Here is a 144,179-nt window from a genome sequence, read left to right as displayed (position 1 = left end):
TGATTCCCATTTAGGGCATAAAGCTCTAGGGAGCAATGTGACAACACTTTGTTGATATGCACTTGGTCGACAGCTCTGCTCTGTATTTTATTTTTCATTGCTGCAATAGAGATTTAGAGTCAGATTGGAAGAATGGCTCTTCCTTATAACAAATGGGAAAGGTCTCTACTGGCCTTATAGAGAAAATAGAGAAAACTCAAGGGTGAGAAATGTTTTGCAATGCTCTGGAACCTGACTGTAGAATATTATTGTCTTTAAGTAATGTTTCTAATCTGTTTTGTTGTTGTAGGTTTTATTTGTGAGTTGGCCTATGAAAGCAGCCCAGCACCCAGGTAAATATGCTTCAGTATGTTTCCCAAACTCTGAAAATGGCAATTTCTGAGTTATCAGTAAGTTCAAAAACTCTTTTAGGTTGAATCTTAAGTCAGTTCTTTAAAATGGGACTTTTAGCAGATGTACAGAAAGCTATTCTTTTGTGGGGTTGTTGTTTTGCTAAATTTCCAGTGAGAGATCTGAAACAATACCAATTCCAATTGCTGAAGCAACACCGTCCTCTAAACAGAAAGCTCCCATTCAAAATAAATCTGTGAGGAACAACAGCTGAAACTTTCTCTTCGAGGAGTCCAGTGTCTCCAGACTCCACTTGGGCACTAGACTCTCTTCTGGCTCAAATTTAGTTTCTCAGTGGAATTTATGGTGTTGGTCTTGTCCTACAATGCCTTAAATGGTTTGGGCCTTAGCCATTTGACAGATGCTTCGCCCCCAGGAAGCTGCATCATTTGTGATCAGCAGAGAGGCTTGAGCTGGTTGGTTTCAGAAGGGGACTACTGACAGGACATTTCTCTGAGAAGCTTTCAGCACTGACTGTGCTTCCCATGTGGCCTGCTAGAACCCACATTTGTAAACCTTCATGGCATACAGTAAGGCCACCTATTTTCTTGGTCTTTTCCAGGAGGAACAGGCTGACAAAGTGGGGCTGGTGGTAGGGATTTATTATCTGTGTGGTGGAGCTTCCTGAGAGATAGTAAGGCTCTAGTTATATAGGTAGTCACTTAGTACATCTAAAGAAATACATAAAAAGAGACCTGTGGCTTCATTAATGCCCACAAGGCCCAGTCTGACACTGAGGGCTGTGAACTCTCATGTCACATGATTCCACAGTTCTGGGCTAACACACTCACTTTCTCCCTTTAGATCCATTCAGCAATAACTTGCCATGCCAGATGATGAAGTCCTCCTTCTGTTGGGGGAATCATGACTCCACAGCTCATTATAATCATTCACCATCTACTCAGTCATGGACAATTCAGTAACTAAAACATCCTGTGAATTCCAGGTCCACAGCATTGAACTCTGTTAATCATCCGGAAATTGAGGCCAGTGTTCGAAGATGTAATGTACATTTGAGAGAAAGCAAGGATGGTCTGGAGATGCACACACCGATAGAACCCTGCACAAATCACTAAAGAGGGCTCAATATGTGTGTCTGGCAGAAGTTATATCCACAGAAACAAGTCAATCAGTATTGTATTATGCAATATGTACTCTGGGAAGAGAGAGTTCCCTGTTATAAGAGTCATCATGTTCAACTATTAACTGAGGGCAAACTTTTTCTAGGAAAGTTTTGTCCCAGAGATGGGGCCAACATGGCAATGTAAAATGTTCCTCTCTCTGCCTTTCACTCTCCAATGCTGATTCTTGCTACCTGCTGGAGAATTATCTCAAAAAGAAGATGTGGACAAAACAGAAATTAAGACTTTTTGGCCTTTGTCTAGATGAGAAATTGTGAAATAAAAAATGTAATACACACAAAGTCCCACCATTTATAATATAGTCAGTGTTAATATATGGTAGAAATAATATCTCGATGATTAGAACATAAGAACATAATTAGAACGTAATTGCATTAGAACTTGCTGCTTATTAAACTGCGTTACAAAAGATATGTTGAAATAAGCTGCAGGAATCTAGTTTAGAAAAATACAGAAACAGCAACATTCTTAATTGTTTATGGCAGACTAAATTGCAAAGGAAAAATCAGAGAATGGCCCAGTGCAACCATTCAAAAGAGCTTTCTCTCCAGAGCACATCAAATGAGTCACTGAATGCCACTGGTGTGGGATGAGACCACACTGCTAGGGCTGAAGATCTTACTGGCAGTCGTTCTGTCTGTTATAACTCTGGCAACCATTCTTTCAAATTCCTTTGTAATTATCACCATTTTTCTCACTAGAAAGCTTCATACACCTGCAAATTATCTCATTGGCTCCTTGGCGGTGACTGATCTCTTAGTTTCTATCTTAGTAATGCCAATCAATATTGCTTATACTGTCAGCCACACGTGGACCATTGGTCAAGTTATGTGCGATATCTGGTTATCGTCAGACATCATCTGCTGCACAGCCTCAATCCTGCACCTCTGTGTTATTGCACTGGACAGATACTGGGCCATCACAAATGCTTTGGAATATGCAAAATGTCGGACAGCCGGTAGAGCAACCCTCGTGATAGCTGTTGTCTGGGTGATCGCTATTTGTATTTCTATGCCACCACTTTTCTGGAGACAGGCAAAAGCTCATGAAGAAATGGCAGACAGTACTGTGAACACTGATCAGATTTCCTACACAATCTATTCAACCTGTGGAGCTTTCTATATCCTGATTGTGCTCCTTGTTATACTGTGTGGGAGAATTTACGTAGCAGCTCGATCCAGGATTCTTAAGCCACCTTCAATATATGGAAAATGATTTACCACAGCCCAACTGATTACTGGCTCCATTGGGTCTTCTCTCTGCTCCATTAACTCTATCCTTCACGAGGGGCATGCTCATTCAGGGGGCTCCCCAGTATTTATCAATCATGTGAAAATCAAACTGGCAGATAGTGTCCTGGAAAGGAAAAGAATTTCTGCTGCAAGAGAAAGGAAAGCCACAAAAACTCTGGGCATTATCCTGGGAGCTTTTATTTTCTGCTGGCTGCCATTCTTTGTTGTGACCCTGGTCCTGCCCATCTGTCAGGATGCCTGCTGGTTTCATCCAATCCTATTGGACTTTTTTAAGTGGCTAGGTTACTTAGGCCTTGTCTACACTACGAGAGTAGTTCGATTTTACTTAAATCGAATTTTTGGAATCGATATTGCAAAGTCGAACGTGTGTGTCCACACTAAGGACAGTAATTCGACTTTGTGAGTCCACACTAACGGGGAAAGCGTCGACATTGGAAGCTGTGCACTGTGGGCAGCTATCCCACAGTTCCCAGAGTCCCCGCTGCCCATTGGAATTCTGGATGGAGCCGCAAATGCCTTCTGGGTAAAAAAAATGTGTCCAGGGTGCTTTTGGGTAACTGTCGTCATCCGTCCATCACTCCCGCCCTCCCTCCCTGAAAGCGCCGGCGGGAAATCAGTTCGCGCACTTTTCTAGTCAGTGACAGCGCGGACGCCACAGCACTGCGAGCATGGAGCACACTGCGACCATCGCTGCAGTTGTGGCCGCTCTCAACGCCTCGCAGCTTATCATACACCTTTCCCTGAGGCAGATGCAGATAAGTCAGGCGAGGAGGCTACGTCACCGCGGTGATGGCCTGAAGTCTGAGAGTAGCACAGACCTCTCAGAAAGCAGGGGACCCAGCACCGAGGACATCACGGTCGCAATGGGTCATGTTGATGCCGTGGAACGGCGATTCTGGGCACGGGAAACAAGCACTGAGTGGTGGGACCGCATAGTGCTGCAGGTCTGGGATGAATCCCAGTGGCTGCGAAACTTTCGCATGCGGAAGGGAACTTTCCTGGAACTTTGTGAGTTGCTGTCCCCTGCCCTGAAGCGCAATGACACCCGGATGCGAGTAGCCCTGACTGTCCAGAAGCGAGTGGCCATAGCCCTCTGGAAGCTTGCAACGCCAGACAGCTACCGGTCAGTCGCGAACCAGTTTGGGGTGGGCAAATCTACTGTGGGGGTTGTTGTGATGCAAGTAGCCAAGGCAATCGTTGATGTACTGCTGCCAAAGGTAGTGACCCTGGGAAATGTGGAGGCGATCATAGATGGCTTCGCAGCGATGGGATTCCCAAACTGCGGTGGGGCCATAGATGGAACTCACATCCCTATCCTGGCACCGGACCACCAGGCCAGCCAGTACATTAACAGAAAGGGCTACTTTTCCATGGTGCTGCAAGCACTGGTGGACCACAGGGGACGTTTTACAAACATCTACGTCGGATGGCCGGGCAAGGTTCATGACGCTCGTGTTTTCAGGAACTCTGGTCTGTTTAGACGGCTGCAGCAAGGTATTTACTTCCCGGACCACAAAATAACTGTTGGGGATGTGGAGATGCCTATAGTCATCCTCGGGGACCCAGCCTACCCGCTAATGCCCTGGCTCATGAAGCCCTATACTGGCGCCCTGGACAGTGAAAAAGAACTCTTCAACTACCGGCTGAGCAAGTGCAGAATGGTGGTGGAGTGTGCTTTTGGCCGTCTCAAGGGGAGATGGAGAAGCTTGCTGACTCGCTGTGATCTCAGCGAAACCAATATCCCCATTGTTATAGCAGCTTGCTGTGTGCTCCACAATCTCTGTGAGAGCAAGGGGGAGACCTTTATGGCGGGGTGGGAGGTTGAGGAAAATAGCCTGGCTGCTGATTACTCACAGCCAGACAGCCGGGCGATTAGAAGAGACCAGCGGGACGCGCTGTGCATCCGGGAGGCTTTGAAAGCTAGGTTCCTGAGTGAGCAGGGTAACCTGTGACTGTAAAGTTTGTGTACAGAGAAGCCGAACCTGCCCCCGTTTCTTTACCCAGTTAATGTTGACTATCCTCTCCAGTTACATACCCCCTTCTCCCCCCCTTCCAACACACGTTTCGAAATAAAATCAGTTCTACTTTGTTAATGAACACCGTTTTCTTTACTGCTGTTTTCGCGGGAATTTTTTAAAACTGGGACGCGGATTGTGGTGCGGAGCGGGTGTAGTGTAGTGACGCAAAGAAAGCTTCTAAACTCAAGGATTGACAGGCTCCGCTGTGGTGGGCTGGTTCTTTCAACGGAGCCTGTCACCCCTCCTGATCGGGACTGTGTGTATGGGGGGGCTATGTGACTTTGTGGCAGGGGGAGGACGGTTACAGATCTCCTGCTGTGTGGCTCTGTGATCCTGCATAAGGACCGCCGCTTAAGATCTGTAACTGCCCTCCCCCGCCACAAAGTCACAGAGCAACCCACCCCCCACTACAGAACATGAAAACCACCTCCCAGACTGACCAGGGCAACTAGTCACTGCACTGTGTATGTGCCCTGCTGCTGTACCTGTCCCCGCCTATGTACCCTGCCAAAGGTGACTGTCCTGTCCAATTACCATCCCCCTTTCCCCCCCTCCTCCAAAAGAACATGATGGAAACATTAGTTAACAGAAACATATTTTTTATTATCAACTACACATGGAACTGGGAGGTGAAACTTGGACGGGGGCTTGTGTCAGGCGGGAAGGAAAGAACTTGTCAAATTTTGGGGAATGAGAGCCTTCTGCTACTAGAGCTCTCTGCAGGGGTGGAGTGAGAGTTTGCGTGGACTCTGCCGCCTCTCCTTCTGTGCACTTTGGGTGAGGGGGGTATGGGACTTGGTGGCGGGGGAGGGCGGTTAGAGATGGACTGCAGTGGGGCTCTGTCCTCCTGCCTCCGTTCCTGCAGAACATCCACAAGGCGCCGGAGCGTGTCCGTTTGCTCCCTCAGTAGTCCAAGCAGGGTTTGAGTCGCCTGCTGGTCTTCCTGCCGCCACCTCTCCTCCCGATCCATGTTTGCTTGCTGCATTTGGGACAAGTTCTCCCGCCACTGGGTCTGCTGTGCTGCCTGGGCTCGGGAGCAGGCCATAAGCTCTGAGAACATGTCCTCCCGTGTCCTCTTCTTCCTATGCCTAATCCTCGCTAGCCTCTGGGAGTGTGATGCCAGGCTAGGTTGTGAGACAGTCGCAGATGGGGCTGTGGGAATGGGAAAAAGGGAGTGAATTCCTCAGAAAGATAAATGTAGTTGTGAACAAAGAACATAGTCTTTCTCTGTGAACAAGACCATGCACAGCACCTATCACATGCGCACTCAGCACAAGGTCGAATTCTCGGCCTTCGCATTCAGTGCCTGGGGTCTTGCACAGCACATTTGAGAACCGTGTCAGGACAACGGAATTTCTGTTGCAGGCAGACATGGTAAGCCGTAGACTCGTGGCAGCTTAAAACTTTAATATTAGCAATGGCCTCATTTCACATTGAAATCAATGTCGGTCCCTGCTGCCAGCAATCCGGCAAGCAGGAACTCTGCTCCTGTCCCACACCCTCGCGGCTGTCCCCGGGAACGATCCCTTTCGGCTGCCCCTCTCCCGCCTCCACCGCGTGGCTGCAAACCAGCGGTTACAGTTCTGTAAAGGAACGGTAAAGCAGTCCCAACACTAACATTCCCCTACCTCATTCAAAGCAGGTCACCATGAGCGACATCACCCTCATGAGGATCTCTGACAGCGAGAAAGAGAGAATGCTCCGGGAAAGCCTCCAAAGACCAGGGCCGTATGCCGCCCTGCTGTGCAGAGCAATGATTCCCGAGTACTTGCTTGTCTCGTGGCGCGGCAACGTGTCGTACTACGGAGGACCCAATAAGGCCGCTCTCCCCAGGAACCTAATGCAACGGATTTCCAATTACCTCCAGGAGAGCTTCCTCGAGATGTCACAGGAGGATTTCTGCTCCATCCCCGGACATATAGACCGCATTTTACTCTAGCTGCTGTAGCAGTGACTAAACAGTAGAGCGGCTTGGGCAGGACAATCATGCAAAACTGGACATTGCTAGATTTTTTTTCAATAGTTGCACTGCCCATGACTGAACCGTTAAGCGCCTAGGGCAAACTAATCATGAGAAACCCATTTTTTAAATTGTTAATATTCCTGTTCTGTTAAAAATAAATGTTTAGATGTTTACAACACTTACTGGCTGATCCTTCCCCAGATTCTGTGTCCGGGGTAACGGCTGGGGACGGTTGGTAGGGGATCTCTGTAAGGGTGATGAAGAGATCCTGGCTGTCGGGGAAACCAGCGTTGTGAGTGCTGTCGACTGCCTCGTCCACCTCTTCTCCTTCCTCATCTTCCCCGTCCGCTAACATGTCCGAGGATCCGGCCGTGGACAATATCCCATCCTCAGAGTCCACGGTCACTGGTGGGGTAGTGGTGGCGGCCGCACCTAGGATGGAATGCAGTGCCTCGTAGAAACGGGATGTCTGGGGATGGGATCCGGAGCGTCCGTTTGCCTCTTTGGTCTTCTGGTAGCCTTGTCTCAGCTCCTTGATTTTCACGCGGCACTGCGTTGCATCCCGGCTGTATCCTCTCTCTGACATGTCTTTAGAGATCTTCTCGTAGATCTTTGCATTCCGTTTCTTGGAGCGCAGCTCGGAAAGCACGGACTCATCACCCCACACAGCGATGAGATCCAAGACTTCCCGATCAGTCCATGCTGGGGCCCTCTTTCTATTCTGAGATTGCACGGCCATCACTGCTGGAGAGCTCTGCATCATTGCCAGTGCTGCTGAGCTCGCCACAATGTCCAGACAGGAAATGAGATTCAAACTGGCCAGACAGGAAAAGGAATTCAAATTTTCCCAGGGCTTTTCCTGTGTTGCAGGTCAGAGCATCCGAGCTCGGACTGCTGTCCAGAGTGTCAACAGAGTGGTGCACTGTGGGATAGCTCCCGGAGCTATTAGCGTCGATTTCCATCCACACCTAGCCTAATTCGACATGGCCATGTCGAATTTAGCGCTACTCCCCTCGTCGGGGAGGAGTACAGAAGTCGAATTAAAGAGACCTCTATATCGAACTAAATACCTTCGCGGTGTGGACGGGTGCAGGGTTAATTCGATGTAACGGCGCTAACTTCGACATAAACGCCTAGTGTAGACCAGGCCTTAAACTCGCTTATCAATCCAGTCATATACACTGTTTTTAATGAAGAGTTTAAACAGGCCTTCCAGAAACTAATCCAGTTAAAAAAATGTTCTTAGTCCTGCTACTTTCTTGTTTTGTCATTTGTCCCAGTACATTCCCACAGCCCACCTTGTGGCTTATGTACTCTTAGTCCTGCAGTTTGGACTGACAGTTGTCTCTGATGTTGTGCATGTGACTGAGAATTTCTTGCCAATCATTTTGTATTTATTTTCTGTCTGTGATTATAAATCTTTTAGTAGAACTTGTTTCTGGTCTCTGTAGTGAGCATGTGTACTTACAAAATCAGCAGACGGAGGAAAATTTGTAACAAGTGAGATGGAATGAATAGGAAAGCCAAGTCTCCTGCTATGGTGTGACATGGGTTGCTCAGTTCTGCATTGGCAGTGTGACACAGTGGGAGCAGAAAGATGTGTAGGTAGGAACTCAGTATTTCTTGTGAATATTATTAGCAGAAATTCTGTATTGTAAATGAGTCAGAGAGGGCTGCTGCTGAGGGGAAGGTACATTCACTTTAGAGGCCTTATCCCCAAATTAAATTTTCCCCTGTACATATCCTACCCATTGGAAATCTATAGAACCAGTAACTGTTTTCTGGATAATTGTTCATGATGTTGTGACACTGAACCTGAAAATCAGGATCAGGAAAAGGGCAAAAGGAGCACGACAGTTATGTGGAGCCTGTGCTTGTTTCTTATCATCTCTGTCTTTGAGGGCTGCACATTGTATAAATATAAAAAAAAAGAAAGCATCATTTAAAATTATTTTTATATATTTTATCATTGATGGAATCAAAGGTGCAGAAATCCTACAAAAAGAAACAGCATGTGAAAGTATTTTAAATTACATGGTTCTTACTTGTATGTTGTTTTATTTTTTCATGTACATACTGAAGTCAGAAAAAGAGACATGTTGGAGAAGAAAATATAGAGGTGAGGTATGGTGTGGTTGAGCCCCTGGGTTCAATTCCCAGCTCTGCCACAGAATTCCTATGCAACCTTAGACAAGTTACTGGAGTCTGTGCCTTAGTTTCCCATTTATGAAGTGGGGCTAACAATACCTCCCTATCTCACAGGGTGCTGTGAGGATACACTCATAAATATTTTTGGAGGGCACTCCGGCTAATAAGAACTTGGATAGCCTTTGGATTTGATTTCATCTCACACTGGTGGAAATCATAGGCCTGATAGGTTTTCAAGTGTGTTTCACTTCTGCCCTGGGAAGCTAACAGCAAGCTTTGCCACCCCAAAAAGTCCTTTTGCCAACTCAGTACAATGCCTAAATACCAAAACAGGGGAAGATGATTGTGCCAGTCTAACAACCAGCTGCTGTTCTTTGTGCTCACCTGGAAAAGTGATTGTTTACTATTGTGGTGCACTATTTAGTTCAATAGCAAACAAACCAGACCCATTCCTTGATTAAGTTACAGGTTAGTGGGAGAAGGGAAGCAAATGGTTTAATATTGCATTTGATAATGGTTTACAATCATACTGAATTTTAGTAAATCATTTGATACAATGTTTCAGGAAATCTTATATGAAAATTAATTTAGATAGTCACAACAGAATGTGAAAGTTCAGATTCAGAACTCCCTTTCCTGGCTCCACCAAAGTTTTACACTAAACATGCTTTTACACAGTTTCACAAATTTCACACTAGACTTCAGAGTTAGAGTGACCAGACAGCAAATGTGAAAAATCGGGACAAGGGTGGGGGGTAATATGAGCCTATATAAGAAAAAGACCCCAAAATCGGGACTGTCCCTATAAAATCAGGACATCTGGTCACCCTATTCAGAGTGCTTGTTCACGGCACCACTCACAGTACTAGCCGTGGTGAATATGGCACACCAAACAGTGGCGTAGCCAGGTTCTAAGAGCAGGGGGAGCAAACATGAAAAAGGCGCCCCCCTTGGCTCCTCCTCTGGCCACGCCCCTGGCTCCTCCTCTGGCCACGCCCTCTGCCCCCCCTGCCCCGGCTGGCTCCTTGGGCCACACTGCGGCCATGCTGTGCCCCCCCTTGCTCCTCCGGGCGCGCCACCCCTCCCCCCCCCGTGGCTGTAGAGGGAGGCTGGCAGAGGACAGGGGGTTTGAGGGGAGGGATGTAGAGGGAGGGTGGCAGAGGACGGGGGGGTTGAGGGGAGGGATGTAGAGGGAGGGTGGCAGGGCGTACGAGGGAAGGTGAAGGGGAGGATGTGGAGGGAGGGGAACAGGGGGTTTGACTGGAGGGGAAGATGGAGATATCCCATCTCCTAGAACTGGAAGGGACCTTGAAAGGTCATCGAGTCCAGCCCCCTGCCTTCACTAGCAGGACCAAGTACTGATTTTTGCCCCAGATCCCTAAGTGGCCCCCTCAAGGATTGAACTCACAACCCTGGGTTTAGCAGGCCAATGCTCAAACCACTGAGCTATCCCTCCCCCCAGGGGAGGGAGGGTGGCAGAGGACGGGATACGAGGGGAGGTGAAGGGGAGGGAAAGGCAGGGGCACAGGGTATGGAGCTTGGGGAAGAGTTACCGGGGATGGGAGTGGGCTGGGGTCCCCGGGGCTCTCTGTGCAGAGGGGGCTGGAGCTGCCCCAGGGACTGGGAGAGCCTGGGAGTCCGCTGCCTGCCCTTCCGCCAGTGCTGTATTATTGCCTAGGCCAACAAGGCCTAGGCCTAGGGCGGCAAATTTGCAGGGTCGGAAGCTCCCCTCCGCGCCCTGCCCCCCTGCTCCAGCTCACCTCCGCCTCCTCTGCAAGCGCGCCGCCCTGTCCTGTTTCTCTCCCCTCTCAGCGCTTGCGCCGCGAAACAGCTGTTTTGCGGGCCAGGGAGGGAGGGGGAGGAAGGGGAACACCGCGCGCTGGGGGAAGAGGCGGGGCCGGGGGCAGGGATTTGAGGAAGGGATCCAATAGGGGAAGGGAGGGGGCGGAGTTGGGGCGGGGACTTTGGGGAGGGGGTTGGAATGGGGGCGGGAAAAGGTGGAGTTGGGGCGGGGCCAGGGCAGCAATTATTTCCCGGCCTGGGGGCGGCAAAATTATTAATCCGCCACTGTCTTCTGCTGCTTCTTTCCGGGGCCCGGCCCAGCCAGCAGCAGAGAGCAAACCCCACCATGGCGAATCTCCCGGCAGCCCCGATCACACGGCAAATCGGTAGCCAAGATCGCGCACGGCTCAGCGGCCAGGAGCCGGGGGAGCTGCGAGACGCCGCCTGGCCCCTAGTGGTGGACGGAGATGGGCAGAGGATCCTGTTTGGGGCCCTGTTCCGGGAGCACAGAGCCATCATGGTGTTTGTGCAGGTGAGGGGGGGAGCCACTTTTTGTGTCGTCCACAAGTGGCAAGTGGCTCTTGTGCAAGTGGCTCTTGCGTAGCGGGACACCGGGGCATCTCCCCACTCAGTTCCGGTCTCCAAACCCATATCTTGGGCGGGGGGGGAGAGCAGGCTGGCTGCAAATTGGGGTCCCACAGTGCCCCTCACGCTGTCACTGCCTCGGAGGGGCTCGCCACATGCAGCACCAGCCCAGGCTCAGCGCTGGCCCTACCCTTGGGGGGTGAGGGCAGAAAGCAGCGAGCTCCGCCAGGCGCGGTCCAAGCGAGCTGCAGCCCGGATCGCCCACTCAGCCCGGGGGTGCTGTCCTGCCCAGAGCTGCTGGCGGAGCCTGGCTGTGGGCAGGTTGCGCTGACAGGCCACGGCGGGAGGGGAAGCGCTTTCCCCTCCTTGGGGGAGTTTTATTCTGGTGAGCAGAGGGTGGCGCCGAGGCTCCTGCTGGGAGTGACCGGCCGCGGGTCCGCCCGGTGTGGCTGCCGTGAGGAGGTGGGGGAGACCCTCCCTGCCCCGGGACCCGGTCAGTGCAGAAGGCGGGGCAGGCACTGAGCCGCCCTCGCAGTGGGCTGTGTGTGGAGCTTGCCACAAGCAGCGCAGAGCCGCGGCGTCCGCTCCTCCACCATGCACGGGCTCTGCCGCTGCTTCTGCACCGCAGAGCGCTCCAAGGGGCCCGTCCGCCAAACCGTCTGCATCAAAGTTGTCTGCGGGACAGGGGGGGAGTTGCGGGCTGCCATGCTGCGCCCCCCCTCGCTCCTCCGGCTGTGCCGCCCTCTCCCCATGGCTCCTCCAGGCGTGCTGCCCTCCCTTGCCTGCAGGAGCCCAGCCCAAGCTTCAGAGCGGCGCGTGGGCCCTGCTTTTGGAAAATGTGCGGAGGGGAAGCGGCTGCTTCCCCTGCACCCCACTAGCTACGCTACTGCCACCAAAGGTGAGGGAAATGGGGAGAGAATTGTTCAGCTTCATGAAACAATTATTATTGTGCCATGGCACTGAACACTGGCACCATTTTCCATTTTCAGTGCTGACTTTAGCAGATAACTAACTCCTGAGGGTAACAAAGGCATAGAGAGCACGGCTGCTGCTGGCATCCTGAAGCCACCCAGACCGGTATGCTACTAGCCTGTGGACAGCAGCTGGGAGAATAGAATAGCTGGGAAGCAGAGAGGCAGGGCATCTGCCTGAGGAGTGAGTAGGCTGGAGTAGAGGACTCCTGTCAGGAGGCTACTGAGAAGCTGCACAAGGACAGCACTCTGAGAAGGGGCAACTGGACCAACAGGCTGAAAAGCATACCGAAACCAGGGGAGGTAGGAGGGAGTTCAGGGCACGGCAGGAGTCATAGAATCATAGAAGGTCAGGGTTGGAAGAGACTTCAGGAGGTCATCTAGTCCAACCCCGTGCTCAAAGCGGGACCAATCCCCAACTAAATCATCCCAGCCAGGAGTCGTTGAGTCCCGATTCTGCCTGTGTGGTTTAAGGGCCCTGAGCTGGAACCCAGTGGCGTGGGCAGGCCTGGGTTCCCCAACCAGCCTATGAGTGACTCGGGGGAGGGGTGTTTCCAGACCCCCTGGGCACTAGGACCACCTGACTCCACCAGGAATAAGGAGAAAACCCACACACCTCAGCAAGACTCAGGCAAGAGGAACTGAATGACCGCCCCCACCGGACCAAGCAAATTCGTGCAACAGTCTGCCTGGCCAGAGGTGGCACCATGGCTTCCACAAACCAGCCCACACTGCCTCAGTCCCTTCACTTTCACAGAGCACTGCTGCCGATCTTTGTCGTACCCCGTCTCCTGCCTCCCACGTGCAGTCTGCTCGTAGATGTCTGCATTTCTATGGCTGGTCCATAGCTGTGCTTGTGATTCTCTCCCCCTGCCTCCCCACAGTGATTTCTCTTTATATTAGGACTTGTGCAGCTATGCAAGGAGGAAAGGATTTGATCCCCTTTGCTTATGATTTCTCCGTAGCTACTACCTCTTATGAATTCTGTTGTAAATACGTTTCAGTAGAACTACTCCATTGAGGCAATAGTTTCAAAAGCGCACATCAGAGCAAAAATAATTGCAGGTGCAGTGGAAAGACAGAGATGCTTTAAGTTGGGAGGCATTGGTGCTGTTTTTTCTGAAACCTGATTACTTTTGAGACATCCCCCTCCTTCCTTTGGCAGAGCTGAGAGAGCAAAGGATACCACTGTGCATCTGTGATCACGGTGGAGGTAGAGACCCAAGTCATATTGTCCAGATAACAAAAGTTTATTCCAATTCTGAATATGTGCAATGTAATGGAAATACAGTATCTGTCCACATGACACCGGCTCACTTTTAATAATGCTGAACAGAGCCATGTAATTGAAATTTATTTTAATGTAACATGTTTATTAAAGTAACACAAAAACCTTCCTCAAGAGAAGTAAATCTCCTTAATGAATACAAAAAAGTACCAATTTCTCATCCTCCATCAGGTTAACCCTGCACAGTTTAAATCTATATGAAAAAGTGAATCCCAGTGGTGTCTGTTTTTACTTGTCTAGGGAATGTTTAATTCTGTTTCTTTTCATTCTTTCTTAAAACAACTCCCTCTTTTCCTACAGCTTGAGGCTAAGCACCCTGACCGCCACCCTGACTGTTCCCCCACCGGCCCCCTGCTCATATACCACGACCCTGACTCCATGCCCCACCTTCCCCCACAACCCCACCCTGACTGCTCCCCCCAGCCCCTCCATCTATATATCACCACCTTGACCCCAGCCCCGTCCCTGTAGAAGCGGGATGTCTGCGACTCCGCATCACAGCGACTAATTTCCTCCCTTGCCTTCTGGTATGCCTCCTCCAGTTCTTTGATTTTTACAAGCCCTTCTCCTCCATGCCCCGAGCAGTCTGGCCATAGATGTCCAAGTTCCTGCAGCTGAAGCGGAGTTGTGACTGCACAACCTCCTCTTCCCACAGACCCAGGAGATCCACCACCTCCCATGTACTCCAGGCAGGAGTGTGTTTGCTGCATGGAGCCAGCATGCTCAGCTGGGCAGTTGCTATGTGAGCTCTCCATACCAAGCAAATAGGAAGAGCAAGTTCAAAATTTCCAGGGCTTTAAAGGGGAAGGAGTGTTCACCTGTGTACCTGACTGCAGGGCAGCGGAGTTCAAAACATTGAGCAGAGTGGTCACAGGGGGCATTGTGGGACACTTCCTGGAGGTCACTTAAGTCGATATAAACAACGCAGTGTCTACACTGTCACTATGTCATCCTAACTACATTGACTTACGCGCTATGCCTCTCACGGAGGTGGAGTAAGTAAGTCGACATATCAGGCAAAGTACATTGGCGGGAGGGATGTTGTAGTGTAGACACTGACATGATTAGGTCAACGTGAGCTGCCTTATGTCGACCTAACTCTGTAGTGTAGACCAAGCCTAAATGTTGCTTTAACATATGTTCTTTATGGATTCCTACTCCCAGTGCAGTAACAAGGGTGAGGCAAGCGAGGCACTTGCCTCGGGCGCCTAAAACTGAGGGGCGCAGAAAGGCCCTAGAGCGTCTCTGCCGGAAGGAAAGCTGCTGCTGCCTTGGCAACAGGACGCCAGCAGGGGGAGGGGGGAGGACGCGCACACGTGCTTCGCAGCCCTCCCCTCCCCCGGCACCCACCTGGAGGAGACGCCGAGGGGGTTTCCGGTGGGAGACATACAGGATCATCTGCAGCCAGTGGACCTCACTCACCTGAGCAGCTGCTGGGGCTTCGGGGAGTGTACTGTTTGACCCTGTGATCCGCCCCCCCCCCCCCGCCAGCCACCATTCCTGCAAACTGGGCAAGGGGCAGCCCCAACCCCCATCCCCAGTGAGGCAGCAGGGGAGGAAAGAAGGAAGCCACATGTAATGGCAGTCCCCTCCTGCCCCCAGCACCACCACCCCCTCCCAGAGCTCACACCCCCTCTCCGGCCCCCAAACTCTGTCCCAGAGCCTGCACCCAGCCCTCCGCACTCCCTCCCAGAGCCTGCACCCCTCCACCTATCCTTCACCCCCACCCTGTGCCCCAGCCCGGAGCCTGCACCCAGCACCCAAACTCCATCCCAGAGCCTGCACCCCAGACTCCATCCCAGAGCCCAACCTCTCAACCATCCTACACCCTAATCCCCTGCCCCAACCCAGGGCCTGCACCCCAGGCCTCCTCCCCCTACCCAAACTCCCTCGCAGAACCTTAGGCAGGTGTGGGGCAGAGTTTGGGGGGGGGGGGCTTGGAGCATTCTGGGCACCATCAAAATTTCTACAAACCTGCCACCTTTGATACTTGGGGGGGGGGGGGTGAGGAGGCGAGCGGCGAGTCGATGGATGGAGGGGGGCATCCATTTTCAGTATTTTAATTTTTGGTACTGCATTGATTGACTGCTGTGTGCATTAATATAGTGACCCCCTGGGTCTTTGAATGATGCTTTATACTTGGGGGTGGGGGGGGGGTGAGGAGGTGAGTGACGAGTCGGTGGCTGGAGGTGGGGGGGCAAATCTCCCAGGTTCAAAATCTGGGGACTGTGTCTGTTGGTCCTTTTTGCTGCTTTTCTCTGGGCTGGGTGTTGTCCCAATGCTGCAAAGAGGGTATTCCCAAAGGAAGGTGCTTACTTCTAACCCCCTAGGCCGTCAGTATGTCTGCTCTTCTCTAGTCAGACCACTTGACAAGTTTTATTGTCCTTGGTCTGGCTCCCAGACCCTCTCCAAGGGTTGCAGCTGTCTGGAGGTGCCTGCCTTCCACGCCTTCTTCATTCACACCTCATTCATTCAACAAGGCAATTGATTACGAAATGGGGGGAAGATCTTATTCTACTTCTAGCAAAAAGACATTTTTCTTTTACCTTAATTATACTACCTTATACAAAAATGCATAATGCAGAGATTTATCTACAACTGCATTGATTGACTGCTGTGTGCAGTAATATAGTGACCCCCTTGGTCTTTGAATGAGGCTTTATAGTTGGGGGGGGCGAGGGGGCGAGCGGGTGGGCAAGCGGAGGGTGGGCAAAGAGGTGAGCAGTGAGCCAGCAGGGGTTCTAGGGGCGGGCATGGGGGTTTCTGGCAGGGGAGGGAGAAGGTGAAAGGAGGCGAGTGGTGGGTCGGGGACTGACTAGGAGGGACGCAGCAGGCCAGCGGGGGACTAGGGGGTGAAGAGGGGTGTGATGGTGGGGCCGAGCAGGGAGGGGGTGGGTCTTATTTTACTGCTGTGATCTGTTTCAGAGTAGCAGCCGTGTTAGTCTGTATCCGCAAAAAGAAGAACAGGAGTACTTGTGGCACCTTAGAGACTAACAAATTTATTAGAGCATAAGCTTTCGTGGACTACAGCCCACTTCTTCACTGTGATGGGTTGGATCACAGAAACCCCCTTGGGAGCTGCCAACAGATGTGCAAAGACTACCCCTGCTTCTGTTTTCCCTGCCAGCTCAGGACTCCAGCACCCTGTCTTGCTGAGCCAGACACTCCCATCTGGCTCTAACACAGATCCAGGGTCTGAATCACTTGTCCCAAAGCTGCAGGTTTACCTGAAGACAGCTCACAGTAGTGTGCTTGTCTTTAGCACTCAGATGCCCAACTCCCAATGGGGTCTAAACCCAGATAAATCCGTTTTACCCTGCATAAAGCTTATGCAGGGCAAACTCATAAATTGCCCGACCTTGTGGCTCTCATATCTTGGTACCAACATGACTACAACAATATCACAAAAACCACTAAGTGTCAATATTGCATATCAAGATATACAAAATAAATATCCTAAAACCAGAGAGGATTTGTTGATTTAACTATTCATTCACTTGTCCATTTGTGACACGCCCAATTCCGAGGTTTATATCACTGAATTTTGATTCTAACAAGTTCTCAAGCAGCATTTTTCTTGCTTTCCTATCTGTAAATTTCAATTATTACCGATGGAAATATGTTTGTAGATTTGTGTGTGTACAGTAAAATCAACAGCTAATTTTTAAGTTATCTGCAAACAAACCTAGAGTTTTCAGGTGCCTAAGTATCCCCTGGAATCAGTTACAGAATTTGCCTCCCCCTCTCTCCACCAAAATCTGAAATGGCACCCCGGTGAACCAAGAATGGCCAGAGGGCTGCAGGAGGGCCATGGGCTCTGGCAAGATGCAGCTCCCATGTGACAGTGTGAAACCCGCGTTGAGCCACATGCCGAGCACCAGGCACCATAAGCTACAGCAGCAGTGCAGAAGTAAGGGTGGCAATGCACCATATACTATGCCACTCTTACTTCTGTGCTGCTGCTGGCGGTGGGGTTGCCTTCAGAGCTGGGCACCTGGCCAGCACCCGCTGGTATCACGCCACCCTGCCAGTGCTTAATTTGTGCCAGGGCTGAACTCTGGTATTCTTTCAGTACAAATGAAACACTGGGGGAGGCAGTGGAGTCCAGAGGTGATAAGGTGGGGGGAAGCCCAGGGAGCCCATGGGGGCCAGGAGTGATGGGGGTCACCAAAATACAAGTTCGCCCAGGATGCCATTTTTCCCTAAGGCTGGCTTTGACTCAACTGGTCAGGCCAGCTGAAACTCACTACCCCCTTGCCATCTTGCTGTTAGGATCAAAGTGAGATATCAGCTAAAACCACCACTTGTGGAAAAATCATGCCAATATTCAGTGCCAGTGCCCTATACGCCATGGAATGGGGCCAAAATGTTATTACTTCATGCAAACGAAAATCCTTCCCTTCCTTGTCCCTGGTGGGCCATACTCACTGTGGCTGGGGCTGGAGAGCAGTGCTGTGCCAAGGCACTCCAAAGCTGGTGTCAATAAGCAAGTCTTATTAAAATGTTTATGGGAATAAGGGAGGGAGTTTTGAAATGTCTTTCCCTTTATGTTGTGACTGTAAATCCATCTGTCTGTTTTTATCAGCAGCTTTTGCTGTTGTGGCCTTGCTGGGTGCCCCTCCACACCTGCGGAAAGTCTGAGCCTGAGAAGGAGAAAGAAGAGGACTATGACATGTTCTGTGAGATCCTGCAAGCCAGCACTGCATCAGACCATAAACTAAGGACTTGGAGGGTACACAGCCTGGAGAAGGAAAGAGTGGAGCTCAGAAAGGCCCAGGAGTCCCAGCAGGAAAAGGAGAGGGAGATGCACCAGGACATAATGGGTCTTTCCAGGCAGCTAACCCAAATTCTGCAGACCTTAGTTGACCTACAGGTCCAGAAATCCCAGGCTCCCCACTCTTTGCACCCTTGGACCAGCTATCTACCACCACCCCTGAACAGCTTCCATATGGTTTCATTGTTATGAGATTTCAGCAAGTTATCAGTCATTGGTAAATTAGATCTGATTCTTCTTCCCATTACCAGCTGTGCTGGAGAAAGGCCATTCTCCAGAGGTGCACTTCGGTAAACCAGTAAAGCTTTATACAAATCACCTCACTGTCAAAAGTCTTTTTCATAATGTTTTTACTCTCCATATATCCCTCTCCACAAGTCCATTTGATTGGGGGTAATTTGGGCTTGACGTTTTGTGATGAAAACCCCAATCTAGGGCAAAGCGCCTAAAATCTGCACAGGAAATTGCAGCCCATAATCGCTAAAGACTTCATCTGGAATTACACGCCTGGAGAAGATTCCCTTCATGCTGGCTATCACTGACTTATTATTAGTACTGTGCAGTGTGACTATTAAATAATGCTTTGGTTGTCAGGTAAACAAGTCAGTGCCAACCTTTTCATAAGGTGGAACTGGATGAAGTCTCAGTGGCTCTGCCTGTTGGCATGGCTTGTTTTTCAAGCATGAAAAGCAGTTTCTTCCACATTAGTAATGTCGTGATTGATCTACGGCCCATACAGCACCTCTTGTGCTCGTTGTTTGCACTTCTCAATTCCTAAATGATCCCCGTGGAACTTCTGTAGCATTTCTTTTCGGAGGCTCATTTGAATTACAACCTTACTACCCTTGAAAATCATCTAATCTATCACAGTAAGTTAATGTCTGCAGTTCCAGTAGTCTTATACTTGGACAGCAACTGCTTATTTCTTCAAGCCACTGGTTAATTATCACTTCTCTAAGGATTCCCAACAATTCATCTTTCTCCGTTTCCTCTCTTATTGCAGTTTCCTATTAGCTATGGGAAATGACTTTACAATCAAATCTATATACACTTGCATCTCTCTCTCTAAGGTCTACTGTGGTTTCATAGTGGGAGTCATCACTCTGGAAAGTGTATCTACAGTGAACATGAATTTCCCAGGTGAGTAGGTCACAACCAAATAATACTATTTGCAGTATCATCATTCTTTGAATCTTTAAGGTACAGTCATTTAACAGTTTGCTAAATAACACTATCAGGGGCCTGTGGTCCATTTCAACTTCCACTGTCTGACCATAAATATACTGATTGAATCTCTCACAGGCAAACAATATTCCTAAAATCTCCTTCTCAATCTATATGTATCTGGTTTCAGCCTGAGTCAGTGATTTGGATGCATATGTCACTGGCTGCCAACAATCCTCATGCAAATCACTGCACCTAATGCAGACTGTGAAGCATCTGCTGAGAAATAATAGGCCTTCCTGGTGGATAGAACTTCAACACTGGCTCTTGTATCAGTTGTTGTTTTAAAACTTCCCTTGATGCCTCTTGTTCTGCACCCCCAAATCATTCATTTTTATTCTCTAGGAGTTTTCTCAAAGTCACTGCTTTGGTAGATAGATTAGGTATGAATTTTCCAAGATAATTAACCATTCCCAGGAACCTTTGGACATCTTTCTTTGACTAGGGATCATCATTTCAATGGCTGAAATCTTCTTCTGATTGGGTTTTACACTGTCATTGGAAATAGTGTCCCCAGCAAAAGTCAGTTTTGTAACCCCTAAAACACATTTCTCCCAATTTAGTTTGAGTTTTGCAGCTCTAGTTGCATCCAGGACATCCTAAAGTCTATGATCATTTCATTGAGCCCCAGGTGATGACGTCATCCATTTAGGTGACAACACCATTAATATGTTCATAGATTACACTGGTCTACAATTTTTGAGAAGTCATCTGCTTCAGAGATAAAATGTGCTATTTATTATGTATTTTGATGTGCTGAATTCAAATATGACAATTAAAACAACTGATTGGCTACTGTTTCTAAGATATTTAAGTTTTTACATTTTATGTCTATGTATATTGTGTAGATAGTAGAGTTTTAATCATAAATTGTAAACCTCGGTCTTTTCATGTGTTTATGGTTGCTTTACATGATAATATTTCACCTGTCCTGTTTATGTAACACTTTAAAAATCAGCAAAAGCGTTATATAAATAAAATGTATTATGAAACAAAAGGCAAAAAACGATTATGTACATAGTTTAGTCCTATTCAGCGTCTATTTGGCGCTTCTTGGCTTGTCTCTTGTATTCATTAAATGGAGCATCTCTTGTCACTGTCCAGCAATAGTCTGCAAGCATTGATGGGCTCCATTTGCCCTGATAGCGTTTCTCCATTGTTGCAATGTCCTGGTGAAATCGCTCGCCGTGCTCGTCGCTCACTGCTCCGCAGTTTGGTGGGAAAAAAATCTAGATGAGAGTGCAAAAAATGTATCTTTAGTGACATGTTGCAACCAAGGCTTTTGTATGCCTTGAGGAGGTTTTCCACCAACAACCTGTAGTTGTCTGCCTTGTTGTTTCTGAGAAAATTTATTGTCACTAACTGGAAGGCTTTCCACGCCATCTTTTCCTTGCCACGCAGTGCATGGTCAAATGCATCATCTCGAAGAAGTTCACGAATCTGAGGACCAATAAAGACACCTTCCTTTATCTTAGCTTCACTTAACCTTGGAAATTTTCCACGGAGGTACTTGAAAGCTGCTTGTGTTTTGTCAATGGCCTTGACAAAGTTCTTCATCAGACCCAGCTTGATGTGTAAGGGTGGTAACAAAATCTTCCTTGATTCAACAAGTGGTGGATGCTGAACACTTTTCCTCCCAGGTTCCAATGACTGTCGGAGTGGCCAATCTTTCTTGATGTAGTGGGAATCTCTTGCACGATTATCCCATTCGCAGAGAAAACAGCAGTACTTTGTGTATCCAGTCTGCAGACCAAGCAAGAGAGCAACAACCTTCAAATCACCACAAAGCTGCCACTGATGTTGGTCATAGTTTATGCACCTCAAAAGTTGTTTCATGTTGTCATAGGTTTCCTTCATACAGACTGCATGACCAACTGGAATTGATGGCTAAACATTGCCATTGTGCAGTAAAACAGCTTTAAGACTCATCTTCGATGAATCAATGAACAGTCTCCACTCATCTGGATTGTGAATGATGTTGAGGGCTGCCATCACACCATCGATGTTGTTGCAGGCTACAAGAATCACCTTCCATGAAGAAGAATGGGACAAGATCCTTTTGACGGTCACGGAACATGGAAACCCTAACATCACCTGCCAGGAGATTCCACTGCTGTAGTCTGGAGCCCAACAGCTCTGCCTTACTCTTGGGTAGTTCCAAATCCCTGACAAGCATGTCTACATCAAACTCCTCAACGAGGTTGTCTTCAACTGCATGCACCTGACTTTTCTACATTTGGGATCTGTAGCATTTTGCAAAAATGATTAATTTCCCCACATTTATGATGGACTTTCCCAAAGGCAACACATTCTTTGGGGCCCTGCTGTTATCCACACCTTCCACAAAAACATCTATACCTAGTCTTCCCCCTCACAGTGGTTTTCATAGCAAGTGGTTCCACTCTTTGATTTTACCTATTCTGGATATATTCTTTTGAACTTAGTACAGGGATAACCCCTTCTGGTGAATTCAGTTCTTTGGCTTGTGCTTTCACAGTTTCTGCTGCCCTCCATATCTGGAAAGCTTTTTCTAAAGTCTCCTTCATGGAGAAGTCTCTCTCTCTTAACACATTCTCTTTAATGCCACAGATTATTCTTATCTCCGAACAGAGACTCTGTCAGCTCACCAAAGTCACAGGTTTTACTGAGTTTCCTTAATTAGGGGTCTCAAACTCAATTTACCGTTGGGCCAGTGCCAGTCCTCAAATTCTCCCAGCAGGCCAATAAAGTCACTGAAGATGGTGTTCAGAAAATAAAACATTTATATTGTATTTTTTATTTCAAATTTCTTAGAAATAACAAAAGTGTCATACAACTTTATACAATTCTTTGCCTGCCAGAGAGTTTTTAGTGTTTGCCAGACACCTGGCAATGCTTCAGTTCTGTCAGTTTGTTGATGTTGGCTCTATGGTGTCATCAGTTTTTTGCATTCATGTAAAAAATGTGTATGTCTCAAAGGTTTCATTCCTTTTTGGCATGCAGTGTTCCTCAAATTTAGTCAGTATTCTTCTTAATTTCATGCTTTCACCTTCTTCAAATTTAAAGTTGTTATAAATATCCAATGCTTTCTCCCCCACAACATGAAAAAAGATTGATGATTTCACTTTATAATGACAGGTTTCAGAGTAGCAGCTGTGTTAGTCTGTATCCGCAAAAAGAACAGGAGTACTTGTGGCACCTTAGAGACTAACAAATTTATTAGAGCATAAGCTTTCGTGGGCTACTTCAGATGCATATAGAATGGAACATATATTGAGGAGATATATGTAACCCTTCTGCCCATCTAAGTTGGCAGCAACAAGGGCCGGGTTCTGTATCTAGGGGTTCCGTTTCAATAACGCAATGCAAAACCGGCTCAAGCCCCCACCCAGTGATCTGGGACAATTACATACCACCCCCTGGGTGCCTCTAAGAGGCAATACTTCCCCTCTCGCAAGCACGGAGTCTGAGTGTAACAGAAAGTGTTTAATAACATGAGGTAAACGACATCAGTATTAAATTGGAAAAACACCACAAACAGGATTCATAACACAAACCATGAGCAAAAAAACCCACCCCAGCAAATTGGGCAGTGTCCTTTCCTTTTGGTTCTTGAATCCAGCAACCCAAAAATCACCCAGAGTCCCAAAAGTCCAACAGACCCCAAAGTCTCTGTCCTGGGCCAGTGCAGCCCCAGAGTAAAGGGGGGGCACACAGGGTGTTAAGGGGCACCTTACATGATCCGAGGCCAGCTGGCCGTCTCTCCGTGGGGTTCCGCCACAGCCTTCACCACAAGCCAGTCCACTTCCTGCCGTCCCACAAACTGCTCCGCTCTACAAGCTGCTCCGCTCCGCTCCACTCACCGACCTGTGAGCCGCTCCAGCCGTCCCCACAAACAGCTCCGCTCGCCGTTCCTTGGGCCGCTCCAACCGGCCCCGTGCTGCTCCCCCAGTCGTCCCCACAAATTGCTCTGCCAGCTGCTTAGCAATATAGCTTCAGGCTCCCCCACTAGTTAACACAGTACTCAGTGATCTCAGCTCTTAATAACTTTAACTCTTTTGTGATTTCAGCTCTTAGCAATTTCAGCTCATAGTAGGGGAGCCCCAGTGCTAGTGCACCATTGGCCCAAAGTGAATTCAGCTCAGCAGCCTGTAACTAGATTCCTAATGGAATCAAAGTTAGCTCTGACATTCAACAGTGGAGAGAGGAGGTAGTGCAATTGGTGTTTCAAACCCTCAGAGGGGCCCATACCATCAGGTACAAACACCTGTCCCCATCCTCTCTCCCTTCACTGGGTTTTGTAACCCATGCCCCTTGTCAAGCAAGTGCTACTTAGGTAATGGTGAAGGACTCACTCAGTCCTTCTGTCATACAACAGTTCCACTGGCCTTGATTCACAGAATCAGGGTAACAAAACTTTATTCTTCCTGCCCCAATAACAGAGAAAACTGGGGATCCCACACCAGCCAAAGTAACCACTTTGAGTTGCTGTTGTTTCATGCCAGGCGAGTGGGTGTGCGTATGCAAACAAGATCAGCCCCTGGAGTTCTTTTCCACACTCGCCATAATTCACCACCGGATGTCAGGGTAGAGCTCATCCTGACTCTGCTTACATATATATATACACATACACAGAGAGCATGAACAGATGGGAGTTGTCTTACCATCTCTGAGAGGCCAATTAAGTAAGAAAAAAAAACTTTTGAAGTGATAATCAAGACAGACAGTTTGATAAGAAGTGTGAGACATGATTGGTAAGACAACTCCCACTTGTTCATGCTCTCTGTATGTGTGTATATATATCTCCTCAATATATGTTCCATTCTATATGCATCTGAAGAAGTGAGCTGTAGCCCACGAAAGCTTATGCTCTAATAAATTTGTTAGTCTCTAAGGTGCCACAAGTACTCCTGTTCACTTTATAATATTTCTCCTCTGCTTAATACAATTCAAATCTGTCTGATTTTTTCCCCCCAGTTCTCTGCAACATTGCCTGACAATTGCAGACTGGATGGAGGTTGCAACACATCCATTTTTGGCTTTTCCCCCCTTAAGCTAGTCAAGCTACTATTGTGCTCACCAAATACCTGCAAAAGCCTCTTTGCCTGGTGCTTTACGTGCTTCTCTGGTGCCTCCCTTTTGTCTCTGCTTTCAGTTGCAAACACAGAAGTTAATTTCAAAATGACTGCAGTTTCCTTCTCATTCAGCACTTCTGACACCATGTAATGATCTTGGGGTTCATGAAATAACAAACTGGAGAGCCTCTCTGGTGAACTGCTGCATACAGCCAATGCAGTGTTCCCAACCCCCACCTCCAGGGCATATTTCCAAATTCCTATGTTCATAATACTGCCCCTTAAGAGGGAGCATCTCTAAATTATGATCTTCTACAAACGTATCTCTACAATCACCATAAGTCAAGACCAATCAGTTCACAGCTTCTCCAATCCTTTGTTACATTGACTATATATGACTTGTCATTATCTTTTTTTTTTTTAAATCATTGACTTTAGGGCCAGAAGAGACAATCATGATCATCTAGTCTGATCTCCTGCACAGTGCAGGCCACAGAATCTCACCCACTCACTCTTGTAGTAGGCCCATAACCTCTGGCTGAGTTACTGAAGTCCTCAAATCATGATGTAAAGATTTCAAGTTATAGAGAAGCCACCATTTACACTAGTTTAAACCTGTAAGTGACCCAGGCCCACACTGCAAAGGAAGGCAAAAAAAACCCAGGGTCTCTGCCAATGTGACCTGCGGAAAAATTCTTTCCCAACCCCAAATATGGCAATCACTTAGACCCTGAGCATGTGGGCAAGACCCACCAACCAGACACCTGGGAAATAATTCTGTGTAGTAACTCAGAGACCTCCTCTTCTAGTGTCCCATCTCTGGCCACTGGAGACATTTGCTAATAGCAGTCATGGATGGGCCATTTGCCATTGTAAGCCATCTCATCATACTATCCTCTCCATAACCTTATCAGTCTTACATATATTTATTAGTCTCTTATTTCCCTGTTAACTCTCCTCCCCTGTCAGCACAGGTTTTATGCTTTCCCCAACCATTCTCTTCTGGCTTTCTGGTTATTTTATCTTGTGTTTTCCTTACATACATGATTGCTCTGCATTTTCTTACACATGTGCAATTTTACTTTGTCAGGCCTGAGCATGCCTTTACTTCCAAGAATGGCCCTTGTGTTTGGCTGTTCAAAGACAGCCCACAGCTGCTCCACCCCCACTCTGGTGGCATCTTGTCCCCCCTTTCCTAACAAATATTCTGGAGGACACAACAGGCAACTAACCATTGGGATATTTTTCTTACTGAAATCCAATCTTGTGAGTAAACACTCCAGCATCCCTTGAGCTGGAGCTGGATGTGCTTACCAAAAGCATATTCAATTACCATTCTGCACCTGCTGAGCCTGTAACTGAGTCTTTCCTTGGTACTGTTGAGGTGGCTGGTGTATAGGTTCATGAGCAAGGAGAGCTAGGGGTAAGCTGGGTCCCCTAGAATCACTACTGGTGATTCACCAATGCTTGCTTAACCACAGAAAGGTAGCCGTTTCTGGTGATTCACTCTGTAGTAAGGTGGGCTGGTGCCAAAATACAGGTGTGTGTGCCATCTATTGCCCTACAACAGTTCAAAGTCTGTGATGGAGTGTCCACCCGACCCTTGCCCTGATGGGGTTAATGGAGGCCAGATGGGCCAATTAACCTATTACGCAGCAAACTAGGGAGATATAGGCTGGTGGAGACCCTTGATTAGAAGGAAGCTCACCTGAGCAGAGGTGAGTATAAACCCAGGAATCTGGCAGTAGCAAGGGGGCTGTGAGGAAGTTTGTGGTAGCCCTCTGCTAGTCTGCTTAGTAGGGAGGGAAAGAGGGAACTCATGGAAAGAGTAGGACCCTGGGGCCCTGGTCCAGAGGCAGAGCACACCCTGAAGAGAGAAGGTTGGAGAAGAGAGCCCATGGGACATGGGGGAGAAAGCAGCAAGGCTGGGGACTGAACAGACCTTCAGGGTCCCTGTGCTGGAACCTGGAGTAGAGGGCAGGCCCAGGTTCCCCTACCTGCCACTGAGGAAGTGGCACCAGTGGGGCAGTGAACTGGAAGACTTCCTAGTCACTGTGGGCAGGGCCAGCTCCAGAGTTTTGGCCGCCCCAAGCAGCCAAAAAAAAAAAAAAAGCCACGATCACGATCTGCGGCAGCAATTCGGAGGGAGGTCCTTCGCTCCGAGCGGGAGTGAGGGACCGTCCACCGAATTGCTGCCGAACAGCTGGACGTGCTGCCCCTCTCCGGAGCGGCCGCCCCAAGCACCTGCTTGGCAAGCTGATGCCTGGAGCCGACCCTGACTGTGGGAGCGACGGAGACCTTGAAGGACCATATCTGAGAAGGGGGGAATGCTGAGTAGCCTGGCTAGAGGGCCAAGTCACGAAGAGTATGTGGTGGTTCCTGGAGCGAGAGAGGGACTGTCAACCAGAAAAAGAGAGACAAGGTGATGGCATGCGACTGTGAGAAGGGGCGTCGACCTTGAGAGCTAATCCGCAGAGTGGCCAGAACGAGGTGCCCTGTCACATTACCGAGAGTCACCATCCTACATAGCAAGAGACAATAAATAGTCTTGCACACTTGCATTACAATGGCCCCTATTGTGGATTTTCCAATTCCAAAATGATTTCCCACTGACCGGTAGCAATCCAGTGTTGCAAGCTTCCAGATTGTGATAACCACAAACTTCTCCATGGCCAATGCAGCTCTTTTTCTGGTGTCCCTGTTCTGAAAGACTAGGGCAAGTTTGCCACACACATCCAGGAATGTGGCATTTCATATCCAAAAATTCTCCAGCCACTGCTCATCATCCCAAAACTTCAGTATGATGCAATCCCACCAGTCATTGCTCATTTCTCAGTCCCCAAAGTAGCACTGCACTGTCTACGGCTGCTCTTTGAATGCCACCAGCAGTCATGAATTGTTTCTCACTATGTTGCTCAGCAAACTGTCCTTCAAGAAATCATCCTGTCCCCATTGTTGTGATACTTCCTGTGGATCTCCAAATACAGGAGAATCATGCATTCTGTATTTGAAATGTTCACGAGAATAGTGCACAAAATAGTGCTCATGAGTTTTTGGAGTCTGTGGGCTCCAAGCTTCTGTCAGAGATGGCAGTCAGTGAAAAGTGCCACATGGATTTATGGATTTTTTTAAAAAGACATGAAAATTATGGGATATGGATGGCATTATGGGATGGAGAAAGTCACATGCTGGAAACTTGATCCCTAGCTCTTAGAGAGCCCTGAGAAAGTCATTTCTATCCCGCAACACCCTGACAATTTCCCAAAAGGCATTGCGCTGGATTGTGGCATGTGGCACAATGAGATACCTACCCCTTTTTCACTGCTCTTTGCATTCACAGAAGCACTCCTTGTCAGTATGCCACATGCTAACGCAAGCAGCCAAGTATGCATGTGCACGAGTGATATACAAACTTTGGCAGCTGAATGTCAATGATGAAAGTTTACATCAACGAAAGTTTTTAGCATAGACATAGCCTAAGCCACATGGCAATATCCCAGGTAGATTAACAGCCCTGGCTGCAAACATAGGGGTTAGGATATTGGTTTTGCAGCCTCTGTGTTGGAGGCAGGAAGCCAGAAGGAGTTATGAGCATGACTCTGAGAGGAAGTGGAGAGACACATCTTCTGAGGCACAGAACTCACTAGAGCAGCAGAGGGAATTTCTGAGCAAGGAAACTACCTGCTGGTGTTTGTTTCTACTATGTTCAGGAAAACAGGACTTTGTGGACATTTTTTGTAAGTGAACAAGATTACACGAAGAACAGACCTGACTTGAATCAATGATTTCTCCTCCTAAAGGGAACACCCCTACCAGGACCTGATTCCTCATTTATAACTCAGGCCAAAGGGGCAACATTACCAACATTCTGAACCTCTTGAGATCAATATTGCATATTTCTTAGCCTCTGTAGCTCTTCATAATAATGTTAAAATGTATTTAATGCTGAGTTAAAGTTCCCAGCTGATGCCTTATGCTCTTCCAGAATGTCATTACAGCGTCTGGAAACAGGAAATACAAAGCTAAGGTACATGCAAACGCTGCCCTTTTTGGCCGATGCCCCAACATGACAACAACATACATACTGGCACTCTGACCTCATAGATGCTACAGAAGATTTGGGAATAGAGAATATGAGCATTGTAGGGCAAAGTTTACCAACTATTATTTGCCAAGGCAAAACTGGAGTTCAAGACAGGCATCACAAAGAAGAACTGGCCTCCACTCAAACACTGAGCGTACCTCACACAAACAACCCCAGCCTTGCTAACAGTTATCACAACTTCACCCTTGCCCTGAGGATTCCTTCTCAGACACTCCCTTCACTTACCTTCACTAAGCCTCAAAGAGCACTGTCAGTTATGCCACCAGACTGCTGACCATTCCAATGGCAAGAAGACCCGTGTGCACTGTTACTGGCACAACCTGCAAAATTGAGTGCTGAAATCAGGCATACTTGATCCTTCAAAGTACACATACACCTCTCATTTAACAGTCACAGTTCTGCCAACCTGCTCCAACTAATCCCTCCACCATTCAGTGCACCTGTACCAACTCAGTGAACACATCTGGAGTGCATGAAAATAACTGCTGGAATTCAAATTTGTGCAACACAAACAATGGCGCATTCTCTTAGTCCTTCCTCATGTCTACTTATTATGACACAGCCTTACTGAACCATTCTGACTGACTATTGCCAGCTCCAGGGGGCAGTTAAGATTGCCTGCGGGGGTGATGTGCACCTTGACTTTGTATTTCCTGGGCTCTGGAAGTTTAAGTTTACATTACTATTGGGGAGGGGGTGACTGGCTCCCTGGAACCCCTGTGGGTCCCACTGTACTTTGTTTACCCACTCATCTCTCCCAGTTGGCAGTCTTTCGGGTAACTCTCTGCAGGCCACAGCTCACAGGCTGGGGTTTTCTCTTGTTCCTCCCCTTCCTTCGCAAGAGCAGGGAAGATCTGACTGTACCAAGGGCCAGTCTGTCTGGCAGCCCCTAAAGAGTCAGCTCTAAGGCTTAGTCCCACAGAGTCTATTGCCCCTTCATGGAGTTTACCTTCTACCCTTTGACAGGTTCCCCCCAGGGTGCCACCTGGAACTGGGGTACCACTGAGCCCTCTCACCCACCAGCTTGGGCTCCCTCTCACACTGTGCTGCCGTGACAAGCTGCAAAGCCCTCCAAGCTTGCACTTTCACCAGTATTCACACAGGTAGGGACACACCCAGCTGCATGTACGTGCAGGCTCTCTAATCACCAGCCTCCCAGCCTAGGACCCCAGAGCAGTACCATCCTGCCCTGGTCAAATCTGGCCAGTATATGGGTTTAATACCTGGCCTGCCGCTCCCTCAATGTGAAGAAGACCATGCACACTTGTGGTAACCAAGCTGAGATTTCCCACAGACCCCTTAGTCAAACGCACACTGGTTTGGATCAAAATATAAAATAAATTTATTAACTACAAAAGATAGATTTAAATGATTATAAGTGATAGCAAACAGATCAAAGCAGATTACCTAGTAAATAAACAAAACTGCAAACTGAATTTAACAAGCTATATAGATAGGATATGAATTAGCAAAGTCTCATCTTGAGTGGTAAGCAGGCTGGCAGATTCTTAAGGCACAAGTTGCCTTTGCTTTGCAGCTTGGGTTTCCCAGGATTTCATACACAGGCTAGAAATCCCTTTTAGCCTGGGACCATCACTTCCCCTAGTTCAGTCTTTGTTCCTCAGGTGTTTCCAGGTATGTTGTTGTAGGGAGAGTGAGGTACCATCATGATGTCATTTCCCCCTTTTATATCTTCTTCCCACTTGCTAGAAAGCTCTTTTGATGTGACCTGGGTCAAACAGTTCCCATTGTGTAGTACTATTTCTGAGAGTTTTTTATTGTACACAGTTCCTGGGGTAATCCTTGTGCTTATGTGCATTTCCTCAATGAGCCATTAACATTGTTTGGCCTTTTTACTGTTGTACTGAAAGGCTGCTTGTGAGTGTTTTCAACCTCACAATATGTTTCAGTAACACATACATAGCCAAACTTCAAAACTTCACATACGGCGATAACACATACAATCCAATGTCTAGCAAATCAATACTTTTATAATGATACATCACAAGGCATACTTTGTACAAAACATATCCTAATTATATGACAGTGGTGAATAAGGGGGTGCCTTGGCCTGCCCAGTGGCTATAGCTCAATGGAATGGCAGCCCTACCTAATGGCTATAGTGCAATGGTGACTGCAGTCCCTCCCACTAGTCATGGTGCAAACAAAGTAGGGAAACCCGGGCCCACCCTACCTCACCAAATACTGACCTAGGTCTCTGTGACACTGATTTGGCTGCTCACCTGCCTCTGGATGGTGTCAGCCTCCAGTCAGCTTCCCTGGGCCACTTCCTCTTCCAGTCCATATCCCATCCAGCCATTGCCTGTCTCTGGTGAATGTCGCCTTCTGGATTTCCAGCCCTTATCCCAGATGCTGGCTGCTGTGGCTCCCCTGCTCGCTGAGGGCTCAGCTCCGGAGCTCCAAGGGTATGTCCTCCTCCTTGGCTTGCCAGCCGCAGACTGAGCTGCCTGGCTGGCTTTTAAATCCCACCTCCAGCCTGAGCATGCTCATCAAGGGCATAGGGTCATGGCCTCCTTAGTCCATAATTATTCCTTAACCCCTTCTTGGCACATCCCATCACAAGAGGTTTGAGTATAGCTGAACTTGAAGTTTTGGCACGGTACAAGATACCACCAAGTGCAGTCAACCAACTGCAATTCTACATTAACAAAGTGAAAGGTCATGCATTGAGGGACTATTAACAAGAACTTCTGCTATAAACTATGAGTTCATCAGCTGAGAACTACAGAGGAGGAGAGAGACCTGAGTATAGTAGTCGATCACAGAATGTCTATGGGCAACCGACATGATGCAGCTGTGAAAAAGATAGCTCTAATCCTAGGATGTATCAGGCGAGATATTTACCAGTAGCAACAGGGAAGTATTAATGTCATTGTACAAGGCACTGGTAAGTCTTCATCTGCAATACTGTGTACAGTTTCAGTCATCTATAAAAGATGAAGGTCCAGAGAAGAAGTACTAGTCCTATGTCTTATGTTCCCAAATTTCTTGCTCCTGTTGGTTGCCTATAGGGGTTAAGAAGGAATATTTTTCCTTCTGATGTGCAGATTCCTTCCTCTGAAGCCTCAGAAATGGTCAAGGCTTGACATGGGATACTGGACAGGGTGGGCTGGTGCTCTGAAGTGGTACTGAGAATTCTCTCTCAGATGCTTGGCTGGTGGGTCTTGCACAGGGTCAAACTGATTGCCCTTCTTGAGGCTGGAAATGAATTTTCCCACAGATCAAATTGGCAGGGATCTTGAGGGGGAGGTGGGCTGGTTTTCTTCTACAGCATAGACATGGGTCATTTACTAGGATAATCTGGGCATGTCTCACCAAATCAGTTCCCTGCCATGTTTGAGGCCTCAGGCATTAGTGCACTTCTGTTTCTTGTATGTTCTGCTTGTGGCAAGCAATAGTTTAGTCTCATCAGATATGTAATACTTTTATCTAATCCAGATTATTTAGCTCAATAATGGGGTAATGGGTGGAGTTTAGTGACTCGTGATGTGTAGGAGGTCAAACTAAATGATCTTGAAAAAAGAAGAACAGGAGTACTTGTGGCACCTTAGAGACTAACAAATTTATTAGAGCATAAGCTTTCGTGGACTACAGCCCACTTCGTCGGATGCATTAAGGTGCCACAAGTACTCCTGTTCTTCTTTTTGCGGATACAGACTAACACGGCTGTTACTCTGAAACCTGTCATAAATGATCTTGTGGTCCCTTCTAGCCTTAAACTCAATAACTCTGTGATTCTAAAAGAAGAAATATTGACCATCTGCTTCATTCCCCGAATACTGTCTACCCTGTTAATTGACTAAAGCAGGATTTCTGTGGAATGAAAAGTATATAATCATGTAACTAAAGCTGTGCACAAGCAACCTTAATTCTAACATTTCTTAACTGTTGAGTACTTGACTTTTCAATCCTACTATTGTTTAAATGTAGAATTTTGTATAATATTGTATACATCTTATTAATATTTTAATGATATACGGTAAGAAATACATGAGATAATGCTGTAATAGGCCATATCTTAGATACCACACCCAGACAAAAGCCAGATTGCCTGCAAAGGGAGTTTGCCTCAGTAAGGACAAAGAGACTGCAACTTTTTTCCTTGTGAAACTATAATAGCAAAAGAAATAGTTAAATTCAAGAGAGGGACTTCCTATCTCACAGGATACAATGTTATATTTCAAACAGATTTGTTAGGAAAATCACAGAAAAATGAAATAGTATACAGTCTGTTTAGATTGTGTAAATATAGACAATGAGTTAATGTTTATATTCAGTATATACAGTATTTATTAAATTGTCCCCTTTTACTTGTCTTTTTAATCTTATAGTCTTAACCTTCTGAATAAACAGAGGAATATAGAGTGGGAATAGGGAGGAGGTCTCACCTCTATGTATGGCATTGATGAGACCATTACTGAAATTTGAAAAACCAGTAAGGGTTCAAAGAAAACATCGGAAAAATCTGTTTTACAGTGAGACACTTCAAAAGCTCAATCTGTGTAGTTATTCTGAGAGAAAGTTAAGAGGTGATTTGATTACAGTCTCTAAGTACCTGCCTGGGGAAAAGATTTTTTCAATCTAGCAGACAGAGGCATAATGTGACTCTGTCATAACTATAAAGGGAAGGGTAACAGCTGTCCTGTGTACAGTACTATAAAATCCCTCCTGGCCAGAGACTCCAAAATCCTTTTCCCTGTAAAGGGTTAAGAAGCTCAGGTAACCTGGCTGGCATCTGACCCACAGGACCAATAAGGGGACAAATTACTTTCAAATCTTGGGAGGGGGGAGCGGGGGGAAGGTTTTTGTTTGTGCTCTTTGTTTGGGAGTTCGTTCGCTCTTGGGACTGAGAGGGACCAGACATCAATCCAGGTTCTCCACATCTTTCTAAACAAGTCTCTCATATTTCAAACTTGTAAGTAAACAGCCAGGCAAGGCGTGTTAGTTTTCCTTTGTTTTCTCAACTTGTAAATGTACCTTTTACTAGAGTGTTTATCTCGGTTTGCTGTACTTTGAACCTGAGACTGGGGGGGGGGTCCTCTGAGCTCTTTAAGTTTGATTACCCTGTAAAGTTATTTTCCATACTGATTTTACAGAGATGATTTTTACCTTTTTTCTTTAATTAAAAGTCTTCTTTTTAAGAACCTGATTGATTTCTCCTTGTTTTAAGATCCAAGGGGTTTGGATCTGTATTCACCAGGGAATTGGTGAAGAGTTTCTCAAGGCTTCCCAAGGAAGGGAATCCACTTGGGAATGGTGGCAGCGGACCAGATCTAAGCTGGTAGTTAAGCTTAGAAGTTTTTATGCAGGCCCCCACATTTGTACCCTAAAGTTCAGAGTGGGGAAGCAGCCTTGACAGACTCAATGGCTGGAAGTTGAAGCTAGACAAATTCAGACTACAAGTAAGGCACAAAGCTTTAACTGGAACCATTTACCCAGGGGTGTGGTGGATTCTCCATCTCTTGAAATCTTTCACTCAGGGCTGAATGTCTCTTTCTAAAAGATCAGCCCCTGCTCAGCCAGAAGTAATTGGCTTGAAGCAGGAATCACTGCCCTGCATTATGCAAAAGGTCAGACTAGGGGATCAGAATGTCTCTTCAAACATCATTTATGAATCTAGATTATTTTTTTTTATCTCTGCATATAGAAATCTTTTCAGGCTTCTAATCATGTTTCTTGATCTTCTGTGGGCATTTTCTATTTCTGCAGTATCCTTTTTGAGCTGGGGTATACATTAAAACAAACTCCCAAGCCCTGCAGTAAGGCCCTGTGTTCACCACACTCCTCCCTTTTCCTGCAAGTATATGGAAAAGTCTGAGCAGAAATGGTGTAACTTAGGGGCAGGAGAGGCTAGAGCCCCAGTAGTAGAAATTCTGAGAGGACAGATCCAGGTTTCCGCCCACCCACCCCCATGTTTTCTTCCCCAACAATACCTTACAGAGGTGAGAGCAGGACCCAGCTATGTTTCCATCCCCATCTGCATGTGCTGGGAGTGTGGGGTAGAGTTAAGAGCAGGACATGGAGGAGGGGGTTGGAAAAGCCACTGCAGTACATGAGATCAGTCTGGCCACCAGGAAACAAGTCAGACTCCTTGGCCCAGTGTGGTCCCACCTTCCAGCCACTGTAGGTCTTGGTGTAGACATCCAGCCCAGGGGAAGGGCAGAAGCACATTTGCCAACTACCAAGGTGGGGAGGGGAACGAGACAGGGCACCAGTGCCTGAGTGGAGGACAGGAGTGCTTTGGAACACAGGGAGCCAAGCCACGGAGGAACTTCTCTAAGAACTACCAGGAAGCCCCTTTCCAACCTAGAGCCAGCTGCCCTTTTCTCTTCCCCCAAGCCTTAATAGCTCCCTTCACTCCCCCTCATATCCCTCCACCCTGAACTCACAGGGAAGCTTCGGCCCCCGGTGTGGGAACAACCCAACTGAGTCAAATGGAGATTTGGACGATACATACAGCATTTTACCTTTCACATACAATATGGAAGACAGCAAATCCAGATCAAAGGTGGAATGCACCCCAAAGTGCCACTCCCACACACACACTTGAATGTCGAGCTGGAAGGGACCTTGAGAGGTCTCCAAGTCCAGCGCCCTGCACTGAGGCAGGACCAAGTAATCCTAGATCATCCCTGACAGGTGTTTGGCCAACCTGTTCTTAAAAACTTCCAGTGACAGGGATTCCACAGCCTCCCTTGGAAGCCTATTCCAAAGCTTAACTATCCTTTTTGTTAGAAAGTTTTTCTATTATGTAATAAATCTCCCATGTTCCAGATTAAGCCGATTACTTCTTGTTCTACCTTCAGTGGACATGGAGAACAACTGATCACGGTCATCTTTATGACAGCCCTTAATATCAGAAGACTTATCAGATCCTCTCCTTAGTCTCCTTTTCTCAAAATGACATCCCCAGTTTTTTTAACCTTTCCTCACAGGTCAGGTTTTCTAAATCTTCTATCATTTTTGTTGGTCTTCTGTGCCCTCTCGCCAATTTGTCCACATCTATCCTAAAGTCTGGTGCCCAGAATTGGACACAGTACTCCAGACCTCACCAATGCTGAGTAGAGCAAGACCAATACCTCACATGTTTTATATACAACACTCCTGTTAACACACCCCAGACTGATATTAGCCTTTTTTGCAAATGCATCACGTCGTTGGCTTATATTGAATTGATGATCCACTCTATCCCCCAGATCCTTTTCAGCAGCAGTGCTGCCTAGCCAGTTAGTCCCTATTTTGCAGTTGTGCATTTGATTTTTCCTCCCTACCCTCCTCTAAGGCTCCCCAACATGCCATTGTTGTGTGCAGTTATCAAAAGCTGAAAACAAGCAGTCTCTGTTCATTTATTTTCTTTCCTCAGTTTCAACCTGTGCAAGGCTCCCAGTGATGCTGTGTTAAGTGACCTTTGTTTGGGAATGGCTCTGCATCTGTAATGTATAATCCTGGGCTGCCATTTCCAGGGGGCTAGCTGGATTACAAGAGCTGACATCGTGTCAGGAGACTTTCCCCCCCACTCCTGGCTGGAAATTATGCTGAGTCTTTAGAAGCACCAGCCTGCAGAGGAAAGAATGAACCAAGTCACTACTGAAAGGGTTTGCGCTGCAGAGAATGTAACATGCTCCCTTGTGCCTCCATAATGGAATTCTGGTGCAATATTTGGGATTCAGGAAGGCAGACACCTGCCTCTTTTAGCAGGACTCAGAGCAAGTCCTCTTCAGTTCAGCTTCAGATATCAAAGAGATTTCGCAATCTTATGTGAGCTTGGATTTGAATTGTAAAATCTGGCAATTTCTTCTAAACTATAAATATTTTACTCAAAACAGATATTTTATTACATTACATATTATGCTTCGGAAATGTGACAGAATAACAATCACATAGTATGAATAATGCTATTTTATAAGAGAATTATAGTATGAACCATCCGCTTTCTGGGTTTCATGATATTGTCTAATTGTTTGAAAATGGGACTTTTAACAATTACCATTAATGTACATATGCCCAAAATGAATAAGGATTTCTGAGATTTTCATATATAATTTTTGCTAGCCAAAAGGCAAAGAGTGTAACAATATGAGAACAACATGAAATGCCTTTCCTGCCAGAATAATGTGAATGTTTTTAGACTATGGGGAATAAACCTGTTATATTTAATGTAATGTATTTTCTAATATAAATATTAAAAGAAAAAAGACAGTGGGAGACAGAGCTACAAAAGCAATGATGCAGCAAAAATCAATATGGGTTGTTTTTTTGTTTTATGGATGGCCCCCTCAAGGATTGAACTCACAACCCTGGGTTTAGCAGGCCAATGCTCAAACCACTGAACTATCCCTCCCCACAGTTGTTCTTGTTCTTGTGTTATTAGACCAGTCTCTAGACCATTCAGTATTTTATATATATTTATCACGACCCCTCTTCGTCATCTCCTTTTAAGGTAACAATACCAATCTTTTCAATCTCTTCATATGAGAGTTTTTCCAGGCCTTTTACAATTCTCATCATTCTTCTCTAAACCCCCTCCAATTCTGCAATATGCTGTTTAAGATTGTCTGACCAGTCGTGCACACACTGTTTCAGGTGAAAATCCTCCAGTTTATTTCTACCCCTCTTTCCCACCCTCCCTATCCCTCTTCAGAGGCCCCTCCCACAAGAAACTTCTGCACCAGGAGGTTCAATCCCTCCTTCGGGTGGCAGCCGTAGAAGAGGTGCCATAGAGGTTAAGGGGAAAGAGTTTCTAGTCCCATTATTTCCTAATTCCGAATGCCACAGCAGATCTCAGGCCTATTCTAGTCCTGTGCCAACTCAACCACTATCTCAAAAAGATACAATTCCACATGGTCACCTTGGCATCTATTATTCCCTTTCTGGATTCCGGAGACAGGCACGCCACCCTCCATTTAAGAGATGCCTACTTCCATGTGTTGATATACCAAGGGCGTAGAAATGTCCTCAGATTCATAGTGAACCATTTACAGTACCAATTCATGATGCTTCTGTTCAACCTGTCTGCAGCTCCTTGGGTGTTCACAAAATGTAATGTCATAGTGGAAGCATTCCTGGGGAGATTGAAGGGGGAAGGTCTACTGGACAGCTTCTAGTCTTATCTGGACTGTCTTATCTGGACAGCTGGCTAGTCAAGGGCCAGGCCAGGGCTCCAGGGGTGTCCAGCGTTCCAGTTATCCAGTCGACATTCAGGGGCCTAGGTTTCTAATCAATGCAGACAAATCTACCATTTGTCCGGTACAGTGGATAGAGTTACTGGAGTGGTGCTGTCTCCACCAAAGCCAGAGCATTCCTCCTGGAGGTGCGATTCCAATCAATCCATTTCCAGGTGACACACTTCAAATATCACCCAATCATAACAGCCTGGAACTGTATGAGGCTCCTAGGCCACATGGCCTTGTGCATTTATGTGATAAAACCACGAGATTGCACCTCAGATCCCTCCAGACATGGCTGGTCTTAGTGTACTCACCAAGCCATTTTCATTCAGACACTGTACTCAAAGTTAGAGTCCTACCAAATTCACGATCCATTTTGATCAATTTCATGGTCAAAGGATTTTCAAAATAATAAATTTCATTATTTCAGCTATTTAAATCTGAAATTTCACAGTCTTGTAATTATAGGGGTCCTTACCCAAAAAGGAGTTGTGGAGGGGTCGCAAGATTATTGTAGGGAGGGTTGTGGTTCTGCTACCCTTACTTCTGCACTGCTGCTGGCTGCAGCACTGCCTTAGAGCTGGGCAGCTGGAGAGTGGCAGCTGCTGAGTAGGAGCCCTGCTCTGAAGGTGGAGCCGCCGCCAGCAGCAGCGCAGAAGTAAGGATGGCATGGTATGGTATTGCCACACTTACTTCTGCGCTGCTGCTGGTGGGGCTCTGCCTTCAGAGCTGGGTGCCCGGCCAACAGCCACTGCTCTCCAGCTGCCCAGCTCTGAAGGCAGCACAAAAGTAAGTGTGGCAATACCGTGATCCTCTAAAATAACCTTAAGTATCAGAAGGGTAGCCGTGTTAGTTTGGATCTGTAAAAAGCAACAAAGAGTCCTGTGGCACCTTATAGACTAACAATATAACTAACTGCATCTGACAAAGTGGGTATTCACCCATGAAAGCTTATGCTCCAATACATCTGTTAAAATAACCTTGTGACCTTCCTGCAACTCCCTTTTGGGTCAGGACCCCCAGTTTCAGAAACGCTGGTCTTCCCTGTGAAATCTGTATAGTATAGGATAAAAGCACACAAAAGACCAGATTTCATGGGGAGAGACCAGATTTCACGGTCCATGATGCATTTTTCATGACCATGAATTTGGTAGGACCTTCTCATAGTCCATCACAGGTCCTCACCTCACTGGATTGGTGGTTGGATCCTCTCAATGTTTCTGCAGGTGTTCCCTTCATCTGCCCTCAACCATCAATGACGCTGGTCTCAAATACATCAGCACTATGATGCGAAGTCCACATGGAGCCTCTAAGAACTCAGAACCTTTGGTCTCAGGCAGACCTCTCCCTTTATATTAACATCAGAGAGCTCAGGATGGTTTGTCTTGCCTGTCAGATGTTCCTGCCTCACATCAAGGGCAAAAGTTTGTTTGTTCTTATGGACAACACTGCAGTCATATTTTACCTAAACAGGCAGGGAGGAGCTTGCTCTTCCCTCCTTTCTCAGGAAGCAATCGACTTATGGGAATTTTGTATAGCCCTCTCAATCAACCGTGAGGCCTCTTACCTTCCAGGGATGCAGAATGAGCTGGCAGATCATCTGAGCAGATCTTCCTCCAGTCATGAGTGGTTTCTTCCCCCGGATGTAGCCAGAGACATTTTCCTGAACTGTCGGAGTCCCCAAACAGACCTGTTTGTGAATAAATACAACATAAAGTGTCACCAATTCTGCTCACTTCAGGCTCATTTTACAGGTTCCATCATAGCTGCCTTCCTGCTACTCTGGACAGGACAGCTTTGTTATGCTTTTCTCCCGATCCCACTCCTTCACAGAGTGTTACTAAAAACTAAGCAGAACCACGCCTGTGCTATATTAATAGCCCCGGCATGGCTCCACCAACACTGGTTCTCCGCCCTGCTAGACTCCAGTCTTGCTCCTGTTACACCCAGATGTGATCTCCCAGGATCACGATTGGCTGCTCCACCTGAACCTAAGCTCCCTTCACTTATTGGCCTGGAAGCTCCAAGGTTAAATCCCAGAGAACAGGCTTGCTCAGAGCAAGTTCACCACATCTTACTAAGTACTAGAAAGCCCTCCACCAGGGCCACCTACCAGTCAAAATGGAAGCGATTTTTAGTCTAGGCTTCACTCATTGGATGTTAGATGGGCTCTAGTATTCTATATAGAAAGGATTAAACCATTTTGGCAGTCCACCTGTTTGTGGCTCTAGTGGACAGAATGAGAAGTCTTCCAATTTGCACTTGTTACATTCAGGCAGGTGTTTCACCATCGAATAACCTGATTGCTCATTCCACAAGATTGCAAACAAACGGTATTCTGGTGCAGTTCCCTATTCACAGCATTTGCAAAGCAGCAACCTGGTCATCGGTGCATACATTTGCCTCCCATTATGCCATCACCGGCTATGTTATGATCTGGGTGTACATGAACTCTGATACTTCCGCCTAAATCAGTGCTTAGGAATCACCAGAAGTAGAATGCATATGTGCCATCACTTGAAGAAAAAATAGTTACTGACCTTTTGTAACTGTTGTTCTTCAAGATATGTTGCACATGTACATTCCACGACCCGCCCTCCTAGCCCTCTGCATCGGAGTTTCCAGAAAGAAGGAACTGGGGGATGCAGGATCGACTGGGCACTTTATACCAGCACTAGCCTTGTGCAGCAGAAGAAGGCACTCAAGCCACCCTGATGGGTATCACTGAGGGGGAAATTTCCAGTGACTGCACAGGATGCTCACACACCAAGAGTGGAATGTACATGTGCAACACAGCTTGAAGAACAACAGTTACAAAAGATCAATAACCATTTTTTCTGTGGGAATTTGTAAGGGGGAGTTTGGATGGGGAAGGTTTTTCCATCCTTCTCTTTCTTTTTTTCTAGGACTAGAATCTAGGATGCAGAAGCTGTGGGATGCATATCATTCTTGAGGGGGTATCTGATGGAAGATACTTATGCGTGAATCTTTTTTGCCTTAAGCTCTATCAGGCTAGTGGTGGACTAGCACTCATGACTGGAATACAGATATTGATAGTATATTGAAGGGTAGATGCTGAAGAGATGGTAAAGGTGATGGGGGAGTGTTGACATCCACAAAACAGTAAATTGTAATTCAATATCCCAGATAGTATAGGGATTACTGGAGACCTATACTATCTAGTCTGACCTCCTGCACCATTTTATTGCCCAGACTCCTTGCATTCATGTACAAGCATTTCAGTTGTTTCATTTGGACCTCACCCAGTTTTCTAGCTTGTGGTGTTCCATTACCCCTTACTAGGTCTTCCTTTAGCTAATTTTCCTGTTCTTGTGTTTTAAAGCCAGGCATGAAGATTTCATGAGTTTCTCCCAACCTTTTCTCCTCATCTCCTACATTAAAGTCCTTCTTATCAGTTGTGCCAGCCTTGATCCGAGAAGGTTAAAACCCCAGGTACTAAAGTGCAGTCCATCAGTTCAGAAAAGTCGTCTTTCCATAAATGTTTCCCAATGGTCAATCATCAAAAAACCTTTCTCATAGCACCAATCTTTCAGCCATCTTTTGATCTTCATTAACTTGTCATGTCTTCACCCTCCTTTTCTAGGGACCAGAAGTATTCCACTGAAAATTACCTGACCTTCCACTTCCTTAAGCGTATTACCCAGTGATGTGTAGACCTTTGATCCATTCCAATGGGAATCTAGCAGTGTCATTTGTCCCAACATGCAGCACAATCAATGGATTTTTACCACCTCCCATCAGGATCCCCTTCAGCCTCACATCCACATCTCACATCCTTGCTCTTGGCAGATGGCACACTCTTCTGTTCTCTGGATTTGGTCGGGTGACAGGCCTATTGATTCTTCTATGGAGCCCTAATTACACAGACCTGTCTCTTCCTGGTGTTGCTATGAATCTGTTTCATGTTGTCTCTAGTGGTCCCCTGTGCATCATCCTTATTTTTCATTAGGCTCTGGTCCCTGTCTATCTCCATCATCTCTTCTGCACGTACTGGCTTCCCTCCTTTTCTTTCTCACCACCCCATCTTCTGCCTGTTCCACCTCCTCAATCCCCGGTGCAGCAAACCTGTTACTCAACTCAATTTCATCACCACTAGCTGGTCTCCTCTGCCTTGTCCTCGTGGTCGCATTCTTCCATGGATCACTTTCCTCTTCTGGCAGGCCTCCCTCCAGGTCCTTTCATTTAGCAGGAGTCTGCAAATCTTGAGTTGTCTGTACCACCATCCAAAGCAGTGCGGACTGATGCACATTTATTTTCATTATCTGAGTCAGATGTCACCAGTGGAAGGTTGATTTTCTTTTTTGGTGGTTTGGGTTCTGTAGTTTCTGCATCAGAGTATGGCTCTTTTAAGACTTCTGAAAGCATGCTCCACACCTCGTCCCTCTCAGATTTTGGAAGGCACTTCAGATTCTTAAATCTTGGGTCGAGTGCTGTAGCTATCTTTAGAAATCTCACATTGGTATCTCCTTTGCATTTTGTGAAATCTGCAGTGAAAGTGTTCTTAAAATGAACACGTGCTGGGTCATCATCTGAGACTGCTATAACATGAAATATATGGCAGAATGTGGGTAAAACAGAGCAGGGGACATACAATTCTCCCCCAAGGAAGTCAGTCACAAATTTAATTAACGCATTATTTTTTTTAATGAGCGTCATCAGCCTTGGAAGCATGTCCTCTGGAATGGTGGCCGAAGCATGAAGGGGCATACGAATGTTTAGCATATCTGGCACGTAAATACCTTGCAATGCCAGCTACAAAAGTGTCATGCAAATGCCTGTTCTCACTTTCTGGTGAGATTGTAAATAAAAAGAGGGCAGCATTATCTCCCATAAATGTAAACAAACTTGTTTGTCTTAGCGATTGGCTGAACAAGAAGTAGGACTGAGTGGACTTGTAGCCTCTGAAGTTTTACATTCATAGAATATCAGGGTTGGAAGGGACCTCAGGAGGTCATCTAGTCTAACCCCCTGCTCAAGGCAGGAACAATCCCCAGACAGAGTTTTACCCCAGTTCTCTAAATGAGCTCACAACCCTGGGTTTAGCAGGCCAATGCTCAAACTACTGAGCTATCCCTCCCCATTGTTTTATTTTTGAGTGCAGTTATGTAACAAACAAAAAAAATCTACATTTGTAAATTGCACTTTCCGGACAAAGTGATTACACTACAGTACTTATATGCAGTGAATTGAAAAAATTATTTCTTCTGTTTATCATTTTTACAGTGCAAATATTTGTAATCAAAATATATTTTGATTTCAATTACAACACAAAATACAAGATATATGGGAAAATGTAGAAGAAACATCCAAAATATTTAATAAATTTCAATTGGTAGTCTCTTGTTTAACAGTGCGATTAAAACTGTGATTAATCGCAATAATTTTTTTAATCATGATTAATTTTTTTTTTTAGTTAACAACGTGAGTTGACTGATTAATCGAGACCCCTAGTCAAAATCCCTTGGGGGAAGGATTATAAAAGAGGTTCAGCTGGGATATTGTTAGGGGTCTGCTACAGACCCCCAGAGTCAGACTCTGATATGGAGAGAGATCGCTTTAATATTATTAGAAAGACTTCTGGGAAGTGTGTCATAATGGGAGACTTTAACTCTCCAGATATAGATTGGAGAATAAATGCTGCTTATACTAGTAGGCCTGGATGTGATAATAACAGTTTTCATAGAATATCAGGGTTGGAAGGGACCTCAGGAGGTCATCTAGTCTAACCCCCTGCTCAAAGCAGGACCAATCCCCAACTAAATCATCCCAGCCAAGGCTTTGTCAACCTGACCTTAAAAACCTCCAAGGAAGGAGATTCCACCATCTCCCTAGGTAACCCATTCCAGTGCTTCATCACCCTCCTAGTGAAAAAGTTTTTTCTAATATCCAACCTAAACGTCCTCCACTGCAACTTGAAACCATTACTCCTTGTTGTGTCATCTGCTACCACTGAGAACAGTCTAGCTCCATCCTCTTTGGAACCCCCTTTCAGGTAGTTGAAAGCAGCTATCAAATTCCTCCCCCCCATTCTTCTCTTCTGCAGACTAAACAATCCCAGTTCCCTCAGACACTCCTCATAAGTCATGTGCTCCAGGCCCCTAATAATTTTTGTTGCCCTCTGCTGGACTCTTTCCAATTTTTCCACATCCTTCTTGTAGTGTGGAGCCCAAAACTGGACACAGTACTCCAGATGAGGCCTCACCAATGTCCAATAGAGGGGAATGATCATGTCCCTGAATCTGCTGGCAATGCCCCTACTTATTCAGCCCAAAATGCCGTTAGCCTTCTTGGTAACAAGGGCACACTGTTGACTCATATCCAGCTTCTCATCTACTGTAACCTCTAGGTCCTTTTCTGCAGAACTGCTGCCTAGCCACTCGGTCCCTAGTCTGTAGCAGTTCATGGGATTCTTCTGTCCTAAGTGCAGGACTCTGCACATGTCCTTGTTGAACCTCATCAGATTTCTTTTGACCAAATCCTCCCTCTGTATCCTATCCCTACCCTCCAGCATATCACAGAATCATAGACTTTAAGGTCAGAAGGAACCATTATGATCATCTAGTTTGACCTCCTGCACAACGCAGGCCACAGAATCTCAACCACCCACTCCTGTATCAAACCCCTAACCTATGACTGAGCTACAGAAGTCCTCAAATCGTGGTTTAAAGACTTCAAGGTGCAGAGAATCCTCCAGCAAGTGACCCATGCCCCAAGTTGCAGAGGAAGGCAAAAACCCCCCAGGGCCTCTGCCAATCTGCCCTGGAGGAAAATTCCTTCCTGACCCCAAATATGGTGATCAGCTAAACCCTGAACACGTGGGCAAGACTAACCAGCCAAACACCCAGGAAAGAATTCTCTGTAGTAACTCAGATTCCACCCCATCTAACATCCCATCACAGGCCATTGGGCATATTTATCGCTAATAGTCAAAGATCAATTAATTGCCAAAATTAGGTTATCCTATCATACCACCCCCTCCATAAATTTATCAAGCTTAGTCTTTTGCCCCCACTGCTCCCCTTGGAAGGCTGTTCCAGAACTTCACTCCTCTTAGGGTTACAAACCTTCATCTAATTTCAAGTCTAAACTTCCTGATGGCCAGTTATATCCATTTGTTCTTGTGTCCACATTGGTACTGAGCTTAAATAATTCCTCTCTCTCCCTGGTATTTATTCCTCTGATATATTTATAGAGAGCAATCATATCTCCCCATAGCCTTCTTTTGGTTAGGCTAAACAAGCCAAGCTCTTTGAGTCTCTTTTCATAAGACAGGTTTTCCATTCCTCGGATCATCCTAGTAGCCTTTCTCTGTACCTGTTCCAGTTTGAATACATCCATCTTAAACATGGGAGACCAGAACTGCACACACTATTCCAGATGAGGTCTCACCAGTGCCTTGTATAATGGTACTAACACCTCCTTATCTCTACTGGAAATACCTCACCTGATGCATCCCAAGACCGCATTAGCTTTTTTCACAGCCATATCACATTGGCGGCTCATAGTCATCCTGTGATCAACCAATACTCTGAGGTCCTTCTCCTCCTCTGTTACTTCCAACTGATGCATCCCCAGCTTATAACAAAAATTCTTGTTATTAATCCCTAAATGCATGACCTTGCACTTTTCACTGTTAAATTTCATCCTATTACTATTACTCTAGTTTAGAAGGTCATCTAGATCTTCTCTGTATTGGCAATACCTCCCAGCTTTGTGTCATCCGCAAACTTTATTAGCATATTCCCACTTTTTGTGCCAAGGTCAGTAATAAAAAGATTAAATAAGATTGGTCCCAAAACCGATCCCTGAGGAACTCCACAAGTAACCTCCCTCCAGCCTGACAATTCACCCATTGTAGTCTCCCCTTTAACCAGTTCCTTATCCACCTTTCAATTTTCATATTGATCCCGATCTTTTCCAATTTAGCTAATAATTCCCCATGTGGAACCATATCAAATGTCTTACTGAAATCGAGGTAAATTAGATCCACTGCATTTCCTTTGTCTAGGAAATCTGTTACCTTCTCAAAGGAGATCAGGTTGGTTTGGCACAATCTACCTTTTGTAAAATCATGTTGTATTTTGTCCCAATTACCATTGACCTCAATGTCCTTAACTGCTTTCTCCTTCAAATTTTTTTCCAAGATCTTGCATACTACAGATGTCAAACTAACTGGCCTGTAGTTACCTGGATCACTTTTTTTTTCTTTCTTAAAAATAGGATCTATGTTAGCAATTCTCCAGTCATACGGTACAACCCCTGAGTTTACAGATTCATTACAAATTCTTGCTAATGGGCTAGCAATTTCATGTGCCAGTTCCTTTAATATTCTTGGATGAAGATTATCTGGGCCCCCCGATTTAGTCCCATTAAGCTGTTCGAGTTTGGCTTCTACCTCGGATGTGGTAATATCTACCTCCATATCCTCATTCCCATTTGTCATCCTACCATTATCCCTAAGCTCCTCATTAGCCTCATTAAATACTGAGGCAAATTATTTGTTTAGATATTGGGCCATGCATAGATTATCCTTAACCTCCACTCCAGCCTCAGTGTTTAGCGGTCCCACTTCTTTTTTCTTTGTTTTCTTCTTATTTATATGGCTATAGAGCCTTTTACTATTGGTTTTAATTCCCTCTGCAAGGTCCAACTCCACATGGCTTTTGGCCTTTCTCACTTTATCCCTACATGTTCTGACTTCAATAAGGTAGCTTTCCTTGCTGATCACTCCCATCTTCCACTCTTTGTAAGCTTTCTGCTTTTTCTTAATAACCTCTCTGAAATGCTTGCTCACCCAGGTTGGCCTACAATTCCTGCCTATGAATTTTTTCCCCTTTTTTGGGATGCAGGCTTCTGATAGTTTCTGCAGTTTTGACTTGAAGTAATTCCAGGCCTCCTCTGCCTTTAGATCCACAAGTTCTTCAGTCCAATCCACTTCTCTAACTAATTTCCTTAATTTTTTAAAGTTAGCCCTTTTGAAATCAAAAGTTTAAACTTAATTAGCTCATGGTAGCTCAAACCAAGATTGTCCCCTACAACCATTTCTTCTATGAGGTCCTCACTACTCGCCAAAACCAAATCTAAAATGGCATCCCCTCTTGTTGGTTCAGCAAGTACTTGGTGAAGGAATCCATCAGCTATCACATCCAGGAAAATCTGAGCCCTATTATTATTACTAGCACTTGTCCTCCAGTCTATATCTGGGAAGTTAAAGTCTCCCATGATCACACAATTCTCATTAGTGTTTACTTCATTAAAAACATTAAAGAGGTCTCTATCCATATCCAAATCAGATCCCAGTGGTCTATAGCACACCCCAAGCACTATCCCAGGGGAGGCTCTAGTAGCTTTCTTCCCCAATGTGATTTTTGCCCAGACAGACTCTGTCTTATCCATTCCATCCCTTCTTATTTCTTTACAGTCTATTGCATCATTGATATACAATGCTACTCCACCACCTTTGCCTTTTTTTTCTGTCTTTCCTAAACAGCCTTCTACCCTTCAATACCTGTACTCCAGTCATGACTACTATTCCACCTTGTTTCTGTTATCCCTATAATATCCGGTTTCACTTCCTGCACCCGTAACTCTAGTTCCTCCACTTTGTTACCTAGGCTCCTTGCATTGGTGTACAAACATCTTAATTTTTGCTGTTTGGCTTTGCTCACATTCTTTACACGATTAGGCCCAGGCATTCTACCACCAGTATCACCTATTAGAATGGTATCTACACTACCCTTCCTCCTTATGTCTGTTCTCCTACCCATGGCTGTATCCTTTCTTACTTCGTTTTCTTCCCTCTCAATGTTAAAATCCAGCGTGGAGATTACCTGGACATCTCCTAACCATCTCCCCCCAATTCCTAGTTTAAAGCTCTCTTAATCTGTTGTGCCAGCCTCCATCCTAGAAGTCTATTTCCCTCCCTACTCAGGTGAAGTCCATCCCGAGAGAACAGTCCTCAGTCCATGAATGCCTCCCAGTGGTCATACATCCCAAAGTCCTCCTTATAGCACCATTGCCTGAGCCATCTGTTGATTGTCATAATCTTGTCACACCTTTGTTACCCTTCTCTAGGAACAGGCAGAATCCACTGAAGATCACCTGAGCCTCGATTTCCTTAAGCGTCTTCCCCAGCCTGGCATAGTCTCCCTTGATACGTTCCAACAAGAATCTAGCTGTATCATTTGTTCCCACATGAAGGACAATCAGCGGATTCTTTTTCCCCCCCGTTAGGATCCTCTTCAGCCTCAGGTCCACATCCTGTATCTTAGCACCCGGCAGACAGCACACCCTTCTGTTCTCTGGATCAGCTCTGGTTACAGGCCTGTCTATTCTTCTCAGTAAGGAGTCCCCAATCACGTAGACCTGCCTTTTCCTGGTGATGGTGCGATTCTCTGGTCTATCCCCTGTTCCCTCTGGCTGCAAGTCCTCTCGATTCCTATTCTCCCTTGCAATCCTCTGCAACCCATCCCGTATCCTCCTGGGGCTCATATTTGGTGTTATCGCCATTGACTCTTCCCCTCTTCCTATAGGACTAGCTGATCTTCTCTTCTTCCTTGCCCTTTCACCTTCAGCGACCACCTTCTTCATTTTCCAACTCCGCAAACCTGTTCCTGAGCTCTATTTCTCCTTCACTGGCCTGTCTTTTCCTCTGCCTGGTTCTCTTAGTCACATGCTTCCACCGTCCACTTTTCTCACCCAGCAGTCTCCCCTCAGAGTTCTTTGGTCCTGCTTCCATTTGCAAGTCTGAGCTTTTCTCTTCAGACTCCTAATGTCTTTGCTCCATCATCTGCTCAAGCCCCCTTCTAAACTCAACCAGTTTCCACCTGCATCTCCAATCCTCGGATCTTTTCTTCCATCAGCTCTAGCAGGCGGCACTTCATGAAGACGAAACTCTTTTCAGGTACCCCTTCCAGGATCATGTACATGCCACAGCTTCCACATCCAGTCATCTTCATTGTGTCTTCCACCGCTTGGGTCACTACCACTGCTGCCTCTGTATCTGTCATAGGGTTCCCACCTAAATCCTGTACATCTGGGAAACACAAACCAAACCACAACACCACCACCCACAGCAAAACAAACCAAACCCCCAACAAGCACCAAATCACTGCCAGAACTCCACACACTCCCTTCACTAGCCTATCTGTTCCTCTGCCTGCCTCTTAGTCTTCTCCCCAAACTTCCCTTGCAAACTCCCCTGTTTACAGCTCTGTTTGCTGGCTCCTGTGCCACTGCCTGACTGGCTGGCTACCTTTATAGGACCCCTAGTCAGAGAAACCCCGCCCCCTAATCAGGGCTCAGTTTCTCTCCCAGCACACTCCTCCCAGTTTAGTGTCATCTGTGCAACCTGCTCTGATTCTTCAGAATTTTGTGCCCATAGAAGCATATCCTGATGTCTGTCCAGGAAATCCTCATTTTCTCTTATGCAACACAGGGTTGATACTTGTTTCTCCAGACCTTGAACCTTCTCTTCCAATATGGAGACCAGCTTGCACTTTGTACAGACAAAGTCGCTTCTGTCTTGTGGAAGAAAGATAAACATGGCACATCCTGTGCAGGTCACAACAGCTGATTGCTCACCTTCCATATCACCTTCCTTCTAAGAGCTTCCTCAGCTGTTGCAGCAACTGCTCAGAGGACCCTGCAAGTCAAAAGCCTCAGTGGGCTCTCCCCAGGTGAACTGCCAGTCAGACTCCCTCTATTACCCTCTCCACTGTTCACCGCTCAGCTGACTGCCTTTTTATAACAGTCAGGCCCACTCAAGGCCCACCTGGAACAAAGCACTCCCAATTCACACTTTTCAAACAATTAAGCACACAGTCAAACTGACGAACTGTCCCCACAACACTCAGATACTCACCAACACAGCCCACCTAATGCAGCACTTAGCATACCTCCTCTCAGGGTATGTCTACACTACGAAATTAGTTCGAATTTATAGAAGCCGGTTTTATAGAAATTGGTTGTATACAGCTGATTGTGTGTGTCCCCACATAAAATGCTCTAAGTGCTCTAGTCGGCGGACCGCGTCCACAGTACGAGGCTAGCGTCGACTTCCGGAGCATTGCACTATGGGTAGCTATCCCACAGCTATCCCACAGTTCCCGCAGTCTCCGCCGCCCATTGGAATTCTGGGTTGAGATCCCAATGCCCGGATGATGCAAAACAGTGTCGCGGGAGGTTCTTGGTACATGTCGTCAGGCCCCTCCCCCTCCGTCACAGCAACGGCAGACAATAGATTCGCGCCTTTTTACCTGGGTTACCTGTGCAGACAACATACCACGGCAAGCATGGAGCCCGCTCAGCTCAGCTGAGCTCACCGTCACCATATGTCCTCTGGGTGCCGGCAGACGTGGGACTGCATTGCTACACAGCAGCAGCTGCTAACTGCCTTTTGGCGGTAGACGGTGTAGCATGAGTGATAGCCATGGGGCTGGCAGCCGTAGGGCTGCATTGCACCAGCCCCTTGCCCTTTGGTAGAAGATGGTATATTACGACTGGTATCCATCGTCGTCGTACTGCAGTGGCTGTCAATCATGGGCACCTGGGCAGACATGCTACTATCTCGATGATGATGGCTATCAGTCGTAGTATACTATTTTCTGCCAATTGCCCAGTATTGTCTGCTAAGCACCCAGAAGAGGCCGAGGGCGATCTGGGTGCTGGCAGACGTGGGGCTGGCAGACGTGGAGCTGCATTGCTACACAGCAGCAGCCCCTTGCCTTTTGGTAGAAGATGGTATATTACGATTGGTATCCGTCGTCATCGTACTGCAGAGGCTATCAGTCATGCTGCACCATCGGCTGCCAGCTTAAGATGTAAAAAATAGATTTGTTCTGTATTCATTTGCTTCCCCCTCCTCCGTGAAATCAACAGCCTGCTAAGCCCAGGGTTTTCAGTTTAATCTTTGGGGGGACCATTCTGTGTGACAGTTGTTTGTGTTTCTCCCTGATGCACAGCCACCTTTCTTGATTTTAATTCCCTGTTCCTGTACCTGTACGCCATGTCGTCACTCGGCCCTCCCTCCTTCTCCTGGTCCATCAGATACTAGTTTCACGCCTTTTTTCTGACCAGGCGCCATAGCTAGCACTGGGATCATGGAGCCCGCTCAGATCACTGCGGCAATTATGAGCACTATGAACACCACGCGCATTGTCCTGGAGTATATGCAGAGCCAGGACATGCCAAGGCGAAACCCGGACCAGCCGAGGAGGCGATTGCAGCGCGGCGAAGAGAGTGATGAGGAAATTGACATGGACATAGACCTCTCACAAGGCACAGGCCCCAGCAATGTGGAAATCATGGTGTCACTGGGGCAGGTTCATGCCGTGGAATGCCGATTCTGGGCCTGGGAAACAAGCACAGACTGGTGGGACCGCATCATGCTGCAGGTGTGGGACGATTCCCAGTGGCTGCGAAACTTTCGCATGCGTAAGGCCACTTTCATGGAACTTGTGACTTGCTTTCCCCTGCCCTGAAACGCCAGGATACCAAGATGAGAGCAGCCCTCACAGTTGAGAAGCGAGTGGCGATAGCCCTGTGGAAGCTTGCAACGCCAGACAGCTACCGGTCAGTCGGGAATCAATTTGGAGTGGGCAAATCTACGGTGGGGGCTGCTGTGATCCAATTTGCCAGGGCAATGAAAGACCTGGTGATATCAAGGGTAGTGACTCTGGGCAACGTGCAGGCAATAGTGGATGGTTTTGCTGAAATGGGATTCCCAAACTGTAGTGGGGCCATAGACGGAACCCATATCCCTATCTTGGCACCGGAGCACCAAGCCACCGAGTACATAAACTGCAAGGGGTACTTTTCAATGCTGCTGCAAGCACTTGTGGATCACAAGGGACGTTTCACCAACATCAACGTGGGATGGCCGGGAAAGGTACATGATGCTCGTGTCTTCAGGAACTCTGGTCTGTTTCGAAAGCTGGAGGAAGGGACTTTCTTCCCGGACCAGAAAGTAACCGTTGGGGATGTTGAAATGCCTATCGTGATCCTTGGGGACCCAGCCTACCCCTTAATGCCATGGCTCATGAAGCCGTATACAGGCAGCCTGGACAGGAGTCAGGACCTGTTCAACTACAGGCTGAGCAAGTGCCGAATGGTGGTGGAATGTGCATTTGGACATTTAAAAGTGCGCTGGCGCAGCTTACTGACTCGCTCAGACCTCAGCAAAAAGAATATCCCCATTGTTATTGCTGCTTGCTGTGCGCTCCACAATATCTGTGAGAGTAAGGGGGAGACCTTTATGGCGGGGTGGGAGGTTGAGGCAACTCGCCTGGCCGCTGATTACGCGCAGCCAGACACCAGGGCGGTTAGAGGAGCACAGCAGGGCGCGGTGCGCATCAGAGAAGCTTTGAAAATGAGTTTTGTGACTGGCCAGGCTACTGTGTGAAACTTCTGTTTGTTTCTCCTTGATGAACCCTCCAAACCCCCCCCCCCCCGACCCGGTTCACTCTACTTCCCTGTAAACCAACCACCCCACCTCACCCTCCCCTCCCCAATTCGAGCACCGCTTGCAGAGGCAATAAAATCATTGTTTTTTCACATTCATGCATTCTTTATTAGTTCCTCACAGAAGTAGGGGGATAATTGCCAAGGTAGCCTGGGATGGGTGGGGGAGGAGGGATGGAAAAGGACACACTGCATTTTAAAACTTTAAGTCTTATTGAAGGCCAGCCTTCTGATGCTTGGGCGATCATCTGGGGTGGAGTGACTGGGTGGACGGAGGCCCCCCCACCGTGTTCTTGGGCGTCTGGGTGAGGAGGCTATGGAACTTGGGGAGGAGGGCTGTTGGTTAAACAGGGGCTGTAGCGGCGGTCTCTGCTCCTGCTGCCTTTCCTGCAGCTCAACCATACGCTCGAGCATATCAGTTTGATGCTCCAGCAGACGGAGCATTGACTCTTGCCGTCTGTCTGCAAGCTGACGCCACCTATCGTCTTCAGCCCGCCACTTGCTCTTTTCATCCCGCCATTCAGCCCGCCACCTCTCCTCTCGTTCATATTGTGCTTTTCTCATGTCCGTCATTGACTGCCTCCACGCATTCTGCTGTGCTCTATCAGCGTGGGAGGACATCTGCAGCTCCGTGAACATATCGTCCCGCGTCCTACGTTTTCTCTTTCTAATGTTCACTAGCCTCTGTGAAGGAGAAACATTTGCAGCTGGTGGAGGAGAAGGGAGAGGTGGTTAAAAAAGACACATTTTAGAGAACAATGGGTACACTCTTTCATTACAAGGTCGCATTTTTCCTCTGCCTGCCGGTTTGGTATGAGAGATCACTCACGCAGTGCCCCAGGCAACATATTTCGGCTTGCAGGCAGCCATGGTAGGCCACAGTATTTTGGCTTTTTTAACCTTTTTAACATGCGGGAGAGGTTTCAAACAGCAGCGCATTTCCCATATCAAGGATGAATCGGGTTGTCCATTTAAAATGGGTTTTCAATGTAAAAGGAGGGGCTGCGGTTTCCCGGTTAACATGCGGCACAAACTCAAGTAAACCACCCCCCCCACACACACACACGATTCTCTGGGATGATCACTTCACCCCTCCCCCCACCGCGTGGTTAACAGCGGGGAACATTTCTGTTCAGAAGAGCAGGAACGGGCACCTCTGAATGTCCCCTTAATAAAATCACCCCATTTCAACCAGGTGACCGTGAATGATATCACTCTCCTGAGGATAACAAAGAGAGATAAGGAATGGATATTGTCTGCATGCCAGCAAACACCGGGACCATATGCTGCCATGCTTTGTTATGCAATGATTCCAGACTACGTGCTACTAGCCTGGAGTACATGAAGGAGAGCTTTCTGGAGATGTCCCTGGAGGATTTCCGCTCCATCCCCATACACGTTAACAGACTTTTCCAGTAGATGTACTGGCCGCGATTGCCAGGGCAAATTAATCATTAAACACGCTTGCTTTTAAACCATGTGTAATGTTTACAAATATTTACAAAGGTACACTCACCAGAGGTCTCCTGTGTGCCCTGAGGGTCTTGGGTGAGTTCGGGGGTTACTGGTTCCAGGTCCAGGGTCACAAACATATCCTGGCTGTTGGGGAAAACGGTTTCTCCGCTTCCTTGCTGCTGTGAGCTACCTACAGTACCTCCATCCTCATCTTTCTCGTTCCCCGAACCATCTTCCCTGTGTGTTTCTCCATTGACGGAGTCATAGCACACGGTTGGGGTAGTGGTGGCTGCACCCCCTAGAATGGCATGCAGCTCCGCGTAGAAGCGGCAAGTTTGCGGCTCTGCCCCGGACCTTCCGTTTGCTTCTCTGGCTTTGTGGTAAGCTTGCCGTAGCTCCTTAATTTTCACGCGGCACTGCTGTGTGTCCCTATTATGGCCTCGGTCCTTCATGGCCTTGGAGACCTTTTCTAATACTTTGCCATTTCTTTTACTGCTACGGAGTTCAGCTAGCACTGATTCATCTCCCCATATGGCGAGCAGATCCCGTACCTCCCGTTTGGTCCATGCTGGAGCTCTTTTGCAATCCTGGGACTCCATCACGGTTACCTGTGCTGATGAGCTCAGCGTGGTCACCTGTGCTCTCCACGCTGAGCAAACAGGAAATGAAATTCAAACGTTCGCGGGTCTTTTCCTGTCTACCTGGTCAGTGCATCTGAGTTGAGAGTGCTGTCCAGAGCGGTCACAATGAAGCACTGTGGGATAGCTCCCGGAGGCCAATAACATCGAATTCCGTCCACACTACCCCAATTCCGACCCGCAAAGGCCGATTTTATCGCTAATCCCCTCGTCGAAGGTGGTGTAAAGAAACCGGTTTAAAGGACCCTTTAAGTTGAAAGAAAGGGCTTCGTCGTGTGGACGTGTCCAGGCTTAATTCGATTTAACGCTGCTAAAGTCGACATAAACCCGTAGTGTAGACCAGGCCTCAGACAGATCCCAGTCAAACTCCCTCTGTTAGCCACTTAGCTGGTTGAACCAGATAAGACTGAGATGAGACTGGTAGGCTAAGGCAAGCAGAGATAATTTCTGTGATGTGCCTCTTTTGAGTGATTTGGTTTGCAATCTGGGCATCTGTTTAGGCTCTCTGCTGCCTCTAGGTCAAGGAGCAGCTGATCATTTTCCATGTAAGACAGCGAGGAGGCAACACCTGCTTTTATCACTTGAGAGCTCTCCCATCAACATAATTAAACCACCCCCAACGAATGGCAGGAGAAGCTCTCCCACAGACATAGCGCTGTGTACACGACCACTTATGCCAGTGTAACATAAGTAGGGTAGTGTAGACATGGCCTCAGATACTGAAATGCTCTCTGCATGGGGCTACCTCTCAAATCCTTCCAGAAACTGCAGTGTTCAGAATCCATTGCTCACCTGCTAGCAATGTCTCTTTACAGGTGTATATTGAACTGTTGCTGTGCCACCTGCACTGGCTGCCTGGCTTTCTGCTTTGATTTTAAGAAGTTGGTTTTGATCTAAAATGAACTCAGTGGCCTGGGACCTGCCTATCACGACATACTGCCACAACTGCAGTCAACGGAGGTGCCTGAGCTGGAGTCCCATTATGATAAGAGGGGGCAACTGGCAGGACTTCTTCACCAGGGACCTGGGCCCTTAGAATTCACTTCCCCTTGGTCCATAAAAGCTCAAGTTTGTTAACCTTTAGGGTATACTACAGCACCCACCTTCTCTCTCTGCTTCATGAGAAGACGGGTGTTGAGTTGGGCTAGTTAGTGTTGGTGTGGGACTCTGGTTGGAATTGTGTGGGGAAGCTAAATTCTTAAATTTATTTTGTTTATCTCTGTATTTGATGTGGGGTAATTGATGGTGTGTTTATTAATTCATGTCTTTTTAAAAGATTGCCCAGAGCCCCAGAGTGTTGGATGGGTACTTTTTAGGTATTGCACTATAGTACAAATTCAAATAAAATAAAATAAACAGACTAGTCATGTGATAAGAGCACAGGTCCTCTCATGAATCAGTAATTAGTTAAAAGCTAGGAAACAAAATGAAGGAATAAATGTCTAGCTTTCACAATGGAAAGTGGTAAATAGCAGGATCCCCCGAGAATCTGTACTGGGACCTGTGCTGTTCAACATATTCATGAATGGTCTGGAAAAAGGAGTAAACAGTGAGGTAGCAAAGTTTGCAGATGATACTAAATTACTCAAGATAGTTAAGTCCAAACTGGCTGCAAAGAGTTTCAAAGGGATCTCACAAAACCGATTGACTGAGCAACAAAATGACAGATGAAGATTAGCGTTGATAAGTGCAAAGTAATACACAGTGGAAAACATAATTCCAACTGTACATCCAAAATGATGGGCTCTCAATTAGCTGTTACCATTTAAGAAAGAAATCCTGGCATCATCATGAATAGCTCTCTGAAAACATCCACTCAATGTGCAGCAGCAGACAAAAAAGCTAACAGAATGTTAGGAATCATTAGGAAAAAAGATATATTAGAATTGGACAAGGTACAGAGAAGGGCAACATAAATGATGGGTGGTATAGAACAATTTCCATATGAGAAGTTAAAAAAGCTGGGATTGTTCAGTTTAAAAAGAAATGACTAAGGGGGGATATGATATAGGTCTAAAACATAATGAATGATGTGGAGAAAGTGAATAGGGAAGTGTTGTTTAGCCGTTCATACAATACAAAAACTGGGGGTCACCCAATGAAATTAATAGGCAGCAGGTTCAAAACAAACAAAAGGAAGTACTTCACACAATGCACAGTCAACCCGTGGAACTTGTTGCCTGAGGATGTTGTGAAGGCCAAAAGTTTAACTGGGGTCAAAAAAGCATTAGATAAGTTCATGGAGGATAAGTCCATCAATGGCTATTAGCCAAGATGGTCAGAGATGCAACCCGTGGTCTGGGTGTCCCTAAACCTCCATCTGCCAGAAGCTGGGACTGGACGTCACTCATTCCCTCTGAAGCATCTGACACTAGCCGTTGTCAGAGACAGGAGACTGGACTACGTGGACCATTGGTCTGACCCAGTATAGCCATTTTAATAGAATCTCAGGTTCTTGCTGATGGATGTAAGGCCAGTTGTAAGGATGTATTGTTCATTATCTGACTTCTGATGGAATTCCTGACCTTGCCTGCACCACTAAGACCTAGCTATTCAAATCCACAACCTTCCCCTAGACCAGGTAATCCTTACTGGCTACTCAATGAAGCCCAAAGGAGCAAGGCAAGAAACAGGAAGTGAAACGGCAGTCATATTCCCATCTGAACTAAGATGTGAGAAAGGCTCACCCTGGAGATAAAACATATTTAAATTATTTATATGACATTTGAAGTTAAAGATACTTGTGCAGATTCTCCATGCCATTGCTCTCCCTTTGCCTGGTGCAGGTGGAACAAAGGGAGCGGAGACCAACAGCAAATCCCTAGCTAGGGATACCGAGTGAACAGAGGGAGTGGCTGGAGCACGACATATTTTGGCAATCCCCAGCTGGCAAAAGGTCCCTTGTGGACCACAGCCAGCTGGAGCAGTTTAGAGCAGGTCCATGCTGCCTACTGTAGCCTGCACCTAAGGCCAAATAGACAATTAGGGTGGTACAACTTGCTCCCTGATTCCCCGCCCCATTCCTGTTACATCTGCACAATGCATCAGAGAATCTGGTCCGATAACTGCTCTCCTGGGAATGTTGAGAGTGCCTCTTGCTGGCCTAGGTTTGTTATTGCTAGCTGCATATGAGCACTCTTCAGCTGGAGCCTGGGTGTGCAACAGCTATAGAACCACTCCTGCTCCAGAGTTTTCAAGTCCATAGTAGTCCCATTCCTTCTCCCCACACTGTTCACTGAAAAGTTTCATGTCAGCTTTTGAGAAATGTTTTAGCAATGATGAAAACAAAAGTTGTGTTTGCTAACAATAATAAGGGTTGTTTTTCATTTATTTTTATAACTAACCCATGCACTAGTCTTTTAAAGCTATGGACAATTTCAAAAAAGAGATATTTTAACTCTTTCAAACCTTAAACTGCTGGGCTGATTTAGTTGCAATTTTACAGAAAATTTAATCTATACTGTCTGGATATTCTCCCCTCACAAAGGTACAGATTTAATTTTCTATAATGTTACACATAAAACCTTTTGCTAACTTAGGAGTTTGAAGAAGTTCTAACTATTCGTTTTTAAACTACAGGTAGAGGTAGAGCTAACAAAATATTGTATATAGGCTAGTTAAGGGGAAACAATTAAAAATAACCAAGATGTTAGCATTGTTTTTCACAATTGTTTTCATTTATGTCACCTCAAGCACATGTATAAATTCTACACATCAAAAAGTTTAAGGGGCAGAAATATGTGAAAAAAAAGTTAGAAAATGTTCAGGTTGCAAAGAGAAGAAATGGAATGGAAGGAACTATCACAACTCTTTTCAGGGTAGCAGCCGTGTTAGTCTGTATCCTCAAAAAGAACAGGAGTACTTGTGGCACCTTAGAGACTAACAAATTTATTAGAGCATAAGCTTTCGTGGGCTACAACCCACTTCTTCGGATGCATATCACAACTCTGTCTACATATCTGTTCATAGGACCTAACCACATCAGCCACACCATCAGGGACTCGTTCACCTGCACATCTACCAATGTGATATATGCCATCATGTGCCAGCATGCCCCTCTGCCATGTACTTTGGCCAAACCGGACAGTCTCTATGCAAAAGAATAAATGGATACAAATCTGACATCAGGAATCATAACATTCAAAAATCAGTAAGAGAACACTTCAAACTCTCTGGTCACTCAATAACAGACCTAAAAGTGGCAATTCTTCAACAAAAAAACTTCAAAAACAGACTCCAATGTGAAGCTGCAGAACTGGAATTAATTATCAAACTGGATACCATCAGATTAGGCCTGAATAAAGACTGGGAGTGGTTGGGTCATTACAAAAACTATACCTAATTTCCCCAATACTAATTTCTCCCTCACACCTTCTTGTCAACTGTCTGTAATAGGCCACTCCCTTACCACTTCAAAAGTTATTTTTCCTCCCTTCGTATCCTGCTGTTAATTGATTTATCTCGTTAGACTGGCTTCACATTTGGTAAAGCAACCTCCATCCTTTCATATATTTATACCTGTTCCTGTATTTTCCACTCCATGCATTTGATGAAGTGGGTTCTAGCCCACGAAAGCTTATGCCCAAATAAATGTGTTAGTCTCTAAGGTGCCACAAGGACTCCTTGTTGTTTCTATCACAAGTTTGCCTACCAAAAATAATGTGAAGAGCCTTACAGCTTCTGTCTCATTATCTAAGTATTTCTACATCTTTCACACACTCCATCCACTCAGTGCACAGAATGAGGCAGAGGTTCTGCAGAAATAATAGTATAAGATTATGTAATTAAATACTGTCACTACGCATATGCACAGGAGGGCACAGTTACCATGATACAGGCACCCTCAATTTTGACATTCCATGACATGCTTTCCAACCATAATATCTCTTAACATTGTGTCTTGGGGTTAATTTGGTTTATTATTATTATTACTGGTACTATTTATTTTCCTAGAACATCTCTATTGTGGAAGAATTTGCTGACCGCAAGAGAATACCATCTTGCAAAACACATCTGTTCCCTCAGTGAATGTTTGCACTGTGTAGGGAATGAGGCAGGGCACTCTACCTGCATCCTTAAAGATAATTAAATAGGCAACTTCTTAGAGGGAAAATCCTATTGACTGCAGCTATGGGCATGTGTCTAAGGGCAGTGGACTATGGAGAGACATTATTTTTATCCATCCATTCACCCGTGCACAGCGCTCTTCGAACCAGGCCCAAGCTCAGCAGTTTTCCCTCAAGTTAGGGAAAGCCATATGCCCAGGCCAGGCTCTGCCTCCTTGAACAAATTCCAATGGCTCTCCCAGCCATGGCCTGGCTGGAGTTGCTGCAAGTAGGCAGCTGACGACTTGTTAATGGCCCCAGCAGCTTTCTGCTCTCGCTCTCCAAAGGGCTGGGTTGCCAATTTCGGTTGGACCTATTCCTGGAGGTTTCATCACTTGATATAATCTTTAATTAAAGATTAATCTTTAAATCCTGGAGACTCCAGGACAATTCTGGAGGGTTGGCAACCGTACAAAAGGCTGACCCTGGGTTGCTCATCCTGTGCCCCGCTCCCAGCCCAGGGCTGACAATGCCCCGAAGAACGGGGCGAGGCTTCCCCCGGCAGCCATAAAACAGGGGCCCTCGGCTGGGAAGTCCAGTAGCAGGACGAGCCACTTCTCGGCCCGGGGCTTCACGGGCTCTGTGGGCTGTCCCTCTCCAGCCCATCGCGGCTGAGGGTCAGAGCCAGCCCCGCGGCGCTCCGGGCCCGCTCGCCCAGCTCCCGGACAGGCCTTTCCGCCCCCGCCCCCGCGGCCCGCCCGGGAAGCCAGCGCCCCCCGCCCCGCGGCTCCCCTGACGTCAGGCCGCCAGCCCGGGCTGGTCCCCGCCTCTCATTGTCAGGAGCCCGAGCCCGGCGGCCCGGAGCCAGCGGGCTGCCTGCAGCTGCGGAGGGCGCCGCGCGGCTCCCAGGAGGAGCCCCCAGGCGGCGAGAGGCGGGACCCGGCTGTCTTGGGAGGAGGCTCCGTCTCCGAGACTCGGGCAAGTTCCCGGCGGGACTCGGGCTCGGGGCCGGGCAAGGGTCTGCGGAGACCCGCGGGGAGCAGGCCGGGTGCTGGGGAGGGGGCGGCAGGAGCCCGGCCGGCTCGGGGTGGAGGGATGCGAGGCGTTCGCTTTGTTCGCGGTGCCAGCGGCAGCCAGGGCGGGTCAGTGGGGGAGCCGCTGCGAAAGGCGCGTTGGGAGCGGGGAGGGGAGGGGAGGCTCCTGCGGGCGCCCCCCCCCCCCCCCCCCGGCAGTTGCTTTGTTAGTGAAACTCCCCCGGAGTCTGGGCTGAAACTTCCAGCCGTAGTTTTCCGGGGGGGGGGCGCCTCGCTCCCGAGCCTGCCCCACCAGCCGCTGACATGCGGTCGGGGGGAGCCGCAGCGTTTCAGTGCTGGGCCGGAGACAGCTCGCGCCCTGCATCACAGCAGGGAGCATGAGCCCAGCAAGTCCCAGCTCCAGGAACTGCTAGCAGCTGGCAGGCGAGCTCTCCTAAGATTGTTTCCTTGGCTGGGGTAATGTTGATTCAGAAATCCCAGCGCCCTTTCGTTTGTCTTTTGCCATTTCTATATAAAATAGATCAGGGAACAAACGCAGGGGCCATACAAAGTCCCCGTGGTTGCCCAAAAGTCCTCGTACTGGACTGTTCCATGGAGGTAGAGTTAACCTTGCGGTGTGAATGAAAAATGGTCTCCAACTGTTGGGTCTGTTACTGAGGAGGATGGTTTAAGCAGAATGTGCATTTTCACAATTTTTAAGGGAAAAACCTCCAATATGCTGGTTGAGCAGGGAATTTAAACGGTTAAATGAGGGAACAAGTAGAGCATTCTTCTGCGTCAGAAATAATTATTTTGATCAGAACCCTCTCCAGGGCAGATCTGTCTGTGCTCGGTTTACTCCGAGGAATTTTCCAAGTTTCTAAAACGAAACCATTTTCCTGACCATGGAAACGTGAACTGCAAATAGTGAACAGAGGCTTCCTGATCAAGCTTGCAGTTGTTTCACCCACCATGATCTTTGACTGATCTAGGCTGTTGTTTGCAGAAGGAGTCCGCTAATGGCTTCTTCTTTCCCTAAGTGCTCAGAGCATTTTCTCACTCGGTTAGCACCAGTTTGTTGGCCGAGGGGCAGCACTGTTACCTTAGAGCAAATGTGTTTAGTATAATATAGGCATCAGAAACATATGTGCACGTTGTCCTAGGAGATCTCAGCATAGCCCTGCTTTAGAGGTATTATGGAACTGGCTAGTGATTGGTTTTCAAGACTTTAAGCAATTTCTGTAGAATTCATTAAACCTTTTTGTAACCAACAAAATGTTTAATACGATATGAAATTCATAACAGGCATTCTGTACTTTAATGCCCAGTATGTTGGATTATATTGTCTCTCTCTGGTTTTTGTTGTTGTTTTATTAGGTGCCCTGAGACCCCAGGCATGGGCACCCTGTAAATAAATGTTCCCGTTGTTTTATTATTATCCCCACTTATTACCTTTTCTAATAGCTCTGTATTAATCTGAATCCCTCCCCCCCCCATCCACTCATCCTTCACTTAGTAATACCTTAATAATACCACCTTTAATAAGACCAATTTAAGGTTTATATTTTATTTTTATTTCAGCTTTTCTGATTTTCCAGAGTTGAGGCTCACTTTGAAAATACTTCAGGGCTTTGCCTCCCTTTTCCCCCCATCCTAAAATCTTGAGGGAAGTCTGTGATTTTAATATTGGAAAACTGATCAAATTTCTTCCTTCTTTTTCTGTTCCCATTTATAATTCTTCCTGAGATGCTACACTTATCGTTTCCAAGTGGTGATTGCTGGTATTTGTATTTAATGTTTGTGGAGCCCTTGCAGAGGGGATATTTCTCCACAGTGGTAAGACACTTTTATTGCAAACTTGCATTGCCAAATCTAAACCAGTTAAGCCAGTTTAAAGACACCCAGATCAACCAATAAGTACATTAGAACTAGGCTTGAAAGGATTAGATTTTAATCAGTAAATGTCAGGAGTAGTTAATTTCTCCTTGCTTACCACACCACAGAAAAAAATAATTGAAATGTACATAGCTAATGAGTTTTTAAAAATCACTTGGGTGTGTGTGGATGTACACGAACATCTAGCGAACATTCCTTTGTGTTGAGGATGCTTAAAATGACACCTTCAGTCCTTCTGAACTATTCTATAGTACTGGAGTTGTATCTGGCCACCAGAGCGCAGGGAAGATGTACTTTTCTGAGCCATTCCTGTATGCTTATTTTGAAGTTCTACACTGTGTTCTGATCATCTGGAATGAGGAATGGGTTACAGCATTTCTCAATACTTGTACAATATGCAAATAAACACACGTTGGTTAAAAATGGCCCTCAGCCACTGAAAGCATATGAATTTACATAATCTGTGCATAGATCATCTAAATGTCTCCATTGTGAGGTAGGTAGGGCCCTACCAATTTCACGGCCATGAAAAATGCGTCACGAACCGTGAAATCTGCTACCCTTACTTCTGTGATCCTGCCTTCAGAGCTGGGCAGCTGGAGAGTGGCAGTTGCTGACTGAGGGCCCAGCTCGGCAGGCAGCAGTGTAGAAGTACGGGTGGCAGTACCGTACCGTACCATACCACGCCATCCTTACTTCTGCACTGCTGTCGTTGTCGGCTCTGCCTTCAGACCTGGACTCCCAGCCTGCAGCCGCCGCTTTCTAGCTGCACAGTCCTGAAGGCAGCGCCACCGCCAGCAGCAGTGCAGAAGTAAGGGTAGCAGTACTGCAACCTCCTCAACAATAACCTTGTGACCACCCGCCCACAACTTTTTTGGGGGTTAGAACCCCTAAAATAACACTGGGAAATTTCAGATTTAAATAGCTGAAATCATGAGATTTTACAATTTTTAAAATCCTATGACACTGAAATTGACCAAAATGGACCATGAATTTGGTAGGGCCCTAGAGATTGGCCATTACTGTCAGAATTCTCTGTGGGTATGCCCACAATAAAGATGACTGTCTTAATGTCTGATCTTTTCCCCACTCTGTCATCCTTACTTAGATATTCATAATAACTGTTCTTACGAGAGAATGGGGGGTAGGGAGGTTAAGCCTTCCAGAAGAGATAAGGAAGAGTCAGAAGGAGAAAGATTTAGAAAACTAGGGTTGATGTATTTTGGGGAGCATCTGGTGGAAGTTTGAGTGTAAGGATTCCTAGCAATAAATCATACACGGAGGTGGCAGGTGGAAACCAGAAAGCACGGGGTTCCTTGTTCGCTCAGTAGTAACTATCTCCTGGGCTGAGAAACCCTTCCACCTTTATAGCTCATTTAGGCCAGGGCACGTTTATTGCTTCATTAACACCCTTAAGTTATCATTAATCATTTTATTTCTGAATACTTCTATGACTGCATTTAAAATAAATAATAAGTAGCAATGGAGAGTTCACTTTTTAAAATTTTCTGATAGTGCAAATTTGTTAATTAAAATTGGGGAAAATGTTTGAAAAGAAATACCAATGTTTTATAGAAATTATTAGTCCTATGCACACAGCTTGCTCCAGTAAAGTCTCTTCCCTCCAGTTTGAAGCCACATTGCTTGATTCTGGTATCCAGGAAGCTGGCTATAAAAATGTTGACAGGATACTCTGTGCTAACTTCTCCCAGTTTGTCTATACTGGGAAAATGTGTTATGTTAGAAAACATGTTATTGAAAACATTTTAACTAACATGATGTTAAATACTACTTGGTTCCTAGTCTATACAGGAACAAGTCTTGTTTAGAAAGTATTAATCTCTAGGGTTAACCACAACCAGACGATAACCATTTAACACAACATGTCCTTATCCACTCTACATGCTAAATCATATTTAACTAAGAGCTCTGTGTAGCTCAGGCTTGTCTCTTTCGCCAACAGAAGTTGGACCAGTAAAAGATGTTACCTCACCCACCTTGTCTTTCTAACATCCTGAGACCAGCACAGCTACAACAACACTGCAAACATATTTAACACCGTGTTAGTGAACACGTTTTAGTTAACACAACGTCTAACAATGATGTATTTTCCCAGTGTAAGCAAGCCTTCTTACATTGTAAATTCACTCCTTTTCATTCAGGCCAGCAATTAGGAAATATGATACATTTGGTATTGATTACATAATCTCTTCAAAAAGTGAAATTAGCATAACTGAACCTATTCACTAAATGAGAATATATTCAGAAACTTGAATCTCTGGTTAAACAAATAATCTTGGCCAGAAATGGTTTTAAACATTTTCTATTATTAATTATGAGTAGTAGTAATAGTTGTGTATTTTGTGGTAGGTAGCTATTATAATACAGGACTTGTGAGGTGTAACAGTTTCTAACAACAGTACAAAAATTGTTTTAAAATTCTAAAATCGTACATATACTTGCTGCCTATACTTGTCATATTACTCATTCACTCTGTTCCAGGCAGGGTCATCTGCCAGGGTGCATGGCTTTTCCCACATCTTCACTGTCCCCTTTGTTGACAGAAGTCTTAATTCAGTCTCTTTTTTCCATAGTTTGGTAAATGTACTAAGAATTCCCATGCATTATTCATATTGTTGGATTGCCATGTTTAAATTTAGAAGCAGCAGCCATTTCATTTACCCTCACTTTGACTTTGTCTCTGGTAGGTTCTGACTACTACTGCTTTTTAACTTTACAAAAGTGAATTTACAAAAACAATTGGAGTGTGCCTAGAAGGGGACTGGGAATCTGAGTTCTGGTTTCTAGAGCTCTAGCAGCCATTGATTCAGTTAGGTGAAAAAAATAATTTAACCTCTGTTGGCTAAAGTTAGGCACCTAAATAAGTGGCCTGATTCCCAAAAGTGCTGAGCACCTTCAGCTCCCATGAAGGTCAAGGGCATTTGTGGTACTCCGCATCTTTGAAAATAAGGCCACTTATTTAAGGGACTAAATATGAATTTAGGTGCCTTACTTTAGCCACCCAAATTTGACAATTCTGGCCTTAACCGCTCTTTGTCTTTGGCCTTTTTTACTCTGAGATTCCAGCTACTGGGGTACCTGCACCAGTGCAAACCCCAAATGTAGACCAGATAAACTGCTATAAACCACAGTTTGTCCTGCTTTTCCTTAGCCCTGCTTGGAAGTCGTCCTAATCGGTAGGGCCCTACCAAATTCATGGTCCATTTTGGTCAATTTCATGATCAGAGGATTTAAAAATCATAAATTTCATGATTTCAGCTACTTAAATCTGAAATTTCACTGTTGTTGTTGTTGTTAACTATCAGAGGAGTAGCCGTGTTAGTCTGAATCTGTAAAAAGCAACAGAGGGTCCTGTGGCACCTTTGAGACTAACAAAAGTATTGGGAGCATAAGCTTTCGTGGGTAAGAACCTCACTTCTTCAGATGCAAGTCATGACTTCTGTTAGTCTCAAAGGTGCCACAGGACCCTCTGTTGCTTTTTACTGTTGTTGTTGTTGTTTTAGGGGTCCTGACCCAAAAAAAGAGTTATGGGGGGAGTTGTGGTACTGTTATCCTTACTTCTGCACAGCTGCAGGAAGCGGCGCTGCCTTCAGAACTGTGCAGCTGGAGAGCGGCAGCTGCAGGCTGGGAATCAAGCTCTGAAGGGTTAGGGTTAGGATGTAAATAATATCATTTGATTAGAACATATATCTTTTTAGTATTATACCCAACTACCAATCAGCCTATCAACCAGAGTGATACGTTTCAGTTGTAGTCACTGCAGGATAAGCATATGAGGACAGCTAGTTCTATGCACTGGAGCATTAGGCTAACTCTCCAGGTTGTACTCAGTCTCTGAAGTTCATTATGTTATTGTACAAAGAACCATCCTAGGACAGAACTTGGATCAGATATTTATTGGGTTAATAAGGCCAGGGCCACCCCAGAGCAAGGCTACCAAATATAGACCTGTCAAATGTTCAAAATATCCATCAATAGGAGTGTGTTTATATAAGTTATGCTAGACAGATTTGCAGCTGGTGTAAAGTGGCATATTTCTCTCAATCTCAATGGAGCTAAGGTGGCTTACATTATCTGAGAATCTGGCCCTAAGTTTGTAAAATTGGCTGCATTTCCCAGTTGCAGTATTTCAATTTACTACTTATGTTGTTACAGCTTTGGACAGTCTCTATTTGGGCAAGTTTTCTGTTGTTCTGAAAAGCATATCCTTTGTGTTTTCTGACTTTTCTGTACTAAAACTGTTTACTATAATCTTGCATTAACATAGCTGTTTGCATATTGTTAAATAAAGGGGGGGGACCCACAAAACTAAATTGCAAAGGGAGAGAAAAAGAATAAATGCATGTGGGTCAGTTTATGTCAAATCAATCTGGGAGCAACACTGGGGTTTGGATTCATTTAATAGCTTTGAGCACTCGTACACTCCACTTGTCCACCTCAAAAAGCTGTACCAATATTAACCAGTAAATTCTCACAATTGCCCTGAGGCACCTAAGTATCATTAGCTGCATTTTGTAGATGGGAAGACCGAGGCAGGTAAAATGACTTATCCAAGGCCACAGAAAGAGTCTGTGTTAGAGCCAGGGTTAGAATTCAAGAGTTCCCATTTCCCAGTCACTAGATCATGCCTCCAGATTTGTGTAGGGTTGGCACAAAAACTGATCACTTAAATCCCCATGGAAGATCACAGAATTTTTATGATTCAGCTGCACTTTGGAAAATTGGCATCTGCCAACATAGACCATGGCAGCATTAATATCTGCCCTACCATACATGTTTGCTTACTTGTCTGTGCCACCATGTTGCTTTTCTTGTGACTTTGAACAGCACAGTATCATTCTTGCCAGCATAGATTAGTGCATGTGCCAAGCACAGTTCTGCTTTTGCACAACTGCCAACCCTGTGGAGCAGAAGCACCCACCCTTGCCCAGCTCTCTGCATATAGATCCCAATCCCCTGTGGGCAAGGGAAGAGGGAGCAATGCTACAGGGCTTACATCTCCCACTCTTTCATACCTCTTGGGACCAAGGGTAATGTGCAGCGTTTTTGCCCCTTCCAGCCATGATGGGGACAGTTTGGGCTTTAGTCTGTTTAATCTATCGTTCGTATACCAACACATGCATCCAAATAGCTAGAACTGTGAACTTACTTAGCCAGTTGTTCTCAAAGCAATAGATTTGTGGGTTTTTGTTTTGTTTGGTGTGGTGTTTGTTTTTTTTTTTTTTTTTTTTAAGGCCAGACTTAACCAGTATGGTGGTCTAGGGCTAGGCTGATCCCTTGCATAACACAAGCAGGAGAACCTCACTCAGTATGAAACTTGCCTGACAAGCCTTCATTGAGGACTATCCACACACTGAAGTTTTAAATTTCAACCCTTTTTGTGTTATGTGAGCAAGAAAAACTTTTTTTAAATTGGAAAAGTTATTTGTTTTGGATTTTGTCATGAACACTTAGTTCAGAAATGGCTGGACCGATTTTATTCATACTTCCTAAAAATTGCTTTAGGGCTGGGACCAAAACTTTCAGTGAATAAGGAATATTTCTGAGCAAGGAATGAGCGCCTATAAGGGACGGTTAGAATGACAGGGCCTTCTCAACTTTACTGTTGTATTTAGTACTGAGACTCCTGCCATCTAGGCATTTTGCTCAGTTGGTTCTGTGTTTTCTTGTATAACTTGATCTTTTACAATAGGTTCTAAAGAATTTATTAAGTATTATGTTCTCAGTTAGTAGAGGGGATGGTATGATGAGATTTCCTATCATGGCATGTGGCCCATCTGTGACTGCTAGTAGCAAATATTTCCAACGGCTGGTGATGGGACACTAGATGGGGAGGGCTCTGAGTTAATACAATGAATTCTTTCCCAGGTGTCTGGCTGCTGGGTCTTGCCCGCATGCTCAGGGTATAACTCATTGCCATATTTGGGGTTGGGAGGGAATTTTTCTCCAGGTCACATTGGCAGAGACCCTGGGGTTTTTTTTGCCTGCCTTGTTGGCCTGAGCCTCTCACTGGTTTGAACTAAAGTCAATGGTGGATTGGATTCTCTTTAACTTAAAGTCTTTAAATCATAATTTGAGGACTTCAGTAACTCAGCCAGAGGTTCTGGGTCTATCACAGCAGTGGGTGGGCAAGGTTCTGTGGCCTGTACTGTGCAGGAGGTCAGACTAGATCAGTGGTTCCCAAACTTTAACAACCCGTGAACCCCTTTCACTAAAATGTCAAGTCTCGTGAACCCCCTCTTAAAAATGAATATTTCTAGGGATTTTTTCCTTTACCTGATTATAAATTATGAAAGCAGTGATCTTGGAGATATAAAAATTGTTTTTGTGACATGCTTATTACACACTATTTATTAATTATTATTTATCATTACAGTATTTTTATTACATTATTGAAAACGGCTACACTCTTCCAAGATCTCACTTTCGTAGCTTGTATCACTTTGAATAAGCCTATTATAAGACAAGGCTCCTATGTTTCATCAAGGAGTATCAGATGTGAAACAGCATGAAGGTATTTAAGAAGCCAACTCAGAGTTCCTCCTAGACAAGCATTCAGGTCTTGAGCAGTCCAGGCAAACAACGCACATTACAATAAAGCATAAACTTGTTCTTCATCATAATTTTAAAAACAATACTAGCTCCCTATTTAATTTTAAAAACAGCAAAAAATGTCCACCTCCCTTTCCATTTCTTATAAGGAGTCTTGAAGGTTAAATCTCAGTGTGATAGATCTGCTTGCTTTGATCTGCTTAGTTCTTGGAAGTCCAAGAGCTCCGGGCTGCTGGCCCCATGCTGCCCAGAGTCCCTAGGGACAGCTCTGTCCGCCATTAGGGAATTCCCCCTTCCCCCCCCCCCCCCCCCGAGAACCCCCTGTAACATTTCGCGAACCCCCAGGGGTTCACAAACCCCAGTTCGGGAACCACTGGACTAGATGATTACAATGGTCCCTTCTGACCTTTAAAGTCTGAGTCTTGTTAAAAATGCATCTCCCTACCTAACTGGGTGAGAGAACTCTAAATGCAGATAGGATACACCATTGAGCAGAGAGATTAACATAATTTCTTTTTTGAATTAAATGTTTCACTTTAAAAAAAAAATTATTTGTACAATTCAAATTGACTAAAATTTGCTTAATGATATCTAGCAGGTGCTCATCAGAGTGTAACTATCTGTTTTAGCATTTTTTTTTTCAGCTCTGTCATATTATGCTGCATTCAGCAGAACATCTTAGAATTCTGAATAACAGATTTTGCTGCAATACTGCATCTTCATGACATGCTGCAACTGGACCTGTCCTGCTCTGTTTTCACATTAACTCTTAATGCTGTAAATTGTTTTCATGCATACATTCTGAATCCTAAAACTGAGAAGTAATAAGTGGTTTCCTTGACTGGATATGTTGAAAAACATACCATACAGTTTCTAAAGCCAAGAAGATACTGCAGAGACTGAAAGCCTGAGTCGATCATCTGATTCCATTGCAGCACTTTCAGCTGGCTCGTGTTGTGAGGTCTCTGTGCCTCATGTGGGTGTGTAATGGGTTACCTTAAAGAGAAAATATGATGAAACTGCTTCAAGGACTTGTTGGTACATGTGATACATTAGTGAAACATATCGGAGGAGAAAGGAGATTCCTGAACTAGTATTTGGAGCAGAACTGAAAAATCGTTCATTCCCTGTGTCATGTGAATCATTTGGAAATATCTGTTTCAAAGTGGAGGAAAAACTGTCCTCCGCTTTAAAACTAAATAACCTTAATGTAGCATTAATATCAAGAATTTAAACGGTAGATACGGGAGCCTAATACAAAGGTCCCCATAGCAAAGTTAACTCAGCCACATGGCATCTTTGTGTGTAGTATTTTGGAATACAGTTCATGCTGTGAAATGCAGAGAATGCCTTAGTCTGGGTGCAACATGGGAAACTGAATGTTTCTGTTGGAAGTTTGTCTTTAAAATGTCTCAGCTTTTATGCATTTAGAGTTGCAGCCTTAATACTGCCTTCATGTAGTTTGTGCATTGGGCAGGGAGGTTCAGCTTGGAGTGAAGCATCTTCAGTATCTGGGTGTAGCAAAGCGAGACTCCTGCTGGTTATCCTGGGAATTAGCTCTCCAGCATACAGAGTGCCTCCTACTGTCCAGTGTCTCGCCTGCCTTAGGGCCCCTCCCCCCGTGTCCCTCCCAGACCCCTTTTCCTCTGGGTTCTGCCCCCAGCAGTAACCCACAGTCTGGGTCTCCCCAACCCTCTATCCCCACCTTGCCGCAGTGGGGACTGCCAGTCGTCATCTAGCCCCTGCTCACTGGGGCAAACTGCAGTCTGTAAACCACTCATCACTGGCAAGGGTTTTTTTTGGACCTGCTGCCTTTCCCTGCAGCCCAGTACCTCTCTCTTTAGGCCTCGAACGAGGCCTGCAGCCTGGGGAGTTGCCAGGCTGGAGCTCCCCAGCTCCTCTTGCCTTTTCCCAGCACTACTCTACCTCTGGTACCCTGCTCCCAGGCTGCTATGTCCTTCTCTCACCACCACTAGAGAGAGACTGCCTTAGCTCCTGGCTCACAGCCCTTTTATAGGGCTAGCTGGGGCCTGATTGGGGCATGGCCCCAGCTGTGTCTGCTTCCCCAATCAGCCTAGCCTTTTCTCTCAGGAGCGGGATAACTGCCCTGCTACAATGGGGAAAATACCCTAAACACAGATATTCTGCAGGAGAGAAGACCTCAAGCCAGATCAGCACTGCTGGGGACAAACCGCAAAGGTGGCCAAAGGGAATGAAAGCTATGAGGGTCTGTCCGAGGGGGGGGGGGGGGGTAAGATTTGCTGTCCCATGGAGAGGGTGAGGGTTGTGGCCCTCTTAACCCTTGGATGCCCAGTCTCCCCATGACATGGACAGGAAATTTATTCACCAGAACCTGTGTATCTAACAGAGATGCAGAGCTATCCAGCAGACCCTGGAACACTAGCTCCAGAGATCTGTCCTCCCTGGCTGCCTGGCACCACTGCCAGAGTTTCCCCTGCCCACTAGTGCCCTTGGGAATCCCACTGAAGGGGAGTGCCACAGAGTGGAAGGGCTGGTGAAGAGACAATACAGAACACATTTATTCTGGTAGTGTCTAAGGACCAACCAAGAATGGGGACACATTGTGCTAGACTCTGTAAAAACACCATCTGCCCTGCCCTTTCCCCTATGGTGTTTCTGTTACTTGTGAAGGCATTCTGCACCAACAAATTAAAAATTGTGTGCACAGTATTTTAAAATTCTGCAAATTTTATTTATCAAGTAAATGTGGAGGCTGAAGCACGGCATTGGGGAACACAGGCCACTGACTATAGAGGTAGGAGATTATTGTGCAGCTCCCCCCTCCCACCCCCAGGACATGGACTCAGCGCAAGGATCAGGCCTGCCTCAGAAACACCCCTGGGCCCTGCCCCTCTGTGTTAGGTGCACCAGGTGTGGTCAGGCAGGCTAAGCAAGGCAGGATCCAAGTGTGGAGGAGCTTAATGTGAGGGGCTCTAGGTGTGGGTTGAGAGGGTTTGGTGTGGGCAATGTGGATGCGGACAGCTCAGTGGGGGAATCTGGGTGTGGGGTGGGGCTCTGGATGCACAAGGACTGGTTGGTGAGTTCTAGGTGCAACGGTAATGGGACTCTGCAAGGGGGTCCAGATGCTGGGGGATTGGGGCTCAGTGGGGATCCAGGTGCAGGTGGTTGGGGCTCAGTGGGGATCTGGGTGTGGGTGGCTTGTTGGGGTGGTCCAGGTGGAGTGGGGTTCATGGGGGGGGGGGGGGTTCTGAGTGTGGGAGGGTGAGGCTTGGCAGGAGGATCTAGGAATGAGGGGGTCTAGATGCAAGGGAGTTGGGTGGATGGAGGAGCAGCTCGCTGTAGAGGGATCCCTCCCCCTGCAACTGAGGAGCGATGGGTGCAGGAATGTGGTGGTGGGGGGTTTGCAGAGCTACCTGCAGCTGGGGGAGAAATCTGGTGGTGGGTCTGACCCAGTCCTGGTTGCAGTGCAAGGGAGGAGGAAGTCCTATCCTCCTCAGCCCAGCCAAGACTAGCAGCTGAGCCTGGCACAGCGTTGGAACCATGTCACGGAATCACCGGGGCCGATGCTCTGGAACTACTCCGTGTGAAACCAGACAGGACTCTGGGGGAGCCTCCTCTCTCTGAGCATACTGTCTCCAGGCCAAGAAGCTTACACAGCTTCAACCTTCCTGGATCTGACCTCCAGAGCATTCAGCATCCCCTTCCTCACCATGTGCTTCCAGCAGTGAGTCCACCCATTCGGTGCTTCTGGGGAAGCCAGAAGGCCCTGCACCCTAACTCTGCAGTGACTCTCAGCCAGCATAAAACGGAACGTTTATTAGTTGACAGGAACACAGCAAAGAACAAAACTTCTTAGTCCCTGATTTCTGTGCTTTCAGCAAAGTCCATCTTGGGGGGACCCCAGGGCCAGACACCCTGGACTCCTCCCTTCCCAGTCCCCCCGCCCCCCCCCCAGCAGACTGCCCTGGACTCCGCTGCCTGGCCTCTGACATGCCCGTTGCTCCTTCTCTGGTCTTTGTCCTGCTTCCTGGGCCAAGAGTCACCTGGTTGCATTCCCCCTCCTGGTTCTCAAGTTACAAAGGGCATTGTCCATCGCCTACATGCAGGCAGTTGGCGTAGCCTCAACTGCTCCTGAGGGTCTCAGACAAAGTCACACGCCCTTATTCCCACCACCTTGGCATTAGTGCAGCACACAGGGAAACTGAGGCACACACAGTATTCGTGCAAAACAATAAAACTAACATAGGTTCAACAGACTCACATACAACATAACAAGGGAAAATCCCCACTTTGTCACCAGGCATCAGCCAGGTCTTCCCCAGTCCCGCCCCCTGCCCCACAGTGATTTATCTCTGCCGGCTGCCCCGGACACTTGAAACATACTGCTGGGGAGGGTTGCATGACCACTCTTGTGGCTTCCCTTTGCTTCCTTGGCAGAAATTCATTTTTCTGCGGGGAAGCAAAGAAATCTTCTGGGGACATAAATTCTGGACATGCACAGAGGCGCAGAATTCCCCCAGGAGTACTCTGTGGGTCACACACAGGAAGGTGAGCTCTGTGTTCACAGAGATCTCAAATACAACTTGCAAACTCTGCCAGAAGAAATAAGAACTACTTACCGTCCCATAGTCCGAGCTAAATGAAGACCCCACCTCTTGGCTTCCCCACAGCAGTTCCTTCATTCTCGGGGATTCATTAAAAGCCACCAAAACCCCTTCACCTGCCTCTCTCTGGCCAGAAAGGACAAGTGAGAGTTAGGAGGCATTCACAGTAACATTTTCAAAAGCACATATGTGACTTAGGTGCCTACGTCACATTTTCCAAAGAGATTCTCTCAATGGGACAAGGTTCCTAAATGCCTTTAGTGGCTCCTAAGGCCAAATTTTCAAAGATATGTAGGTGCCTAACTCCCATTGAAATCAAAGCCCCTTTTGAATATAGGACATAGGCACCTTAGTCACCTCAGTGCTTTTGAAAATGTTCACTCAGACCCTAGGGTGATGAAGCCCACACAAGTATCTAGGTAGGTAGATTGATACTGTGAATCTGACATGAATGTTGAAAGACACCCAGAAAGTTAGTGGACAAGAAACTAGACATGAGGAGCATGATGCAGAATATCAGCACAATAATGTGTATACAGCTTTGGCCTGCAGAGACCTGGGGGTAAATTACTTCTCCATGACACTCAGGTGAGTCTGCAGCTGCAGTGTTGTACTCACTTCTGAGCCCTTCATTACCAGAAATGTGTAGACTAATTAGAGGGAGTTCAAGGGAAAGCAACACAGATGATTAAGGACTGGCCTAAGAGGAAAGGCTACTGTATAAATGAAATACACCCAGATTGACAAAATGACACCTGAGCAAGAGCAGAGCCCAAGTGTGGCAATGTTGACATGGTCAGTTCTGTTTTACTTGGGAGATCCCTGCCCTACCTGCTCCTCCTTCATCCACTAAAATGCACAGCCCCAAATTCACAGAGATAGTGTTTTGGGGCTTCCTAGAGTTGGCAGTGGGGAAGACTTGTTCTGGTTGACTTCATTCTCTTACCACCAAGAAAAGTTAGGCCAAAGACCTGGGTTTCACATTCTTTCCCCCTCTGTGGGCAGAAGCAGAGGAGTGGGGGAGATGGTCTGGGCCAACCAGAGCATAGGAAAGTCAATGTTTCCCTCCTGTGAGATGCTCTTCAGACAGCCCAAGAGGGAAAGGCCAAGTGAAATGAAGAGGTGATGTCCAGCCCTACCTGGAAAAGCACTTTAGAGGGAGACCCTTGCTCAGCTGCTGTTTTATGGTTTGCACTCTCCAGAGCTTAGAAGGGTCTATAAGAAGCTGGATGGTCCCATTTCTTTGCTCTGTTGATTCTGTCCTTCATTTAGGATTAGATTCTAAATATCAGTAATTGCCAATGAAGCAACATGACTCTCTCTGCTTGACTTACTCACTTGTGTATTAGCAGAAATGTGCCTACCTGTGAGGCAATCCCCTAAGGCCAGCAGGGGGAGCTCACCCATTGTCTCTGAGAGCCCATGTGTATTTAAAAAAAGTTAGTTGCATAGTGGTGGATTTAAAAAAGCAAATGAAGAATGTGCTATAGAATTTCTTTTTGTTTGGTGGGAGGTTTTTTGAAGGATTGTGCTGGGGAATCAGTTTCTGTGTCAATGAGAAGCTGAAACTTGGAGCTAGGCTTTTACTGGATGTACTGTGTGTTTATGAATACGCAGGTCACCTTTACCTCTTACAGCACTGACCCCTTGCAGTGAGAATTCTAAGGATGTTAAGCAGCTTGGCCAGCCTCTGATTCTCCCCAGAGTTGTGTCTCTTTGTAACCATTAGAGCACATGTTCAGATCACATCTCTTGGCCTCTGTACACCAGACTGCACCGGGGTTTCTGAAGTCTGGGAGCTTTAAAAATACATATCTGGGGAGTCATGCCTGCTCTCCTGGGGCCTGATCCAGTGCCCATCAAAGTTAATGGGAGTCTTTCCACTGAACCAATGGCAGCAGGATCTGTCCCCTGGTTGAGGGATGGGATGCCAGGCATCTCTCTATCCCTTTCTTTTCCAGTGTCTAGAAGCTTCTGAGACCAGACTCCAGCTCCCTAGGTCACTCCCTGGCCCCTGTGCTCCTCACTGGGAGGCAGTATGCAGTCTGCCGTCTGGTTGCTCTCAGCCCAGTTAGAAAGGGGTATCCAGTTCAGATTTTGTCTGTAGCTCTATCAAATGTACACTTTTTGGTGTGCACATGCTCAGGGCCCATGTGTTCCAGCACCAGTTCCACAGCAAGCACCCTTAAAGTCTATGGTAAATCAATAAATTCTCCCACAAACCCCCTACACTCCACTGCAATGTTATCTATACTGTCTGCAGAAAGTGTCGTCCATCCCCATCCCTCTTCTGACATACACAGCTGTGGCCCAGAGATGAAAATACTCTTTGACTGGCCATTAATCAGTGATTCTTTTTAACAATAATTATCTTTGAGAAGGGGCATTTTTATTATGCTCTCCAGGTGGCGCAGCTCCCACGGTGTTGTCCAAGCAACCTCCTTTCCCTCATGTCTGCTTGCAACGGAGGAGAGGAGCCTGTACCCAGCTACAGCAATTCATCTCCCTGGCTTTCCATGCTGTTCCTCAGGCAACCCAACCCGCACTTCTCGTTCCCTCTGCTCCCTGAGCATAAGAACATAAGAGCAGCCATACTGGGTCAGACCAAAGATCCATCTAACCCAGTATCCTGTCTTCCGACAGTGGCCAATGCCAGGTGCCCCAGAGGAATTGAATAGAACAGGTAATCAACAAGTGATCCATTCCGCATCGCCCATTCCCAGCTTCTGGTAAACAGAGGCTAGGGACACCCAGGATGCAAGTGGGACTCTAGCTCCCTGACCCCTTGCTGTGAGGTTCCATACAGCGGGGTGGGCTGGCCGCCGCTTCCAGCAGCTCCCATTGGCCTGGAGCAGTGAACCGTGGCCAGTGGGAGCCGCGATCGGCCGGACCTGCGGACGGGGCAGGTAAACAAACCGGCTTGGCTCACCAGGGGCTTTCCTTACACAAGCGGCATCCCAAGTTTGGGAAACACTGCCCTAGAAAATTAAATGCAAAACATTAATGGTAAAAATTTCAGAAGTACCTAAGTGATTTAGCAGCCTAAGTCACATCTTCAGAAGTGATTTAGGCTTTAGGCTTTGTCTACACTAGCACTATTGTCGATAAAACTTTTGTTGGTCAGAGGTGTGAAAAAAACACCCCCCAACTGGCAGAATTTTCACCGATAGAAGCATAGGTGTTGACAGCGCTATGTCAGCGGAGACGCTCTCCTGCCAACATAGCTACTGCCACTTGTTAGAGGTAACTTAATTATGCTGGCGGGAGAGCTCTCTCCTGTCTGCATAGAGCGGCTACACGGGAGACCTTAGAGCGGCACAGCTGCAGTGGTACACCTGTGCCTCTGTAAGGTCCGTAGTATAGACATAGCCTAAGGCTTGGTCTACACTACTGTGGGGGGTCGACCTAAGATACGCAACTTCAGCTACGTGAATAGCGTAGCTGAAGTTGCATATTTTAGGTCAACTTACCTGGCTGTGAGGACAGCGGTAAGTTGACCGCTGCCGCGCCGCCGTTGACTCCACTGCCGCCTCTTGCTGCGGTGGATTTCCGGAGTCGACGGCAGAGCGAACAGGGATCATTTTTTATCGCGTCTTCACTAGAAGTGATAAGTCGATCCCCAATAGATCGATTGCTACCCGCCGATCCGGCGGGTAGTGAAGACGTGCCCTCAGTCACATTGGCTTTCAGTTGCCAATGAAGAAACAACTCAAATATTTTGAAGCCCCAGCTCAGGAGCCTAGCATTGTTTCCATAAGAGAAGTTGAGATGCCATAAGGAAGTCCAAGGAACATAATTAATGTGTAGGATGCTGGGAGCTAAAGGACAGAGTCCCAAGAGCATGTAAATGAATGCCAAGTCTCAGTGTTACTTGCTGTGCATTACCAAGTCAGTCTTTGTTTACCTGCATGAATTGTCATGAAACAGTATACTTGAGGTCCACCTAGTTCAAATGACTTCACTGTGAAATCACAGGGGTCATTTAGCTGGTGTGTTGCATAGCTGTGAGTCAGTGTCTCATGTAAGTGGGTGCGGTATCTGCCATTCCTGCTTACCTGAAAGGCAGGGTTTCCTGATTTGGTAATCATGCCTCATCTTGTCAGTCTTCTGTGCAATTGTCACATTAGCTTCTCCTGAGTTGTGGTGCAGCCAGAAGCTTGCTCAGTGCTGGACGTGGGCTGACAAAGGTTGGAGTTGCTTATTGCAGAACCCCAAGGAACCCCCTTGAAAGAGCTTCAGAGCTATTGACAGGTTCTTGATCGATTTGCTAAAACCCACAGGGTCTTGCTTTAAAACAAAACTCTAGAATAAGGATTTCTTGAAATGCAACTGGAGCAAGTTAGAGCCATTGGTGCAGAGGCATGCAAGGAGCCTTCTTGATTTGATCAAATAGTCTATTTTCATCTGTAGCAACTGAACAATGGTATCAGTTCAGTGGAGTCCTGCAGGGATGCTGTAAGGTAAACTACCTAAAGCTTCAATTCCAGGAGAGTTTCAAATGACTGACAACTTCCTTCTAATCTTTTGGTACCAGCAATGTTAACCTCTTATGTCCCTCTGCTGGCTGCCTTAAGCAATGCTGCTTATTAGTGCTCTGCTTTCTGATGAATGTTTTTCTGTAACAGCCTCTGAGCCTGCAATTGTCTCGTACACAATTGGGTTCACACAGAATGCAGAGTCAGCACTTATATAACACTGCAGGCTTGCATGGTGGTCTAGAGCAGTGGTCACCAAACTTTTTTGATCACGCACCCCTATCAGTAAAAATTTTTTGAGCCCGCACCCCCAATATGTATATTTGCAAAAAGAAGAACAGGAGTACTTGTGGCACCTTAGAGACTAACAAATTTATTAGAGCATAAGCTTTCGTGGACTACAGCCCACTTCTTCGGATGCATATAGAATGGAACATATATTGAGGAGATATATATACACACATACAGAGAGCATAAACAGGTGGGAATTGTCTTACCAACTCTGAGAGGCCAATTAATTAAGAGAAAAAAAACTTTTGAAGTGATAATCAAGCTAGCCCAGTACAGACAGCTAATAAGCTATGGTCACATCAATACCACCCTATACCGGAAACCTACTGACCGCTACACTTACCTACATGCCTCCAGCTTCCATCCAGGACACACCACACGATCCATTGTCTACAGCCAAGCTCTAAGATATAACCGCATTTGCTCCAATCCCTCGGATAGAGACAAGCACCTACAAGATCTCTATCAAGCATTCTTAAAACTACAATACCCACCTGCTGAAGTGAAAAAACAGATTGACAGAGCCAGACGAGTACCCAGAAGTCACCTCCTACAAGACAGGCCCAACAAAGAAAATAACAGAACACCACTAGCTGTCACCTTCAGCCCCCAACTAAAACCTCTCCAGCGCATCATCAGAGATCTACAACCTATCCTGAAAGATGATCCTTTACTCTCACAGATCTTGGGAGACAGACCTGTCCTCGCTTACAGACAACCCCCCAACCTAAAGCAAATACTCACCAGCAACCACACATCACTGAACAAAACCACTAACCCAGGAACCTATCCTTGTAACAAACCCCGATGCCAACTCTGTCCACATATCTGTTCAAGTGACATCATCATAGGACCTAATCACATCAGCCATACCATCAGGGGCTCGTTCACCTGCACATCTACCAATGTGATATATGCCATCATGTGCCAGCAATGCCCCTCTGCCATGTACATTGGCCAAACCGGACAGTCTCTACGCAAAAGAATTAATGGACACAAATCTGACATCAGGAATCAAAATACTCAAAAACCAGTGGGAGAACACTTTAACCTGTCTGGTCATTCAGTGACAGACCTGCGGGTGGCTATATTACAACAGAAAAACTTCAAAAACAGACTCCAAAGAGAGACTGCTGAGCTGGAATTGATATGCAAACTAGACACAATCAACTCCGGTTTGAATAAGGACTGGGAATGGCTGAGCCATTACAAACATTGACTCTATCTCCCCTTGTAAGTACTCTCACACTTATTATCAAACTGTCTGTACTGGGCTAGCTTGATTATCACTTCAAAAGTTTTTTTTTCTCTTAATTAATTGGCCTCTCAGAGTTGGTAAGACAACTCCCACCTGTTTATGCTCTCTGTATGTGTGTATATATATCTCCTCAATATATGTTCCATTCTATGCATCCGAAGAAGTGGGCTGTAGTCCACGAAAGCTTATGCTCTAATAAATTTGTTAGTCTCTAAGGTGCCACAAGTACTCCTGTTCTTCTTTTTGTGGATACAGACTAACACTGCTGTTACTCTGAAATATGTATATTTGTTTATATATGAATTATATTAATATACTACTGTACTAATCTATTATGTACATTATAAAACATACACAAAAAATAGAAAATAAAAAGGGATGAGATAAAGATGAAATAAACAATATTTTTAATTTTTTTTTTTTAATTTTGTTTATTAACGGTACAAAAAACCTTTTTACTCTCACAAAATTTTTTTTATTATTAATAATATTTTTTTAGTGAGAGCAATGTGATTGAATATGCTTCATTATTTCTGAAAAATCTTGGTTTAACATTTTGTGATACCGCGATTTGAAGGTCTGGATTAGGGTTAGGGTGCGGAAAGGCACTCAGGATGGGGTGCGGAGTCTGGGAGGGAGTTAGGGTGCGGGAGGGCGCTCAGGGTGGGGGTGCGGGGTCTGGGAGGGAGTTAGGGTGCGGGAGGGCGCTCAGGGTGGGGGTGCGGGGTCTGGGAGGGAGTTAGGGTGCGGGAGGGCGCTCAGGGTGGGGGTGCGGGGTCTGGGAGGGAGTTAGGGTGCGGGAGGGCGCTGAGGGCCGGGGCAGGCAGGAGGTGCAGAGCACTTACCTGGAGCAGCTGCTGTTTGGTGCAAGGGGTGTGCAGGTGGCTCTGCGCAGCACGGCACTGCCCCCATGGCCGGGATTCTGGGAGCTCCACCCTGCGCCCTCCCCCCCGGCAGGCAGGGCCACCCAGAACGCAGGGGCTGCAGGGCCCTGGGGTAAGGGGGCCCCAGGGACCTGGCCTACAGCTCTAAAGCCCCTTTCGGAATGCAGCCTTGCGAGCACAGGCCGGAGGACTCAGGAGGAGCAGGGGCAGCCGTGCAGCCAGCGGCCGAAAAGAAGCGGCACTTTCCCCTTCAAAGCACCGCTTCTCTCCGGCCGGCTTTGAAGGGGAAAGTGCCGCTTCTTTCCAGCCGCTGGCTGTGTGGCTGCCCCTGCTCCTCCATGGGCCGGAGGACTCGGGGCCGCATTCCAAAAGGGGCTTTAGAGCTGCAGGCCAGGGGCCCCGGGGCCACCTTAGCCCAGGGCCCTGCAGCCCCTAAAGCCCCTGTGTTCTGGGTGGCCCTGCCTGCTGGGGGGGGGGCAAGCTTACCCGCTCGCTCCCTCCCTCCCTCCTCCGGCCGCCCCCCCCCCTTTTTTCTTCCGGCGGCGCTCATCCCGCAGCACCCCCCAATGGATTGTCTTGCGCACCCCACTTTGGAGACCACTGGTCTGGAAGCAAATGTAAAGACACAGGCCTTGCCCCACGTTGCTTACAGTCCAAACTGAGATGAAGACTCAGTCGCCTGCTTCTGCACAGCAGGTGTCAATAGTGGGTTTAGCACCAGCAGCCTGACCCAGCTTCCATTCCAGTCAATGGGAGCCTTTCCATTGATTTCAAGGGGAGCTTCGTTGGGCCTCAGTTCAGCTGCACACATTTTAGCTGCAAGTGCAGCCCAGGACAGACTGTGTTTAGCACCATTGCGGAAAACCATGGTTAAAGTCTGCTGGGAGCAAATCCCTGCCATAGCTTGCTGAAATGGTGCTGTACCCCATTTGGCCAGGTCTACTCTCGACACTAAGCACATGCAAATGAGCCAGCACTGAGTCCTTCTTAGTATTGGGCGATGTTTCTGGCATAGGCCAGGCCAACAAAAGGTCACAGAGGGTAAGATGGGCTGGGAGGACAGTGATGTACAAAGAAGGGGTTCTGCCTCTTGGTGGTGCATTTTCCTATGAAGAGTGGGGGGCAGAAGGTTGCTGCTTGGATTTCTGGTTATTACATGTTTCTGTGTTTGAAAAACGAATGGCATATTTTTCATTGGTGGATTAACAATTATAATGAGTGCCTGCAAAAGAAGAATTAAAATTGTATTTATGCCTCTTTTTATGGTGGATAAAGTCCAGTAAGAACTTGTAGTAGTGCTGGTTTGTGGAAGTTTTGTTTGTCTCCTTGTTTTTACCTTAGCAGTATCAAGAATGGCACATTGAGTCATGTTGAGTCTTCTGGGTTTGTGGGAGGACTTGCTGGGAGTCTCAGAGACTTGGCCAGCAACCTCTCTCAGCCTTTATGAGAAGTAGTGATGTTGAATTTTAACAGATGTATTTTCTCCTAAGTGTGTACAGGCATTTGAGTTAAATATGTATAAAACAAATGGAAAACAAGTTTTGAAAAAGACAGATTAAAAATTCTTTCCCATCTCAATTAATCATGTTTCTTTTCCTAAGGACTGTCATGTCATTAGCCAGCAGCTCTCCAGTGGCCCATCGAGCTTTCCAACATAGACAAGAGCTGGATTTCTAATGTTAAAAGAAAGCAGTGAAGAATACTTCAAAAATCCTTTTGGGCCTCATTTTTGTGTCATAAGCAACACAGGGTATTGAGCGGCAGAATTCGGAATGAACTGGAGAAGTGTGAGGTCAGAGAACAGAAGGTACAGGCAATCCTTGACTTTACGACGTTCGACTTACAATGAACGGCACTTACAATGCTTCTGAATTGACACCCTGATTCGACTTACGACAATTGGTTTCAACTTTACAATGCTCGGTCCCTCAAAGGGGTGGACTGCAGTTCCGAGTTACGATGTTTTGACTTACAACGCAATTTTCAGGAACCATTTGTTCCATAAGTCCAAGACTGCCTGTATACAGTACTGAAGCCAGGAATAGATAAATACTTGACCATCATATGCTCTTTACTTGTGTTTGGTAGAAAGTGGTGGATTAGTGCTTGGACATGACTAGAACAGATTGGGAAAATTAGCTCTTCTGTCGGGGGGAGCAGCCTTCCAAATAGAAACTGCTCAGCTTTGTGATTTCCTTTAACAGTTGGCATAGTTCCCTGTTGCATTCAAAAGATACTCATTGTAGGGTGGAGATACTAGGTTTGATTGGTAAACAATATTTGTAGGCATTGCACACGTTAAATAACAGGACACCTGCTCAGAGAGAGAAGAGGACAGAGGCAAAACTCTGGTGATGTGTTCCGAGGTTATGAGTTCAGAGCTGTGTATAGTCAGGGGTATGAGAGCAGAGTAGGTAGTGGGAGCTTCTCTCTGTGTGGCTAGGAGAGAAATGATCTCTTTCCTTTCCTGGGCTGCAGGGTTAATCCATTTCGCCAAAGCCTTGGAAATATCCCTTGTAAATACAGACTCTGCAAGTGTGAACCTAGCATCTATTCTTCAGGATCTGCCTCAGGAGAGGAGCAGACTGAGCTCCCTTCCTCTCTCCCTGGGACTATGCAGTGTATATTTTGGAAAGAGGCTTGAGAAGTCAAGTCAGGTGTAACACTTCCACTTCTTGCCTGGAGCCTGGTGGGAAATGGGGCCAACCCATTGGCTCCTCTGATTCTGTCATGCTCCCTGTTACACATACAGTGGCTTTGTCCCTCCAGAGAGGAACCTGGTGCCTGAGGGGGTCTCACAAGCTGATAGGATCCTGGTAGAATCATAGAATGATAGAATATCAGGGGTTGGAAGGGACTTCAGGAGGTCATCTAGTCCAACCCCCTGCTCAAAGTAGGACCAATCCTGTTGTGAGGCACTCCAGCTGCCATTAGCCATATTACTGTGTAGTTAGTGCCGCATGTTCTCTTTCCCCCTGTATCTCAGACCCCTCCCTTTACCTGTGTGTGTATCTGGCACTATTCACTTTGTCTTCCTGGATATCAAATCCCATTAGGTTTGTCATTTTCCTAAATAGCTGTCAGAAATTGTTTTTTTGCTTCCACTCTGTAGCAGCCCCATCTGATCACAGTTGCATTGCAACAGTTAAGAACATACGAACGGCCATACTGGATCAGACAGATCAGTGGTCCATCTAGCCCAGTATCCTGTCTTCCGACAGTAGTCAATGCCAGGTGCTTCAGCAGGACTGAACAGAACAGGGCATTTGTCAAGTGATCCATCATCCCCTGTCATCCAGCCCCAGCTTCTGGCAACAGAGGTAAGAGCAACCAGAGTTGTGTCTCTGACCATCTTGGCTAATAGCCACTGATGCACCTCCTCCATGAAATTATCTAATTCTTTTCTGAACCCACAGTTAGTAGTTTGGTGATTTCAGCTTTGAGTTCCTTCAGAACTTCTGGGTGAATATCATCTGGTCCCGATGACTTATTACTGTTTAATTTATCAATTTGTTCCAAACCTTCTCTATTGACATCTCAGCCTGGGACAGTTCCTCAGATTTGTCACCTAAAAATAATGATTCAGGTATGGGAATTTCCCTCAGATCCTCTGCAGTAAAGACCAATGCAAAGAATTCATTTAGCTTTTCTGCAACACCTTGTCTTTCTTGAGTGCTCCGTTAGCACCTCGATCGTCCAATGGCTCCACTGATTGATTGGAAGGCTTTCTGCTTTTGATCTTAAAAAAATGTTGCTGTTAATTTGCATGTCTTTTGCTAATTGCTCTTGACATTTTTTTTTTGGCCTACCTGATTATACTTTTACACTTGACTTGATGGAGTTTATGCTCCTTTCTATTTTCCTCAGTAGGATTTGACTTCCAATTTTTAAAGGATGCCTTTTTGCCTCTAACCACTTCTTTTTCTCCACTGTTTAACCATAGTGGCATTTTTTGGTCCTTGTACTGTTTTTTTGTTTTTTGTTTTTAATTATTTGGGGTATACTTTTAGTTTGAGCTTCTGTTATGGTGTTTTTAAATAGTTTCCATGCAGCTTGCAAGTATTTCACTTTTGTGACTGTTTCTTTTAATTTCCATTTAACTGCCCTCCTCATATTTTTGCAGTTCCTCTTTCTGAAATTAAATGCTACTGTGGTGGTCTTCTTTGGTATTTTCTCCCGTACATGGATTTTACATTTAATTAGATTACAGTCACTATTATTAAACAGTTCTGCTATAGTCACTTCTTGGACCAGATTCTGCCCTCTGCTTAGGCCTGAATCAAGAATTGTCCCTCCCCTGGGCTCCAGGACTAGCTGCTCAAAGAGGCAGTTGTTAATGGTGTCTAGAAATTTTATCTCTGCATCCCATCCTGAGGTGACATGTTCCCAGTCAATATGGGGATAGTTGAAACCTTCCATTGTTATTGGGTTTTCTGTTTTTGTAGCCTCTCTTATCTCTCTGAGCATTTCACAGGTCAGGTGTTTGGTAGTATAATTCATTCCTGCTGCTATACTTTTCTTTGTGCCATGGGTTCTGCTTCTTTATGGCAGGTAGGTACACGACCTTTCCCTTGGAACAGAGAGCAGGATTGGCCAAGCTCCAAGGCAACCCTCCCCAGCCCCTATGCACAGTCACAGAGAACTAACTGTGTCGGATACACCATTTGAATGGTCCCTGTTTAGTGACAAGGCAAAGGCAAACACCAGTCCCTACCAGTCTGTCCTGGTAATGTCTTATGACCCCAAATCTGCCCATCAGCCTAACCCTGTACATGCTGGGGAGCATAACTGTCATGATAGATTCTTACATTTCCAGACCAGAACGGACCGTTGTGATCATCTACTCTGACAACTGTACGGAGACCTGCCCAAAATAATTCTTACAGCAGAGCTTCTCGAAAAGTATCTAATCATGATGTAAAAATTGTCAATGATGGAGAATCTGTCATGACCCCTAGTAAATTACAGCCCATTTACACTTGGAAAGCATCATGCTGTCCAAACAATTTTCCATGCGTGTGTGTGTGAGACACAGAGAGAGAGAGAGAGAGATAGTGAATGAATCACAGGAATGTGGAGTCTGCCAGATCCTCGGGGAACTGTGAATTAGAAATATCAGTTACCTGGGGGTTAGGTGGGTGGGGAGCAGCGGCAAAGCACCTACGTTTATCACATTTAAATTTCAAGGATTATTTTTTATTTCCAGGATTGTCCACATTCTCCTTATACTGTTTGGCTCAAATAGAACATCACCCAAGTCATTGTGGTTTCTTCTGGGAGAGGCAGCATGGTCTTGTTGATTGAAAGATGGGCTGGGAGTCCTTTCCAAGCTCTGCCATTGGCTCACTGTTACTTTGGATGGGTCACTTCACCTTTCTGTGCCTCAGTTTCCCCCTCTCTAAAATGACTTAGACTTCTTTGGAAAGCCCTGTGAGTTGATGAGAAGCTGGATATGAGTCGACAGTGTGCCCTTGTTGCCAAGAAGGCTAACGGCGTTTTGGGCTGTATAAGTAGGGGCATTGCCAGCAGATCGAGGGATGTGATCGTTCCCCTCTATTGGACATTGGTGAGGTCTCATCTGGAGTACTGTGTCCAGTTTTGGGCCTCACACTACTGGAATGGGTTACCTAGGGAGGGTGGTGGAATCTCCTTCCTTAGAGGTTTTTAAAGTCAGGCTTGACAAAGCCCTGGCTAGGATGATTTAGTAGGGGATTGGCCCTGCTTTGAGCAGGGGCTAGATGACCTCCTGAGGTCCTTTCCAACCCTGATAATCTATGATTCTATGAAAGGTGTTGTGTAAGTACAAAGTATTATATACAGCAGGCAGCATTCCGGTAGCCTACTTTTCCCCAGACTCTATATCCTAGCTGTTCAGAGCCAAGACCTTCTATATCTTTGGCCAGTGTAGTGTGCATATGCTTATGAAACGAGGGTGTGTGAAACTGGATGCAATGGTCCAGGTGGCTGTGCCTCATAGCCTTCTCCAGTGGCACAGGCCAGGCAAAAAGGTCCGTGATGGTTGCAGTGGCAGCCTCTGACACTCAGGAGAGCCTGGATTGGTGGAGATGGCTGTCATAGGCCACAGGGAGGGACTAGTGGTAGCAAATTCTGCTGCCTCTGTTGTTAATGAAAATGTCAGAGAAGCTGATGTTGCTCTCACCCCAGGTTGTGAGGGCCTGGGGGAGAGGCTGCTGGTGGCCTCTACAGGGTGATTTGACCACATGCAGGAGCTTTTAGGGCCTAAGTATCCTGATGAGAAGCTCAAGAAAGACAACAATGAATAACAAAACAAGACATATTTGCATAGCATCAAAGAAGAAGGGCTCCCCATTTTTGAGTCCCTCAACTTAAAAACACTGAGTTGGAAATGGTCCAGAGACGGGCATCAGAGGTGCTTCTACAGCTGGGTAGGGCTGGCAGTTCCCACAATATGATCTTTGATTACAAAAGCTAGGCCATAATTGTCCACAAAGAGGCTTCTTGCATCTTCCTCTTTTGCTGGCCACTGTCAGGGACAGGACACTGGAGTCTGATCCAGTCTATGGTCCCTGAATGGTGAATTTGTATGCAGCTTAGTAATCAAATTAAAAACTGCTATTGCTCCCTGAAGGTTGAACTGTAAAACCCTCTAAAGCCAAGAACTGCAACTAGATTTTAATATAATCTTAACTTCCCACTTGTGCATATATGGTATAGTACAGTCTTTAATTATGAGAACACAAGTTCTTATACACAGGTATCCAAAGGGTGCAGGTAAAAATGTGAAATAGTATGGTGTCAGAGTGTTGCCAAGCATGCCTGCAGATGATCAAAGTTACAGTTGAGAAGTCAGCTAGGGTTTTAAATTTCTGGGTTTTGTACATTTAACTATATAACCTTAATGTTGCATTAAACTGGGGGTACTGGGAGGGGTTCTTTTGCATTTAATTGATAGTTTGCCTGCTTTGCTTCCTGAGGTTTGAGTTACAGCCTGACTTTGCACTAGTGAGTTTAGTGAGGGAGAAAACTACTCACCTTCCTCATGGTCTTTTCCAGGTGAAGAGGCCTGTTATATGCCTGATGCCTTTCTCCATAGACTGCCAAAAGCCCCTAAAAATCATTCCCAAATTGAGGACAGGGAACTAAATGCCAAAGTACCGGGTCCTAGTGTGGTTAATAATCCCCCCTCCGTGCTCTTGCCTCTAAACTTAACCCAAAGACTCTCAAGAGAGAGTTAGGCTGGAGTCCCTTAGGACTTCACTAGAAACACCCCCACTGGATGATGATTCCTCATTAACGGTTACATTTTAAACCAGTTTTTAATACATTTAAAATGTGCTGCACTGAGTCTTTTATATTATGCCTCTATCATATCTCCTCTTAGTTGTTTCTTTTCTAAACTGAACAAACCCAGATTTTTTAATCTCTCCTCATATGGAAGCTATTCTATACCTCAAACCTTTTTTTGTTTCCTTTCTAGGCAGCTTTTCCAATTCTATTATGTCTTGTTTTGATATGGTGTGACCAGAACTGCACACAGTATTTGAGGTGTGGATGTACCATGGATTTAAACAATGGCATTATGATATTTTCTGTCTTATTATATATCCCTTTCCTAATGGGATTTAATAGAACAGACATTTTCTTATCTTTTTTGACTGCCACTACACAACTAACAAAATCATCCAAAGCCCAAGATTTGGTGGTGATGGGGGACTTCAACTATCCGGATATATGTTGGGAAAATAACACAGCGGGGCACAGACTATCCAACAAATTCTTGGACTGCATTGGAGACAACTTTTTATTTCAGAAGGTTGAAAAAGCTACTAGGGGGGAAGCTGTTCTAGACTTGATTTTAACAAATAGGGAGGAACTCGTTGAGAATGTGAAAGTAGAAGGCAGCCTGGGTGAAAGTGATCATGAAATCATAGAGTTTGCAATTCTAAGGAAGGGTAGAAGGGAGAACAGCAAAATAGAGACAATGGATTTCAGGAAGGCAGATTTTGGGAAGCTCAGAGCTGATAGGTAAGGTCCCATGGGAATCAAGACTGAGGGGAAAAACAACTGAGGAGAGTTGGCAGTTTTTCAAAGGGACACTATTAAGGGCCCAAAAGCAAGCTATTCCGCTGGTTAGGAAAAATAGAAAATGTGGCAAAAGACCACCTTGGCTAAACCACGAGATCTTGCACGATCTAAAAAATAAAAAGGAGTCATATAAAAAATGGAAACTAGGACAGATTACAAAGGATGAATATAGGCAAACAACACAGGAATGCAGGGGCAAGATTAGAAAGGCAAAGGCACAAAATGAGCTCAAACTAGCTACGGGAATAAAAGGAAACAAGAAGACTTTTTATCAATACATTAGAAGCAAGAGGAAGACCAAAGACAGGGTAGGCCCACTGCTTAGTGAAGAGGGAGAAACAGTACCAGGAAACTTGGAAATGGCAGAGATGCTTAATGACTTCTTTGTTTCGGTCTTCACCGAGAAGTCTGAAGGAATGCCTAACATAGTGAATACTAATGGGAAGGGGGTAGGTTTAGCGGATAAAATAAAAAAAGAACAAGTTAAAAATCACTTAGAAAAGTTAGATGCCTGCAAGTCACCCGGGCCTGATGAAATGCATCCTAGAATACTCAAGGAGCTAATAGAGGAGGTATCTGAGCCTCTAGCTATTATCTTTGGAAAGTCATGGGAGACGGGAGGGATTCCAGAAGACTGGAAAAGGGCAAATATAGTGCCCATCTATAAAAAGGGAAATAAAAACAACCCAGGTAACTACAGACCAGTTAGTTTAACTTCTGTGCCAGGGAAGATAATGGAGCAAGTAATTAAGGAAATCATCTGCCAACACTTGGAAGGTGGTAAGGTGATAGGGAACAGCCAGCATGGATTTGTGAAGAACAGATCATGTCAAACCAATCTGATAGCTTTCTTTGATAGGATAACGAGCCTTGTGGATAAGGGTGAAGCGGTGGATGTGGTATACCTAGACTTTAGTAAGGCATTTGATACGGTCTCGCATGATATTCTTATCGATAAACTAGGCAAATACAAATTAGATGGGGCTACTATAAGGTGGGTGCATAACTGGCTGGATAACCGTACTCAGAGAGTCGTTATTAATGGTTCCCAATCCTGCTGGAAAGGCGTAACGAGTGGGGTACCGCAGGGGTCTGTTTTGGGACCGGCTCTGTTCAATATCTTCATCAACGACTTAGATATTGGCATAGAAAGTACGCTTATTAAGTTTGCGGATGATACCAAACTGGGAGGGATTGCAACTACTTTGGAGGACAGGGTCATAATTCAAAATGATCTGGACAAATTGGAGAAATGGTCTGAGTTAAACAGGATGAAGTTTAACAAAGACAAATGCAAAGTGCTCCACTTAGGAAGGAAAAATCAATTTCACACATACAGAATGGGAAAAGACTGTCTAGGAAGGAGTACGGCAGAAAGGGATCTAGGGGTTATAGTGGACCACAAGCTAAATATGAGTCAACAGTGTGATGCTGTTGCAAAAAAAGCAAACATGATTCTGGGATGCATTAACAGGTGTGTTGTGAGCAAGACACGAGAAGTCATTCTTCCGCTCTACTCTGCTCTGGTTAGGCCTCAGCTGGAGTATTGTGTCCAGTTCTGGGCGCCGCATTTTAAAAAAGATGTGGAGAAATTGGAAAGGGTCCAAAGAAGAGCAACAAGAATGATTAAAGGTCTTGAGAACATGACCTATGAAGGAAGGCTGAAAGAACTGGGTTTGTTTAGTTTGGAAAAGAGAAGACTGAGAGGGGACATGATAGCAGTTTTCAGGTATCTAAAAGGGTGTCATAAGGAGGAGGGAGAGAACTTGTTCACCTTAGCCTCTAAGGATAGAACCAGAAACAATGGGTTTAAACTGCAGCAAGGGAGGTCTAGGTTGGACATTAGGAAAAAGTTCCTAACTGTCAGGGTGGTTAAACACTGGAACAAATTGCCTAGGGAGGTTGTGGAATCTCCGTCTCTGGAGATATTTAAGAGTAGGTTAGATAAATGTCTATTAGGGATGGTCTAGACAGTATTTGGTCCTGCCATGCGGGCAGGGGACTGGACTCGATGACCTCTCGAGGTCCCTTCCAGTCCTATAATCTATGAATCTATGAATCTTTCTTGAGTGGTAACAGCTAATTTAGACCCCATCATTTTGTATGTATTGTTGGAATTATGTTTTCCAATGTGCATTACTTTGCATTTACCAGCATTGATTTTCATCTCTCATTTGCTTGCCCAGTCACGCAGTTTTGTGAGATCCCTTTGTAACTCCTCCAGTCAGTTTTAGACTTAACTATCTTGAGAAATTTAGTATGGTCTGAAAACTTTACTACTTCCCTGTTTACCACCTTTACCAGGTCATTTATGAATACGTTAAACAGCATAGATCCTTGGGGGACCCTACTATTTATCTCTTTCCATTGTGAAAACTGATCACTTATTCATACCCTTTGTTTCTGTCTTGTAACCAGTTAGTAATCCTTTTATACCATGGCTGCTTAGTTTGCAGTTTGTTTATCTTTAGTTAATGCTGTTAACATCCTCCTTAGTTATTGTTGGGGTTGGATGATGGAAGGGTTTTTAAGCTAGTTAAATAAAATCTAGTGCTCAGAAGTTGAAGCTGGACACATACAAATTAAGTATAGGACATAATTTTTTAGGCAGCGAAGGTTAAAAATCAACATAAATCAAAAGAGGGCATTCTTAATCCAAAATCCACACACAGATTTGCACTGGAATAACTAACCGTGTGAATTACAACTGATTGAGTCATTTGGGTTCCAGTTTGTGTGTAGACAAGCCTTCAGGCAGACGTCTTTGTATTGGTTATACCTGGCTAATGTTTTGGAAGTTTTCTTCAGAACCAGAACAGCTTCAAGCCAAGATCCTCAAAGGTATTTAGATGCATAACTGCTGAAATCAATGGGAGTTATATGCCTAACTCATTTAGACCCTTTGTAAATTCCATTAGGTGCCTATCTGCATCTTTAGATGCCTAGACACCTTTATGTAAATCTGGTTCTAGCATATTTAATGAAAACTGAGATTCTGGAGAACAGTTGTCATGTCTCTCTGCAATGGCTGTGGAAGTACCTAGTTGTTCTGCACTTCGGAAAATGCTGCTGTAGCACAACCACAAGTTATTGGCTTTAATGCAAGAAGCATTGAGTAAAGTCCTCTGGTCTGTGCTATGCAGGAAGTTAGACCAGGAGATCCATTCTGATTTAGATGTCATTAAAATCCATGAAAAGAGGGACAATTTAGGGGGAATATCAGGAAAAGTTTACTGATATAGGCCTATGAGGCTGTAATCTCTTTCCTTTAAGACAAGACTGGACAAAGCACTAAAAAAAATCCTGTAGGAACTGGACTGGTCCCAGGGAACTAGATGACCCAGCAGGGCTTCTTCATCTAAAAAATCATTTTATTTTTTTGTTTTAAATTATAAAAAAAAATGGCTTTGTCCGCACCCTAGTGAAAGCAGTCTCCCATGTGCTCCTGTGCTGCATGGAGTGGGGAAGCAGCCACACCAGGAGGAGTTATGGATGAATCAACGGTGATACCTCCTCACCCCAACACGGAGTGTAGTTTAAAGCCACCCCAGCACTTCCCCTGGCAAATGCTTTGCAGATAAGAGAGCCTGGGAAGCTGCCCCTGACTGATGCAGAACTGCCTGAAGAGCTGCGGTGGCTTCACCAGAACCAGAGGAAACCCAACCAGAAACTAAACATTTTTCCTTGTGTTACGCTCCCTGAGGCGACCCCCATATTTCCCGAAAGGGCGCTCACTCAGGCAGCCCTGTCCCATGGAGAAATGTGTATATATATATATATATATCTCCTCAATATATGTTCCATTCTATATGCATCCGAAGAAGTGGGCTGTAGTCCACGAAAGCTTATGCTCTAATAAATTTGTTAGTCTCTAAGGTGCCACAAATACTCCTGTTCTTCTTTTTGCGGATACAGACTAACACGGCTGTTACTCTGAAACATTTCTTATGCTGGCTCCAGCCTGCATGTCAGAGCTGTGAGCAGGCACTGTTCAAATGTGCTAAATGGGATCCTAGTCACTGCCCACAAATGGTGTCCTGCAGGCAGGTTCAAGAGACAGCTGCTGCTGTTCCCTGGCAGGGGCTGGGGCTGGTCAAGGCACCCTGCAGTAGCGCAGTTCAGGTGCAGGACAGTCACTGATGTGGAATTGAATGTTAACCACAACTGCCAGTCACCTCTGCCTCAGAGCTCCTGGGTGCATTTCTGGGCAGCAGGGAGCCTCCCTTAGCCCATCGGGTGCAGTTCTAATGACATTTCTTCAGAGGCTCTTGCCTGGTGCTGAACTCTCCCCTGCTCTTCCACCTGCTGTTGGCCTGTGAGCAGCGTGTCCCAAACAATAGGCAGGAAAAAGGAATCTGGGCGAGGAGTGCAGCAGCCCGTAAGCTGTGTAAGGTGACATGGCGGGGGTTGGTACTGCTCGCCCAGCTTGACCCCTGCATGCCACACAACTGACCTTAGTTTTTGTTACATTTTCCTGTAAGGAGGAACCTTCCTTTGGGGATTTGCCATGATGATGATGATGATTTAGTTGCTGCTGCCACTTTCAGTCACTTGGTGTGTGAGGTGGCAGCATAATTGCCCTGCCCCAGCAACTCCTCCCACCAAATCTCCTTCAGCAAGGGGCCCATTTGGCAGGTGGCTGTGTTTGCACTAAACACCCCTCTGCCCAACAGGAAATGAGTCACCTCCTGTCAAGGCCTTCATGTCAGGCACTGCAGTCTCCTCCCCACATCCTGCTCTTCCCTTCTTGGCTCTGTGAAATAGGAAACTCATTAAGTGCTTCCTCTATAGGGAACGCTGACAGAAATGCTACAGGCTGAGCAAGGGTTGTAGATCAATGGAACTGAAACCCTCCTTTCCTCTGGCTGTATTAGCCCCTCAGATGCCTCTCTAGCTTGTTTGCTGGGAGACTCACTTCAGGATCAGATTCCTGAGGAACTAATACAAACTGCAAGAAGAGGATTTCAGATCCTTCTGACCAGCAGTCCCTGCCTCAACTCGAGATGAGGCTGCAGTGGACAGGGCTGCCACAAGTATTTCCATCGCTACTCTGCTCCCTGGAGAGGAAGAACTTGCACATTTCTCATGTACTGCTTGGCAGCTGGTCACCAACCGCCTGGCTGAGCATAAAGTTGCTTTGAAAATGAAAAAAGGAACATTGATGTTGAAAAGATCTCCAGGGGATTACAAACGTCAGCTAGGGATGGGGGAAGCTCCAGAGCTTGCCTGTCGTTTCAAATAGCTGCTTGTTATTAGTAGAAACACCAGAGATGGGAGCAAGCATTTGAGAGAATCCCTCTCCTGGGCCTTGGGGCTGAGAGCAGGTCACAGCAGAGCACCTGACATCCCTCCAAATTCCTTCTGGAGAAGGTAAACGTAGATTCCAGAATTAACTGATTTAAAATTTTATTAGAAAATATTTAAAAATAAACGATACAGAAAATTTGAAGCGTCACTCCCAGAAACCACCAGCTGCATCCGTGTTTCCTGGGTCTGATCTCAGTCACCTTCAATGAGCCCTGTGTGATGTGTTGGGGTCTAAATCTGAGCTCTCCCTGTTCTCCTCTAGATGCCCAAGGAAATGGATTTGAGGCTTTCTCCCTACAGATGCAGAATCTTGGGTTCTAACTCTCATTCTGCATTTGTTTCCTGTCTCCAGTAGATGGCAGCAGGCTCACATACTGGCTGGCAGTTTTGCAGATAGATCAGATACACAGCTGCATTAGAAAAGTTCTGGGAATATTTTGTTTTTCTGTTCCCTGATCTTTGAAAACCTAGGAAATTCTGACCTGGGCAGCTCTTCCCAAGAGACAGCTGCTGAGTGGTAAGTCAGTCATCCCTGCTACAATACAGGCAATCCCCACATATACGCTGTGGATTCAGTAAGGAATTCAGCTACACAAACACCACTCATCAGGTTCCAGCAGAAATTCAGCAACTCCTCTCCCTCTTCCCTCTCCACCAGTCCAGGGCTTGGGGTGCACTCAGATTCTACTCCTTATTGCCATTACAAACTATCTAGATGTTGCCAAAGGGGAGCTGTCGGAGGCAAATGCAATCCATCAGCCATTGTCCAGGACTAGACTTTAATCTGTTCTGAATTTAACTTGCAAAATATCCAATCTCTGTGTTTGGGTTAACCCCTTTGGGTCCATCTCTGATCCAGAGGCAGGTTGCTCCACAGATGTTCCTTGTTGCCTTTTCAGGAAAAGTTCTTGGATTCCTGATTATTTGAGGAAATTTCTTTCCTGTATTTTGAACACTGGTGTAGGCAGTGTCTAGTGTGACAGGGTCAGGCCAGAGGGCTACAGGAGAGTGATAGAAGGCATATATATATTAGCCCCAGATTAAGTAGGTCCCCTTTCCCTGGGTAAGGTAACAGGGAAGGTTCCAGAACAATCAGGAGCTTTCTGGAAACAATTAAGGCAGACAGGCTGATTAGAACACCTGCAGCCAATCAAGAAGCTGCTAGAATCAATTAAGGCAGGCTAATCAGGGTACCTGGGTTTAAAAGGGAGCTCCCTTCAGTTTGTGGTGTGCGTATGAGGAGCTGGGAGCAAGAGGCGCGAGGAGCTGGGAGCAAGAGGTGCAAGGAGCTGAGAGGGTATGCTGCTGGAGGACTGAGGAGTACAAGCATTACCAGACACCAGGAGGAAGGTCCTGTGGTGAGGATAAAGAAGGTGTTTGGAGGAGACCATGGGGAAGTAGCCCAGAGAGTTGTAGCTGTCATGCAGCTGTTACAGGAGCACTGCAATCCACAGGGCTCTGGGCTGGAACCCAGAGTAGAGGGCGGGCCCGGGTTCCCCCCAAAACTTCTCAGCTCCTGATCCAACACAGGAAGATCTCTGAGGCTAGCAAAATCCGCCAATAAGCGCAGGACCCACAAAGGTAGATGAGGAACTTTGTCACAACTGGTGTCAGGGGTGGGATCTGGTGTGCACAGCGCGGTGGAAAAAGGAGGGTGATTTCAAAAAAAAAGGGAGAGGGTTTATTTTTTTTCTCACCACAATGGATGACTTAGTACGGTCATTGATACAAGCTACAGCGGCCCAGCAGGAGGCTACCCGTGTCCAGGCAGCTGCCCAACAGGAGGCAGTGCGGCTGCAGCAAGAGACTAATCGCCTGCTGATTGACCAGGCTGCTCAAGACCGAGCTATGTTGCGGGAACTGGTAAACCAGGTAAAGACTCTTACAGAGCTGAACTGTGGCCATGATAGGACACAGATCATATAGGCCAGCCATTGGCTGCAGAAAATGACGCGGAAGGATGATGTAGAGGCATACCTTCTGGCCTTTGAGAGGACAGCCCTACGGGAGGCCTGGCCTCAAGATCAGTGGTCTGGCATCCTCGCCCCATTCCTGTGTGGGGAGGCCCAGAAGGCCTACTATGATCTGTCTGAAGAGGCTGCGGCAGACTACCCCCAGCTGAAAGCAGAGGTTCTGGTCATCGACCAATACGTGAGGGGGCTACCACCAGACCTTCATGCCTGGGTAAACCAGAACGAACCCTCCACCTATGATGAAGTTGTCGCACTGGTAGAAGGGCGAAGGACGGCGAGGGAGCTTACCCGACCAGTTAAGGAAGAGGCACCCCGGGTTAAACTAGCAGCACCAAGCCCTAGAGCTCGGGTGACTGGGCCACCAGGAGAGCCCAGGTGGAAAAAGAGAGGGGCTGAAGGCCCACCTGAAGCTACAAAGAGTTGGAGCACTGAGGGAGAAGAGGATCGGGATGTTAGACTGCCCAAACCAAGAGACCAGGGAATGCCTAAGGCCCCATACAGATGTTATGCCTGCGGGGAGTGGGGACACATAGCTGCACAGTGTCCCAATGCTGAGGAGCCTATGCAGTGTAACCTGGGGAACTGGGCAGATCCATGCTCCCTAATCCACCTTGTGGGGGTCTCACTAACCCCACATATGTACACCAGACCAGTGAAACTAAATGGGGTGGAGACCACAGCACTGGTTGATTCGGGGAGTGCTATCACACTTATCTCAGGGAAGTTTGTGAAGCGTAGTCAGCTGCTGCAGGCTAAACATATGGGGCTAACATGCGTCCATGGGACAGTTAGTTATTACCCAACCATCCCAGTTTTAAAAATTGAAATCCAGGGGAACACAACTGAGGTAGCAGCAGGTGTAGTCCCTAAACTCCCATACCCGGTGCTCGTAGGGAGGGACTTCCCAGGGTTTGGAGACTTACTCCCAGTAGGAGGACTGGAGAAAGTGGGGAACCCTGAAGTTAGTGAGGCATTCACAGTAGACTGTCAATCCCCAGTCTTCTCTGAAATATCCCCAGATTCGTTTTCCATTTCCAGACAGGGTAGAAAGTAGAAAAGGGAAAGGAGGGCAGCTAAGTCTGACCCACACCCTAATTCCTCTGAACCAGTAGAGGCAACAGAAACTGGCCCCCTGGATCTTAGGCAGATTAGCCCCAGGAGAGGAAATTTTGGACGGGACCAGGCTGAAGACCCAAGGTACGACAACATTAGGAAGGAGGTGACCGAAATAGATGGGGTCCCGTGGAAGGGAAAACCCAGGGACCAGGACCCTACTTCATAATGAAGAAGAATCTCTTATACCGGGTTGCATCAGTACAGGGGCAGAAGGTACAGCAGATCCTAGTACCTCAAAAACACCAGAATGCTGTATTAAGTCTTGCCCATAGTCCTCTTTTTTTGGGGGGCCTTTGGGGGTAGAAAAGACCCTGGCACGGGTCCAGGGACGATTCTTCTGGCCCGGTGTACATGAAGAAGTGTGGAGGTACTGTGCGTCCTGCCTGGAGTGTCAGCTGCACAGTTACCGTCCCCACTTGAGGGCACCTTTGGTACCCCTTCCCATCCCTTTCGAGCAAATAGCCATGAACCTAGTGGGACCCCTGGAGAAGACAGCCACCAATATATACTTGTCATTCTGGATTATGCTACTTGCTACCTAGAAGCCGTCCCCCTGCGGAACACGGCCTCTAAAACGATAGCTAAGGAGTTGGTGAGGATCTTTGCTCGAGTGGGGCTACCAAAGGAGATATTAACAGGCCAAGGTACCCCCTTTATGTCGAAGCTAATGAAGGACCTCTGTACGCTGCTCCATATACATACCTTGAGAACTTCAGTCTATCATCCGCAGACCGATGGGCTGGTAGAAAAGTTTAACCGAACCCTCAAGGCAATGATAAGGAAAGTGGTAAGTCGGGACAGGAAGGATTGGGACACCCTACTATCCTACCTTATGTTTGCAATCCGGGAGGTACCTCAGGCCTCAACTAGGTTTTCCCCCTTTGAGTTATTATATGGACGCTACCCCCGTGGCATACTAGATATCGCAAAAGAAATCTGGGAAGAGGAACCCAATGAGGGGAGAAATATAATAGAGCATGTAATGCAGATGCGAGACCGGATAGCCCGGGTCAACCCTATTGTACAGGAACATTTGGAAAAGGCGCAGGAGGCCCAGCGAACAATCGCCAGGCAAAAGTCCGACAGTTCCAACCAGGGGATCTGGTGATGGTGTTGGTCCCATGGCAGAAAGCAAGCTTTTGGCCCAATTGCAGGGGTCCTATGAGGTGGTTGAACCCATGGGGGAAGTAACCTACAAGGTGCAGCAGCCAGGACGCTGGAAACAAGAACAGATTTATCACATTAACCTCTTAAAGCCTTGGCACCAGTGAGAGGCGTGTGTAGTGGCCCAAGAGACCCCGATCCAGGGAAATAACATGCAGGAGCAGATCAGAATATCCACTGATCTGACACCAAACCAGAAGAAGGAGGTAACTAAGATGATCAACCGATACCAGGACGTGTTTTCAACCAAACCAGGTTGGACCACCAAAGCATATCACCACATTATCACAGACCCTGGGGCAAAGGTAACTTTAAGGCCCTATCGGGTCCCAGCGGCAAAAAGGGAGGAGATCAAGGCAGAGGTAAAAAGGATGTTGGAGCTGGGAGTCATCGAAGAGTCCCACAGTCAGTGGTCAAGCCCGATTGTGTTGGTGCCCAAACCCAATGGCACCACTAGGTTTTGTAATGATTTTCGCCGGCTGAATGAGAGATCCAAATTTGATGCATACCCCGTATCGATGAGTTAGCTGACCGCCTGGGCAATGCCCGATTTTTGACCACCCTTGATTTAACAAAGGGATATTGGCAGATTTCCATTGCCAAAGATGCGAAAGAAAAGGCGGCATTCTGTACCCCAGAGGGTCTGTTTCAATATACTGTTCTTCCTTTTGGACTGCATGGGGCACCTGCCACCTTCTGGCGTCTTATGGACAAGCTCCTACGGCCCCATACCAGACCTGATAAAAGCCTGGGGTCCAGACATGGTGAAGTGGACAGATGCCGCAGAGAAAGCATTCATGGATCTACGGACAGCCCTCTGCAGTAACCCCGTGCTTATAGCCCCAGACTTCAGCAAAGAATTCATTTTACAAACAGATGCATCTGAAGTAGGATTGGGAGCTGTCCCATCACAGATGGTTGGAGATGAAGAACACCCAATCCTCTACCTCAGCAGGAAACTCCTCCTGAGAGAGCAAAAGTATTCCGTGGTTGAGAGAGAGTGCCTCGCTGTGAAATGGGCCATGGAAACACTACGTTATTACCTTCTGGGACAACGGCTTACCCTTGTGACCCACCATGCAGCAATGCAGTGGATGCAGCGAAATAAAGAGAAGAACGCAAGGGTGGCCAGATGGTTCCTGTCCCTACAACCTGTCCAATTCACCATACAACACCGGGCTGGATGCCACCATGGCAATGCAGATGGCTTATCACGGGTACACTGCCTGACGTCCCAAGTTGCCCAACCCCATGGTGTTGAGCAGAGGTGGGGGATATGTGTCAAGGGACAGGGTCAGGCCAGAGTGCTACAGAAGAGTGATAGAAGGCATATATATTAGCCCCAGGTTAAGTAGGTCCCCTTTCCCTGGGTAAGGTAACAGGGAAGGTTCCAGAACAATCAGGAACTTTCTGGAAACAATTAAGGCAGACAGGCTGATTAGAACACCTGCAGCCAATCAAGAAGCTGCTAGAATCAATTAAGGCAGGCTAATCAGGGTACCTGGGTTTAAAAGGGAGCTCTCTTCAGTTTGTGATGCGCGTGTGAGGAGCTGGAAGCAAGAGGCGCAAGGAGCTGAGAGTGAGAGGGTGTGCTGCTGGAGGACTGAGGAGTACAAGCATTATCAGACACCAGGAGGAAGGCCCTGTGGTGAGGATAAAGAAGGTGTTTGGAGGAGGCCACGGAGAAGTAGCCCAGGGAGTTGTAGCTGTCATGCAGCTGTTATAGGAGGCACTATAGACAGCTGCAATCCACAGGGTCCTGGGCTGGAACCCAGAGTAGAGGGCGGGCCCGGGTTCCCCCCAAAACCTCCCAACTCCTGATCCAACACAGGAAGATCTCTGAGGCTAGCAAAATCCACCAATAAGCGCAGGACCCACAAAGGTAGACGAGGAACTTTGTCACACTAGTTACTTTAGCCTCTCCTCTGTTGTGGTGATCATTCCTCTTTTTATGTACTTCATGTCTTCCAGTTTCCATCTCTAGTTTATGGTCAGTGATTCTCTGTCTGATAAGAGTTTGCCTGAGAGATGCACATTTCTCTGAAGTGAGGTATCTGCTAATGGAATAGTTTTGTGCAGGGATCCATAATGTGTGCATATGCACACAACTAACCAGTCACAGAAGAGCATGCATCACACACGCACGCACACAAAGAGCACTAATCAATCTTGGAGGGGCGCTGAGTGGATACACTAGGGTAGGCAACCTATAGCACACATGCCGAAGGCGGCACGCGAGCTGATTTTCAGTGGCACTCACACTGCCTGGGTCCTGGCCACCGGTCTGGGGGGCTCTACATTTTAATTTAATTTTAAATGAAGCTTCTTACACATTTTAAAAACCTTATTTACTTTACATACAACAATAGTTTAGTTATATATTATAGACTTATAGAAAGAGACCTTCTAAAAACGTTAAAATGTATTACTGGCACACGAAACCTTAAATTAGAGTGAATAAATGAAGACTCGGCACACCACTTCTGAAAGGTTGCCGGCCCCTGCACTAGGGTGACCAGATATCCCGATTTTATAGGGACAGTCCCGATATTTGGGACTTTTTTAATATGGGCTCCTATTACTCCCCCACCCCCATCCCAATTTTTCACACTTGCTATCTGGTCACTCTAGGATACACATACATACTGTCTGCCTAACTGAGCTTAGGAGGGTATTCATTTCTCCCACCAACCAGTGGTGGGATACTGTTGGAGACAGTACACTGTATTACTAGACTAAATGGACCACTGATCTTTTCCACTGTATCACTCCTTATGCTCTGAATTATAGCGTTCAGAAACATGTTTAATGAAAGAAGAGATTATACAAAAGAAACATTTCCTACCTTCCTGTATTCACTTTGTTTTCTTCTTTCAGGCTAAAATTGTCTCTGTCAAAGAAGCTGCAGGATTCAAGGAGAAACTGACATGTTTAAAATCACTCCTTTGATCCAAACTGAAGAAAATTGAACCCAAGAACAAAAAATAAAAATGGCAGAATTTACAGGTTATAAGGAGACTTCAAATCGCCACCTTCGATTCAAGTTACAGAGCTTTGGCCGTCGTCTTGATGAACTGGAAGAAGCAACAAAAAATCTCCAGAAAGCAGAGGATGAGCTTCTTGACCTTCAGGACAAGGTTATCCAGGCAGAAGGCAGCAATTCTAGCATGCTGGCTGACGTAGAAGCTCTGAGAAAAAGAGTGCTGAAAATTGAAGGCAAGGATGAAGAAATAAAAAAAGCTGAAGAGCTCTGTCAGTTGATGAAGGAAAAACTGGAGGAGGAGGAAAGTCTCACTCAGGAACTTAAATCAGAAATTGAACAGCTTCAGAAGAGAATGGCAGAACTGGAAAAACTGGAGGAAGCTTTCGGCAGGAGCAAGAATGATTGTACTCAGCTGTGTCTGAGCCTTAATGAAGAAAAAAATTTGACCAAAAAAATATCTACAGAGTTGGAAATACTTAGGATGAAAGTAAAAGAACTTGAAGCATCTGAAGACAGACTGGATAAAACTGAACATAGTTTAGTAAGTGAGTTAGAAAAGCTGAAATCTTTAACACTGAGCTTTGCTAGTGAAAGAAAACACTTCAATGAAAGAGAAAAGCAGAATGAAAAATTAATCCAGGAGCTAACACAAAAACTAGAACAAAACAACAAACTAAATAGGGCAGATCAAACTAGAAATGCATCAAACCTGCTAGAAAGATCATCAAATAGTCTTCTGGATAGAAATGACCTGAGAATTGAAGATGACTTGACCTCTGCATTGCCCTCTAAAGAAACCAGAAGAAAGGGAAGCTTGGATTACCTAAAGCATGTAGAAAATGAAACCAGAAATAAATCAGAAAATCAAAAGAATAAAAATCAAGAAGACAACAAAGTGAAAGATCTCAACCAAGAAATTGAGAAACTTAAAACTCAAATTAAACATTTTGAATCTTTAGAAGAAGAACTTAAAAAAATGAAAGCCAAAAATAATGACCTGCAAGATAGTTATCTGAGTGAACAGAATAAAAACAAGCTCCTGACTGGTCAATTGGAAGAAATTAAAATTCAAATAAAGAAACAAAAGGATATGGAGAATGGTGAGGTGGAAAGTGAAGAAATGAGCTTCCCCAGCAGAATTAGACATGACAGACCTAAATACAGAGGTATCACAGCTGAGCCGGCAATTTCAAAACACAAGTCACGGGAGCTTTCACCTCAGCATAGACGAGAAAGGACACGGAACAGAGAATTCTCTTCCAATAATGACAGTTATACCACAAGTAGCAAGCAAGTTCCCAGTCCAAGTTTAATTACTAGGAGAACAGTAAAGGCATCTAGTACATCTGCTCTACTAGACACTGTGATTACTGATACAAAAAGAATGGAAGACAAATCAGCAGTTGCTACATATTTATCTATGCAGAAAGATAGTGGTGCTCCACAAAATGAAGTGAAGAAATCGAGAGAGCAGCCATCTGTGCTGAGTCGATACCCACCGGCTGCACATGAGCACAAATCTTGGAAAGCATCTTCCAAACCTGGGAATGAAAGTGGACTGAAGACCAAAGTTGAAAAGCCATCTCAAATATTTAGTGATGTTTGCCAAGGTACCTCTGATGAAAAATCAAGCAAAGGAGAAATGACTGTATCTTTGACTGAAAAGATGAAAACAAGCCAAGCAGAGATGTCTGATCTATGTGTAGAGATACCCTTTATGAAAAGTAACCATGCACCATCCAATGAAACAGCTTCATCATATAGATACCATATCTCTTCTCAGATGTTAGCAGCTGAATCCACCAGCTCTAAAGCAGAAGCAGCAACAGTCTCTGTTTTATCTCACAGACAGTCCCCAGAAGGGAAATCTAAAAGAACAATAAACTCCCAAGAAAGAGAATTTACAGACATTTTTCATGAAAATACAAAGCCTCCAACTTTATTAAAGTATTCAAACAGCTCAAGAAGTCAAGAAGACATCTTACAGATTCTCACAAGTCAAGGTAAGGAAGGAATGGACCAATCTTCACCATCAGTTACAGGTCAGACAAATGTTGGCATAAAATCTGACTCTTTGAGATCCAAAGCCATCAAACCAGCTAGCCATGAAAAACTTAGTACAGATGAGGATATTGGTAAAAGCACCAATGCTGCCACTGAATCAGAACTGGAGACGAGAAAGAAACCCAGTTCCAGAGAATTCTCAAGCTCCAGAGGAGTTCTCAGAGCATCTCTCTTTGAAAATGATAAAAATACTGGAAATGAAGATGACACCCCCAAATCCATAAAGACATCTTCAGATGCCGCCAGCGTAGGATTGAAATCCAGAAGGTCATTCAGCCCTAGAGAAGCTTTGAGATCAAAAGCCATCATTAAACCTGTAATAATTGAAAAGGACATGAAAGAAGTAATGGGAGGGGCTGGGTCTGAGGAATACTCTCAAAAACAGAAATCTCTCTTTAAAACTGTGACAAATAAAATGACAAGCAGCATAACAATCTTCCCCTCTGAGCCAGCCAACACAAGGACCAACACAAATGAAGCCGCAAAGGAAAGATGTACGTCTACCAGCAATATTCGAGTCACTCCAAATGAGCTATCAACCATAACAAACAACATCAGCACACCCTTTGATATCTCAATTAATAAGAGTGATACTGCTCTGAAATTATCTGAGGCAGATAAAATTGGGGATTTAGCTCTGAGAAACAGGACAGAAACACTAATCTCAAGAAGCAGTATTATGATAAAACCTTCTGAACTCATTGAGAAGAACAATTGTGAGCCATCCTTAGAATCAATCCGCTGGAAAAGCCATGGGTCTTTAGAAGCAGATTCACCAGAGACAAAACACATCACTCTGAGAAGTTCTTGGAGGACAAGGCGGGGATTACAATCTTTGGAAGACTCTCAGATCAAAGTGGAAAAAAATACAGCTTCCACTCGTACAAAGGCATGCAAGTCATCTACAGACCTCTCTGAAACAGAAGGGGCCAATGCAAGAATACATTTACTTGAGCAGAATTCAAGAAAGTCCAGGGCCACTATTAATTCTTGGAATACCCCTGAATTAGAATTCCGAAGGACCCAAAGTAGCTTGAGTGCATCTGAGCTATCTACTCGAAGGAGCTACGTCCATGATCCCATCACTGCTTCTACTTGGAATCGCATGACATTACCAGTAAGTGTTCTCTGTTTTCTGTTACTTTTAACTGTCATTCTCTTTTTGAAATTGTCCACTAATTGTAGGATGCCCAACTTGAAATACTAACAGTTCTGATTTTCAGAGGCGTTACATTCCCACAGCTCCTGTTCACTTCAACTGATTACCTAACTATTGAGGCATCCAAATTAATTAGCGACTTTGGAAAATTGGGCGGATTAGTTGTGTTCCCATCTGCCTCATTCTTGTACTGCTCTCTGTGTAAATAAAGCCATACTCATCTGTTCTTGCCAAAGCTAAGAGAGGAAATAATTGGTCCCACTTAGTCATGAGCCTATATGTCTTTTAAAGTCAAGCTTTGCAAGGTAGAGTCAGCAGGAAATAGCAAAGAATTCATTTAAAGAGTGCTGCACTGCTTCAGTCTGAACTTTCAACTTCCATTTTTAAAGGGACGCTGGCTGTGTCACCTCCATGTGTGACATACCTCAAACGGCTCCCTGGAACATGTCCTAGCAGACCACAGAGAGACGGCTGGTTGTGTGGTGCTGCCATCTCCTCCTAGTTCCAAGTTGTTAGATCACCTTGAGAAAAAGCTTAAAACACATGAACTACTTTCCTAGCATTACTTTTCCTTGCTATTGAGTATGTTATTCAGTTGTCAGTGAGAGGAGAGCTTGCATAAGGGGAAATCCAGGAGATGTTCTCACTGTTACGATGTGGTTCTCTCTCTGAAGAGGACTGAGAATCCCTGACATTAAAATATTCATCTGGTGGGGTGTGTCCATTCTGGCCATGCTAAATATGTGTTTTAATTACTGTTCGAGTTCAATGTACCCACTCTTTATGCAGTATCTATACAATACAAACAGCAGGGGCGCCCTCATTAACTCCCACAGCCATTTTCAGTGTTGGTTTGAAGCACAAATAAAGTACAGAAGAGATCAAAGGTCTGTAGGGTGGTTGTGAAAGGGAGGGAATTCTCAGCCAAATGAATTTGCCACTGAACAAAGGTTTCCATTTGGGAATATAGATGAAGATGTGAGAGGGTATTTTTGTTTTCCAAACCTTGCTTTGTTCCCTAGAACCAACTTCACCTCTCGGGGATTAAGCATACAATGCAACACGGCTTTACTTTGTAGCATCTATTGTCATTAGAGAGTTAGGGTCAGATTATCAAAGATATTTGGGCACCTAAAGATGCAGATGGGCACCTAGTGGATCTATATTTGACCTAATAGGCATGTTTGAAAATCCCACTAGGTACATTTCTTCTTTGAGTAGCTGAAGACATATATTCCAAGTAGGTGTGTGCGCATCCCAAACGCTGGAGCTGGAGACTTTTGCCTAGCAGAACCATTAGAGGGGCAGCATCTGGCAATATGAGATGGCACCGCCCCAGCCCCCTTCAGTTCCTTCTCATCACCCATCGTCTGGAGTCAGAGCTCGTGTGGTGGTGATTTTCACAACCTTACATTAATCTTTTTTGTGTAGCTTATTGTACATAGTTAAGAGTTTTAATAAAAAAAAAATAGAGGGTATTAGTGGCTGTGCCCCCTCCCCCCCGATGCCCTCCCCAGGTTTAAGCATTGTCCTTCGTGTGGAGTAGCGTTTCCCAACAGTGACCCCACACACAGTGCTTGCTCTGCCCTGGCAAAGCCCATCTTAAGGAGCGCTGTTCATCTGTAGATCGTTCAAGAGGAGGACTCAGGTGGTGCAGGTCCTTTGCCTCAAACAGCACCTGCTTGAACAAGCCACGTGGCTTGAGCCCACACAGGGGACTATCTCGGGCCGCAGATTGCCCTGGGGCTCAGAAAGTGCTGCTGCCTCTTGTTCTGGGGTAGTGACCTCTCCGAAGAGGCACAGGAATCGTTCTCCATTGTTGGCACCAAAGAAGGGTTGTCCAAGGGGAACTCTTCTGCCTTCCCTGGCATGGGACCAGTCCTGGTGCGCAGGATGGCATGTGTACATCTGTTCCTCCTTTTGGTACAGGGCAGGAAGGGCAGAAACCCTGTACTGTTGACTCCAGTTCTGGCCTCCAGGCATCTATTTAGAGTCCAGTACTGACTGGAGGGATGCCAGTACTGACCGTGTCTGTGATGTCAGCATACCAGGCTGTAGCGGACTTACTGTGCCTTTTGGTCTCGTCATCGCTGCTGGTCAAAGACTTTGCGAGGCTGGTGTCTGCAGTGGCCCCCCAATTAATGAGGTGCTCCTCAAACCTGTGAGTGCTCTTTGAGGTACACGGGCTTCGTTACCGCCAGTGGTCAAGTGCTTGGAGAAGCGCTATTTTGTGGCTGTTCAGGCATACAAGGGGGTCTATTCCCATCTGGCCCCAAACTCCCTGGTGGTCATGGCAGGACAGGTTCAAGTCCACGTCCAAAGACAGAGAGACTAAGCATTTGGACCTTTTGGGCAGAAAGGTATGCACCTCCTAATGGTTACAGATGAGGATTGTGAACCAGCAAGCTTTATTGTCCAAATATGACTTTCTCAATTGGTTGACTATGGCCAAATTTGAGGAGCAGTTGCCTGAAGTGTCTTGTGATGAGTCTTGTGTGTTTGTCACCAAAGACTGCTTGATGGCCAAGATGTCTTTGCAATCCGCCCTTGATATTGCGGACACCTCAACCAAAGTGATGGCCTTGGTGATTACTATGAGGAGGGCTTCCTGTCTCCAAAACTCAGGGATTGCTCTGGATGTCCAGCAAACAATCGAAGACTTGCCTTTTGATGGCAGAGCCTTGTTTTCAGACAAGATTGAAACCCTGCTTTCCTTTAAGGATTCCAGGGCTACCGTAAGGTCTTTGGGGGTGCATATGCTGCCCATGCAGAGACACCACTACGGGGCACAGCAACAACAACTGTACAGACGACAGCATCCTTTTGTCAGCCCTTCTCCTCGAGACAGTGAGACTAATCTAGGAAGAGGGAAAGGTCTCACAAGAGGAAGCACTTGAGCTCAGGGCCTGGCTGGGCTGTTCGCCCTCCTTTTGCACCTGTTAAGCGCCCATTTTGACTCGTTGGTCCAGAGCACCGTTCCAGTTCTTCTTCCACTCTCATTGCCTCCCACCCTCTGTTCCATTGGGGACAGGCTGGTCTGCTTTTATAATGCCTGGGTCTCAATTACCTCTGACAGCTGGGTCATAGACACACTGTAAGATTGGGCTATCCCAACCAATTTCTCTCCACGCACCAGCCCCACTCTTCAGGGACCCCTCTCATGAGATGCTGCTCTTCGAGCCGGTCAGCTGTCTGCTAATGTTGGGAACGGTGGAGGAAGTTCCGCAAAAACCCCAGCGTCATGGTTTCTACTCCTGGTACTTCCTGATACCAAAATCCAAGGGCAAGACGAGGCCCATCCTCAACCTTTGTGGACTCAACAAATTAATCAGATATGTGAGGTTCCACATGGTCACACTCTTCGCTGTCTGCCCTCCTCTGTCTTAGAGTGACTGGTTTGCTGCTCTTCAGGATGCTTATTTTCATGTGGCCATTCTACCAAGTCACAGGAAGTTTCTTTGCTTCTTAGTAGGAGAATGCCATTTTCAGTACATAGTTCTCTCATTCGGCTTTCTTCCCCTTCTCCTTCCCCCTCCCCCCTCCCCCCCGAGTTTTCACCAAATATATGGCATTGGTCATGGCATACCTCTGACGGAAGGGAATCCACATCTTCCCCTACCTTGATTACCAGTTGCTAAGGGGCAGTTCCAGAGAGGAGGTTCTTGCCCATGTTAACACTGCATACCATTTACTCAACCAATTGGAACTCATTCTAAACACCACTAAGTCAACCTTGGCTCCCACTCAACAAATGGAGTTCACTGGGGCTCTGTTAGATTCCACAAAGTTGAGGGTGTTCTTGCTGAGCGACTGCTTCCTGGCAATTCAACAAATGTGTCTCCGTCTACAATCGCAACCTTCCATGACAGTTTGCGTGTGTTTGAGCCTGTTGGGCCATCTGTCCAGTTGCACCCAGGTGGTCTAGTTTGCCAGGTTGCGTCTTCACCCTCTTGTGATGTGGCTCAGGACAGTTTACCGCCCAGCCCTGCATCTCTGGACTGGTTGATTCACCTTCCTCCACTGGTCTAGAGTCCCTGCACTGGTGGGAGTCCCTGTGCAACTTGTGCCAAGGAGTTCCTTTCACTTGGCCCTCCCCGATCAAATCAGTGATTAACATTCATCCCTTCTGGGTTGGGGGGCGCATTTGGACTTGTTGAGGGTGTAGGGCCTGTGGTTGGAACAGGAAGCCTTGTTCCACATCAATGTATTGGGGCTTCAGGCTATCTACAATGCATGTTGTGCCTTCCAGGACCGCATCAGGCATTCAGTGGTTCACTTACTCACCAATAATACCACCACAATGTACTATGTGAACAAACAAAGGGGAGCCCACTCCAGATTGGCTCTAGGCAGAGCAATCAACCTATGGCAGTTCTGCATCAAAGAAAACATCACCCTGGTAGCTGTCCACTTGCCAGGGGTGCAGAGCCATCTTGCAGAGTGTCTCAGCAGGTTTTTTTCCCAGAGCCACGAATGGTCCCTTAAAGGAGTGTCCTTCAGATTGTTTTTGCAGCATGGGGCATCCCCATGATCGATTTATTTGCAACGGGGGAAAACAAAGAGTGTCACCTATTCTGCTCTCTGGGAGGGTCTCAGCCCAGGCTCTCTCTGACACTTTCTACTACAGCTGGCAGTCGACTCTCTTATATGTCTTCCCTCCTGTCCCAATCATTCCCTAGGTCATTGCCAAGCTCAAGGTGCATCAAGCCAGGGTCGTCCTGATTGCCCTGGCATGCCTGAGACAGTGTTTTTTTTTCGGGCCTCCTTGTTTTGTCAGATCAGCCTCCCATGCCGCTACCTCTCCTTCCCAACCTCTTCACACAGATGCATTCTGCATCTGACAATCAGCTCCCTACACCTTACGGCATGGCTGCTGCATGGCTGAATGAAAAGGAAGAACATTGCTTGGATGCTGTGAAACCTTCCACTTGGACAGCCTATTTGGCAAAATGGAAGAACAGGGACTTCCATCCAGCACATCTTGGAGTACCTGCTACACCTTCAGAAATCGAGCTTGGCACTCAGTTCTCTGAGAATGCACTTGGCAGCACTATCCGTGTTTCATCCATCTATTCAAGGGAAATCAGATTTTTTCCAACGCCATGGTGACAAGGACTTCTCTGCCTGCATCCTCTGGTCTGAGGGCCAGTCCCCTTGTGGGACCTAAACACTGTTTTAGCAGCTCTTATGGGACCTCCATTCAAGCCCCATGCTTCCTGCCCATTGCTCCTCCTGTCTCAGAAAACTGCATTCTTGGTAGCAATTGCCTCTGGGGCCTCCTTACACACAGTTTTCCACGGACAAGGTAATGATCTAGCCACACCCAAAGTTCTTATCCAACGTGGTCTCTCAGTTGCATTTGAACCAGGTGGTGTATTTTCCCCTAAGCCACATTCCTCCGCAGAGGAGCAACGCCTCCAAACGTTAGACACTAAATAGGACTTAACTGTTTCGTGCTTCACCTTGCATGTTCATATCCTATGCGGACTGCATGAAGGGACAAGCAGTGTCTGCACAGGCTATCTCAAGATGGATAATGTCTTGTATTCAGACTGCGTATGAGATAGCGCCAGCTATGATTCCACTGCAGATATGGGCTCATTCCACGAGAGCACAGGCACATTGGTGATGTTCCTCCGTGATATTTCCATATCGGACATTTGCATGTGGCCATCCATCCATACATTTATGGACCATTACATGATCACTGCATGTTCCAGAGTAGATGCTAATGTTAGAAGAACAGTCCTGAGATCCTATTCAGATAGACTCCGAGCCCCGCCTCTGGATGGGGGTACTGTTTGTAAGTCACCTACTGGGCACACACATCTGCATCTACTCAAAGAAGAAATGGTTACTTACTGTAACTGTGGTTCTTTGAGATGTGATGAAGACGTGTATTCCACAACCTGCCCTCCATCACCTCTGCATTGGAGTCTTCCCCTAGACATTTGGTGCGAAGGAACTTAGGGAGGTTGGGGCGGCGCTGCTTCATATACGGGTTATAGACACAAGGCGCAAACACTGTCCCTCTACAGGTACTGCTAGGCCTGTCCAGTGTGCACACAATTACTTGGAATACACATCTGCATCACATCTCGAAGAACCACAGTTACAGTAACTGTTTGTCAAGGTATTTAGGTACCTAAATGAATCTGGCCCTGAGATAGTACAGTTAGCACTGAGTTCTCTGTTGCTCAACTGTTATTTAAGAGTATAGGTAAGAAGGAAGGAAGATATTCTAGCTCAGTGGTTCTCAAAGCCGGTCTGCCGCTTGTTCAGGGAAAGCCCCTGGCGGGCCGGGCCGGTTTGTTTACCTGCCATGTCCGAAGGTTCAGCCGATCGCAGCTCCCACTGGCCGCGGTTCGCTGCGCCAGGCCAATGGGGGCTGCGGGAAGGGTGGCCAGCACGTCCCTCGGCCTACGCCGCTTCCCATAGCCCCCATTGGCCTGGAGCAGCGAACCGCGGCCAGTGGGAGCTGCGGGAAACGGCGAGGGCCGAAGGATGTGCTGGCCGTCCTTCCCCCGCCCCTATTGGCCTGGAGCAGCGAACCGCAGCCAGTGGGAGCTGTGGACACAGCAGGAAAACAAACCAGTCTGGCCTGCCAGGGACTTTCCCCGAACAAGCGGTGGAGCGGCTTTGAGAACCACTGTTCTAGCTGGTATTTTAAATGAGATGGAGGGTGCCTGAGGGATCTTGGAAGGCTGGAGATGTAGAAGGGAAAGTTTTTTCATTGAGATGAGATTGTGTGCAGGGAGAGGCTTCGGGAGGAGAGACCAGAGATAAATAAAGAATACATGATGGCATGGACTACAGGATTTTTTGGCTTCAGTTTGGAATAAACACATCTTACATGCATGGCAGAGCTATGAATGTGTTAGCAGTGCAGCCCAAATGAAGCTTTTATCCAACATTACACATTTGAGTGGTCATGTACTTAGCACCTTGAGTCAACTTTCCAGACCTTCGAGGGATAGAAAAGGTCTGTACTGCCTAACCTCGAAGAGCATGAGTCAACCCAGTTGTATGATTTTGGGGATCTAAGTGTGAGCCTTTCCCTGCAACTGTGAAGGCTAGCAACAGGTAGGTAACATTTTTTTTAGATGAAAGCTGAGCTTCTCACACAATAACATGACTCCAGGAGCTTGCTCTTTGAGAAAAACAACAAATATTGTTAGATTTGCAATAAAATTGTAAAAGTTGGCAACCCTGAAAATTATACATTTGAGAAATCTCAAAAAAATCCCCTAAAGGATCTAGGTCTATAGCTGGGGGATCTGCTAGGGCTACTGTATTCCACAGGAAGACCCTTCTAAGTGACATATAACACCAATCTTTACTTTGGCAGGGGGTGAGTTATCGGACCTTAAATCTGCTGCCTGTTCAGGACCATGCTATTACCAACTTTGGGAGTTCAAATACCATGATACAGCTCCCTGCCCCCCAAATCACAAGTTTGTCTGTCAAATAATAATTTTTAAAAATCATTGGTGTTGTCTGGTTTTTGTGCTAAGCTGGGCTCCTTGTGTGTGTGTTTCATGATGCAAATTCAACACACTCACAAACTGGGGGCACCTACCCACTTCTGGCTGATGGGAGGGACACACTCCCCAGGACCTTCCTGTCCTTCCCCCAGGAGGCTTCCCCCTGCTCTCCTATCTCCCCTATCCTGTCCCCTGCTTCAACTGCACAGAGCCCAGCTGCAGCAATTGCTGCGGCAAGGGCAGCTGACTGAGCAGGGGTTGGGAATGGAGGGCCAATGCACCTGCCTTCTCTCCACCGCCCCACTCTCCCCCAGCATTGTTCTACCCTCTCCATGCAGCATGGTGGGAGGTTAAATAGGGCTGAAGCTGCTGCCACTCCCTGGGCTAGGGCCCTGCTCTGCACGCAGACAGGAGAAAGCTGAGGCTTCCCAGCTTGCTGAGGCCAGGTGTGAGACCCAATGTATGACAGAGACCCTGACTAGGGGACACTAAAATCGTTCATGCAGGGAGCTAAACTTTGGTGGGATGTGTCCCTCGGTGCCACTCTGTAACCTCAGCCTCAGGACTCTTCACTTCTGATAGAAAGAGGGTAGTAAAATGAGTGGGCAGGAAATCTGTGAGGAGCAGGCAGCTTTAGTCTTCAGCATCATCATCAGCTGTTGGAAGCTCTGCCCTGTAGGACCCAGCAAACCTGGCGGCGGCATTTCAGGTGCTGACCAATTGAAACTGTCAGCCAAAGCCAGCAGCTCAGGCTGTGGGGAGTTCCCTCTGGTGGTCACAGGCAGAAATGCACCTGCACAAACCAGTCAGTCAGAAATTCTTGAGCTACTCAAGAGACCACAAGATGTAACAAACTGTGAATGTTGTCAACATTACATGTCCAGCCCCTCAGACACTCTGGGAGATTCCACACTTCAGAGGAAAGAAGCAGGAGTTTCTCTGGCGGGTTCTTTTAAAAACTGTTTGAAGCTGGCCAGAGGCTTGGAATGTTAGAATTTTTCCTATGAAGATGGACTAGCAGGCAGAGAGCAGGCCCACAAGTCAAAGGTGCAAGATACTTGCAGTTTATCCAGTGGCTCTGCTATTAATTACAGTGGTAGCACTGGCTCCTCCATGGAGCTGAGCTGTATATTAAAGCAGCAGTGGTATGAGAATTAAGTTCCCATCCTCTCCCTCACTCTAAACATTTTCAGACTTTCTCCTTCCAGGCTGAAATTTTATGTCTTTGGCTGCTGCCTGAAGGTGAATTGTTGATATATATATATATATATATATATATTTATTTTTTTTTTTGGAAAGTTTGAGCAAAATCTGTTTAGCCATTTTTGGGCAAGTGGAGAGTGAGTCACCTACTGGGCATACATGTCTGCATCTACTCGAAGAAGAAGAAATGGTTATTTTACTGTAAATGTGGTTCTTAGAGATGTAATGCCAACATGTATTCCACGTCCTACCCCACATCCCCTCTGCAGTAGCGTCTTCCCCTAGACCAGCGGTTCTCAAACTGTGGGTCAGGACCCCAAAGTGGGTGGTGACCCCGTTTTAATGGGGCCACCGGGACTGGCTTAAACTTGCTGGGCCAAGTCCAAAGCTGAAGCTCAACGGCTTCAGCCCTGAGCAGCGGGGTTCAGGTTACAGGCCCCCTGCCTGGGGCTTCACCCCTTGGGTTTCGACTTTGCTCCTTCCCCGGCCTGGGGTGGTGGGCTCGGGCTTTGGTTTTGCACCCCACCCCACCCCCTGGGGCAGCAGGGCTTCGGTGAGCTTGGGTGTACTTAGCACCTTGAGTCTAACTTTCCAGACCTTGGAGGGATAGAAAAGGTCTGTAGTGCCTAACCTCAAAGATCATGAGTCAGATCCCAAAAATCATGGGGTTGGGTTAAGTGTGAGCCTTTCCCTGCAAATGTGAAGGCTAGCAACAATTTTTAAAATGAAAGCTGAGCTTTCAAACCTAGCTGATAAACCTAGGGTGCCCTTTCTTGGAGGAGACATGTATTTGCAATGGCTCAGGTATGAACACTAACCTCTGGCCTAAAAATAGCCCTCAGGAGCAGGGCACATCTTGAACCTACAAGGTGTTGGGATAATCTATTCTGACCACCTGTGTAGCACAGGCAAGAGACCTGCCCCCAAATAATTCCTAGAGCAGATCTTTCCCCTGCCCTCCCACCTCACTAAAGAAACAGTATTACAGTGAAACCTTTCTGAACCTCTTGAGAAGAACAATGAACCCTCCATTGGAGGCAATCAGTTGTAAGAGCCATAGGTCATTGGAAACAGCTTCTTGAGAGAGAAAATACATCACAAGGAGACATTCTTAAGTCCTTTGGAAGACTCTTAATGCAAAGTGCATAAAAATACAACTTCCACTACCACAAACACATTCAAGCCATTTACAGCCCTCTCTGAAACAGAAGAAACCAACGTAAGAATACACCCAGCATTTAAAAAGAGCTAGTGCCACTGTTAATTTCTTCCATCACATTTCTGAGCGTGGAGTCACTTTAGGATGCAAACCTGTTCTCATTCCTGAGAGCAGTTTTAGTCATATCATACCCACACACACACTTCCTACGGGAGGCAGGGGATAGGACTGGCAACCAATAGGTAGGACAGAGCAAAAAGATGGGAGGCAAGATCCTGGGCACACCTCAGCAAACTCACAGTCCTAAGGGATTAGTTCCCTAAGGGTATGTCTACACTACGAAATTAGTTCGAATTTATAGAAGCCGGTTTTATTGAAATCGGTTGTATACAGCCGATTGTGTATGTCCACACTCTAGGTGCTCTAGTCGGCAGACCGCGTCCACAGTACGAGGCTAGCGTCGACTTCCGGAGCATTGCACTATGGGTAGCTATCCCACAGCTATCCCACAGTTCCCGCAGTCTCCGCCGCCCCTTGGAATTCTGGGTTGAGATCCCAATGCCCGGATGATGCAAAACAGTGTCGCGGGCGGTTCTGGGTACATGTCGTCAGGCCCCTCCCTCCCCCGTCACAGCAACGGCAGACAATAGATTCGCGCCCTTTTATCTGGGTTAGTTACCTGGGTTACCTGTGCAGACAACATGGAGCCCGCTCAGCACAGCTGAGCTCACCGTCACCATATATCCTCTTGGTGCCGGCAGACGTGGGACTGCATTGCTACACAGCAGCAGCTGCTAACTGCCTTTTGGCGGTAGACGGTGCAGTAGACTGGTAGCCTTCATCGGCGATCTGGGTGCTGGCAGCCGTGGGGCTTGCCTTTTGGCAGTAAATGGTGTATTATGACTGTTAGCCGGCCTATTACAAGTCGGGTCATCGCACATTAGCAGAGTCTTCCCTGAGCAGCAGCTCGTGCAATAGGCCTGAAGACCATCGTCATACACCGCCCCGTATTTGCTGCCAAGCACCCAGAAAGATGCCGAGGGCTATCAGTCACGCTGCACCGTCGTCTTAAGATGTAAAAAATAGATTTTCTCTGTATTCATTTGCTTCCCCCTCCCTCCGTCAAATCAACGGCCTGCTAAACCCAGGGTTTTCAGTTTAATCTTTGGGGGGGACCAGTCTGTGACAGTTGTTTGTGTCTCTCCCTGATGCACAGCCACCGTTCTTTATTTTAATTCCCTGTGCCTGTACGCCATGTCGTCACTCGGCCCCCCTCCCTCCTTCCCCTAGGCCGTCAGATACTACGTTTGCGCCACAGCTCGAGCCGCGAAGCGGTTCACGCCTTTTCTTTGAATTCTGGGTTGAGATCCCAATGCCCGGATGATGCAAAACAGTGTCGCGGGCGGTTCTGGGTACATGTCGTCAGGCCCCTCCCTCCCCCGTCACAGCAACGGCAGACAATAGATTCGCGCCTTTTTACCTGGGTTACCTGGGTTACCTGTGCAGACAACATGGAGCCCGCTCAGCACAGCTGAGCTCACCGTCACCATATGTCCTCTGGGTGCCGGCAGACGTGGGACTGCATTGCTACACAGCAGCAGCTGCTAACTGCCTTTTGGCAGTAGACGGTGTAGCATGAGTGATAGCCGTGGGGCTGGCAGCCGTAGGGCTGCATTGCACCAGCCCCTTCCAGGCGATGGTATATTATGACTGGTACCCGTCGTCGTCGTACTGGAGTGGCTGTCAATCATGGCCACCTGGGCAGACATGCTACTGTCTCGATGATGACGGTTACCAGTCATAATGTACTATTTTCTGCCAATTGCCCAATATTGTCTGCTAAGCACCCAGAAGAGGCCGAGGGCGATGCTGGGTGCTGGCGGACGTGGGGCTGGCAGACATGGGGCTGCATTGCTACACAGCAGCAGCCCCTTGCCTTTTGGCAGATGATGGTATATTATGATTGGTACCCATCATCATCATACTGGTATGGCTGTCACTCATGCTGCAGCGTCGGCTGCCACCTTAAGATGTAAAAAATAGATTTATTCTGTGTTCATTTGCTTCCCCTTCCTCCGTGAAATCAACGGCCTGCTAAGCCCAGGGTTTCCAGTTTAATCTTTGGGGGGACCATTCTGTGTGACAGTTGTTTGTGTTTCTCCCTGTTCCTGTACCTGTACGCCATGTCGTCACTTGGCCCTCCCTCCCTCCCTCCCTCCCTCCCGCCCTCCTTCTCCTGGTCCATCAGATACTACTTTCGCGCCTTTTTTCTGACCAGGCGCCATAGCTAGCACTGGGATCATGGAGCCCGCTCAGATCACCGCGGCAATTATGAGCACTATGAACACCACGCGCATTGTCCTGGAGTATATGCAGAGCCAGAACATGCCAAGGCGAAACCCGGACCAGGCGAGGAGGCGATTGCAGCACGGCGACGAGAGTGATGAGGAAATTGACATGGCCATAGACCTCTCACAAGGCACAGGCCCCAGCAATGTGGAAATCATGGTGTCACTGGGGCAGGTTGATACCGTGGAACGCCGATTCTGGGCCCGGGAAACAAGCACAGACTGGTGGGATCGCATCGTGCTGCAGGTATGGGACGATTCCCAGTGGCTGCGAAACTTTCGCATGCGTAAGGCCACTTTCATGGAACTTTGTGACTTGCTTTCCCCTGCCCTGAAGCGCCAGAATACCAAGATGAGAGCAGCCCTCACAGTTGAGAAGCGAGTGGCGATAGCCCTGTGGAAGCTTGCAACGCCAGACAGCTACCGGTCAGTCGGGAATCAATTTGGAGTGGGCAAATCTACGGTGGGGGCTGCTGTGATCCAATTTGCCAGGGCAATGAAAGACCTGGTGATAGCAAGGGTAGTGACTCTGGGCAACGTGCAGTCAATAGTGGATGGTTTTGCTGAAATGGGATTCCCAAACTGTGGCGGGGCCATAGACGGAACCCATATCCCTATCTTGTCACCGGAGCACCAAGCCACCGACTACGTAAACCGCAAGGGGTACTTTTCAATGCTGCTGCAAGCCCTGGTGGATCACAAGGGACGTTTCACCAACATCAACGTGGGATGGCCGGGAAAGGTACATGATGCTCGCGTCTTCAGGAACTCTGCTCTGTTTCGAAAGCTGGAGGAAGGGACTTTCTTCCCGGACCAGAAAGTGACCATTGGGGATGTTGAAATGCCTATCGTGATCCTTGGGGACCCAGCCTACCCCTTAATGCCATGGCTCATGAAGCCGTACACAGGCAGCCTGGACAGGAGTCAGGACCTGTTCAACTACAGGCTGAGCAAGTGCCGAATGGTGGTGGAATGTGCATTTGGACGTTTAAAAGCGCGCTGGCGCAGCTTACTGACTCGCTCAGACCTCAGCGAAAAGAATATCCCTATTGTTATTGCTGCTTGCTGTGCGCTCCACAATATCTGTGAGAGTAAGGGGGAGACCTTTATGGCGGGGTGGGAGGTTGAGGCAACTCGCCTGGCCGCTGATTACGCGCAGCCAGACACCAGGGCGGTTAGAGGAGCACAGCAGGGCGCGGTGCGCATCAGAGAAGCTTTGAAAACGAGTTTTGTGACTGGCCAGGCTACTGTGTGAAACTTCTGTTTGTTTCTCCTTGATGAACCCTCCAACCCCCCCCCCCGACCCGGTTCACTCTACTTCCCTGTAAACCAACCACCCCACCCCACCCTCCCCTCCCCCTTGCAGAGGCAATAAAGTCATTGTTTTTTCACATTCATGCATTCTTTATTAGTTCCTTACAGAGGTAGGGGGATAATTGCCAAGGTAGCCTGGGATGGGTGGGGGAGGAGGGATGGAAAAGGACACACTGCATTTTAAAACTTTAACTCTTATTGAAGGCCAGCCTTCTGATGCTTTGGCGATCATCTGGGGTGGAGTGACTGGGTGGACGGAGGCCCCCCCACCGTGTTCTTGGGCGTCTGGGTGAGGAGGCTATGGAACTTGGGGAGGAGGGCTGTTGGTTACACAGGGGCTGTAGCGGCGGTCTCTGCTCCTGCTGCCTTTCCTGCAACTCAACCATACGCTCGAGCATATCACTTTGATGCTCCAGCAGACGGAGCATTGCCTCTTGCCGTCTGTCTGCAAGCTGACGCCACCTATCGTCTTCAGCCCGCCACTTGCTCTGTTCTTCCCGCGATTCAGCCCGCCACCTCTCCTCTCGTTCATATTGGGCTTTTCTCATCTCCGTCATTGACTGCCTCCACGCATTCTGCTGTGCTCTATCAGCCTGGGCGGACATCTGCAGCTCCGTGAACATCTCGTCCCTCGTCTTACGTTTTCTCTTTCTAATGTTCACGAGCCTCTGCGAAGGAGAAACATTTGCAGCTGGTGGAGGAGAAGGGAGAGGTGGTTAAAAAGGACACATTTTAGGGAACAATGGGTACACTCTTTCATTACAAGGTCGCATATTTCGGCTTGCAGGCAGCCATCGTAGGCCACAGTGTTTTGGCTTTTTTAACCTTCTTAACATGCGGGAAAGGTTGCAAACAGCAGCGCATTTCCCATATCAAGGATGAATTGGGTTGTCCATTTAAAATGGGGTTTCAATGTAAAAGGAGGGGGCTGCGGTTTCCCGGTTAACATGCGGCACAAACACAAGTAAACCACCCCCCCCCACACACACACACACGATTCTCTGGGATGATCACTTCACCCCTCCCCCCCACCGCGTGGTTAACAGCGGGGAACATTTCTGGTCAGAAGAGCAGGAACGGGCGCCTCTGAATGTCCCCCTTAATAAAATCACCCCATTTCAACCAGGAGAGCTTTCTGGAGATGTCCCTGGAGGATTTCCGCCCCATCCCCATACACGTTAACAGACTTGCTTGCTTTTTTTTTGTAATGTTTACAAATATTTACAAAGTTACACTCACCAGAGGTCTCCTGTGTGCCCTGAGGGTCTTGGGTGAGTTCGGGGGTTACTGGTTCCAGGTCCAGGGTCACAAACATATCCTGGCTGTTGGGGAAACCGGTTTCTCCGCTTCCTTGCTGCTGTGAGCTACCTACAGTACCTCCATCGTCATCTTCCTCGTTCCCCGAACCGTCTTCCCTGTGTGTTTCTCCAGTGAGAGAGTCATAGCACACGGTTGGGGTAGTGGTGGCTGCACCCCCTAGGATCGCATGCAGCTCCGCGTAGTAGCGGCAAGTTTGCGGCTCTGCCCCGGACCTTCCGTTTGCTTCTCTGGCTTTGTGGTAGGCTTGCCTTAGCTCCTTAATTTTCACGCGGCACTGCTGTGTGTCCCTGTTATGGCCTCGGTCCTTCATGGCCTTGGAGATCTTTTCTAATACTTTTCCATTTCTTTTACTGCTACGGAGTTCAGCTATCACTGCTTCATCTCCCCATATGGCGAGCAGATCTCGTACCTCCCGTTCGGTCCATGCTGGAGCTCTTTTGCGATCCTGGGAGGACTCCATGACGGTTACCTGTGCTGATGAGCTCTGCGTGGTCACCTGTGCTCTCCACGCTGGGCAAACAGGAAATGAAATTCAAACCTTCGCGGGTCTTTTCCTGTCTACCTGGTCAGTGCATCTGAGTTGAGAGCGCTGTCCAGAGCGGTCACAATGAAGCACTGTGGGATAGCTCCCGGAGGCCAATAACATCGAATTCCGTCCACACTACCCCAATTCCGACCCGCAAAGGCCGGTTTTATCGCTAATCCCCTCGTCGGAGGTGGTGTAAAGAAACCGGTTTAAAGGGCCCTTTAATTCGAAAGAAAGGGCCTCGTTGTGTGGACGTGTCCAGGCTTAATTCGGTTTAACGCTGCTAAAGTCGACCTAAACCCGTAGTGTAGACCAGGCCTAAGAGTGAATGCTATGTGGAGAGACGCTAAGAGCATGTTGAAGGGCAAAGTTCAAACCTCCAAATCCTAGAATGAGCCTGGTGTCTAGTTCAGAGCCAATGTTCGGTGGTGGTGGGGGCCTTCAAAGGAGCAAAAAACCAAAGTAGTGGGAGAGAATAAAATCTGCTGGGGTAAGTGCAGATGTGAACGAGGCAGAGGTTCTCAAATGTGCCTTAGGGATTTAGGGCCTCAAATCCCATTAAAGGTCAAGGACAATCAATGGGGCTTGTGCTCCAACATCCATTTGGCACTTCTGAAAATCTTCCTGAGCTCAGTAGGCTAGAAGAGCATCCAAAAGAAGTGGAAATCTTACTCAAACACCAGAATTAGACTGGGACAAAACTGTCTATGTTGCTTTCATCCTAGTGTAACAAGGCCAGATTTTTGAAGGTATTTAGGCATCTAATGATGCAGATAGGTGCCTAGCAGGATCCCAGGTACCCAACTCTCATTGATTTCAGTAGATTTCAAACTTGATTTCAGTGGGAGTTGGGCACCCTGGCCTTTTAGAAAATCCTACTAGGCACCGGTCTACATCTTTAGGTGCATAAATACCTTTGAAAATTTGCCTCTTAAGTTCTTTATAAACAGCAGTGGAATTTTGTTGGCGTTTTAGAGACAGTCCACTATGTCAGTGTGGGCAGCCACAAACCATAATATGTGGAGGACTGCAAAATGACTCAATTCTCTGGAGGTCTTCGTGCCTCGAACATCGCTAATAAGAACGCTATGGCTTGGCTTGATCGGATTGCATACACCTAAAAATAAATATTGTAAACAGAATTTATCTTCCCAACACCTCAGAGGTGAGGCGGTATTCCTACCGTGGATGTTTTTAAATCTACAGGATACCAGTGTATTAAAAGAATTAGCCAAGAAGCTTTCTGAACCATTAATGTTGATTTTTAACAAGTCTTGGAACACTAGGGAAGTTCCAGAGGTCTGGAACAATGCTACTATTGTACCAGTTTTTTAAAAGCGTAAACAGGATGGTCCAGGAACTATAGGTGGATTATCCTGACATTGATTCCTAGCAAAATAATGGAAAGGCTGATACAGAGTTAAAGATGGTAGCATAATTAGTGCCAGTCGTCATGGTTTTATGGAAAATAGGTTCTGTCAAACAAACTGTATATTCTTCGAGAGAGATGTCCCTGTGGGTGCTCCACTCTAGGTGTTGGTGCGTCCCTGCGCCTTCACTTGGAGACTTTTTGTAGCAGTACTTGTACTGGCCACACATGCGCAGAGGCTGCCCCCCGCAGTGAGTCTAGGATAATAGTGCGCATGCGTGGCCAATCTCCTCAGTTCCTTCTCTACCGTCCCCGGCCTGAGACGGAGCTCAGCAGACTTGTTAGGAAATCCCTCACTTTGTTACTATTACCTGTTCTAGTAGTTAGTTTGTTGTCAGTTCTTGTTAGTGTAGCTCATTAGTTCTTTTATCTGTTAAAAAAAAAAAAAAATTTATCTCAGCCGCAGCCGCTTCTACCATGCCTGGCTCCACAGGCTTTAAGCGCTGCTCTACCTGTAAGGACGCTATTCCGCTCTCTGATGGCCACTCTCATTGTATAAAATGCCTGGGGGAAACACACATTCCCCAAAAATGTGCCCACTGTACCAAACTCAGTTCCAGGGCACGAAAGGACAGGGAGCTTAAACTGAAACTGCTCCTCCTGCAGAAGTCTATCGGGTCAGTTTCAGACCCAGGAGCCGACTCCAGCCCTACTGCCCGCCACAGCCCCCCTGCTTCAAAAAAACTGAAGAAAGCTACAAAAAAGGGGCAGCCCTCTCCAGCAAAGAAGTTGGTGAAGCACAAAAGTGCCTCAGGCAGGTCAACAGTTTCCCTGCCTGTGTTTCCTCGCCTCAGCACTTTTGAAGAGCCGGGCTCCTCAGGCACCGCACGAAAGCCGCCTCAGGCTGCGGCGGCGGCGCGAAGCTCCGGTGCCGAGGCTTCAGGCTTTCAGTTGCCTGCCTCGTTTATGGCACCATTCGGCACCGAGACGAACACGGTGCCGACATTTCCAGCCTTGCCTGACCCTGTGCGGGCTGATGTTGTCCCCCCGGCACCTACCACGGCACCGGCAATCGCAGCACAGGCTGACAGGGAGATCAAAGGAAAACCCCCTGCTCAGAGGAATGTTCCCTCAGGGCAACTTCCTCCTCCGCAGCTTTCACCTCATGCAGGAGCCTCACCTTTTCAATTCACTCAGACAGCAGATCTATTGGTCTCACCTATTCTGCAGTCTCCCCTGATAAATGCCTGTTTTTCTCCAATGCTGGACTCAGGATCAGAACAACCTTCCTCCAGTGAGGAGGAAACTGATCCACAGGCAGTTTTTTCTCCTTCTCAAGACTTCCAGACCCAGATCAACAGGGGTTACAAAAAAACTACCTCAGCCTGTCCTCAGTATCCTGCCCCATGGGGCGTGAACCCTTGGATGGCAACACCTATGCCCTACCCACCACCTTGGCAATGTTGGGCACCATGGGCATCGTACCCCCGAGAACACATGCGCTACGGCACTTCGACCAGGCGCAACACCGGTTTAGCACTGCCTCGTGACGGACCTGCCAGTGACATAAGATACCAGGCAGCACCGTCACACTCCCAGGAGCAACTGAGTCCTGCTCCTATTCCAGCAGAGTCCGACGTAACGCTTGAGGAAGCCTTACTTCCCCTTCCTCCAACCCCGTCGGATGACTATGCCAAATTCCAAGACCTCTTTAAAAGAGCTGCAGGTGACTTGAAAATTAACTTAGAGGAAGTCACTGAACAACGGCATGAACTAACAGACATTTTGCAGCCCTCTTCTTCCTCTAGAGTGGCATTACCAATCAACATAGCCCTTTTAGAACCCGCTAAATCCATCTGGCAGAATCCAGCCACTAGCCTACCTACCTGTAAACAAGCGGACAGGAAGTACTTCATTCCTTCAAAGGGCTCTGAATTCCTTTTTACCCATCCAGCGCCAAACTCATTGGTAGTGGACGCAGCAAACCAGAGGGCCAAACAACAGTACGCCCGCTCCACCCCAGCCAACAAGGACAGTAAACGCCTGGACCTCTTCGGCCGTAAAGTATATGCATCCTCGACGCTACAGTTTCGCATAGCTAATTATACCGCAGTCCTTGCAAAATATGACCACAAAAACTATAATAAATTCATGGATTTTATTGATCACATCCCAGAACAGAAGAAACAACAATTCACAGCTCTGGTTTCCGAGGGACAAACCATATCACGCACCGCTCTCCAAGCGGCTCTCGATGTAGCTAACACTGCAGCAAGGTCGACCGCCACAGCAGTGGTCATGTGACGAGGTTCATGGCTCTCTTCCTCCTTCTTCCCTCGAGAGGTCCAGAGCACCATTGAAGATCTTCCCTTTGATGGGGAAAAACTTTTTGCCTCCACCACAAACGACATGCTGCATTCGATGAAGGACGCAAGAGCAACCCTCCGGTCCCTAGGCCTCCAGCCACCTGCGACCAGAAGACAACAATATAGATATCAACCTTATCACCGACCACGCTACCCCACATTTTCACAACACTCCTATAGACCACAGGAACAACAACAGCAACAACGACGCGCAAAGACCAAGATTCCAGCGTCGTCGTCCTAATTCTACAGGGGCGCTGCAACCCCCTCCAACTAATAGGCAGATTTGAAGCATTGGTCGAGGGTTTAGAAAACAGCGTTCCCACTTCAGCCGGCATACCTATCTTTGGACACCGCCTACGACCATTCTCTCATCAATGGCAGAAAATTACATCCAACAAATGGGTCATAGAGGTAGTTACAATTGGATACGCCATCCCCTTCCTCTCCCCCCCTCCCACCCACCCACCCTCCCCGTCCCTCTTCAGGGACCCATCTCACGAGCAACTACTCTTCCAAGAAGTGCAGCATCTCCTTCAACTGGGAGCAGTAGAAACTGTGCCAGAACGACACAGAGGGAAGGGTTTTTACTCCCATTATTTCTTAACAGAGAAGACAAATGGGGGATGGCGACCAATCCTCGACCTCAGGCGGCTCAACAAATTTGTCAAAAAGCAAAAGTTCAAGATGGTCACTCTCACCACTATAATCCCAGCGCTGGAGCAGGGCGACTGGTTTTCAGCCCTCGACCTACAGGATGCCTATTTTCATGTGACTATACACCCATCCTACAGACGATTCCTACGCTTTACTCTCGGCTCCACACATTTCCAATACAGGGTTCTCCCTTTCGGACTGTCCACGGCCCCCCGTGTTTTTTCCAAGATCCTAGCCGTAGTTACAGCCTACCTCAGAAAACAAGGGGTCGTAATATTTCCTTACCTAGATGATTGCCTCCTCAAAGCTTCAACGTTCGACAAAGCTCTCCGATCCATACGGCTTACCATCGATTGTTTCCTATCTTTAGGCCTGCAAGTAAACAAAAACAAATCCACATTATACCCCACTCAACATCTGGAGTTCATAGGGGCATACCTCGACTCCCAGACGGGGTTGGCATCTCTCCCACCAGCTCGCTTCAATTCTATAAGTCAACTAGCCACAAGGATTCGCAACAGTCCCCAGGTGACTGTCCGGGACTGCCTACAAATACTAGGTCACATGGCCTCGTGCACCTCCGTCGTTCAAAATGCACGTCTATATATGAGGTGCTTCCAAGCGTGGTTGGCCACGGTGTACAGACCGAATGTGCACCCTCTAAACAAGACTCTCTCCATACCTGCCCGAGTCAAAGATTCTCTACAGTGGTGGACAATTCACTCCAACCTCTGCTCTGGAGTCCCCTTTCTTCAGCAGGCTCCATCCCTCATACTGACGACCGATGCATCTCTGACAGGATGGGGTGCACACATGTCTCACCACACAGCCCAGGGGCTTTGATCTTCAACCGAGACCACTCTCCATATAAATGTCCTAGAACTTCGAGCCATTCGCAATGCGTGCCGTCAATTCCTACCACTGATCAAGAACCAACACGTACGCATAATGACAGACAATATTGCATGCATGTTCTGTGCACAGAGGCTATGAAACTCTGGAACTGGTGCATTGCGAACAACATCCGGGTATCAGCGGCCTACCTTCCTGGAGTGATGAATACCACAGCGGACGAACTAAGCAGACGTTTCCCGTGGGATCACGAATGGGAATTAAACGAGCACATCATTCGCGACATATTCCGCATTTGGGGCTACCCAGTAATAGACCTCTTTGCAACTGCAAAAAACAAGAAATGTCCCAATTTTTGCTCCAGAGCAGGGCTAGGCAAACATTCCCTGGGAGACGCATTCATGATCCCATGGCACCAAAACTTACTGTATGCGTTTCCCCTGATACCGGTTCTGAACAGGGTCCTGATAAAAATACGAACAGATGGAGCCAAAGTGATCCTAATTGCCCCATCATGGCCCAGACAGCCCTGGTTTCCGTTTCTCACCAAAACGTCCATTCGACCACCAATCCCCTTGCCTCTCATTCCGAACCTCCTATCACAACAACACGGCCGTTTTCTCCACCCCAACTTATCCATGCTCCACCTCAAAGCATGGTTCCTACATGGTTCTCCCAAAATGAACTAGATTGTTCTGAACAAGTTCAAAGAGTGCTCCTGCATAGCAGAACACAATCTACTCGCACCACCTATCTATGTAAGTGGAAACGATTCACACACTGGTGTTCAACTAAACAACTTAGTCCCACGTCAGCACCTCTTCCGCTCATACTTGACTACCCATTGGACCTTAAGCAATCCGGCCTTTCTTCCAGTTCCATCAGGGTCCATTTAGCTGCTATTACAACTTTTCATGACAAAATTGAGGGTACTTCCGTATTTGCTCATCCTATCACCAAGCGCTTCCTCAAGGGACTCCAAACCCTATACCCAGACATAAAACCACCCACCACCCCGTGGGACCTTCATCTAGTTCTCTCTTGCCTAACCCAACAACCATTTGAACCCCTAGCCACGTGTTCCCTTTTACACCTTTCGATGAAAACAGCATTTTTAGTGGCAATTACCGCCGCCAGGCGGGCAGGAGAAATAGCAGCTCTTACGGCAGACCCACCATATACGATATTTTTCAAAGACAAGGTTACCCTCAGGTTACACCCCAATTTTCTTCCTAAAGTACACTCCTCGTTCCACATTAATGAGCCGATTCACTTACCAACCTTTTTCCCGAAGCCACATGCGAACTCGTTCGAAGCCTCAATACATACACTAGATGTACGCAGGGCCTTGTCTTTCTATTTGGATAGAACCAAACCTTTTAGAAATTCTTCCAGACTTTTTGTTTCCATCGCGGAGCGTTCCAGAGGTACACCTATTTCTACCCAGAGACTTTCGAACTGGATTTCTCAGTGCATCCGGTTGTGCTATCAGATGAAGAAAGTTACACCTCCAGACGGCATCAGAACACACTCCACTAGATCTATGGCTGCCTCTGTAGCATTCTTACGCAAAGTTCCCCTGGCTGATATCTGTAAAGCAGCTACCTGGTCCTCTGAGCACACTTTTGTTAAACACTATGCCCTTACTCAAGGCCCTCTATCTGATATACGTTTGGGCAAGGCTGTACTATCAACGGCGTTCCTATCAGATCCGAAGTCCCTACCTCCTTAAGATACACGGCTTTTAAGTCACCTAGAGTGGAGCACCCACAGGGACATCTCTCGAAGAAGAAGAGGAGGTTACTCACCCTGTGCAGTAACTGACGTTCTTCGAGATGAGTGTCCCTGTGGGTGCTCCACTACCCACCCTCCTCTCCTCTACTTCGGAGTTGGGGTAGCCTCCGTTGTAGAGAAGGAACTGAGGAGATTGGCCACGCATGCGCACTATTATCCTAGACTCACTGCGGGGGGCAGCCTCTGCGCATGTGTGGCCAGTACGAGTACTGCTACGAAAAGTCTCCGAGTGAAGGCGCAGGGACGCACCAACACTTAGAGTGGAGCATCCACAGGGACACTCATCTCGAAGAACGTCAGTTACTGCACAGGGTGAGTAACCTCCTCTTTTTAATGAGATTAAAAGTTTGGTTAGTAAAAGTAACTGTTAATATAATAAAAACAACAAGGAGTCCTTGTGGCACCTTAGAGACTAACAAATGTATTTGGGCATAAGCTTTCATGGGCTAGAACCCACTTCATCAGATGCATGGAGTGGAAAATACAGGAGCAGGTATAACAATTCAATTGACAGCAGGATATCAAGGGAGGAAAAATATTTTTTGAAGTTATTTGTCTTGTTAGACTGACTTCACACTTGGTAAGGCAACTCACATCTTTTCATGTATTTATACCTTCTCCTGTATTTTCCACTCCATGCATCTGATGAAGTGAGTTCTAGCCCACGAAAGCTTATGCCCAAATACATTTGTTAGTCTCTAAGGTACCACAAGGACTCCTCGTTGTTTTTGCTGATACAGACAAACACGGCTACCACTCTGAAACCAGTTAATATAATATACTCCTGTAGACTACTGGAAGGCATTTGACTTAGTCTTGCATGACATGCTGATTAAAAAAGATTAGCACTATACAAAATCCACATAGCCTATATTAAATAGCTTTAAAAGGTAATTGTAAATGTCATTCAATGAGGGTGTTTCTAATGGGGTCCCACAGAGTTTTGTTCTTTATCTTAATGATCTGGAAGAAAATATAAAATCATTGCTGGTAAAGTTTGCAGATGAGATAAAAAATTGGAGTGGTAAATAATGATGGGGACAATTGAACTGGATTGATTGATAAATTGGGCTCATTTGAACAACATCCATTTTAATACAGCCAAATACAAGGTCATACGTCTAGGAAGAAAGAATATAAATCAGCCTTCCAGGATGGGGGACTGTACTCTGGAAAGCAGTGACTCTGAAAAGGACCTAGAGGTAGGTTATGGTAGATAATCAACTGCACATGAGTTCCCAGTGTGATGCTATAAGGGGTCCCGGGATGTACAAACAGGAATAGCAAGTACCGTAGGGAGGTGGTATTACCTCTGTGTAAGACCTTAGTGAAACCATCACTAGATACTGTCTAGTTCTGATGTCTGTATTTCAAAAAGGAAGTTGTCAATGATGACTGGTCTTCAACAGGGGACCCCCCATCCTCATTGAATGCCCTAACTGCTGGGCTAAAAGTCAGTCACTCTGTTTCTGGTCCAGTGACTAATTATTTATACAAAGTGGAACAGCATCAACCAGCAAGACTAGAAGAGACATACTTCATGCTAATCCCCAGCCCAGTGGCTAGGGCAGCCTGAAGGGAGATGGGAGTTCAAATCCCTGCTCCACGGCAAGCAGAGAGGGATTTGAACCTGGGTCTCCACTCTAAAGTCACGTAGGTGGGCTGAAGGCTATAAGGGGGAGGCAGCACCAACACCTGCGTTTCCGGGATCAGCATTGTTTAGCACAGGGCTCTGAACATGCCTGCCAAAGTGAGGCCCCTAAGGCAAGATAGATGGGCAGAGTTGGCCCTAGGTGTTTTGCCAACCAGAGTGGAAAAACCCAGCCAAATGATGTCACACACTCCGACTCAACGGTGTTGAGTTGGTGCCTCCAGAAATTGGCACCCAGGGCACCTGCCTCTCCAGCTGGCCCTGTCGGCATGGGAATGCTGAAATTGAGGCTGCTGCCAGGACTCACGTGTGAGAGAGGTACCTAGGTGTTAGGACTGAGGTGACTGTGTGCATACCCAGTAGCAGAATTTAGGCACCTAAGTGACTTTGCAGGTGGAAATTTAGGCGTCTATAGGGTTAAGTGGCAGCTGAGTGCGGGTTCTGAGGATCTAAATGTTGGATGCAGGCATCTGAAGTGTCTGTTAGGGGCCTGAATTCCTTTGTGGATCTAACCCTTTCTGTTCAAAGTCTCTCCTGTGGGAATTGTGCTGAGGAACTAAAGGGGGGGTGTCCTTTGTCTCCTTTAATCTTCACATTAGCCATGGATAAGCCTACATTTTAGTTACAGGTATTTTTAGTAAAAGTCATGGACAGGTCACGGGCAGTAAACAAAAATTCATGGCCCATGACCTGTCCATGACTTTTACTAAAAATACCCGTGACTAAATCTTGGGGAGGGGGTGCCCCAGGTGCTGTGGGGAGGCAGCTTGGGGGTGCCATGGCCCCAGTCCCAGCAGGTGCTGGGGGGAGGTGGGTGGCACTGCATGGCCCAGGACCCCCACGGTTCCCCAGAAGCCGAACCATCCCTCGGCTCCTAGGCGGAGGTGTGGCCAGGTGGCTCTGCACATTGCCTCCATCCCAAGCACTGGCTTTGCAGCTCCCAGAGGCAGCACGCAGAGCCCCTGGCCATGCCTCCACCTAGGAGCCGAGGGATGTCGCCGCTTCTGGGGAGACTTCCTCCCCCCCGAGGTAAGCGCCTCCCAGAGCCCCCACCCCTTCCTGTGCCCCAACCCCCAGCCCTAAGCCGCCCATCCAATGTCCTGTTGCTGCTGGGGGAGGGGGACCCGAGGCTGCCCCCACAGCAACCGGTGCGGCTGGCCCAGGAACTGCCCGAGCCGCTCAGGCAGCCCCCGGGCCAGCCACACCAGCCACTGCAGAAGTCATGGAGGTCCTGGAATGTCGTGGAATCTGTGACAAACTCGCAGCCTTAGCCATGTAGCCTATTGCACAGTGAATTTATCACAGGAATAGAACTTGCAAGAACATATCAGCTGTAATCACTAGGGATGTGATATTATTTGTATCTAACCCAAACAGCTAAAGAAATCCATTATTTTAGGAAAATGAGTGGCTTTAAAGTAAAATATGCCAAATCTGAAGTGCTGTCTGTGAATTTGCCAGCCTCTGAGAAGTCACCAGAAAACATTTGATACAAATATCTGGGAATCAGATCTTAAAGTGCCTAGAAGAGCTCCATGATTTCAATATCAGAGCACTACCTCAGGAAATTAGAAAAGATTTGGAGTGCTGGCGGAAGTATGCAATTTCTTGTTTAGGGATACTAGCCACACTCAAAATGAGTATTTTTCAAAGGACGTTCTTCTTGTTTCAAAATCTTTCTATAACCATCCCAGATAAAACTCTAGCAAGAATACACAGAGTGGTGTTAGAATGTAGATGGAATGAGGGTGTTCCTAGATTCCAAGGCCAGCAGGGATCATTTTGATCATCTACTGTGATCATCCTGTGTACACAGGCCAGAGAACTGCCCCAGCTTTTACAAAAACAGCCAATCTTGATTTAAAAATGGTCAGTGATGCAGAATCCACCATGACACTGGGTAAATTGTTCCAATGGTTAATTACTCTCACTGTTAAAAATGTACACCTTATTTCAAGACTGAACTTCTCTTGCTTCAACGTCCAGCCATTGGATGTTGTTATACATTTCTCTGCTAAATATGTGGGGCTGATCTGACTCCCACTGAATTAAACCAAACTCTTCAGAGTTAGTAGATAATTTTTCTTTCTTTAAAACAAACTAAACGCATAAAGTTATGTTTATGTGACTTGAATGTTGCACAATTGCAACCACAAAGTCCAGAAATAGAAAAGTTGTTCCAGTAGCAACATGTTACCAGATGCATTGCACAGGTGGAGTATATTTTAATTCTGCTTTGTTTGTTTAAGAGGTAGTTTAGACTCCCATCTTCAAAGACAGCTGCTAATTTTAGAGTATCCAGTTTTTGGCTACCTGGTTGAAATCAATGGGAGCTGTAGACGTTCTTCATCTCTGAAAATCAAATACTAGGGCCCAGATCCTCAATAGTGCTTAGAGGTCTATCTGCCTCTGCTGATACCTAAGCACATCATTGAGGTGCCACTGGCATTTTGAAAGCCGTGACTCAGCTGGTGCCTAAGTGCCCTGAGTGCCTAAGTTTCCACTGGTCAGGATTTGCAAAACCGCCGAAGTACTAACTCTGCCCCACAGCTACTGAGCTGCTCCGAGCCCTTACTGAAACCCCATAGCCCCCGAAGCAGGATTCTCAAACTAGGCAGGGAAATGCCTGGCTTGCTAGTGGGGCCTAATCCAGTCAGCATTCTCTGAGCAGGCCTAAGTCCTGATACCTGTCAGACCCCTCAGCAGGAGGGCTAGAGACAGGCCACTAATAAGCAGCAGAGAGCCTGCAGAAGAGAGCACCAGGGCCAACGGAAAATGTAGGGCAAGCATTAGAAAGGTATCAAGCATGAGCAAGAAACAGAGAGAGAGAAATGGTTACAGATGCTAGGACATGGGCTTCCTAAGCAGCTAAACTGGCTTAGAGCCCTGATCCTCAAAGGTATTTAGACACCTAACTCTTATGGGAATTACGTGCCAAAATACCTTTGAGAATCTGGGCCTAGGTCCCTAACTGCAGGAGAGCATTCATGGCTGAGGATCCTCAATGGAGGGAGATGCCAGGTCGAACCAGGTCAGCCACTTAGGCATCTATACCCCTTTCTTCTCTCTACCCCTCTCCTCAACCTTTTGCTCGTGGCTGGCTTAGACGGCTCCCTGCTCAGCTACGTGGCTTCTGAGAACCCCTTCCTTAGACACCTACCTTAGGGGGGGGTCTGGGCACCTAGCATGGGCTGAAATGCAACAGGGCAGCAGAGCACCTAGGGGTTACGCACAGGTCCACCCAGAGGATTCAGGGGGCCTGGGGCAAAGCGGGGGAGCTGCGGCGATTGTACTCACCTGGCGGCGCTCCAGGTCTTCAGCGGCATTTCGGTGGTGGGGGGCCCATCAGTCGGTCCGCGTCTTCGGCAGCACTGAAGGACCCGCCGCTGAAATGCCGCCGAAGACACAGGCTGCCGCCGGGCCAGGGCTTGCGGGGCCCCTGTGGGGCCTGGGGCGAATTGCCCCACTTGCCCCGCCCCCCGCCCCTCCCTCCCCCCCGGGCGGCCCTGGTTACGCATTGCAACCCTGACCAGAGCAATGCTGATATATCGCTAGGGATCTGGGCCTATGTGTCTAACGCTGGGCATCCAAAAAGGGAAGCCCCTCACTCAGTGCCCACTTCGAAAAATGTTGGCTTCAGAACGCTGCTGTTTATTTTTATAAATATTAATTGAAAACGAAGCAGTTTGCCCTGAAGCCAAGTTAATGGTGCTGTTGCAGTCCTAACTTCTACATTTCGTGCCTGATTAAACTGTTTTTTTAACTTTGGGACCTTGTCATTGCATCAGTTATTCTGCACTCTAGGTTTGCTGTGGGAATACATGGGCAGCAGGTCGTTTGCTGATGATGCAAAGTTATTTTCATCAGTAAAACTGACAGAGGACTGTGAGGTTCCCCAGAAGGTTTTATGCCCTCTGTGAGACTGGACAGCACAATGGATGGTGAAACTCACCGTGGGCAGGTGGGCACATTATCTAAATTAGATATGACTTCTCTGATGCTGCACACCTGCAGGACTCTTGGAGGCAGCGACAGTTCTGGGCACTCTCTGGTGTATTGAACAGCACAAGATTTCCAACCTTTTTGCTCCTATTACTACAGGAGGAAAGCAAAGATTTTGTTCCCAGTTCCAGAAGAAAACAATATGGCTCTTCTGAGCAGCTGTCCCAGGCTGAGACTTCAGAGAAAAGGCCAACCTCCCAGATGGAGCTGCAGCAGCGCCCTGGAACCAGTCCCCATGCACAGCTGGGCTGCAAGACAGAGGACCAGGTCAGTCAATCTAAGTGCTATTCTAAAGAGAACTAAACTGGTCAAGGGTGAGGCATAAGGCTCTTGCTTCAGAGATTTGCAAGCTCGCTGACTTTCACCCTACAGCCAGGTCAGCCCTGGGGCCACTGCTGCTGCAGAGTTGGGGGTCCATTCCTGCCCATGTGCTTGGGGTATGCAGATCCTTCCTACCTCTTTTCACATCGGGGACAGGGTCACAGGGGTATAGGTAAGTGGGTGGAGGGTCAGGTGGCTATTTTTGCTCCCTGTGTGATTAAGGGTGAAGAACAGTGCTGGAGCTGCTCAGAACTCTTTTTGTTCAGTGTTTGTTGAGAAGCAAACCCAACAGATTGCAAGTCAGTCGGGGTGACATCCTGTTTTGCCTCACTCTGAACTTTCCTTTGGGTACAGGCTTGTGTGCAGGGTCTCTTCCCATTGATTTTCGTTTGTCAGTGTTTGGAGCAGTGGGTGGTGAGGAAATCCTCTCTCACAAGCACCACTTCCTTCCCCACACAGAGAACTCAGAGGGGATTTGCATGAGCCTACACTGCACTTTAACACCCATGGCTGGCCCATAGCAGCTGACTTGGCTTCACAGGGCTTGAACTACAGGCCTATAAAATTGCAGTTGCAGACATTCAGGCTTGGGCTGGATCCTGAGCTTTGGGACCCTCTCCCTCATGGGGTCCCAAAGCCTGGAAGTCAGCCTGAGCCCAAATGCCTATGTAATGATTCAACAGCCCTGTTGCCTGAGCCCGCAAGCCTGGGTCAGCTGACATGGGCCTGAGCACGTGCATGGCCAAGCCTGAGAAACACTGCCTGGGAACTCGTAAAGAGATGAATTTTTTGACATTTGGCTGCTGTTTCTTCAGAGCCCGTCTGCACTGGCACTTAGAGTGCATTGCATCTGTCCTGAATGTGCTCTTTTCGATGGATGCTGTTAGCAAAGTAAGCACCATGCAACTTAATGTGACTGCTGTGAAAAGCGACTGTCAAATGGCATCATGGGGCTCCCTATGCATTGTGTCTCCATGACTCGAGATCAGATCTGTCTAATCTGGAAATAAGAAGACATGTTTTATAACTGTTAATGCCACCAACTCCCCTTTGGGTCTGAGAGTCAAGCTGAGTTCTTTCCATTCCCTGCCTCATCACCAAAGGTAGTTGTTCTGCAGCCAAAGTATTCCCAGAGGGACACCTTAAGGCTAATGACATTGCACGGGTGTCATTAGGATCATGATCTGCCGAAAATGGGGCTCCACAGATTTAGCTGAGGGCTTATTTTGGCCCTGCAGGGTCACCTATTACTGGTGATGATATACGAGATGAACCCAGTGTGATTCATAGATCGCAGGCTGCCTTCTTGAGGTTAGCAGCTGGATAACCCTGGAAACTAGTGCCCTGGTTATATCCACTGGGAAACAGGCCAGGTCCCTAAGGGAAAAATTCCATAAAACTGAGAAAATAGCAACTACAAAACTGTGCTCCTTCTGTAGCTCAAGGAGGCTGATTTAACAAATACGACCTGTCCCTGGACAAGGCCATGGTATCACTGGGAAGTCTAAGGATGAGATGGGGCATGTCAGAGCTGTTCCAGTATAAATACAGAAAGGGGGTAGGTTCCACTGGCCAGATCTGACCCTGTCTGCTCCCTCTGAGTTGCCCTGTCTGTGCATGAGGCTGTGGCATTTGCTCCCCGCAGGGGAAGGTAGGAGAGAGGTAAAGGGAGAGGGTTTGGGTGGTGATGGCTGTCCAAGAGAAGTTGTGATGTTTGTTCCTCTGGTGCATACTGCTGTTGGAAAGGAACAGATCTCTGAGCTGCTCAGTATGTGATGCTGTGGGGTTCTCTCTTCTAGGGCATTTCCCGCTCCTCCCGGATGATCTCTAGGATTTGAACTTCTTTCCTTTCGCCAAACGAACACTCCATTTCGTGGAGCAAGAGCCAAGGCTGTTACTAGCTGCATGGGTGTCATTCCTGCCTTGTAAACACAACGAAGACTTCAGCTAGCCTGGAATCTGTTTTCTAATGTGATTTGTGTGGAACAGAAGATTAACGAGCACATTTTCCTTCTCTGCCAGGAAGGTGGCTGCAGAGACTTCTCTCAGGGGAATCCACTTCTCATCTCTGGTCTGAGACTGGATTTGTCTCCACAGGAATATAGGTCTGTATCAGTATGGAAACTCCTCTGGGTCCGTGGCCACTGCTTCTATAGTCTGCTATGGTACTTGCAGTACAAAAGAGAACCCTACGTTAACCACTGTAATTTATAAAGAACACTAGAGTTACCCCAATGGCCACAATGCAACTGGCTCTTACAGCTGCTGAGCACATCTGGATTTTCAAAAGGAACCAAGTCCTTCCAAGTCTGAAAGTTTTCAGTGTCATGGTGAAAGTTTGCATTATTCTTAATCTGCCTCTGCTATTGCTCAGTCAAAACACCTTGCACCAGGAAAGCACATGAGTTCCCAGATCTCTTCAGCCACATGAAGGAGGAACGCATTCACCCCAGGTCACATCCATGTGCAGAGAACATTGCTTAGAGAGCTTCTTCACCAGGATTCCTGCCACAGGCCTGGCATGCCTAGCCACCCCATTCCTCCTTGGCCAGAGATTTGATAATACAAGGCTGTTTACTGAGCCAAGCAAAACAGCAATGAACGCTTCCCTCAGCTTGGACCTGGCTGCCTTTCAGCCAGAGCTCTGTGCTCCCACTGCCCCTCCCACCCCCCTCTCCCGCCTTAGCTGCCATGCACTGAGGTTCATGAGTCGAGCTTTGCACCCTGCACTCGAAGGCAGAACCCTCCTCTCCAAGAGGCACAAATGAGCATTGAGCTAAGTTGGGATTGATATGCTCAGGCCATTCTCCAGCCTTGCCAGGAGCCATCCTGTGTGTCTCCCTTCTGGCCAGGGGCTGCTCTACCTTCTCCCCACTACCCCTCTGGATAGGGGCTTTTCCTTGCCCCTCCCTATTACCACTGGACAGGGGCTATTCCACGAACCTCCCATCATGCTTCAGGACAGGGTGATTGCCTGAACCTTCCTGTCTCCCCTCTGGCCATGCTGGGAGCCATTCCATCCTGACTCCATTGCACTGGCTATTAGTGCTGCATGACACCCACCCTGCACAGTGCGGGGGTGGGAGGGGGGGGAGGAGGGATGCTACATGGCTCCCAGCCCAGTCAGTGCCGTGATCTCATAGTCTGTTTGCTCTCAGGGAAGGCAGTTTGCATGTGAACCACAGATGGGTACAGAGCTCTCATGATCCCATAGACAATCCCATCCCTGTCCCATCTTCCCATCACCAACTCACATATAGAAACAGCTGCTCTTTCCCCCAGACCTCTCCTTTAGCCATCAGGAATGGCTGCCCCTCCCCATAGGAGATCACCAGTGGGCCCAGCCAATCCAGGGGCTGGGGTTAGGGAGGGAGGCTGGAGCAATAATAGGAGAAAAGAAGAGGAGCCTACTGAGCCCTTATCTTCTGCACCCACCTAGCCCCCATGCACTGTCACTGGGGGGCAATGCACTCTGGGCCAGGGAGGAAGGAGTCCCTGTCGGGTCCCAGGAAACAACATTGCCTTCCCCTCATGCTTGCCACTGGGTCTCCCCAGCACCTGGAATCCATGGAGGAGCTCAGCCTGGGAGGCTGCTGGGTAAGGCCCAGCTCTCTCAGAGCCCCTGTGCTTGGCCTGTCCAGTGCAATGTGAGGGGAGGATTCATTGCCTGACATTCATGCCCTCAGCCCCACACCAGGAGAGCTGAACTCATTTTGTGGCTGACTCCTGCCCATGCTGCAACCTCGTATGGTAAGGACAGCAGAGCCAGACATGCCCCAATGACAGGAGTGTCCTGAGCCTACGTCGTTGTGGCCAAGAGAGGGGTGATCTGCTCCCAGAACAAACCACTTACTACGGGACATCTCAGGGCGGGGGAGCAGCCTGCCTCAAATACACCTTGTGTAGCACACCAATTCCGCTTGGGGCCCACTGCTCCAGTCCCTCTACACCATCTGCTGGGCAAAGGGAGTTCTGCAGATGCCTCAGCCTAAGCTTTGAGGCAGCTGCAGTAGGCTCTTCGCCCTCTGCTGGTAGGACACCCTTGCACATAAGTTTCCTCCCCACCCTCTCATGGCCACCACGAACCTCCACTGAAAGGGAACGAGGCTGGAACTCGGTGTTTGTTGACAGTGTTAATGCTCCACACAATTGCCATGTTTGTCCCTTCCACGGGTGTGGGGGCAGGGTTTAGCTTTCACTTGCCTTCTTTCCTTTTAAGCTGGGCACATCCTGTCCCACCACACCTGTAAGCAGCAGTGCTCTGAACACTCTGTACCATCACTGGACCCAAATTCCCAATGTACCACACAGGAGGCAGCACTTGGTGAGCAGTAAGGAAGAAGTGCTCCCCAGGCCAGCTGCTGGACTGGCAGCAAAGGGTCATGGCTGGTTTCATTCTCCTGGGAAGGGTGATTGCACTTGTGTATTAACTCCGCTCTAAGCATAGTCAAAGTCACAGTACAAGGTTTTCTTTGTATGCTGATAATAGACCAATCCTTCCTCTTTACGTCTTCCCCCCTTACTTTCCCAAGGTTCATGGCTAACATTTTCAACAGTGCTGAAGTCACTTCAAAGCCTAAATCCCACTGCTGTCACTGGACCTCATCTCAGCAGTGAGTTGGGCCATGTCATCTGTGGTAAATGGCTCCCTGGGCACCAGCAGCATGTGAGCCCCTCCTGCAAAGGCTTGTTCTGCTGCCATTGTGCCTCTATCCCGGTCCATGCACTAGCTTGCTGCTGGCTGAGCCTGCCCCTCTGTGCAGGGTTCGGGTAGCTCTCTGAGCCTTGCCACTCATGCAGGGAACTAGCTGAACCATTCCCATGGCCACCAAGGGGCGTTAGCCCGCTGTTGCTGAGCCCAGCCTTGGTGAAAGTGTCTGTGCTGTGGCTGTTCCCCTGCTGGACAGCCCTTCTCAGTGCCCTCAAGGGTCATAGACTCTGTGGTTCCTTCCAAGCCTTTCCTCATTCAGGCACTGCCTCAGCTGAATACAGTGTTGCCACAGGCTCTTTTCAAGGCATTCATTTCACTCCTTATTGGGGCAGCTTTGAGGTCATCAGATGCCAGGCTTGTGCCAATAAGTCCCTGCCTTGTCCTCTAGCCCTCACAGCCTCTCTCTCCAAGATGCTGCGCAGCAAAAAGTCATTTTGGCCTTGATCCAATGAAACTCTATGTATAACTTTCAGCCCAAGTACAGTCCCACTGACTTTAGAATGAAAGCTACACACATGCATAGATGATTTGCTGGATCAGGGCCTTGGGCAAACCCAGCCAGCAGAGTCTGCAGTGATCTCTGGCCTCGCCATTCCTCAGGCCACATCTTAATGCCCCTATGTGTCCTGAGGGGGGAATGTGCTACATGCACCATCACTCCAGCTCCCTTCAGTCTGCACAGAACCTGGGCGGGAGGCCTCATGTTGCTAATTAGGCAGAGTTCACACAGTCCCTCTGTCTGGTCCCATTGAAGCCAGAGGGGGTGTTGCCAGACATGTCACTGAGAGCAGGAATGGGGCCATGCTAACTTAGAAGCAGTCATCCAAGCACTGGACAGTGCCCTTCCTCAGTCTGCTTGCAAACAGGAACTCCCCATTTGGACAGCCATAAAACTCAAGCCCCACTGTCAGCACAGGGGGGCAGCCCACCTCCCCTGCCTTTAAACACATTTCTGAAATTCAGGTCAAATGCGACCACTGCCCTTTCCATTTGACGGCCTTGTCACCAGAACCAAGGACGAATGCAGTGAGCCTCATTGTTAACTCTGAATGGTGCCAGCTCCCATCAGAGCCTGTCCACACCTGGCATCAGCAGCCTTTCAGCAGTGGACTAGGAGCACTGGAGTGTTCAGTGCCACTTCTACTCTCCACAGGAGAGTCCTTTGGAAGACACACAGTGGATCGAGGACTGTCTCCTTACTCCTGGGGCCCAGAAAGATGAGCAGATAAGAACTTGTCTTCAGTTATCCTGGCCAGTAATTTGGACTGTTCATTCACTACTTTAAGTCATATTATTTGGATTCCTGTTCTTGAACAGAAACAATCTCACTACCATTTCACTGGTTGTAAATAATGAATGTAAATGTCAGTCAGTAACTAGGTTGTGGGTTATCTTCTTAACAAATCTGAGATTAACTCTGAGCGAGAAATCCTCATTGAAACCTAACGGGGACATATCCCCTAAACCTGAGTGCAATAGGAGCTGATTGTATTATTAAACTAATATTAATGATTTCAGGAAACATTACATTTTACTCAAATTGCACACTTTTGAGAACAGCTGTAAAATAGAGTAAATATTTGTAAATATTGTCAGCACTGGGGAAATGTTTGTAATTGTAGCATATGAATATGGTGGGGCTTCCATGGACTTCATAATGCTGAAATGTGAATCAGACATTCAGAGAATTCCAAAGTTGTAACTGTATTTGCTGCCTGTTGGAGTATGTAACTGTTGTTCTCGTCTCCCAAGAAACACTTGAAGAAAAATCCAACCCTTTATATGCAGACCACACCTCCCAGCTAGGTTTTGGAAAAACTGGTATTTACCGAAGGGGTTTTCACACTGCCATGGACAGCCTCTGGCCGGGCCTGCTTCAGGCACCTCTTGGACTAGGTGGTTCAAGAGTAGCTCCCTTCACTTCCCTCATGTCTGGAAATGAAACTGCAGCCATCCCTGGGGATGCACTGAGCAAGGTATGGCCCCTCCAGTGGCTCTGGAAATTCAGGTGTCTGAATATCTGATGTTCTTTGCTGTCTCTGTCCATCAGTGGTGGGAATTGTCAGATACCAGCTCATTAGACATGACGGGGCAACAGGAGGGCTATGATGCTGAAGATACTCAGAAAAGCAAGGAAAACACAAGGAATAGGGTGCAGGTGGCTCCCATGGGTGTTTGGGGGGAAGGATTTACAGAGAGTGAAGAAATAGTTACACTAGTGTCCACCTTTAATAGAACTAGCCACACTCACCTCACCCATGTGCATAAAGACCATTTACTGCGCAAGAGGTGAAGAGTGATGTAGCTGCTTTGTAGGGCATACAACACAAGGGCTCATCTAACTCTTCCTTGATTATTTCACTGTGCATTGGGGAGGCAGCTTTGCCTTGCTGCCATTCAGCACCTGAGCACTCCAGACAGTGTGGAATGTATTTTTAAGAGACTAAATACATTTTTTGTATTTGTGGATGTTTGATTGGGGAACTGGGTCCAGTCATCGTGTTATAGGCAGATAGTAAACCAGGTCTCTTTTCCTTTTCACATATTCCTGCTAAGTTATGTGAGTCCAATTCAAGTTAATTCTTTTCTGAGGTTCTATCATTCACAGTTCCCCTCTACTCCAGACAAGAGAGCTACCAAGAGAGCTACCAGCACTGTCCTGACTCTCACAAAACTCATGTAAGCATGTTCAGTAGGGGAAAGCCTGCTCCTTCCTCTCCACACTGCTTAAAGATGGTGCTCACCTCCTACCAGTTATATAGCGCTCCTAGTCTGCATGCCAAGTTTAAACACAGTTTATCTGCATGTATCTCCTGACCAATGCTATCAGCTCTACAGTATGTAATCAATAAAATTATCCCTTTGTACATGTTAGTGGGATATGTGTGATTTGGGGCTGTAGGGGTTCTCTTACCTACCTTGTTTGTGACTTGGCAGGTTTTTGGCTTCTCCATCTATGGAGTTGACATGACGTCACATCCATGCTCCCACTGCAGAAGATGAGCCGAGGCTTTGTGAATTCCAGTGGGGCCTGATTCAGGGATTTAGGTGCCTAAAGTGTCTAGGGTGACCAGACATCCCGATTTTATTGGGACAGTCCCAATTTTAGGGGACTTGTCCCACGTCCCAACCTTACATCGGTCAGGACGCACTTTGTCCCGATATCGGGGGACTGTCTGGTGGAGGACACAAGCCGGTGCTGCCGGCGCCGCTCACCTCTTCTTCCTGGGCCTGGGGCAGCGCAGCTGAACTCCTGGTGCTCGCTTGCCCGCCCGCCAGCAGGAGCCTGCAGAGTGCTGCAGCCCCACTCCCCAGGCATGCACAGAGACGGCGAGTAGGTCTCCACTGTGTGCTGCAGGGGTGGGGCTTGTAGGCGCGGGCAGCGAGCCCCCCCCGCCCCCCCCTCAACCCGACCCACGTGACCTTAGGAGTCAGAGGGACGGGACCTGCCTGCTGGATGCTTCCTGGGAGCCGCTCCAGGAAAGGCTAGCACTGCCTGGGACTCAGCTGGCCCCTGGCAGGTCCCTCTGGTGGGGTGGGGGGCTCCGCCCCCCCCCCGCCCCGCATCCCGATATTTGACCTCTGTCATCTGATCACCCTAAAAGTGTCAGACACCTAAGTCCCTGTGTGAATCTAGCCCCAAGTGAGCTTAGGCACCTACAGGGTTCAGCAGGCATTTTGTGAATTGCAGTGGAGCCTATAACTGGGACTTAGGCACCTAAGTCTGGTGTTTAGACCCCTTAAATACATTTATGAATCTAGGCCTAAAAGCCTTTAACATATGTGTCAAGCTCAGAGGAGTTTGGAACAGCAAAACTAGGGCTACCATATGTCCAGTTTTCCCCGGACATGTCCAGCTTTTCGGTCTATAAATAGCCGTCTGGGGGGGATTTTTAAAAATCTAAAAATGTCCGGGATTTCCCCCCACCCCCCCGCAGTCGGCTATTTATAGACAGAAAAGCGGCGGCCAAAGCCCCTTCCCCGCTCCCCATCCCCTGCAGCCTTACCATGCTGTCCAGCCCCGCAGCTGTCGTCCCCCTCCTCCCCTCCCCTGAACGCTCCGCCCACCTGCTCCTCCCCTTCCCCTGCTTCCTGTGAATCAGATCTTCGCGGGAAGTCTGAAAAGAAGCAGGGGTAAGCGTGAGGCAGCAGCAGGTAAGCTGGGGCGGGGGGTGTGTGTGCAAGGAGGAGAGCTCTGAGCGGCTCCCTCCGGCCGGGGCCAAGCGGCTCCCTCTGGCCCGGGCCGAGCGGCACCCAGCCGCTCCAGCCCGGCTTGGGCCCCAGGGTGGTGGCCCCGATTCCAGCCCCAAGGCAGTGGCCCCGGTTCCGGCCGAGCACCCCCGGCCCGGCCCTGCCCGGGCTCCAGCCGTGCCAGCCCCAGCTCCAGCCTGGCTCGGGCCCCAGCAGGGCCGGCCCCAGCTCCGGCCGAGCACGCCGGATTGGGCCCAGCCGAGCACCTCCGGCCTGGCCCCAAGCCCCGCAACCCCGACCGGAGCTCCAGACGGAGCGCAGCCCAATTCCTGGGCTCTTTAAAGCCAGCCCTGGTCAGGGGACAGGGAGCAGGGGTTGGATGGGTTGGGAGCTTGGGGGGGGCCTGTCAGGGGGCCAGGGGTGTGGAGAGGGGTTGGGACAGTCAGGGACAGGGAGCGGGGGGGGGTTAGGTCAGGGGTTCTGGGGGGGCTATCAGGGGGACAGGGGTGTGGAGAGGGGTCGAGGCAGGCAGGTAGCAGAGGGGGTTGGATGGGTCGGGAGTTTTGGGGGTCCTGTCAGGGGGCAGGGAGCAGCTGAATAGGGCATGGGAGTCCCCGGGGGTCTGGGGGCTGGGGGTGTGAATATGGGGGGTTCTCAGGATGGAGCAGTCAGGGGACAAGAAGCAGGGCAGCTTAGATAAGGGGTGGGGTTCTAAGGGGCACTTAGTGGCAGGGGTCCCAGGAGGGGACAGTCAGGGGACAAGGAATGGGGTTCTGAGGGGGGCAATCAGGGGGTGGGAAGTGGGAGGGAGTGGATGGGGGCAGGGCAGGTGTGGGGCTAGAGCAGGGCTCCTCCCCCTCCAGTGTCCTCCTTTTTGCTTGTGGAAATATGGTAACCCTAGCAAAACCATATCACCTGTGTAAAGAAGGACAGACACAAATCAGTCCAGTATTTTGAGAGGGAAAATACTTTCCCCCTTCTAAACCCATCACAACTTCATTAACGTGAAAAAAAGAGGAAAGAGGCCGATAAGCAACCCTGATGGCCTCCCTTTGTGATGGAAAATAGAGTCAGGTAGGCTCACCTTGCCCACCTAGCCTAACCTGGGTCAGTTTGGCTAGGAAGGGCGCTCAGATGCTATATTAGCTTTGGCTCTATGCTAGCCCTCACACGTTTCTCCCAGAGATGACAACGCTAATTCCCAGGACCATTTCTGTCATTTTTTTTATAAAGAGGAACAATAATACTGGTAGACCAACTTGGTGGAAAATCCCTGTATTAGTTATATTGGTAAATAATGTTGCTAACACATGAGCCCACCAATAAAGATTGTCCTTATAAACTACTGCTGGGATAAAGTCCTCGCAAGGAGCGTTGTTGGTTTAGCAACATTCTAACTTCCCTGGTGGAGACTGGAGACCAGTCTGGAAAGGGACAACAGTTGCAGTCCATTGAGACTGTACCAAAGGGTCAATAGATCATAATCCTGGATCAATAGATATCATAGTCCTGGAAGATATTGAGAAATCATCTAGGCCATCCCCCGTGCTGAGGCAGGACCAAGTAAATCTAGACCATCCCTGACAAGTTTGTCTATTCTGTTCCTAAAATCCTCTAATGACAGATTTCAGAGAGGTAGCTGTGTTAATCTGTATCAGCAAAAACAACGAGACGTCCTTGTGGCACTTTAGAGACTAACAAATGTATTTGGGCATAAGCTTTCGTGGGCTATAACTCACTTCATCAGCTGCATGGAGTGAAAAATACAGTAGGCAAGTATAAATATACAGCACATGAAAAGATAGGAATTGCCTTACCAAGTTGGGGGGTCAGTGCTAACGAGGCCAATTCAATCAGGGTGGATGTGCCCATTCCCAACAGTTGACAAGAAGATGTGACAGAGATTCCACAAACATCCTTGGAACCCAGGGCTCAACTATTCTTATAGTTGGAAAGGTTTTCCTAATATCTAAACTAAATCTCCCTCACTGCAGATTAATCCAATTACTTCTTATCTACCTTCAGGGGACATGGAGAACAATTGCTCACCATCCACTTTATAACAGCCCTTCACATATTTGATGACTGTGATCAAATGCCCCCTGTCTTCTTTTCTCAAGACTAAACATGCCCAGTTTTTTTTAACCTTTCCTTATAGTTCAGTGTGTATTCACCCTGGTATTCACCCCCTACACACTATTATAATACTCTTTGTACAAAATATCCCTTGTGAGGTATCATTTGAAACCTAATAACTTGCTGGTATCATGGCGCAATGTGTGTAGCAACAGTATATGAAAAGTTATGAATTCCCCCTGAATGCTGTTAATGGCACATGTTCAAACCCACATCGCCTTGATTAGACAGAATTGGTCAAGCAGGTCTTAAACAACAGAATGTGTGTGTAAGCAGAGTCTGGATGAGCGCTCCCCTGACATCTAGTGGTGAGCTGTGGAAAAATACTTCAGAAGCTGATCTCGTTTGCATGGACACACCCACCCTGCCTAGGTGCTCAGCATGGTGGGACTGCTTGCCCAAATGATCCCTTGTGTCTAGTGTTGGATACCCAGTCTCCTTGTTATTGGGGCAGGAGTAATA

At 47.2% G+C, this 144,179-nt stretch overlaps 2 protein-coding genes across 3 annotated transcripts; both read left to right on the top strand.

Annotated features, from left to right (window-relative positions):
- Nucleotides 1-2,044: 2,044 nt before the first annotated feature.
- On the top strand, nt 2,045-8,012 carry HTR1D (5-hydroxytryptamine receptor 1D). Its single transcript, XM_054011950.1, is given in 3 exon segments — nt 2,045-2,112; nt 2,114-3,080; nt 7,914-8,012. Coding segments are annotated over 3 exon segments (1,134 nt in total).
- Nucleotides 8,013-60,915: 52,903 nt separating this feature from the next.
- Nucleotides 60,916-140,259, top strand: LUZP1 (leucine zipper protein 1). 2 transcript variants are annotated; one of them, XM_054011866.1, is made up of 4 exons: nt 60,916-60,994; nt 100,985-104,271; nt 132,458-132,625; nt 134,479-140,259. In XM_054011866.1, exons 2-4 carry the CDS (start codon nt 101,098-101,100, stop codon nt 134,515-134,517), a joined length of 3,381 nt encoding a protein of 1,126 aa, XP_053867841.1. In that variant the 5' UTR covers nt 60,916-60,994; nt 100,985-101,097; the 3' UTR covers nt 134,518-140,259. The 2 variants fall into 2 exon arrangements, with proteins under 2 accessions (XP_053867841.1, XP_053867842.1); XM_054011867.1 differs by lacking the exon at nt 60,916-60,994 and adding an exon at nt 83,775-83,800.
- The last annotated feature ends 3,920 nt before the right edge of the window (nt 140,260-144,179 follow it).

The sequence above is a fragment of the Malaclemys terrapin genome, chromosome 22 (genome assembly GCF_027887155.1).
Source record: "Malaclemys terrapin pileata isolate rMalTer1 chromosome 22, rMalTer1.hap1, whole genome shotgun sequence".
NCBI classification, from domain to species: domain Eukaryota; kingdom Metazoa; phylum Chordata; order Testudines; family Emydidae; genus Malaclemys; species Malaclemys terrapin.
Note: the sequence above shows the minus strand (reverse complement) of the source record. Positions and strands in the feature narration are given on the sequence as shown.

Excerpts from the sequence above, each read along its gene's own strand:
- LUZP1 (XM_054011866.1), top strand. The coding sequence starts at position 101,098 with ATGGCAGAATTTACAGGTTATAAGGAGACTTCAAATCGCCACCTTCGA. Across the intron at positions 104,272-132,457 it reads GGAATCGCATGACATTACCA|GAGGAAAGCAAAGATTTTGT; the intron begins GTAAGTGTTCTC and ends CTATTACTACAG. Across the intron at positions 132,626-134,478 it reads GCTGCAAGACAGAGGACCAG|GGCATTTCCCGCTCCTCCCG; the intron begins GTCAGTCAATCT and ends TCTCTCTTCTAG.